This window comes from Cydia pomonella, chromosome 20 (genome assembly GCF_033807575.1).
Source record: "Cydia pomonella isolate Wapato2018A chromosome 20, ilCydPomo1, whole genome shotgun sequence".
Lineage (NCBI taxonomy): Eukaryota > Metazoa > Arthropoda > Insecta > Lepidoptera > Tortricidae > Cydia > Cydia pomonella.
This window is the reverse complement of record NC_084722.1, coordinates 6,846,023-6,990,201: the sequence shown is the minus strand read 5'-3', so window position 1 is coordinate 6,990,201 and position 144,179 is coordinate 6,846,023. Positions and strand designations below refer to the sequence as shown.

General features: G+C 35.8%; 5 protein-coding genes across 6 annotated transcripts in view; 2 read left to right on the top strand and 3 right to left on the bottom strand.

The window, feature by feature from the left end:
• Positions 1–12,932, bottom strand: part of LOC133528902 (alpha-tocopherol transfer protein-like) — an 18,555-nt gene extending 5,623 nt beyond the window's left edge. The window contains exons 1-3 of the mRNA XM_061866403.1: positions 12,542–12,932; positions 1,760–1,912; positions 954–1,113 (exon numbers count right to left, since the gene is read on the bottom strand). Of these exons, the coding sequence (XP_061722387.1) occupies positions 954–1,113; positions 1,760–1,898 (299 nt within the window). The 5' untranslated portion in view covers positions 1,899–1,912; positions 12,542–12,932. The remainder of the gene's footprint in view (positions 1–953; positions 1,114–1,759; positions 1,913–12,541) is intronic.
• Positions 12,933–26,580: 13,648 nt separating this feature from the next.
• LOC133529393 (uncharacterized) lies at positions 26,581–58,425 on the bottom strand. The gene is made up of 6 exons (XM_061867097.1): positions 58,394–58,425; positions 41,157–41,399; positions 33,176–33,313; positions 31,713–31,836; positions 29,760–29,988; positions 26,581–29,044 (listed from the first exon to the last, which is right to left on the bottom strand). The coding sequence occupies exons 2-6, from the start codon at positions 41,390–41,392 to the stop codon at positions 28,779–28,781; spliced, it is 993 nt and encodes a 330-aa protein (XP_061723081.1). The 5' UTR covers positions 41,393–41,399; positions 58,394–58,425; the 3' UTR covers positions 26,581–28,778.
• Positions 58,426–58,873: 448 nt separating this feature from the next.
• Positions 58,874–62,794, bottom strand: LOC133529315 (uncharacterized protein K02A2.6-like). Its single transcript, XM_061867011.1, has 2 exons — positions 59,638–62,794; positions 58,874–59,310 (listed from the first exon to the last, which is right to left on the bottom strand). The coding sequence occupies exons 1-2, from the start codon at positions 62,792–62,794 to the stop codon at positions 58,874–58,876; spliced, it is 3,594 nt and encodes a 1,197-aa protein (XP_061722995.1).
• A 3,763-nt stretch (positions 62,795–66,557) lies between these two features.
• Positions 66,558–122,601, top strand: LOC133529031 (ras-like protein family member 10B). 2 transcript variants are annotated; one of them, XM_061866618.1, is made up of 4 exons: positions 66,558–67,098; positions 73,927–74,004; positions 114,326–114,471; positions 121,658–122,601. In XM_061866618.1, exons 2-4 carry the CDS (start codon positions 73,935–73,937, stop codon positions 122,273–122,275), a joined length of 834 nt encoding a protein of 277 aa, XP_061722602.1. In that variant the 5' UTR covers positions 66,558–67,098; positions 73,927–73,934; the 3' UTR covers positions 122,276–122,601. The 2 variants fall into 2 exon arrangements, with proteins under 2 accessions (XP_061722602.1, XP_061722601.1); XM_061866617.1 differs by lacking the exons at positions 66,558–67,098; positions 73,927–74,004 and adding an exon at positions 105,569–106,256.
• On the top strand, positions 89,070–94,757 carry LOC133529128 (trypsin-1-like). Its single transcript, XM_061866763.1, has 5 exons — positions 89,070–89,180; positions 90,141–90,303; positions 92,359–92,593; positions 92,715–92,846; positions 94,213–94,757. The coding sequence occupies exons 1-5, from the start codon at positions 89,114–89,116 to the stop codon at positions 94,360–94,362; spliced, it is 747 nt and encodes a 248-aa protein (XP_061722747.1). The 5' UTR covers positions 89,070–89,113; the 3' UTR covers positions 94,363–94,757.
• Positions 122,602–144,179: the final 21,578 nt, after the last annotated feature.

The window sequence follows — 144,179 nt, the reverse complement described above, 5'->3', positions numbered from 1 at the left end:
TCCAGGTCACGGTGTTTTTCCTTCACCGAAAGGCGACCGGTAAATATCAATTTATGCTATTGAACACAATATAAAATAAAAAAAATTAACTTCTTCTTTTAACATATGTACTTCGATCATACCTAAGTCAGACTCATTTTCTTTTATCTCATAACAATCATCTCATAATAACTTAATATGAAGATTAACAATATAATGATTATGTTACAATGATTTGCCATTTATTAATGATCCAAGTACAGTAAAAGACACAAGTGTTTTAAAGATGTAAACCTTGAATATATGAATAGTTCTGAAAGAAAACCGCAATTCCCACTTTACGGTACCATTTTTTACTCGTAGGTAACGCACACTTTTGATTTTGTTCCTAATTAAGGTTTGCAATCGTGATCCGAATTGTATGAAATTATTCGGATCTGGATCCGGATCCGCGGATCTTCCCATATATTTCAGATTGGTCGTGCAACCCCTAATCCTAGTAGAAAAAAAAATGTTTTAGGACTTTTAGGTTATTTTTCTGTGAATTGTGCAGTGCAATTAAGTTCATTATTATACCTGATGGAAATCCCATAAGTGGTACGTACGCTTAATTTTAATTAGCTATCTTAAATACCATGATTCTTACATTAGTGACGTAAAGGAACATGTGATTTTCTTTTTACATTGTAACTAAGACTAATCATAATCAATTTAAATGAAAAATTACAGAAACATATTTCATCGTCATTGTTCCACCGTTGTAACACTACTTTTGCCCCAGCTTACTTAAATAAGACGAATATGTGCTCGTATGGCAAAGACATTCGTTTTTGTGAAAGCGACTGCTACAACTTTCAATCCAGAGGGGAAACTGGGTCTCATTAGGAGAAAAGCGATATATTTGATAAATACTTTTTAGAAGGCATTGACATTTAAAGCGGTTTGTATATAATTTAAAATTTTAATGGACTTACACAATGTTGAGGATCTCCTGGAGTTCTGGACGGGTGACATCGCGGTCGGTAAAGAACTCTGGCACGGCCGAACGCATGGTGAAGTACATGTCCAGTTTACGCTTGGTCTTCTCCAACGAGAACTTGCAGCCGCGCAGGAAGGTCATGATACGCTGGTCATCTGAAGATGCAGATTTATGAATCAAGTATCAAGATTAAGACTATAGGATTACCTATCATTAGCTTTGTTTCTATAAAGAATGACGTTGAAGTACAAGATGTTCAATTCACAGATACGCAAATACACATTTCATTATAATAATTAAGTCCAGCAGTAAGTAAAATTACGAAAATTGCGAAGAATTTGTGGAAACAACAATCGATGTGTTTTTATTGCTAAGAATTATTTTTTTGTATTTTATGCAAATATTACACTTATAGGAAGAAGTTTAGGTATGAAGTTGGTGAATGTTTAAATTGATTGTTCATCTGGTTATTTTAGCTGAGTGATGCAACTCATTCATTTGTGCAAACAGTGTTTTATCTTTAGTGGATATACTGGTGTAAATTAAATGTTTATACACATATAAAATTAATTTAGTAAAAAAGGTGATGTGCGTTGTAGAAATATTGTATAACAAGTGAAAACAATTAAGTTTGTTCTACGAACTAAAAGCGCCTACAGGCGCGCGGTACGCAAAGTTCACCACATAACACTTAACACCGATTTTTACATAAACTTCAAAGCCAGTACCTACGCGGCTGACATAATATCTGGGACGGGACGTAACGGCTGTTTCCTATGAAAAAACAGCATAAACCCTTACCGAACTCATCAGGAAGATGAGGTTCCTTCTTGAGCCACTCCTTAATATGGGCCAGGTCAGCATCCTTAGTGTCCGATTTCTCGTTCAGCTCCTCCCGGATCTTCTGCCACATCTCACCAGCAGGCTGTTCCAGAGTCATCTTGGCTTGAGGACCTGAAATTAGGATGAGGCGGGGATTTAGCTTAGCACGATGATAATGATATGATATGATATACCTACCTAATAAAGAAAAAGTAACCAAGTAAACCAAGACGTATAGTGGTGGAGAGAGTGTATAATCCAGGTATAATATTTTAGGCAACTTTGAAGACTGGTCCGAGGTTAGCTGATGAAATGAAATAGGTGCTCGTTAAAATCAGTTGTGGAATTATGTAACTTATTTGTTAAAAAAATGATTTTATCTAACATTTGTGAAATGATAATTTCATATTCAGTTGACAGCGTCTATGCACCCAAAATAAAATCAAATAAAATCTAACATATGGCAGAAACTATATCTCGACGATGAAACCGCACACTAAGCACCGTACTGGGCTGGCTGAGATGTGGGATCAGTATCGCCGTTATACGCGCCACCAGCATGTGCATCCGAGGCACGCGCTACCGCTTAAGTCCGTTGCCAGGCAGCTAGGGTGCGACGACAGTGCCGCCCTTCCACATACGGATTAAAAACCCTTTTCTACCCTAAAATTTTCAATTTGTACTTTCTAGGTGCAGTTTTGTTATTTTACATGTAAAGCATCCTCTATACAACGGAGGTTTACTAATAAATTACCGAACCATATATGAAAACCTACTTCTTTGTTTTCACTGTGCTTGCGCATACACAATACGCATACAGTGTGCAATCCGCACGATTAAGAAACTACGCTTTCCAACCTTGCGAGTGACGACACAGCAATCAGACTTTAACTATGGCTGCTGATGTCTGGGGCGTGACGATGCATATATTAATGATCTGGTGGCTCCGTTAATTGTAGACCTAGCAAACATCCACGGCTCCGATATTTTGAAAGATTTCCAAAAAATTTACCGACAATAAAACTCTATATAATTATCGAACGTGCTTACAAAATTTCAAGAGAATCGGTTGAAAAATACGACATGTGCTACCGGTAGTTTGACACTGAGATATTCGCTAGCGTACGCATAACGCTCTATGCATCTCGCTTGTACTCGCATATTAGTACCTATAGAAAGTAAGTTACGCAGTCGTTAGCGAATATGTCAGTTTGACACTGCTAAGGCAGTTGTGGTAGGACTACTGTAGAGGAAATTTGTATAGAAGACAAACTTAATTTTGCGAGTAAGTGCCGTAACGTCCTAGATCGTCTGGCAGGTAAAAAGTCCTGACCAAATCGTCTGACTTATTTATATATGACTATTTAGATATTTAATTATGACTTGTAAAAAATACAGATTGCTCTAAGAGCATCTTTTGGGCAAAAAAAAAAAATCTAAGGGTATATATTTATCCCCGCTACCCAACAGCCAGACTTACAGTGCTGAGTTAGGGTATGTTAGGAGAAGTTTCAGGCAAATTTTCAGCTTGCTTCAAGGACCTACTTCAAAATGCCTACCAGTTATCCGTCTAAAAACAGGCAGAAAGGCGGACAGACTTAACAAAAGCATTTTGGCTAATTTCGCGTTTGCTCGGTCAACAATAAAATGTATATTGTTATTGTCAATAAATAGATTTAATTTCTAAGAGCAATAAGATCGAACAATTCACAATAAATAGATACGAGTTAAAATAGGAAGGAAACACTCCTAGATACGAGTTAAAATAGGAAGGAAACACTCCTATAGTCTATTTTTTTTATCCCGTAGACTAAAATGACATTTCATGTGTTACTAGTTTTTTACATCTTATAAATAGTGATGTGCTACAACCGGTACTAACCGAAAATAAACTATTGGGCTAACTTATATACACAATATTTCTAACATTTAAAAGCGATGTTATTGTAAGATTAACAATCACCTCGGAGCTCATAAATCTCATAATGCAATTTTTAAATGTTTGAGTAGATTAGTAGTGAGTAGATTTTATTTATTGTTTACTTCCTATCATGTAGTGAGTAGATTTCATTCATTGTTTATTTTGAATCTAAAATTAATTTAATATTTATCGGCTATTCACAAACCGAAATCAAAGATCAGCACTATTTGTTTTAAGCTGGTCACATTATTTCTACGTTTGACATTTGTGGTTGTCATTTTAGTCTACGGAATCAAAAAAATAGACTTTAGGGAAGGATGACAAATTATATTGGCTCTCACGAAATAAGTAAAAATAATTCTACTATACAGTTTTATTGTAATGGGGATGATAACGTTCAAGTAAAGCTAAACTTCACTATAATCATTGTAAAATGGAAAAAAAATTAATACTGACGTCACGTCTTATTTATTTTTTTATTAATTTTCGATTTCATGCCTCAAATTAAAATTTTCAGGAAGTATTGACAGTATAACAAGAAAAGAGCGTACTCCCATCTTAAAGGCCGGCAACGCACTTACAACCCCTCTGGTGTTGCAGGTGTCCATTTTCGGGGGTAATCGCTTACCGTGATCCGTCTGCTTGTTTGCCTCCTCTATCATAAAAATAAATAAATAACGGTAACCGATACATCAAGTTTCGTTGAAGCCTGCCCTACATTAATTTAAATATTATTAGTTGTAATTTTTAATTGTTACTTTATTAGAAAATCTACTTGTATTAATAGCGAATAAAAAAATATTCATATTTTTATAGATAACGATTTCCTTCTACTAAAAGCTGTGATAATGAAATTATAGGCTAAACAATAGAGAAATAAGAAGTTATAGAGTGCTCACTCCACACATCAGTTTTGGTGCCAAAATGCTTATTATTTTCGCAGTCGACATCTAGCATCGAGTAGCGGAACTCTCAGTACTGCTACACGACAATAGATATTGCGGCAAACAAAAAGTATAATGCTCAACGATTTTCAGCTAATATTATAACCAGAGTAAGCGTAGAAGTTGAAAATAGAGTTCCGGTTACTCTAGTTATAATAGTAGCTGAAAATCGTTGAGCATTAGACTTTTGTTTGCCGCGATATCTACTGTCGTTTTTGTACCAAAACTGATGTATGGAGTGAGCACTCTATTACTTCTTATTTCTCTATGGCTAAACCTAGTAAGTGCTTCAGACCAAATTTTATAGAAGAGCGTAAAAACATAAAATGTGTCTCTGTTTTAACTTGGTCCCTTACTAGGTTTTATATATATAGGATAAATAGCCGCGTTAAATGGCTCACGGCCCGATTCGAGGAATGATTAAGACATGTTTAAGATCTTGACAGATCTTTAAAAGATCGATAACTAAACGACATGTCAAAATTAACGTTTATTTCGATTCCGCTGTGATCCCAATAAGATCTACTCGTATCTACGATATTTCTAACATCAAAGTGATATTGGTTGCGCGAATCGAGCTGCTTCCGTCAATTATATGACATCCTTCCACAAAAATCAAAATTAAACCGAAAATTCTCTTCTCACATAAGTCAAAAGTCCACACCTCGACATTGGCAGAATCCACCTTGCTAAAATTAGCGAGGAGTAAAAGCCATTTATGGAAAAAAAATGTATTCAAACTCAATTTAACTTTATCAGTTAGCGTTCCTAATTTATAGCGTGAAAGGTTTCTTGTATAATAGGAGTTTTTTAACAATCTGGTCCGAAGTTTATGTACCGTGACTGGTTTTCGTGAGGCAAAAACTGAATTCAGACACTTTCACCTGTTAAAGCTAGTAGTAGATACACAACAAATGTAGGTACCTACTTTCGATGTAGGTTTTTTTTTGTTGGCGAAATAATTTACAGAATTGGTTTTATAACCCTTTTACGGGCAATACTGAAAAATTTATGATGTTGTGATGTTATTAAAGGTTATATTTGACAAATATGCGCGCCATCGTGGATGACAAACTATATCGTACTTATTTTGTTATTTTTATTTGCTTCGTGCATGACTGTGGTGCCGCCCTAGTGGGTGATTGACATACCTATTGCTAACACCATTGGCAGCTGCCGAATGGTATGAAGGTGTCGGCCCACGAAAGTTCATATTTTCACCACGTTGTACGTTGGCGTTCCTTGTTATTCCCCCACTTTCACACATAGCAATTACCTACTACTAGCAATAATAAATGGTGTTTTAGCTAATAAATTACACCCAGGCGTTTAAATAAATAATGTCTTATTGATAATAAATAATTATTATTTTGAACAAATGTAATGAAAAACTAAATTATCTCTTCTAAGAAAACATGAATATAAATAAGATAATAACGACTTAGATAAAGTAATCGTCCCAATATTGTTTTATAGCTATATATTGAAATATAAAATGCTAACCACCGTAGCAGCGTCGAACAGACAATTTACGTTTCCACAATCTTACTGTTTGTATCATCTTTTATTATAAATTGCATGATATAGATTTAATTTTTACATGGTCCGATTTAACAATGATGATCCTTCCTTAGATCTTTAAAGTGGCCCATTGATTACCAGTTCGCCGGACGATATCGGCCTGTCAGTTATTCCCGATTTTGCGAACAACTGACAGGCCGATATCGTCCGGCGAACTGGTAATCAGTAGGCCCCTTGTTGAGTGTCCCAAAGAAAAAGATTTAGTTCAGGGTGATATAAGTTTGAATGCAATGCCCTTCCACTTGTCCAAAATCTGGTTAGTGAACCAATAATTCTCTAATTTTAGTTAAAATTTGTGAGAAAAGTAGGTCAATGTCACTAGACTTCACATTGACAGTACTTTGAGGAGATGTTATATTTAGTTGTGATTATTACATACATTTTCAAAATTGTATGTGAGAAGGGTAATGATCCTCGCTCTGAGTCTTGGCTGGTTAAACAAGTTTCCATCGCCACAGCGTGGGAAATGTGGAAATGCTACCAGCATAATGGAAACTTATGACCCAGGCTTGGTGCAGGGTTGGAATGGGGATTAGATTATAGATGTTTTAACGAATCTCGTTGCAGAAATTATAGCATAGGGTTATGACGATGCTTGTGCGAATTACATTTGTGCAATGACGAAGCCTGTGGCGGATAACCGTTGTGTTTAATTATGAATAAAATTAATAATAGTAATTCTAAATATCTACGTGACTACATAATTGAAAAGTTACAGGTCGTCAAAATAATCCGTCACCAGGCTCACTTCCTAATACTGCTAGGTACCATCGCCCACACTACTAACTGCCCATCGGTGGACCATATTAGAAAAGGCATAAGGTCCACTGATGGACAGTTAAGTGTTGCTGTTTGTACAGACCTCCTCCATTCTTTATACGAGAGGGCTTGACCTACTCTAATGTACATTGGAGACTTCTTTTTTTTAAGACAAAGAAAACATACAACCTCGTTGGCTTCACTTCTCTTTTCTCTCTATAAAATTTTACTACACTGTCTGCTTCTTCCTCTTCTATTACATCCTCCTCATTCTATTATTTCCCCTAATTCAGTTGTAACTGGCCCCAAGAGGTGCCAAACAGTACACTCATGTTAAAAAAAGGTTTACATAAAATTGTAGCATGATGACGGCGGTTTAGCGTGATGACACGATGAACTTACGTTTGATCAAGTTTGTTTCGTGAATTTTAACCGACACGCAATTTTTTTGCCTACCTACGGTTTTTGCTCCACTTTCCAATTGAGGAATTCCAGTTTAAAGTCAACAAGTGATTGAAGTTGCGTGAAATATTGACTTTTTTTTAATGTTTGCATCTGAATGTCCTGCTTGATATTATATTTTTTTAAGAATTTTCTTGAATTAACGATGGAAGAGACAATAATAATGTGTGTATGTAGTATTTAATTTCGTCTTTAATATTTGTATGTGTGTGTGCAGAAATTTATATTCACTCCATTCATCTTTAAAAGTTGAGGATTGGTGTGATTGATCTGTTAAAAGTTGAGGATTGGTGTGGATTGCTGTGAATGATGGTTGAATAGCAATTATTTTCACGGGTCTTCAAATTTGAGTATGAAAATCTGTACGGGTATGTGACGACCATTTATAATAGTATCGTCATATGCATGTTGTTAGACTATACCCAGTCTTCTTCAAATATCAATAGAGAAATGATTTACTTCTTTGCGCAGAAAAGGCATAATTCATATTTAAAAAAATGTTCGATTTCTAACAAACTATTATTTTATGGAAAACACATATACGTCTCCACGTAATACGAGTTTCTACTCACACTTCAGTTCAGTTTAGGTTTAGTTACACTAGAAACAATTAACTCAGACCGTGCCTAGGAATCTAACGTGCAAATTGAAGTTTATATTACCCGAATATGTTAGTATTCTCGAACTAATTGATACAAAGACACATTCACCCTATCACTTCGCTATGTAAGGCGTGAATTAAGTCACGATCACAGTAACAATCAATAACAAAGCTACTAAATATCTAATATTATTGTTATTGTGACAAAGTACGAAATTGATACAGATATAAAATACCTTTACCGTATCTATCTCACGTTCAAAACTAACGTGTCAGTAAATAATTGGCCGAATTCCATAGCTAATATCCATCTATCGGTCGTAGCTTTCCAAATAATTGCACCCATTCCACTATAATAGTCTGTTGTGCTATTTCTTAACAATCACTGTACTTAGTTTTTTTGCTCTCATCTCATTTTCTACCACGTTTCTAAAAAGACGTAAGTTCAGTTTAATATTTAACACTCTCTACTGAACGATATACTGCTTTTAAGGTGAATGCTCTGAGAACGTGAGCGCAATTCGGACTGCTTTATTCATGTTTTAAGTACCGTTTGATACATTTCAGGGGTAATGGTTGGTTTTTATGCGGAGTCTTGGTTGTATTTTAAGTTATTAAATTTGGAGTAGGTACATAGATACCGTTAAATGTATAACCAGAGGTTTTTCACATTCAGTTTATTATATTCACAAGTTCCATAACCTTACAGACTCTTAGAAACGTAAAGGTCGCGTATAGATCGTGTCATTCACGGTGACGCGTGCCTTAACCCTTATTGTGATGTTTTTAAAGGTTAGATTTGACAAATCAGCGCGTCGTCGTGGGTGACACGAATGAAAACCTAATAAAGGGGTCGTTGAAAACCTTAATTTATATTTATCAGTGGTAGCCTTACTATGAACCTGACACTGATATGACCTGACATATTCGCTAACTTCCATGTAACTTTCTTTCCATGCATCACACTCGTACTGGCATATAAGTACGAGCGAGATATATAGAAAGTAAGTTACGCAAACGTTAGCCAATATGACAGTTTTAATCTGGTGGTAGTTGTACAGAGGTATATGTTATATGAAATATATAATAAAAATACATAAAAATAATATGATTTGTTTCTTAGGAATTGTTTTGCAATTGAAAAAAGAAGACGATCCCGTTTCGTTTTAAGGGCATTAACTCTCATTTTAAAAATGTTTTTCTCGCAATTCTAGAATAACCACTTATAAAATTCGGCTGTACATTTTATTTCTCTATGACATTTTCGATGATTCGATTTTGGAGGTTCTGTACGACAATGTGTCATTATTTGGAATTCGTGTCTTGTATCTTAAAATTTTGGGGTGGATATAATAGCTGTCATACAAATAAATTTGTTGTCATCCGCACTCGTGAAAGTTCAGTCATACCTTTTTTGCTCAGTTTGGTTTTATTTAAGCATTTAGTTAATGAGAATATCTTCTTCTTCTCCTTTGCCTTTATTTCTTATTTGGGGTCAACTCTCCTCATTTTCATGCGCCAGGATCGTCTGTCCACTAAATAAATACGGTATACGATTGTACCTTATGTAGCACGTAAGGCGTATTTGGTACAATGTACAGCATTGCCTATTTATTGGTATGTATCAAGCATCGCGGAAGTCACGTTCCATTTCAAAAGGCGTCGCTTCATTTGTCAAGATGGTCGTTATGGCAACACTTGGTACTGTCAAATAACGTCGTATGTGGTTCCAAACTACGGGTACATATGACGTTGCGGTTTCTTTTCAAGAACCTTTTAGGACCGAATTTAAATCGGGAAAGTTTCCAGTTAGTTAATCGACATTTATTTTCGATATATATTTGTATTTGCATGTGTAAGCGGTTGAAATTGCTAACGAGAGTCAAATACGTATTTAATATTATTTATTTATTTATACAAGGGATTCCAACAGCTATAAAAGATACATTAAACGGCAAACGGTACGTCGAAGTAATTCGTCGTGACATAAGTTTTATATGCAATTTTTAACAAAACGTAGCGCGCATATTTTTTCGTCAAATTTATTTAGCTAGAATTTACATTGCCATCTGTAAAATTTTGAGAACATGCATGAAACAAGTGAGGCCGGTGCATCGATGAGAAATCTCCGGCCATCTCGAGTTGCACGCGATTTCTCTAGAGGCTAACGCCCGGTGACTCACGCTATGCTCACAGTATATGAAAAGCAGTCAATTAACTTAATTAAAGTTGTTTTAATTATTTTTACGTGCTAGCGTTTCTTTACGCGCTTGTTAACCTTATTTTGGAAGACATTTGAATAAAGAAATGTAATAGAATTTTTTGGTGCCAATGAAGAATTTTCGAACGTCGTTGAACCTGGTATAGCGTGAAGTAAATTATACCGATTATACATCGTGGGTCAATTAACCCCGACAGATTTTAACCACGCATTCCTGAGGTTATAAGGAGAAAAAAAAATTTAATATTAGTTAGTTATTTGGACAAAATCGCCAAAAAAATTTTTTGCCGAAAAATTAATTTTCTTTTGCGTTTTATGCACATGACACGTTATTTATTTTTACACCTTGGTGAAAAAGAAATCATTACAACGTATAAATAAAGTTTTTTTTTTAATTACTGGTCAAATTTGCGATTTTACTTTAATACCATATTTTTTGTCAGTGAGTAGGTCTCAACCAAGTCACATAGTGGCAGCGTTAGACCTGAAAAGGCGTTTTTCACTAACTTATAACATAAACATATTTTCACAAAAATTGTCATTATCTCTAAAACAAGATCGATTTCAAGAAACTTTGTATGACATTTTAGTCTCTAAATGCGGTCAAGAATGCACCTTTAAAATATGTCAGGCTTACTTGGCCCATGGTGTATACAGCATACGATACTTACTAAAATAAGATACTTAGTAAAATACGATACAGCAGTTTGTAACTGCTAACACAATATTTGCTTGCAAAAGTTGTGAGAAGTCAAAATACTGTCTATAATATATTATTATACTGTATTGAGCCTGCATGACAACCAGCAAAGGTATTGCTATGTCAGAAAAGCCTTCCAGCTCAAATCTTTACAAACCTAAGAAGGCTTTTGGCTTCTTTGGCAGTATTGTGAAAAATTTAGGCGGTAGCACAAGTTGAATGATGGATCAGCAAATATAATGGAAATATAAAATTAATACTTATCGTTTCAATCTCCTTTAAAAAGAGAATGAATTGTGAAGAAGCAATTATTTAAATCAAGTACTTGAAGGATACTAAAGTACCTACCAATATGTTTCAATTATTTATATATATGTATAGAATCGGCATTGCCATTCAGCGGGGGAATGTAGCCAGCATTATGGGCACCCTTCCGCAGGAAACAGATTTGGGGGACTTTTTTTGTTAGTTTTAAGTTAGTCTTTATTTAATTGTAATTTATTATCAGAGATCGGACAAATTTGCGTCATTGCTCGCAATAATGTGGACATGACTCCAAAATTAATCAAATATGTAATCATTTAATTAATTTCTTACTTGACTTAAATTTTAATTCCTAGTCAATAAATACAAAAGTTTGTTAAAGTATAGATTTATTAACAAAAATAATCAGTATTTTTTCCAAATTTTCTGCAGTCAGTCTATTTCTTTTTACATCAAAAATATACTTAAGTGCTGAAAAACTCCGCTCGCACTCCACTGATGTTAATGGGGCAAACTTAAGTAGTTTTATAGGAATATTATTATTCCAGTATAATTCAGAGTTAGTTTCTGTTCTTTGTTTAGTTTATCCCGATTTTGAGGTTATCGCCCACAACTTAGAACAGAAAATAAACTCTGAATTATACTGGAATAATAATATTCCTATAAAAATACTTAAGTTTGCCCCATTAACAGCAGTGGAGTGCGAGCGGAGTTTTTCAGCACTTACGTATATTTTTGATGTAAAAAGGAATAGACTGACTGCAGAAAATTTGGAAAAAATACTGATTATTTTCTTTAATAAATCTATACTTTAACAAACTTTTGTATTTATTGACTAGGAATTAAAATTTAAGTCAAGTAAGAAATTAATTAAATGATTACATATTTGATTAATTTTGGAGTCATGTCCACATTATTGCGAGCAATGACGCAAATTTGTCCGATCTCTGTTTATTATATAACTCAAACTTTAGATATTAAGACATTATTATTATTTTTATATTGCTAATATTATGTTTCTAATAAAATAAAATAAAACGTTTTTTTCCGCCTTTTTTGTTTTTCAAGTCTTGGTCCATGGTTCTGAAGTAAGAATTTTGGTAAGGACCTACCTAGTCTGAAATGATTATTTTACAATCAATTCTAAAGCTAGAAATTGATTTGGCATTTTAAACTCGTATTTAAATTTATTGCTGATTAATCACTCAACGTTTTGAAAATCTATGATCACCGGAAACCTTATATCCTACAATATCCAGGATGAAACCATCACGACAAGCACAACACTATTAAAAAAAATAAACACACCTTTAAAATGAAATATCAAGTCACACGCCAAAGTCTCTACGATGTACACACTGGCACTTGAACGCAACGTGTTTGTAGTTTTAGAACACTGTTTTAAAAAGAAAAATTTGAATTTGGAAAAGTTCTATGAAAGGTGGCGCGTGCCCGCGCTGCCTCGAATGCAAGCGATTCAGCCAGCGCGCTGCTTTTATTATTTCGTCACGCGGTTTGAGCGCGGTTGCAAGTGCATCGGCTGGGGGTAGATGGCACTCTTTTGATATTCTGTGGTTAGTGTGTTCCGTTTTGGTATCTTGGTTTACAGTTAATCTTGTGATGCATTATTAACATGCATGTTAATAATAATCAAATTGAATGTACTAAGCAAACGAAACCTTCATTTTGTCTTATAAGTAGTTTGACAGAAAATCAGACATTTATACACGTTAACCGTGGAATTTAAAATTGACATTTACTTATTTATTTAGATAATTTAAAAATCAAGGGAGCTTTAAATCAATCTTCGTTCATATTTTGGATTAATATTAATTTTGCTGACTGCTGCCTTTTTCGGTTCGGACAATTAGCTAAACTTGCTTCAAACATTGCCTTGCGTTTTGGGATGTACATGCAATCAATCTGATACTTTGCATTTGAATCTGTATTGAAGATTTGTGTCAAGCAGCAGCAACAAGTGACTTAACCTCGCAAGTCTCAATGTGCACTACCGTTTCAATCTAATTAGAACCTTTCATTAAGCATATAAAGTAGGATTTATTTCGTAACATTTCTATCAAAAAATCAAAATCTTTGAATTTGGAACCCTTAAATACGGAATAAAAGATCAAAATAGATTGTGCAATAAGCACAAAGTTTTAGGACGGTATAACATGGTTCAAATTAAAAATATAAAAAATCTATGGTTGGCCTAATGAGGTTAGTTCATTGCGATGTCCGGGCATTTTGCCACGGCTCATTGGAGCCTGGGGTCCGCTTGGCAACTAATCCCAAGAATAGGCACTAGTTTTACGAAAACGACTGCCATCTGACCATCCAACCCAAAGGGCAAACTAGGCCTTATTGGGATTTCCTCACGATGTTTTCGTTCACCGCCGCAGTGAGCCGGGATTGAACCCGCGACCTCCGGATTGCAAGTCGCAAGGTCTTACGGCTAGGTCACCAGCCCTTGTCTTTTATAATTTACAGAGTATGATTACATGAAATCAATGTGTATATATATACCTACATATGTACATGGCCGGATAAGATTCCGGTAAGAAATTGATTTAGTTGTTCTTAAACCGGGGCTCGCATATTAATTAAGGATATTTAAGGATTAAGTATAGTTTTCTATGATTAATCAAAGGAAACTATAGTTTGTAGAGCGAGATTAGAAACTTTGACCAAGGTAGTTTATAAATTACTAGCGTGTGCCCACCTGGGTGAATCTTACAGCATTTGACCAATTTTCTTGTCGGTAATTTTCTATACAAAACAGTCTGCCGATTTTTGCGGGAGGCGTACATCGCACGTCAAATTAAATGTATGGCTATTTGTACGTAGCATACAAATAGCCATGTCAGATAAACGTCAGGCCATACAATACGTTAAGTATGGTCATACTCCCATTGGCCGAGGTTTTCGACAAAGGGTATGCTCTTAAAGGCGACTCCGGTTGGTTCAATGCTCTTGGGCGTAAATTGACAATGATTATGATAATTGATAAAAACTGACCTATGTTTATCCCTGGACCCCAAACTATGTATCTCCACACCTAATTTCATTTAAATTAGTTCAGTGGTTTAAGTTTGAAGAGGCAACAGAGACAGACATACTTACTTTCGCATTTACTTATAAAATTATAGGTAGTGCCATTCACGAAGACGCCTGCCTTGACTCGTATTGACATATTATTAAAGGTTATATTTGACAAATTTGCGCGTCATCGTAGATGGCACAAACTATAGTTGGATAACAAAAATAGGTGCCTTTATGCTATGTTTACCTTAAAAGGCGTTATTTGAGTTCGTTAACTTAAAATTTTCTCATATATTATTTAATCTCAATTATGAGTAATTTCAAATGACTAAATTTATTTTTCGGAACGTATTCCCTATTTTTTGTTTGTTTGATGGAATTACATAGTTGTTTCTAGATATTGTCAGTCGAGATCTAATATCCTATGGAGTCCTGGAGAAATCTATGTAAGATACTCCTGAAATATAGGCACACAAAATGTGTACAATTTATTTTAAAGTAAATTGTGCCGTTACTGCCGTTCATCTTTAAAATCAATATAATAAATTAACCAAAGTGTGACTCGTTCGATATATCTATATTAATTCTCCTGAATTAATTCTCGAAGCATTTGAGAAAGAAAAACTTGCACTTTTACCACAATAGTAAAATGTAATCAAGTACGCAAGGTTTGATATATATAGTAACGTACTGGAGTACGCCTGAATGGCCGACAAAATGCAGCATGCGTCATCGGGTGAAGCAAGCCATGCGGTCTAGCCCAGCGACCTTCTATTCGCTGAAGCATTGTGACAGTTTGAGAACTCACAGTTTTCCTATCGAAGAGGATTTTCCGCTTTAGAGTTACTGGAAATATATTGCATCGGAAGTTTGTGATATGCGTAATTATAAGATTATTTAACACCAAATCGGATTTATTAACCTGATTGTTTTATCAGACGTTAGGTTATTGTGTGACGTCTAAGGTGTTGAGGTTTATTCCAAAAAAAAAACCATCTTTTTATTTATACTTCACACTGGTAAAAGTTTTTACCGAGAATTTTGCCCTTTTCTGAAGTATTGGAGGAAATGATTAGCGATAGAGTAGATCTAGTGGTTAACTGGCCACTTCATTTTTTTTAATTCAACTTCGGTGGCAAACAAGCATATGGCCCTATTGTAAGTAAAACCGTTGCCTATGGACGCCTGCAACTGCGGAGCATTTAAGAGCCTTTAAAAACCTGTACACTCCTTGTTTGAAGAACCCTTACTGTAGACCATAAGGTAAGCGTGGATCATATATCATTCGCGTGTGCATTACGCTTGAATTTGTTCGAATAGTCAGCTGCAGAGATAGTTGATCCCTCCTGAATAGAATTTTATTTTGCAGGACGGTCAACTATCTGCTGCAACTGACTTAGCTTCACTGCTAAATTATCTTAGATAATTTAGATACTCGTAGTCACGCACTCCTTGCGCCTGTAAACAACATTTGTTGCAATTGGTACCTTAATATCGTCTTGCCTGTTGGCTGTTACCAATTTTAAGCAATAAGTAGTAAAGTTTTTGACCGCAAAAAGTGGAGCAACTGCGAATCGTTAACATAAAATAAAAAGAAAATGCACGGGTAGCATTTTCTAGGTCACACTTTTGAACACAGATTTACAGAGAAGCAAACTTAGATTCGTTGAACGTGAAACCAATTTCATTTGGTTTATGCAGTTGGGTTAAAAAATATATTATTATTACATAACCATTAAGGAATAATCTTAAAAATACCTGAACAAAGCTTATTTGGCGTAAAGGAATCCTATTGCATAATAGAATTATGGTTTCAATGTGAGACCCAGGAGACGTTACTTGGCAATTAGCTGCGCGATAGTTTTATTAGTCAAAAATCCTATCTTTTTATGCTATTTTCAATTAGGTACGATCGGTTGGAAAATTGCTTCAACCCGATTTTGTCCAAATCGCGTGTGACGCCGCCAAAAGTTTTATTCAAGGAACATTTTTATAACTGAAATACCTGTTTCAAAATGATGTAAAAAATATATACCTGGTTTTTTAATAATTATATTTTCCTGAAACGTTCATAATCAGTAAAACTGAGATAATGTAGATAACTGTTAATTAACTACACATGTAATTAATAGTAATTATTTATTTTTATTGTTGATACATAAGCTTCTCGCCTCATAATTTTGAGTTCAATGCTCTTTTAAAGTACTTTCCACAGGTTTCATAATAGTCATATCAAGTAACTGTTCGTTATTTTAGTAATTTTCATTTACACGCAGTATAATACACTTGCTCTGATACAGCCTGGTGACAGACGGACAGACGGACGGATGGACGGACAGCGTAGTCTTAGTAATAGGGTCCCGTTTTACCCTTTAGGTACGGAACCCTAAAAAGATGTTTTTTTGTAGTGGCTTTAACTCTAAAACTAGGCGAATTCCCAAAAAGTTTATAGGCCATTTTAGTCTTTAAATACGAGCAGGAATATACTGTTAAAATCTCTCGCAATGCTCACGGTGCCCGCGATATTTAGATCAGGAGAAAAAGTTTTCATGATTGTATTTACATTTTGATCGCTCAATTGCGCAAAAACTATCGAACCGATGGATGTAGGCAAACTTTAGCACATAAGTAGCTTTAAATAGGTACCTACTGGTAAGAGACATGGGATACCGAAACTATCAGTTTAATAGGCTAGTCTAAAATAAAAGGTTACGGACACAAATACCTACGAGTAAGTCCATAAAATTGGTTTGAAATAATTGAATATGTCAAGTAAGGGACTCCGTTCCACTTTGTATTTATTTTATAACAGCAAAGTTTGTACAACATGCATTGTTTGTCAGTTTTGAGGCCAACTGCTATAAATAAAACCACCAAGAGAAAGTTAAGCGTATTCCAATAATATTTTGGGCTAAAATGAAATTTAATTATTATTATTTTTTTTTATTCCGAAAAGGTAAGCATTTGACCACAATCTCACCTGATGGAAAGTGCCGATGTAGTCTAGGATTAGGAATTATATTCGATATACAAGGAATATGTATAAACTTTTACATTTTAATTAAATGTATAATTGTTGGTGCAATAAAGAATATTTACTTACTTACTTACTATACCATACATAAATATTAAATATTGTTTAATGATAAAACATGACGATACTTACTTATTTACTTGACTGACGACTAGTTTGGCCTAGTGGGTAGTGACCCTGCCTACAAAGCTGATGGTTCCGGGTTCAAATCCTGGTAAGGGCATTTATTCGTGTGATGAGCATGGATATTTGTTCCTAAGTCATGGGTGTTTTCTATGTATTTAAGTATTTATAAAATATTTATATATTATATAAATCGTTGTCTAAGTACCCTCAACACGAGTCTCATTGAACTTACTGTGGGACTTAATCAATATGTGTAATAATGTCCTATAATATTTATTATTATTTAATTATTTATTTATTTACTTGGCCGGCGCCATGACCCAAAATGACTTTTTGGCCTCCAACACAAGAGCCACTTTGCTCGGACGCAACGACGCCCAAACATAAACACAAATTATACAAAAATATACAATTAATTACTAATACTATGATACGGTATCAAGATATGTACCAATTTCCAGCCATTTTCGTGTGTTACATTGCATCAATCATGTACACCTATCAACATGCGTGAGTCATTATGAATCTTAATTATAATGGAATAAGTGCCATCGAATTGTTAATGTAAGTTGTCGACTGTACGTCTGCAACGATGTTATGATGACGTAATCAGATTTTAAACCGTATTACTCGTATGTCTGAAATGCTTACTAAATATAGTAGTACTGGTTTCAATAAATTCATACTATTTTTACGACACTTGTGACCATGTGTACATTTTTTCTTTGGACATAAACACTAGGGAGTGGAACACTTCCTGCAAATCTATTACCAGTCCACTATAACTTGGATCTTTTTAAATCTAGAGTGAAGACATCTTTTAGGTAAGCATGCTCCATCCTAGACCGCATTGGCGCTTACCATAACGTAAGATTGTGGTCAAATGCTTACCTTTTTGAAAAAGAAAAACATTATTCATAACATTTAAAAATAGAGACGCTAAACACAATAAAAAGGTAAAAGATTTTTTTTTTGTAGCTTAAATTATTTTTCAAAGAGTTGGTCACCCTAGTGCTGGCATTACTAGTGCGTGACGCGTTGCGTGTGGCTCCACATTCGTCGATTTGTCGGATTCACCAACATAACTGTTTGTTTTAAAACTTTTCTAAAACATCAGAGTACTCGCAGTTATTTAATTGGTGGGTAAGCTCTGTTTTTGTATCCAAGGTACTAAAGTGACAGTTATATTGGCCAATCAGCCTACATTAACACAAATATTAAAAATAACAGATCGGCCGAAAAAAGGCAATCAAACACTAATTTTATTTTCTAAGATATAAAAACAACATGACAAGAATTTGTCGTCACTTAAAACTACAAATTACACTCAGTCGTTTGTCAAGTCAGTCCAGTAGGGCTAAGATGGTCGGCTCTTAATCATTTGTCACCATGCCTGTCACGTTCTAACAAGTATGTAAGCGCGAAAGTGACGGGCATAGGGACAAGTGATAAAAATAGACCCATGCTGCCACCGCAGAGCTGAACATATGGACATAGCAAGGTACAGTGGTGATGTTGTGCATTTCTGATATCTACGTCGGCTACTACGAACGAAAACAACAACAACATACAGTTTTGCAGCTTTTTGGCAGTCGAAATGCAGATCATCTGATTTTATCTTTAGTCAAAGTAGCATTTCCAGTTCATCTTGGCACTTTCCCAGTTTCATTATAATGGAGCCTGGTGCCTTCTTGGATACTAGGGTAACAAGATGTACGCCATAGTTTTTATGAAAATAATTGCAATTAGCCTGATTGGTAGTCTATGAATGAAGTTTAATTCTTATTTTTACGCATACCGTCGGGTGAATACGTTTGTGCCATACGCTACTTACATCGAAAAGAAGCAAAAAAAATATATATGTATTTCGAAAAGTTTTATATTTAGGAAATATTCCAATTATTTATCATTTAAGCACATATTTACTATTTATGATACCATACAAATATATTTTACCATACGAATTTAGTGGTAATCATAAAATAAAAGGATTTTTATTATTGCCATATCCGTTTTTCATGAGTACCTAAATGTTAAACGTGCAATGCACGACACAAAGTTTTGGATATGTCACAATTTTTGTGATAATTTTCTGTTAACAGAATGTATCTTCGTATAGTAAAATGCGGATATGGCACAACATTTTTTTAACCAATTAGTGTCAATTATAGAATATTGTACATTACATTACATTTTACACAAACATATTCTCAGCTAACGATACAGTCATATATCTATCAGTGGCGGTCAAAACGCCAATTAACAAAATTTAAAGGATCACAAATCCTTTAAATCGCAAATCATCCTAGTCCTAAATACCGAACAAAAATTAAATAAATATATACTGGTTTTAGCTGGGATTCGGGCCTACGACCTTCGTAATAAAACCACACTAGGTACCACTCTTCCACCGCTTGCTCAAAAAGTACTCGCTGTCATGTTCATATTCATGCTAAACAAACTTTGAAAAGTATTGTTGAACGTGCACGTAAATAATGGCTGTTTTCTCTCGACTTTTCAATATCGCGATTAGAAAGCGCGGTCAGAGCGGATCAACGCTCATTATCTCAAATTGTTGCTTTTCCTGCGCATGGCGATAGGTAGAACTGTTCAGACAGTCCATTATAAGTAGTAAGTTGTCTTAACTAGAGGAACAACGTGACAAGTCGACACGACAGAGACGGTGACAATTGCAAACATATTCAGTCGAAATTCAGTAGTTTTTTTTGGTCTCATATGTCCAAAACTACGTTCATTTCGCTGAAATTCGAACTACGGAATCATTTATTTTAATTTTAAGAGATTAACCTCACAGGTATTGATTAAGGATGAATCACGCTCGAACGGTCCAGGCCCGGGACGAGGCTTCTGACACTTATTTTTATATGACAGTTGATCGGTGATCACGTGATGTTCTCTATAGAAAACCGAAGTGTCGGAATCGAAAACGAATATTCTAATATTCGAGAGACAGGAATTTCGTTTCCTTGGAATCTAGTGCCCTTAAAATCATCAATATCCTTAGTGTTGTGTCTTAGTGACAACCCTAGCGCGAAAGTTCTGATAGTCTTCTTCTGATGAAAAACATAAATAACATCACGTTTGAAACGGCTGAAATAATAATAAATGTAAGTGTAAGTAGGTTGACTATAATATTACGCTTTTACTCACGTATTATGAGACTCTCACTGCTTGAAAATGAAGTAGTCACTACGTGCAACATAAAATATAATATAATTCACGAGCTTGAATTCCATCGAATATAGTATGCAATTAAATCCTATTCTAACGTGATCAATGCTCAGCACTAGTAGTGCTGGAAAATGGAGTCTAGGATCTCCGATGTCGCGCGAGAGAGTGGCGTATGTTATCCAGTGTGTTGACTCTAAAAAACCTTTTTAATGAAAACAATGTGGCTCCACTGTAAATTGTTACGCTGCGCACCACTCCGCAGATTTATAAATACAGGAGCGCCTTACACTTTCAGACTGTTTCAAGCATTCGAGATAGCATCAAACTTAGTCCAGTGACTGTCAGACGTTAATTGGATAAGTTTCTACGGCGGATACTTGAAAAATTATACGCGTAAATAATGAACTGTATACTTTTGGTACGATCTACGTTTTATTAAGAGAATTTGGGTTAATCTTAGTCAGACCCAAAATAATGCGACAACTTTGAAAAATAAGAAATTCGGGGCATCCTTATCTTTGCCTGGGCCTTTCCACTTTATCCTAGACTATATTACATTTGAAAGGCAACTTTAAATTAGCTAGTATAGATTTATAGGTATACCTAAACTAAAATCATAGAGGTAAGGCGTCTCCCGTCGCATATAGTAACTTACAAGCCGGTAGCATTTCCCCGGTATACAGCCATGCCAATGCATTGAGCAAGAAAGCTGCCAGGGCTGGCCTGCCAAGCTATCGGCAGGGTGTTCATCCTCACACCTTAGAACCTAAATGGTCGCGTATTGTGCGGTTCAAGAGGAATTTCCTCCCGCGGACGCTCCGGCTGTGGAATGAGCTCCCTTCCGAGGTTTTTCCGAGGGTCTACAGTATGGGGTTCTTCAAAAAAGGAGCGGTCGGCAACACGCATGTAATACCTCTGGAGTTGCAGGCGTCCATAGGCTGCGGTGACTGCTTACCATCAGGCGGGCCGTATGCTTGTTTGCCACCGTCGTGGTATAAAAAAAAATCTTTGTAGCTTATCAAAAGAAATTATTGATATTTTGTACAAAGAAATGATAATTCATCGACACATTATTAGTTGTTTATCTATTTAAATATCTACATTTTTAACCTTTTGAACGCTTTATGTCATAAACACAAACACATAGATATAAGAAGTAAGGAGATTTATAACGAAGCATAATTTCAACGAGTCTCGCTGTCTCCAACTGTCCCCCACCACATCATTAAAGGCGTGGCTAGACAATCAACTCACGCGCTGTGATTGGCCAAACCGCGCGGTGTAGGAGCCTAGAGCGGTGGCACTAGAGTGAGGACAATTCGATAGAGCTATCGATATTTTACATGTTCTGAAAATGACCTTATAGTTTAGACATTTTTGTTTTAAGTAATAATTGCCATAGACTTAATTTATATTCCTTTAAATTTTTGACCTTATTTACGAGCTAAGAATTTTTAGGTACGTGTAAGGTATATTAGTTGAGCCATAAGTTCTCTCACAAAGATTTTTACTGATAAAATGTAACACAAAGCTTATAATTTAAAAAAAAAACATGTACCATGATGCGAAAGCTTGTTTATGCTTAACTAATCAAATTGGTTTACATTTTAGTCATTATTTGATGTAATGTTTGTTTAAATTGTTTACTTTGGGATTGTCGTTAGACGCGAGCGCTTCATTAAAAAAAAAGTTTTAGTTTATTATAGCATATTTCGTCACCAATTGAAAGCAATTCCAGCATGTTATATAGTAAGTATAATGCACCATTAAATAAGCTTTTATATCATATGTACAAATAATAAGGAAACAGTAATCATAATTATCAGTAAAAATCTTTCTGATAGAACTTTTGGATCGACTTAGTATACAATTATTGTAGTATATTGTAATACAATATACTATTATTTTAAACATATTTATATTCTATGATCCGAACAAATAACACTTTTCTCGCTCGTAAACCAGTTAGGGCCCTCTTCCTGTAGCATCTGTCAATTTTTCGTTAATACTGGGATTTTCGGGAAACTGAAAAAAATTGCAATCATGAACATATTTCTTTTTTGACTCACTGTAAACTGTACCTCTGTAAATTCCATTCACCGCCGTTTCTTTTTCAATTGTTTACTCTAAATAATTGTATATTAGGTATTAATTTCAATTGTAGTATTGTTTTTTTTTACTTGTAAACCGTATTATCCACCATAGGACAGGCTATGCCTAGTGTGGGGGCCAGCATAAATGTAATACTGTTATTATTTTATTTCTGAAATAAAACATTTGTACATTTGTACTTAATTAAATCAGTTTATTTTTTGGCTTACCTTTTCGATTTTTAATCCAAATTAATAAGTATTAAATTAAACATTAGGTGCATATAAAATAATTGTAAAATTTTACACGAAAGTAATTATTTTTAATGTGTGTATACAGTACACCGTGTTTTTTTTTTTATTTGCGTTAATTTCAAGGATGCATTCCTGAGCTTAAATTAAGTAACTTTCTCAAAGACACCGGTATTCTAATTAACTCCATTTCGGAGGTAATCAATATTTTATTTTTATCTTATAAAGCCCTTACGAATGTGTACGCTTACCTTAGGGCCCGTTCATATATTGATTAGTGTTTAGTACGGGTTAATACATTTGCTACTAAACGTAAGTACTATCTCGGACGATCGATGTTCGAAATGACATTGACATGTCAGAGTTGTCAATTGTTTGATTGAGATAAATGTAATGCCCGTGCAACAACAACTTTATATGCAACATTTAATTACTTTTTATAACAAAAAAAAATGCTTAAAAAATTAAAAAAAAAAAAAAACAATTTTTTTTGGAAAATTATCTATGTCATGTAGTTTCCTTAAACGTACTTACCAATACCTCGAAGTTAACCGAATTCAATAAAAACACGGTGTATATCCAAACATTTTTATCGATAACGCTCAAAGATCAATTATATGCACGAGCACCACTCTACTTCGCGGCGTCAATGAAGGGAGCGGTTGGCGGTCGTACCTAGAAACAATAATGTCCCTGTGAATATCGTTAGCGGTTTAATGCATTGCGCCGTTGCTAAGGACACTACAAATCGTTTTCCATGCCAAAGCGTCAATGTAGAATGCATAGACAAATTGCCACGCGTTTGTATGACAACATGGTCTGACTCAGAAAAATCATATGTCACTGGATTTATTTGTTAAAATGTGTGGTTTTATTGACTAATACGTGAAAAAAAAAATGTACTATGTAACTCCATGATCCTTATAATTTTTGGATGCACTCCTATTTCGACACAAAATAACGCTATAATTCGGCATTTCAATAAAATTGACGCGCACATTGTTCAATGACAGCTAATTTGCTACTGTCTTACGGCGGGCCGGTATGGCCACGATGTGGCCATGTCGCGGCGACACGCGCCACGCCTCCGTCAGCCATCTAGTACTTTCTATGATCTGAGCACAAACATCACTCAAACGCCAAGCTCCCGGGCGCAAGGGAGCTAGATGTAAACCTTACTTTAAAGTGTGAAGGTCTTTGGCGCCAACGACAACTTTGTTCTTGACGTTCAAAAGGTTAATCCGATTTCTTTTTAAATTGCATGTAAGTACTAAAATCGTTTGATCTAAAGAGCTACTTTTTAAATCATTTGGCGCGAGTACACGGCTGTCCCGTATCAAAACCTAGTAAGTGCTTCAGACCAAATTTTACAGGAGAGAGTAAAAACACTAAAAACCTAACCTCAATCAGATTTTTTTTTATTAAACAAAAAAAATGTACCTACATGAATGGGTTGATTACTTACCATTGTATGTGTGAATATTTTATAATATTCTATTTATACACGTTTTATTCACCTTACTAAATTTGAAAATGTAAGAAGCAATGTTAATGTCTTACATATTCCCTCTCCAATACCTAGCAAGTGCTGTTTTTAGGTGTGAAACCTTGTATAACACTTAACAACTTTCAAGAAATTTCGGGTTTTTTCCCACTAGTCACCACCAAGTTGTTACCAGTGGCAACAACTGAGAATTTATCTCACATTTTAACACCGGTATCAACTAAAAAAATCTCACTAGGTATTTACCACCAAAGTGAAATGATGGTAACTACTGGGAATTATTTTTATCTGTATCAGTTTCATACTATAAATTATAGCATATTATATGCTTAAAATATATGCATAGCATATGTTTAAAATTCGGTCTGAAGTTCTTACTAGGTTTTAATAAATTGTTCAAAATTCTAGTATTAAAGCCTACCTGCTTGCTGGATGACCACGCTGAAACCTAGTATGTCTCAGTCCCTTAATAGGCTTTGATATGGGATGACGTGCTGAGTTTTACAATGGTCAACCGTCAATAGACATGCTACTTACTAGGTTTGGAGGGGTCCAAATCTCTGTTATTTATGCCGATTTTGGAGCAAGAGTCTTTCTAATTGCATGAAAACTTACTAGGGGGGACCAAATAACTTTAAAAAAATTAATTTTGAGAAATTTTGTTCCTTACTAGGTTTTGATATGGGACAGCCGTACAAGTCACTGAATCCACTCACATTGCACTGCGAGAACTACGTACTCCATGGATTGGATTTTATTTTATACGTAAGTCTACTTAACTCCTCAAACTGACCTACATTAGGTTTCTCGCTGTATTTGTTCCGGATTATAATATTCTATGTTTGATCAAGAAATAATATCGGCAGATAGTATTTGTAGACAGACAATGGGACAGGGAAAACTAAATAAAGCCTAATTACCTATATAAATGAGTGCTATATTGTTATACAATATTATCTTCTTCATTTCCAGCAGGCTGTTAAAAAATAATTAATAACACGACTATCATTGTTATAAAATTGCACTTAAAAGGAACTTAAACTTTCGCGATTCCGGGCTTGGTCCCATAGTAAAAGTTGCTTAGTATGACCTTAACGTTAACGGGTTTGAGTAATTGCTTTACGTTCAGATACATACTGTATATTTAAAAAATAAGTCCCATGGAGAATTCGGACTTTGATAAAACATACTTTTTATCGTTATATATTTTCAGACTTGGACGATATCAAACGATATGAATAAAAGTCATTCACAGGCTTCGCTGTACGCCTGCAGCCTGTGGACAAGATACAGACAGCGTACTATTATGAATGTCACGTGTGTACAGTACAACGACGCGTTAAGGATGCTGTTGCGCATTTTTTCAAAAAATAAATGCGACGCCATACAGTCGGCGGTGTTATTTTTTTTTTCTTTTAAACATACGAGTACCTACCATATGAGGTATCAAATGAAGGCTTTGTGGGCAGAGCAGATTGCAATGAAACCAAAGCTTTTAGCTTAAGAACCGGCAATCATGCTAGCGAAAGTAAGGATTTACGGCATTGCTCGATTTTTCTTACAGGCGAGTGTGTTTAACATGTATTAATTTATTGTTTTTGACGGATATCCGGATATTTCTCAAACCCTACACCACCACACTTTGAGCCAACATCATAAACAAGAATGCAAACAATCAGAACTACCGGATTTGGCGCAAAGCACCCAGTAGTTCAGGAGACAAGGTTACTGGATTAAAAGGCCAATTCCAACAATATAATATGGTGGTGATCTAACATAGATTATAAATCCAATAAAAGTGGTTAGTTTAGGCTTCTGTTGTACAAATCTAATGCTTATTTTGTTAATAGGTGACGCGGAGTTGACAGCATAAAGGTATTTGTTAAGCTAGTAAGCAGTATATGCTTCCTTATTATTAACAACAACGCCGGATTTTTTTTTCATTAAGTCGGTGGAAAACAAGCATATGGCCCGCCTGATGGTAAGCAGTTTCCGTGGCCTATGTACGCCTGCAACTCCAGAGGAGTTCCATGCGCGTTGCCGACCCTAACACTCTGCCTCTCTTTGAACACTGGCAACCTTACTCACCAGCAGAAACATAACACTATGAGTAGGATCGAGTGTTATTTGGCTGCTTTTAAGGTAAAATAAAAACAATGTCAGTCACCATTTAGATATATCGGTGCCTCTAAAATGCTCAAAAATATCTAACTATGCACTTAAACGTCTTGATAATAGAGGTTTTGTTGAGATATTTGTGAACACTTTGGCCGCTCCGATATATCTGATGGCGACGTTCATGTAATAAAATATAAACGCGATAAATATTGCATATAAATGAAACAAATATCACAATGTTTCTTTCTAAAAATGAGAGCATATATATATTTTTTTCAATTATCTTGAAATTGTTACTACTTATAACGTGGAAATATATTAAATTAATCTATGAAATCATTACCTGATATCACATTATAATGGTCTTTATATGCGTACATATATATTGGTTTTATTACCCTCTGACTATAAAGATAAGAATGAGTATGTTTATCTTTAATATCAAATGTCAATTTTCATCACCATACATATCGGAGTCGAGGAGGCATTTCGCGGGCACGTCAGTTAGTAAATTCTGCAAATAAAAAAAAACGAGTTCAGAATAAGGTATTTGTACTTCGTATTTGTAACCTAGTATTTAATGATAATGACCCATGTTTTGTTATCCTTCTCGCGTCATATGACGGTCTCTATGATAAATGATTTTTATATGGAGTGGCTGTCGCGTAAATGTACCTATGTAGACATTTTTTTGAAGTTTAGCATACTAATTTACTTAGCATGTAACTTTTAAGAAATAAAAATACGGTTAAAACATATTTCATACATATTTTTTTAAATTAAATTCAACCAAGAGAGACTTGAAGGAACTGTCATAGGAATCATCATTTGACGTAATCATGTGTTATGATTAAATACCAGGTTACAAATACTTTATTCTGACAACTCGAAAATTTATTGATTTATTTGCAAACGTTATTAACTGATGAGCCCGCAAAATGCCCCTTGAGTGCGATTTATGTTTATCACACTTGCTCGTAATATGATCATTACACGTAGGCGATGCGGTCTGTAAATCCTAAATTTGTATTTACTCTTTTCCTCACAAGAATAATGAAAAATATGTGCCACGGGTGGTACAAGCATTATGAACTCTTGTGAACTAAGCCCTCGCCTTGGGCTTCGGGCTTCAATTCGCACTAGTTCGTAAAATATTGTTTACTGCTTGTAAAGTATACATTGGTGTCTAAATTTAACTTACAAGTTTTCATAACATTCGAACATCTTAAAAAATCTAACTACTTATACAAAGAACAGAAAACTCTGTATTATTTCGTAAGTATACACGTATGATGCATGTAATACCCGTGAAAGATGTCGTAATATACGTAGTAACTTACCTAATTAAACTGCGGCTATTTCAATATTTATTATCACTTTATATTAATTTGTAATTCAATATGTTAAGGTACTTAGATAATTGTACCACCACATATAAATATTTAATTATAGGAATTTAATTATAAATACATAATTACGAGTATAAAGATATACCCCTTATTCATAAACGTCTACTAAAGTTGACAAGCCGCTAATAATCGTTTGTCCCTTTCCATCATATCAATACGTCGGAATTAACGGCTTACGATTATTAGCGGCTTGTCAACTTTAGTAGACGTTTATGAATAAGGGGGTAAATTGATAACTAACCTTTTAACCACTTAAAAATGATCATCGAGGGTGCTCGTGTCGCCGCCGGTACGAAGTTACACGAAGTTTTGCATTGCGGCGAAATGAGTTGGATATTGTACGTCTTATATATCAACGGCGGTTAAGAATGGAATACTGGTAGCCGCAGTCGTAAAAATTAATTGGAATTGTCATTTTTCGTAAAAATATAAATAATAATGAGACACATCAAAATAATAGTAGCCAGTAAACAATCTAAGGAATATTATAAATTTATATTTACATTTCGGTTACCTCATTAGAGACACTCTCCCAGTCATCTGCCTGCGTAGCCAACATTCCAGTCGTTAACGCTCCGTAGCGAACGAAACACAACTGTCACTGTCGCACTATAGAAGAGTCATAGAGAGAGACAACTACGCTACGCTACGGAGCGTTAACTATTGGCATGTTGGCTACGCGGGCAGTTACGTCTATGTCACTTAGTTCCTGTCTTTAGTGCCAATAAGCCTCAATTGGATTTAATATCCTTTAAATTAGCCAATTAAAAAAACTATATCACACATTGAAATCCTTATCAGTTCTTATTCTCAAGGTCCGATAGGCTCCATAGGTCCCCTCATCCAAGTCGTCATGTCGGTGCAAGGATCGGCAGGAGTGTGTGCGTGTGATCATGTCGTAAGATCCTATGTTACCGCGTACTCGCACAGCGCTCTTGTGCCGTGTTCGTGCACGTGTTTCGGGCTTTAAGACTGTGTCATAGTATTTCCGTTCTTGAGATTGTAGCCATTTGGAGTTGGAAAGAAGCTTCTTGGTCCATTCATCTGAAAAAACGAAGACAGTAAAATATCATGTGCTACGCAAATCATAGCCGATAACTGGTTGAGGCCAAGACTCATTGTGGGCCGCTGCGCCATTAAGTATGTAGTTAGTAATTAAGTGTGAAAATCAGGATCGGTGTGTGTTAAGACCCTTACCTTGTTACCCTTCTACTGATTGACCCTAAATGCTTTGCTTCCAGCTTTGTTAAGCGAACGGCTAAGGAGTGGAACTCACTTCCTGCAAATCGTTCCCAGCCCACTATAACTTTAGTTTTTTTATTTTATTTGAGAGTGAATAGAGAATCTTTAAGATAAGCATGCACCATCCTATATTGCATCGGAACTTTGATTGTGGTCAAATGCTTACACATATCAAAAAAACATAGAGAGCTTACACGCTATTTTCATAAACAGTGGGGCTTGGCTCCTCAATCCAGTCAATCCTGGCGTGGCGTTTGCCACTGTTTTGAAGGGAAGACTTTCAATTTCATATAAGTACTAATAACGATGATGATAACTCAAGCAAAAGCAAGTCTGACGCCCAAACGAACGGTTTCTTGTTGCTTAGTGGATTTCTGATATCTACTTAGCTTTCCTTTCCTCCTCCTGTCCTCATAAGGACAAGGAAGCAGAAACTGGATCCTGGCTCAGTTTTATTTAGACTCTAACCAAGTTAAATTAATGATTTGTTTATTTAATTAGTAAAAGTAAAGATTACCATTTAGATCCTTCATGGCTCCCGCCTTCCCGCCATACTCATAAGGCAGCCCTTCGACAGGGAAGTAGTCTACACCCATGGCCGTGTTGATCTGCTCGTCGCCGGAGTGTATCTGGACCACTTTGCGTCGCCAGGGGTACAGGCCCAGATGCAGCAGCAGGAGCGACATGGTCTTTAGGCGCTGGGTGTTGATCACGTGGACCTCGGAGAAGCGGGTGGGGTAGGCTGACTGAAAACAACAGAAAAAAGCCCCATTTAGGTGGCAGTTTTTGGTTAATCGACTGAATTCATTGTACTTAAAAGCGCTGGTGGCCTAGCGGTAAGAGCGTATGACTTTCAATCCGGAGGTTGCGGGTTCAAACCCTGGCTCGTACCAATGAGTTTTTCGGAACTTATGTACGAAATATCGTTTGCTATTTAAGTACCAGTCGCTTTTCGGTGAAGGAAAACATCGTGAGGAAACCGGGCTAATACCAATAAGACCTAGTTTATCCTCTGGGTTGGAAGATCAGATGGCAGTCTCTTTCGTAAAACTAGTGTCTACGCCAATTCTGGGGATTAGTTGTCAAGCGGACCCCAGGCTCCCATGAGCCGTGGCAATGCCGGGATAACGCGAGGAAGATGATGGACTGAATTCATTGTACTCTGTATTTAGCAATGTATTGCGCTTTAAATTAGTATTGAAACCGGGAATTAACACAGTTACCTCTATAGTCTAGTACTGCAGTTATGGTACATAAGTTGAATACGTAATTAGGTATGAATACCAAGCTTCATTTTGTTATTGCCTGAATTTTTTCTTCCATTTATAATAATGGCTATACCTGAACGAATATATTTTAATAAGCCTATATAGTTGGGGGTGTTTTCCTTATTATTATTTGCTTAAACGGGATTTATTTCGTATAATTATTAAGCAATAAATACTTTGTGGAAATCCATATTGGGATGTCAATTCAAAATAAAAGTGGCGTTAAATATGGTTTTCTATAAAGGCACACTGGATGCGTGTACGTAGGCGTGCACGTGCAAGTTGTACTTATTATACAGATCCTTATGAGAGACGGCACACCGCTTGCCTGACGTGAACGGCTTCAACATTTTACGCAAACGTGCGTAAACACGCATACTCTGGCATTAAACGATTGTCACTTGGCTTGGCTGACTTGCTATGTCGAAAGTTTAAATTGCTGTTGAACAGAATTACAAACTGAATTGCTTCTTCTTCAAGAATAAGAAAGATTTTATACTGTTTTTTATTCCAGTGGCACCACAATCAATACCAATAATTAAAATTCCGTTGAACAAACACTATCTACTACAAGTTGCGCACGAGCGGTCTCATTTCATGGCAATTATGGAAGCATTCGAGCGAGAAACACACCGTCGTGTGCAGACAACCTAATTTGGTCTCATCTCCGAGCTAAATATGTGGAAGATGTGTTGTGTGTAACCGGCAGAAAACCAGTGCTTTACTCGAAAGAGTGAAGAGTATCACTGAGCCGTGACCCTTTTGTCCTGCTGCAACGCACACAGTATGTAGGTAGGTACTTTTATTTTATTTTATTGTTTATTATTTATGCCTATTTTGTTGTCTCAATTTTCTTTTGTGCTATTTTTATTTTGTTCCTGTAATAATTTGTGTTCTTTATGATGATTTAAACTTTATATTGTGTGTTTTTGCAGCTGCCAAATAAATGTTTTATCTATCTAACTGTTTAAAACCCTATTTAGTAAGTAGCAAAGTGCTTTTTTCAACAACGACCTTAACATAAGATATTGAAAAATTATCAACTGTTTGTTGAAAACGAGTAAGTATTTTCGTAAATTAAGCCGGTTGGCTTTATAAAACACATGTATGATCTCTTGTTCTCTTTGTGAATTTTTTACGACATTCGGTGAAAACACATAAAAAATTGCAGGAAACTGAGAAATGAAAACTATGAAATTTACCTTCATACACCAAATGAAGTCCTTCCAGTAGGTGCCTTTGAAATGATTCTTGATATGAGCCGGCTGTAAGTCACTAACATCTATGAACACCACTTCTTCTCCAGGAGTTGGATCCTCCCGTAACCTGAAATGCATTTGATCGTTAAAAAAAAAAAAATTCAGCTGTGACTTTGAAAACTTCATTTCCACGCTACGAGTTTCATATCGCAACTTTGACGATAGAATTTTAGTTTAGATACGTATGTACTTCTTTGAATTTGCATTGCTTACTAATTAATTTCCATCTAATTGGTGGTTTTTGTTTAAAATCTCCAAGTTTAAATACGTTGGCAAGTTTGGCATTTAAAATAATTGAAATAGACAATCTAGGTATTTGAATAGCAAACTTATTAAGTTTAAGATACGAAAACAATATTTATTCAAACTGTTATTATTCCAAGAAGCTAAAAGGATGTGTAAACAAGCTTCGATAGACAACAAAGAAACTATTGTCTAACTTGTCTGATCGTTATAATGAGCGGAGTTATTGGAAATTCGTGACAGACAACCTAGAATTTTCGCATAAACAGGTTTAAGAAAGATACTTTTGAAATTGAAGTGGATTGTCAAAGAAAATTTAGTAGCCTCAGTAAAATTACAATTAAAACATGAATATAACTTTTAGAACGCCATTTGACTTTAATCCTCATTTTTTCACAGATATGTGTTAAATTTGTTAAATATCAAAAAATGGCGCCATCTAATAGATCAAAGGGTCAAAGGTATGGCGAAATCGTTTCGAGCGATCAAAGTCAAATAGCGTTGTAAAAGTTTTAATGATGTGTCGAAAGATAGCAGTAAATTTACTGAGGCTGCTAAATTTTCCTTGACGATCCACCTCTATGTCAAATTATCTTTGATTAACGGCGCCAAAATCGGAAAATGTAATTGTAGAAGAACATGCCACGCTTTTAGGGTTTATCCAAAGGCTGCTAACGGGTTCCACATCGTCTGTTAGATCTTTTAACAGGCCAATGTTTTTTGAAACATAATAAACACTCTTTATTTATTTAGTCACTTTTCATAGAAATATCAATCTTCACTTGAATTGCTTGTCAATTTTAAAAACTTGGTCTTTAAGTTTTTATCCTGTCAGCATGATAATTTGATTAATCCTTTATTTTATATTTATGGGCCTTCAGTGATTCTGCGTGCCAGTTTGTACGTTTTGATCAAAATTACTATCTTGTGCTCACCGTATATCTAAGACCATAAGGACATAGCACCGGCCCCGGGACTGATGTCTAGCGGAATTGCTCTTATCAACCACTATCTTTATATTGTTATGAACTTACCGTTTAACTAAGACTCCGAGCCAGCGGCCCAGCAATGCCTGTGCTGAGTGGTCTGTCTAGATTAGTAGGTATTTAGGTAAGCGCTGACCGCAGCACCAACGTCATACGCCGTCAATACGATGAACTCACCGTATATCTAATACCATAAGCCAGCGGGCCAGCAACGCCCTCGCTGAGAGAGGCCTGTCTAGAGCAGTTGGTGCTGGTAACCGCACCAATGTCATACGTCGTCCGCCGACGCTGCGCGCTCGGAGGGGCACGATGTAGCTGAAAACAAAAATAAAGTTTCTTTCATTCTTAGGAAATTTTAAACTAGTTACCAAACTATTGATGATTCCAAAGTTTAAAGAAAATGTTCAATGCTTGCGTTAACGTTCTAGATTGGAAAATTAGGAAATCAACCCTGATTTTAATATTTGCGCTGTTAGTTTTTAAAAAGGGTTGGAATTCGGAATCTCGCTTGACATTCCTGATAATTTAGCATGAGTTTCTCGACTAGCAGGCCAGGAATTTAAAGAATCTGCAGCTTTTTAAGTACTGTAACCACTTACTATATTGATATAGAAATTAATCAGTGAAAATAATGAACTTTTATTCAAATAAATCGTAGATAAATGACAAATATAAAATATAGTTTCGCTCAACTTACGTTACCTATTCCAATATCTTTATGAAATGTACGAGTTCGTTCAAGTATGAAGCTCGTTGAGAATGTTTTACAATAATGGGAAATGCAAAAGCAATTTTATAGCAATATGCTACGACTTTTGTCACAAGCGATTTGAGTCTTCTACGTGCATATGCTCCGCCGTTCATCCATACGAGTATTCTACCGAAATATTACTATCAGAGTCAGAGCACCACGATTTAAAAAAAAATTGACAGTTTAGGAGAATTTATTTAAAAATATAAAAGCAGGCCCTTTAATATTTGTACCGACTTTTAATGGATTTTTTTTTTCAGTTACGTTACGCTTTGGACATACATGTTAACGTAACAAAATCAAATAATATTTCGAGGACTTCATGCTAAAGGGGCGTATAAGCAAGAACCCTACTTTTCAGGAGACACAAAAAACTGAATATCTTTTGTTACAATATACCGATTGTTCTACAATTTTGCATACAGTATTTAAATTACTATCTTTTTCATGTGTCATGCCTAGTTTCGTTCTACCTATTCTAAAAAGCAGTAATTATGTAGTTACGCCTCTTTACCACGACAATAATTTCCGACATTTAGGTTGAAATTTTTTGAAAAATACTTGAGATTTATGGTCGTATAATTCATATTTTTTTTCTATTCGATAATTTAATCATGAAAGGTGGAAATACTGTTAATAATTCGAAATACTTTAATTTTACAGTAATTTAGTCATCATTGTGTAGTTTCTTCAATTTTTTCTGATTTTTATCCTCCCGTCTGGGCTGACGAATCTATCGTGTAAGTATCCTTTATTTGTGGTCGTATAATAGGGCGCCAAATTATATTTTGAGTAAATGTTCATAAATTCATCTAGATTTTACCATTAAAATGATTCCTGATGGTTTTGATTGTGTCACAACTGTCCACGAGATCAAGCAATGTCGACTCGAGCTGGTTACCGATTGGGTAAGTAACTGTTTTGAATTGCCACTTTGAGCATTTCAGTGTTTCAATAGCCTCCGTGGTCTAGTGGTTAGAGCGGTTGTCTCTCGATTCGGAGGTTCTGGGTCTCACTCTCTCTCACTCACTGGGCGTCACTGTCAAGCAAAAGTCGCTTTGTGACTTTGTGAGACTATTCCCGGTTTGGCTAGGACATTGCAGGCTGAATCACCTGATTGTCCGAAAAGTACGGTGTAAAGTCGTTGGTGATAATAGAGGGAAAAATCGAAGGGAAAAGAAGCAGAGGGAAAAGAAAAACTACATGGATGGATAACCTTAGGAGTTGGACGGGAATGGACGCTGCCTCGCTGGGCAGAAAGACTGCAAATAGAGAAGAGTTTTGGACTGTGGTAGCCGACATCCGTTGAGGATATGGTACCTGAAGAAGAAGAATCTTACAACCCACACGATAAGAAGAAGTGTTTCAAAAGACAATCACGCCGCTTACTCGGATTTTTGCCTATAATAGCAGTCGTTTAGCCGTTCAGTGGGAGTTAGCGTTAAAACGTGTGGGCTTACTTAAGAAAACTGACTTAACTGAATTCCAATAAGATCATACTATTTGTGATAGTATTAGGTAAATGGTAGTCACTCAAAAGCCGAGTAGTAAAGAACGATTTTACAGAAAAGAATTGAAATCGGTAGTAAAGGATGCATAGAAATTGCTAAGACAACACAATGACAGCTTTACTAAAAAAGCAGTCAAGAAACAATCAAACGATTAAATTTAGAGTGCATTAACTAGAACAAAAGGTTAAAACTATCTTAAACAATAAAATATAAAATATCGGGCTGGGACGCGCTGCTGCGCGCGAGAAGCGCCACCGCCAGAAAGGCAATATACGGCTCCTCCAACACGCTACTGTCGGCGGTGAGAGAGTGGGACGCCAGCCCGCTGCACGAGCGCTGGAGGGGCTACCACAAGCCTATCGTGACGGGCTCAGGGTAACCCGGGACGCAGGTCCTTATTTGAATTTTATTGTTATTTAAATTTTAGGATGTTATTTAATTTGATTTAATTTTATTTTAATTTAATTTAATTCTTTTTGTAATGTGTAAATGTATAATGTATATGGAAATAATTTTCTGGAATAAATTTCATTCATTCATTCATTCATTCATTCATTCAAAACTTCTAAACAAATAAATACGACATCATTTATCGTCATTTCATAAAAAGAAACAATATTAAACCTTCTCTACTAATAAACTTAAAAGTAGTATAGCTAACAACTTAACCCACTTACGTCTCCATCAAATTATAACAGAGGAATGTTACACTTAAGAATTACAACCACCCCGACGGAGGACGAGTGGCTACAGACATATGAGGTAATCAGCCCGCAGCACACGCAGTGGGCCTTAAACAGCTTTGACTCATTCAAATCTCCAGGAATGGATGGGATCTTCCCTGCGCTTCTTAAATGGGGCGGGAAGCATCTCACTCTGAAGCTGACCATCGTTCTGCGCGCCTGTCTGGCTCATAGGTACGTGCCGAAGCAATGGAGGGAGGGCTTGACCTTATCTTCATACCGAAACCAGGTAAAAGCGACTACTCGGACCCCAAATCCTTCAGGCCCATCAGCCTGACCTCTTTCATGTTGAAAACATTAGAGAGGTTGTGTGACAGGTACCTTAGAGAGAGGGTGCTAATTCATGTGCCCTTGCATCCAAACTAACATGCCTACAAACCTGGCAAATCTACAGAATCAGCACTTCATGCAGTAGTAAGTAAAATTGAGGTGGCGATCAAAAACAGATCCATGTGCTTAGGAACCTTCATAGATATAGAAGGGGCTTTCGACAGGCTGAACCTGGTCAGCAGCATTACAGCAGCACTGGTAAGACATGGCGCGAATGCAGTTATGACAGAATGGATAAACAACATGTTGAGCCAATGAACCATCAAACTCGGGACGGGCGAAACACAGCAGGCATTAATAGTAAAAGGATGCCCCCAAGGAGGAGTCCTATCGCCACTACTACTATAGAACCTTGTGGTGAATGACCTGATCATCACACTAAACAATAATCACTATTACACAATCGGCTATGCTGACGACATAGTGATACTGACGAGCGGCAATCATGCAACTGCAAATGATTGTAACAACGAACTCTCAGTCAATCCTAACAAAACTGAGCTGGTTATGTTCACCAACAAACGCAACTTGGGAAACTTCCGCCTTCCCAAACTGTTCGACACTGAACTCCAACTATCTGCTGAGGTAAAGTATTAAGGGGTAATACTTGACAGCAAATTGAATTGAAGCAATCACCTAAACGGCAAAATTGACAAAGCCACAGTCGTATTCTGGCAATGTCGTAAAATGGTGGGTAGAACCTAGGGGCTAACCCCAAAGATAACTCTATGGCTTTACCAGGCAGCCATACGACCAATAATAAGCTTAAGGTAGTTTGGTGGCCACGCACCAAACTATCCATAGTTGAAGCTAAACTACAACGACTCCAGAGGTTGGCCTGTATGGCGACCACGGGCTGCATGAGGACAATACAAACCACGGCCCTGGAAGCCTTACTGGGCCTGCCGCCGCTGCACCTCTTTATACAACAGGAAGCGCTAGGCTACGGCGGTACGTCTCAAAAAATCTAATCTCTGGAGACCACCTAGGGTACCACACACCGAGATCCTCTACGAGTCGATAGGTAAGGAACCGCTAATAGAAGCGGTGACTGACAGGATACCCAGACAATTCGTCTTCGACAAGAAATACAAGATACAGTTACACGAAGAACCTCGTGAAGGGCTCAACCCAAGAGAGCTGAGAATCTTCACGGATGGAACAAAGGCAAGGTCAGGCAATGGCGCTGGAGTATTCTCAGAGGACCTAAACATACATATCTCAACACCACTAGGTGCCCACAACACAGTCTTCCAGGCATAATATATGGGCATCATAATGGCAGCACACGCAATCGCCTCAAGGAAAGTATTGGACTACCCCATCCGCATACTCTCTGATAGTCGGTCAGTACTACAAGCTCTGCAAAGTTATACTTTGACCTCAGGGCTAATCTACGAATGCCACAAAGCTCTGTCAGAGGTGAGCACCTCCACCAGCGTAACTCTGCAGTGGATCAATGCGAATGGAACGATGCGGCCGACATATTGGCGAGAGGAGGTTCGGAACTGAGGGTGGCAGGACCGGAGCCAATTATACCTCTGCCTTATGCCTGGCTCCGGAACATGCTGCGACACAACACCAAGGTAAAACACCAACAGTACTGGTCTAACCTAGGCACGTGCAGGCAGGCGAAGGAAGCCCTCCCGACAATCGACCCCGGTTTGTCGAGGAGGCTGAGACAGCTGAAGAGGCCACAGCTCCGGCTTTCGACTGGGGCCATAACCGGCCACGCCCCACTAAACAAACACCTACTAACCCTACGTGCTACAGATAGCCCCATCTGCAGAGCGTACATGGAGGCAGAGGAGACAGCCGCCCACGTCATTCTTAAATGACCAGAGCAGAGCCATCAGCATCAGAGCGCTCCACTTCATTGTTATTATTCGCACGAGATGCACACCATACTGTAATGCACTAGACACTGACTGAGAGACAGGCGGTCCTAGTGCGCTTACCCGCTTGACAGAAAGGGATAGCAATATGCGGCAATCAAGGACGCTGTCTCCGCGCCCCTTTGGCGTGGCATTATTTGAAGGCCAACGTAATTTTTGTACGGTCGTATGTTCATACGCCTCTTTGCCGCGACGCACTTTGAGGATAGTTGGTAAAAGTTTATGGTCGTATGTATGTACGCCTATATAGCGTGACACTATTTCGTGGTTCGCACTGTCACGTGAGAGAAGTATGTACGTACGCCTTTATACTCCGATGAATATTGGGGACTGAATGAAAATATCACTTATACGCCTTCAGTACGCCTTTTTGGAACGACATTAAAATGATGACTGTCAGTTATACGCCAAATGATTTTTTAATTATTTAATTAACTAATTGTTATGATAAAATTATGAAAAAAATTGTGCTTACGTATTGTTACAAGATGAATACGATGCCGTTAAAAACGAAAAATGGCATTTTTGCGTATACGCCCCTTTGGCCTGAAGCCCTCGATTTGATAGCTTGTTACCGACATGATTGTCATGAATAATAAACACCTACATTTCTAGTTTTATCAGAATTATGCAAGGGAACTGGGTCAACAACATACTTTGTAACCAACTTCCAGCTTCTACATGGAATGCTACTTATTAGCATTCACGTAAAAATAGTGAACCAAACTTAAAATTTTAAAAGAAGCAAGCTCCGATGAAGTGTTTGATCAGTTTTTTCAAAGCTCTTTTTCAGCCATTTCTTTTATTCTATGGTTTGCAGAATATCTCAGGGAAAGCATTGAGTTTGGTCAATCGAAGTGCAATCTGTTATGCTCGAATAGTTCCGAGATATTCATATTCATAGAGGAAAATGCAGGCAATATTCGATGCGCGCACCGAGTGCTTGAGTATTATTACTATAGCTTATCAAGCGTAGGCGAGTCGATGACTCCAGATATACAATGTAAGTGGACTAGCATCATCATCAGCATTGGCATTTTATTCATTATTCATTCGTAAACTTCGGAGGGGGAAGGGAATGGTATTTTTTTTTTCACATTTTCCTTCATACGTTAATCTTTTTTCACTAAGAAATGTTTTGTAATGTTCAATTTGAGCTATTTCAAATGATACCTCACTTGACCTCGTAACTAGACTTATTAGAAATTTTGCCCCCTCTTAATTTTTCCATAATTAATATGAATAAAATAAAATAAATTACACTTCCAATATGTCTGGGTTAGCATTGTTCATTAATATTCCAAATTTCAAATCGATAGCTTAAGTACTTCTCGAGATATTTAGCAGTGTGACAGATGGTGCGACTCTGTCAGTCCAGACTCGCACCATAAGGGTTCCTTTTGTACCTTTTTGGTACGGAACCCTAAAAACACATTTCAGTTTATATTGTTTACGCACATATTTATATGAGAGGAGCTTACAGTTAAGTTTTAAAGCCCTTAACTGTGGCTACGTCTAAACGAAATACGCGAATATAAATCACTGTACAACCCAATTTGTTCTACCTTATGGCTCACCCATGCTATGGCTTTCTAAACCATATGTCACTCTGAAATGAAGTAAAATAATAAAGATTAATTTGGAGAAAGAGCCATTTGAACTTGCTGCTACTGGAAAATTCCAGTAGTAGCAACCCGATAGCGGCAATCGTATTTTTCATCCCATTGAAGACACCTTAATGTAACCATGGTTCTACAATAAACGAAATGAAATGAAATGACATCTCCCTCCGGCAGCATCGCGATATTGTGGCGGCAGAAAAGTTACCCTGGCCTCTCACCGTCCTCGCAACACGGGATTTCTTAGAAACTATACTGTAAAAGATTTTTTAATCTGCCTGGGAGTTTTTTTTTTTCAAATTTCATTCGAAGTTGTTCAAAGTTTTAAAGAATTAAATATTTTACACGACTTGAGACGCCGCTTAGGTAAGTTTACTGAAGTATTATACTTAAGGTCATCAATTTCCCGTGCTAATTTATACTGGTTTTGTTAAACAGTTTAACTACCGTGCTTTAGCAACCGTACAGAATTACATAGCCTTGTCTCCATAAGTACTTAAGCCTGTATCGACCATTTACAATATTCCCGGTGATATTTTATATTTAAACGGGGATAAACTTATGCGTACTTGTTTTAAACTCTTAGAGATTGTTGCGAAAAGTTATATCGTACAAAATGCACAGTAAATATTAAAGCGAACGGAAACTGGAACTTTAGTTAAGTCATTAGTCTTTAAACTGTCGTAAAAGCGCCGTATCATGATATTAACGATGGCAACTTTAAAGCTGCTATTGGGATAGGAATTGTTTTAATGTGGAGCCTACGGTTCAATTTGTCAGAAACTCAAAAGTGGTATATGGGAGCGCAGAGTCTGATTAGTCAAGTGTACTTGGCAACCTCCGCTGCAGGTATACAGAAATAACTCCAACGTAGGTAGTTCGTCAAGAGATGCAGCAGGGGTGAGTTCGTTGACTTACGCATCATGGCAGCTAGACAGAATATATACTCGTCATCCGGATGTAGCTTGTGTCATAGCTCAGTGAGTTCTCCCGGGCCTCTAACCCGCCTAACCCGCTGGTGGCCTCGCCGTCATTTCCGCTGCATGAGGTCAGGAATAAGTCTAACGTAGCTAGTTCGTCAAGAAACGCAGTAAGGATGAGTCTTATCTTGACAGCTAAACAGAATATCCTCGTCGTCCGGTTCTCGTTTGTGGAATAACTCAGTGAGCCCTCCCGGTCCTCTGGCCTTGTAATACCACCTGGTGCGTTTGGTGGCGTCATTGCCTCTGCATGAGGTCAGGAATAGATACATTTAACGTAGCTAGTTCATCCAGAGATTCTATAAAAATTTACTTTATTGTTGACTTACGCATCTTGACAGCTGGAGAGAATATCCTCGTCGTCCGGATGTCGTTTGTGCCACAACTCAGTGAGCCCACCCGGGCCTCTGGCCACATAATACCGCCTGGCGCGTTTAGCGGCCTCGCCTTCATCCCCGCTGCAGGTGGTCAAGAATAAGTCCAACGTGGCTAGTTCATCTGGCGAGGCGGCGCGAGTGAGGTTGTCGCGGGCCCATCGCTGGGAGAACGAAGCTGCCGGCGACATACTGCGTCTGGAAAATGACATTTTGCTATTGTTGGTTTACATTTTTAACCCCCGCTATTAGTAGATTACAAGTGTACAATATCTATGTCTGACTTTGTCATTTATTAGCTTATTACCTAATCCAAAAGTTGTCTGGAAGATACCGCTCTTAAGCGATAAGAGCGTTTTTATGTCTGATTCTACTAATAGACACTTGTACTGTTTTTCTTTTTTGTGAGGTGTTTGAAATAAAGAGAATTTAAGTTTTATTTTATAATCAATATTTGAATTTACCTACATAGGTATATAGGTACTTAAAATAAAGTGTAACAAGAACATCCTCTTATATTTTACTTTAGTCTGCAGCGCCAAAGTTTGGCGAAGTTTCTCAATAGTAATATTTCTCTTAGTTCAAGTCCTGTTTGCGTGTTAAAAACTTCTGGAATATTTATATTTCGAAGTATTAGAAACAGGTTTGTGGGTAACTTGAAGTTATGTAGCTGTAGTGCTCTTTATTAATATTTATTTACCTTGCAAAAAATATTATTTAAAAAAATGTCCTCTCAACCCTTTACTACATGATACATATTTATATTAAATACAAGTCAATATAAATATTTAGCTCAATTTTTTTTATTTGAATACCCACGATAAACTAAGAAAATGAAGACATAAAATTAAAGCGCTTTATTTTCAGAAATACTGAAGGCAGCACGTATATACTTGACTACATATTGAACAAATTAGCTTAAAAACCTGTTATATTAACAGTCTTGAGTCTTGACGTAATTTAATTTATACAATTTCATTTTGATTCTTGGAGAGACTACACATCCATTATCCATCCACTGGACTACACATCCAGTATTAGTACTCTGACATTGGGGACCTTTTGCATCTCCAAATATAATTTTTTCATTTAATTTTATTTCTAGGTTTAATTTTGTAATATTATATTTTACTTTAGTTAGTCAATATAGATTGTTTAAGAGATTTATCATTAACTATAAAGACTATAATCATAATCTGTTATATTGTAGTAATTATTTATTTTAAGATTATTATTATGTAAGTTTTACCCCGGCATTGCCTGTTGCATTTATACATGTCACTAGGCACATATGTTGCTATGTAGTTTTCATGTCACTAGGTGCATGTCACTGTAAGTTTTCTATTGACTTGTTAAAGATCTCTTGAGGCCTACTTGAAGAATACATTTTTGAATTCTGAATTTGGAATTTTCAAATCTACACTAGGTTACAGGGATCGGAACCGGTTTTTTGGAAAAACTTTGAAATAAACATATATTTCGGTTTATTTTATACTACAAATATAGGACTCGGTTGTGGTTTTTGATAACGACTTCGTATTATTAGATTGCCCAATTAGAAATGAAATAATTAACAAAGAACGAAAAAATACCGTTTTCGTTCCCATACAAAAAATACCGGTTTCCGATCCCTGTAGGTTACATATAATTACAAATCGATCAGTACAAATTATGGATTAATTCTAAGGTGTGGTAAGTGTTTTGATTGATTGAGATATCGTCTTGACTTTTGTGCAGCTAAATATTAGCTACATTCTATTTATATTTTTGTGGTAGCTATTTAGGCACATAGTATTAATTCCTACCTTAAGCTTCCTACCTTGTAATCCTAATAATGTAACGTATCCTTAAGACAAATAAATAAAAACGAGCAATTTCTTTTTCAAAGGTACCGAAATAAAGGAGAAAATTTCAAAGCGTTTTATTTTTTTTTTAAAAGCTACCTATTTTTAATATTCTTTTATTAAGAACGGTTATAAAAGATACATTACAGTGGTGATCAGTACAATAGGACTAAACCTGGAGTTTATTCAATGTTAATAAATTATGTCCAAACATATTGAGATCTGTAATCACAATCGGCTAATGCCGGTTGTTACTAAAGCGCCACTAGAATATGTAATATATGTAAATTAAGTTTTACTACGAAATAAATGATTTATGATTAGAATAAAGTACAAATAGAATAGATATTTATCCACAACCAGCAATGTGTACTTTGTACCAGCACTACATTTGTACAATACTTTTTTTACTTCTGCTTTTGTTTTTTTTTTTTTATAGAAAGTCTCCAAGTATGAGAGCGTCAGGTGCTTTCACGTTTTAAATTAGGAAAATTCTTTTTGAATATAAACGGGTACCGCATCTGCCTCCTCCCCCGTCTCAACCCCTTTATAGTTATTTTTCACGGAACTTCCTGTAACTGTACAAAATGGAAATATATGACAATGTCGACGCGTTCCAATATTTGCTCCTCTTGAATCGTGTCGTGTACCTTTTTTTTGTGAGGGAAAATGTAATGCATTGACATTGCTTGTAGACCTTGACGCTTCTTTAGTTATGGCTAAAATATAAGAGTCAGCGTTTGTAAGAAATAGAAATAGGTAAAACCAACCTTAAACTTCGAATTAATTACGGTTCAAGTGTTCAATAAGAGGACTTTTAGAGTTCAATAAGTAGTTTTGTGATAAAAGAATGCGGTGTTTCTTCTAGAATATAAAATATTTGTCATCTTGCAGTCGTTGCTATAAATCTGTTCAACCATTATTTACTTCACTTTTACTAATTAGCCTTAAACTTTTGTGTCCAAAAAAGTTAGGTCACTACGGACAAACGGCATTTATATATACATAATAATAATAATAAATAAACAAATAGGTCAATATCAACTCAAAATACTATCGCAAATTTGACAGCTGTAAGCCTCAGTACAATCTCTAAGTTTTGACAACCATGTCAACAAAACGAATCACAGTTTTCGTTTCTCTATGATACAGTCATCATCAGATGTAGCAAAGCCCATATTATTCAGACGTTACCGTACCGCTCAAATGTATGTAATTATGAGAATAATGCAGTTGGCAGTAATGTCGCACTGCGCTACTGGTACTAGTTTTGAGTCATCAACCTGCTAAAAATATTACTGCATGAAACGTCAAATTAAATAGAAACTTCTTGATAAAAATTACCTTTTTGTCATTTCTTGCTGTAATGAAGTCAGCAGCATTACTGTAGCAGTATTGCAATGCAAAATTACTCCCGACTGCAATGCTGCGCAAATATCTAAATCGTTGTCGCCACCCGGTTTTTTTTTACATTTACTTCAGCAACGCAGCTGACAGTAATGTCGCGTCGCAATACTACCGCGGTAATTCGAATGATATCTTTAAACTACAAATTATTGCGAATCCGCAAGTTTCTTATATCTTAAACCTGTATTTACCACGTGCCGTTTTTTACGGAGTCGGTCCGCCTTTCACGGGTAGTGCCTTCGCCCTTGGGTTTAGCTTGAACGGTCTAGCGCACCCAAGGGATTTAGAATATATGGTTTTATCTGAAAAATTGTGGAGGGAGCAAGCCAATAGGGAATCAAGGAGCGATTGGCGTTGCTATTCTATGCCTATTAATATTCATAATTTATATGGCATAGCATTTTTCTAACTAGTTCAACAGTTCTCTGTATCAAATATAACAATCCCTACTAGTCCCTATCCCTACTTAATTTTATAATTGGGTACTTGACACATGTTGAATATTATCAAAATTTAGCTAAATGGATAGAAAATGAGCTATCCATTATGAAAAGGTGGAATTCAAAAAGATATACTGATATTATAAAAAAATACAAGGCTCCATAGTAAGAAAAATACTTAAAAAAATGATTCAAATATTATTAGTAAGTATTAGTACTCTGACATTGGGGATCTTTTGCATCTCCAAATATAATTTATCATTAACTATAAAGACTACAATCATAATCTGTTATAATGTAAATTCGATTCCTTACATTTTATTGAAAAATATTCATATTCATATATTTATTCATAATAATTGATATTACATGTCACAATATTATTTAAAATTAATTATTTACAAAACATGATTTGTAACATTTTACATAATAATAAAAAAAATATAATTAATATTAAATCTAAGTTTTTACTTTTTCTAACTTAGATTTAATATTATTATTTTTTTTTACTATGGAGCCTTGTATTTTTTTATATTTTATTTTATAATTGTTGATGTGTTTTTTTGTTTTTATATAAAATTCCATGTTAACGTGTAAAAGTTCCCTTGTGGCCTGTTTGCTAAATAAATGTTGAATAAGTTGAATATAAATTAGGTACCACTTATAGAGTTGTCTTGTAGAAATGTTCATTCATAACTAAATAAAAAAATACATATAATTGAAATACATCAGCTTCATGAATCACTCGTTATTTAGTCATGGACAAAAAATATTTCCTTTGTAAAAACTGATCACGAGATTTGTTAACACAATTGCAATTGATTAGTTTAAAAACCTTTAAGAGATGATGAGGTCATTTTTGGTAAAGAAAAACTTTTTATGAATACACAATCTATTTGGTGTAGTAAAAAAATTTATCAGAACTATTGTTTGTGGGATGTTATGGAAAGGCCAACTATGTATCCTTGATAATCGTACAAGATACTAAGGTTTCTAAACTAAGTGCTTCGTAGGTATTCGTAGGGAAGAAAAAATCGTATATGATATTTAGAATTTTAAGGAATGGGAGCCGAACTAAAAATACGGGATGAGTCATCTGTATCTCTAGTGTAAATTTCATTCGATAGCGTAACGTAACAAACGCATTTGCGTTAAGTCTCATTTTGTATCGGATTTAGAAACAGCGCGCCAAGCGGGACGTTTTGGAAACTCAAAATCCCATATAAAATGAGACTTAACGCAAACGCGTTCGTCACGTCACGCTATCGAATAAATTTACACTAGGGTTACTGAACTAAATAGAGGAACAAAATGGGTGCCTTTTAATGAAAAAATTATGACTATGTTCCAAGTGCAGTTTTATGGGTTTTACCTGTGTATAATATATTCGACATGTTATGAACTTGAACATGAACGAGATTAACGAAATATTAATTATAATTTAGATTAGAGTGATATTATATAAATATCACTCATTATTTATAATTGGTCTTGGCATGACTGATTACATTAATTAAATTCTGTACTACATTTTTTTTAATTATTATGATATTTATCTGCATATTGTGTTGATTTTTCTTTCTTGCTGATCTTAATTGAGACTGTTGTGTTAAAGACAGATCAGTGGCGTAAGAGTTTCAGATCAAGAAATTAAAATCAGAATTTGGCTCATAGAGTTAGACCAAGCTAACTCGACAGCGATTTTGATAGCACTTATTTCAAATTCAAATTTCTATGTAATTATGAAGTTTAAAATAACACTTGCACAGTCTGTGCTATCAAAATCGCTGCTGAGTTAGCTTGTTCGGACTCTAACAGTTTCAGATCAATAAATTAAAATCTGAATCGGGCTCCAAAGATCTCAATTTATTTTGAGGTTGGTCAGTATAACTATGTTAAAATTATACAGTTTTAAATCCGGTAAATTTGACTCACCAAACAAAGACTATAAAAGCATTGAATGACCTTTGAATAACAATAGGAAGCCGATTCTCAACATCACTCTCGGCTTCACATAGATTTAATCGATCAAAAAACTACGCATTATTCTGTACTTTAAACATTCATGACGCTTGTTTGTTGGAAATTGTATGTATACCTTTAACTCTTAACTATTTATCGTGCCGAGTATTTAGTGTTGTTGGTAGGAACTCTAGTCTTTTGAGTCTAAATAGAAGAACTGGACTTGTTTTTACGAGACTCAGAGCTTAAAAAACTTCAGAGTCTTTTAAGTCCCGAGTGTAGTCCTTTATTGAGTTTTTTTAAGCGCAGTCAAAAGGACTCGAATCTCCGAATAAAGATTCATTCAACAATTTTATAGGTTTTACCTAAACAACAGTAAAGGAAATAAGCGTATTGTATGATTTATGTTATGTACATCGATGAAATTTATATAAAGGCAACGCATTTCGAAGTTATTTGTATTAAAATTACAAGTTCTCCGAAAAGGACTCAAGTCTCTACAAAAGACTCGCGTCTCTAATAAGTCGAAAAGAACTCGAGTTTCGTCTTAATTATAAAAGTCTGAAAACCTGAATCGAGTCTTAAAGCAGAGGACTCAAAGGACTCGAGTCTTAACCAACACTACGAATAGAATGTATAAAAGTGTAAAAAAGACATTTTACTTAAACTAACGTTCTTTTGAAGTCGGTGAAGCATTCTGTTGCATTAATTTAGTTTTTTTAATAGAATTAATCACTGATGCGATCTTAATATTACAATTGTTAAATATGAATCACTGAATGAAATGAATCATAACGTAACCATTATAATTAACAACATAATATCGTGTCATCACGTTCTGGTTAATTATACACAACACGACAGCAACACACTCGTATAATTACAAGAATGACACAAATTTGACACTTGACACTCAAATTCCGTGGCTCAAATTAGCCAATCCGACCTTTCCGTGTTGCAACATCCCGGCATAGACGACGTGTAATGTCAAGGGAATGAGATAGGATATGCATTGTTTCGTGCTCTTTGAATTTCCTTTCCAATTGCGGGTATTTGGGTCGGTTTGTTGACTAGTACACAATGTTGGAAAATAAGCAGCCTGACGGTAAGTTTTGGGGTTTCATTCGTTTCTCTTGTTAAATTTCAAAAGAAAAAAAATCAATCCTATTTCCTTCACTATTGCTTTCAAATCGAACTTGCATTTTTTGTATGGTTGGTCTTAAGAGGTTAACATTTTCAGTAGAATTGGATGTCGTGTACGTTAACATTTACTTCAACGAACATGTCGACGCTCCGTATTTATGAATTCTTACAAAATTAAACGAACTTACCTGTAAGTGAAGTTCTATTTATTTTATACGATATGCCTAGCCCGAGACACGAGGCGTATTGTATAATGTACAGTTATCAACTACTTAAGTCCCGAGGATTCACCAAGTTGACGGGTTGATGAATAATCTTAATTTGTTTAATATCTCATAGATATTGTATGATTATGTAGTAACAAAGGGTTGTCAATGCGCTCATATTACCGCCAGAGTTACGAGCCCGCATAATTATGCATACGACGGTGAACGCTTTATCAGGCACGTCAGCCACGGGGAAAGTACAAAAAAATGCCCGTCACTGTAAATGTGTAACATCACAAAAACCATAGCAATAACAGTAAAAAAAAACCGGTTAAGTGCGAGTCGGACACGCACAGGAAGGGTTCCGTACCATTATCTATAAAAACGGTCACCCATCCAAGTACTGACCCCGCCCGACGTTGCTTAACTTCGGTGATTGGATGAGAACCTCGAGATTGGAAAGAAATATTTATTTTATTCTGTTTTTAGTATTTGTTGTTATAGCGGCAACAGAAATACATAATCTGTAGAAATTTCAACTGGCTAACTATTACGGTTCATGAGATACAGCCTGGTGACAGACGGACGGACTAACGGACAGCGGAGTCTCAGTAATAGGGTCCCGTTTGACCCTTTGGGTACGGAACCCTAAAAACGGATGTGCATTACATTCACGAAGATTCATTTAATGGATTCATTAACAATGCCGAAATAAGAGTTATAGAAAAAATAAAGGCATTAGAATTAACAGATACACGCAAAAAACAGGTGTCTATGGAAGCAGAAAAAGGACACAGAAAAGGACACAGATAATTTATAATGTTACTAAGGGTTAACCCTTTATCAGGCTGACAATTCAAAAATTAAAATCGAATGTCAGTCTTACTCATCGAAAATAGAACACAAGTTTGAAGTGCTGTATGTGGGAAATATATCTCCCTTAGCCTGGTAAAGGGTTAAAGACGTGGACGCTTTGTAAACTGTAAAACAAGGAGTATTTAAGGCGATGTCTATCTAAGGTAAGGTATTCTTTGAACAAAGGTATTTAAAAAGCAGTAGCTAATTTAATCTTTAGATACCGTTCGGATTTAGACTACACCAGAATTACTGCTGCAGTATTGCAGACTGCATTACTGCCGAAAACGCGCATGTAACTTCTCTCGAGTTGCGGGCGTACATAGGCTACGAAGACTGCTTTCCATCAGGCGGGCCGTAGGCTTGTTTGCCACCGACGTAGTATAAAAATCGACGTTTAACTCGGATTTATACATTTGCGGTAGCAATGTAGTCAGCAGTAATGTCACGCTGCAATACTGCAGCAGTAATGCTGTGGTAGTCTGAATCCGAAAAGTACCTTAATACAAAAGTTTGAATCACCTCCTCCCTAGTTAGTGCTAACAATGATTTGGCGATATTACAGAATTACCATTCCATTCACCTCCGTTGACCGTTGGGATTATTACACAAAAGCATAGATCACTCACCTAACTACTAGAATATTTATTCTAGTAGTTCAATTCTCTCTCTTCTTTAATAAATATTAAAGATACCTGTACCTTCTGTTCGGATCCAGACTACACCAGCATTTCTACAGCAGTATTGAAGCGCGACATTACTGCCGCAAATGTCTAAAATTTTGTTATTTGCATCAGCATACAGTCGGCAGTAATGCCAGGCTTTAATACTGTTCGAGTCATGCTACCGACTGTAGAATGTCAATAATAACTGAACAACATTAATGAGCAAAAAACTCAACAAAAAATCTCAAGACGATTGCGCTATTTTGAAGTTCAACTGGAAAATCCCCTTGTAACGCTTGATAAAACGTAGTCTTTTGTGGGTATTAGTCTACGCACAAAAATCAAGAAAACTGTCATGTCGCTCGTTTCGACGTATTTCAAGTCATTAGAGGAAAATTGCGCTCACAATGAGTCATGGGCTTATGGGGCCGTTGTCCTCTGGCCAATTACCTCACTGTTATGTTAATTCTTTAAATGTAACGTAGCTGTTAAGTTTAAGCTTGTAAAGATTCAGGTTTATGGGTCGCGAAATATGACACGGTTTAAGCCTATAAAACACTAATAGGTTAAGGTCCCGTAGGATCGTGTGCATATCTCACTCTGACTGAGCGAGATGTATGCGTGCTCGGGACCGCGGATATCATATTATTGAATTTTAATTTATTGTAAGTTTTAACAAAACTAAAGTAACCGATGAGGTCCCTCAAAACTAAAATTGCGCATTAGTAGAAGCAGTTTTCATATATTAAGCTTTTGTGCATAAATTGTAACAAATTTTTGAAGTGCGTTTTAGACCTATATTCGTGATTTTTTCTATAGAGTGGAAGTCAAAAAATCAGGATTCAAAATTTGAAAGCATATGTACGCCTGCAACTCCAGAGGAGTCACACGCGCGTTGCCGACCCTAACCCCATCGTTGGGTTCTGGCAACCTTACTCACCGGCAGGAACACAATACTATGAGTAGGGTCTAGTGTTATTTGGCTGCGGTTTTCTGTAAGGTGGAGGTACTTCCCCAGTTGGGATCTGCTCTAGATCTGGAATGACATCCGCTGCGCTGTGCCCTACCAGGCTACCACACAAAGCAAGATGATGTTCACAATGCCCATACCTCTCTTTTGGACGTAGTTTAAGGACGTAACCGGGTCCAAACAGGACGTACCCGGGTATAACCCGGGTCCCATGGGACCTTTTGCAACACCGGTCCAATAGTTTTCAACCTACTGAGCTTCGGATGTTTACCAACTTTACCAGAAGCGTGAGAATTTCTCCATTCCTATGTATCGTTTACACGTCTTAGGGTCGCTACAGACGGACGGTAACCAAACTGCAACTTGTATGGGAATTGCACGCCGACGTTACAGTTGGCGTGCAGTCGGGGCGCAGTTCCCGTACAAATAGCTGTCGGGTTGCAGTCTGTCTAGATCGGCCCTGAGGGCCCTACCTTTAAAATGGTCTATCTTAGCGGCACCGGCAGTACCGGCATATATTGAGAATTCACCAATAAGGGTGGACTAACCCATACTAAACTATGTTTTACCAAGCAGAGACGTCTGCAAACGATAAGTATAGTGAAATATTGATACGAAAGCTGTGCGAAAAATATCTCTACACTACCTTAATATGTGGGCAATAAAGTCGTGTATACATGTTTTTGGCACTCTTTTCGTATCGGCATTTTTCAACAATTTAGTCTTCTTCCTAGCGTTAGCATATTGCCACGGCTCATGGGAGCCTGGGGTCCGCTTAACAACGAATCCCAAGATTTGGCGTAGGCACTAGTTTTTACGAAAGCGCCTGACCGAGAGGGTAAAACTAGGCCTTGTTGGGATTAGTCCGGTGTCCTCACGATGTTTTCTTTCTTGTTTTGTTTTCCGGGGTTTCAACCCGCGACCTTCGGATTGCAAGTCGCACGCTCTTACCGCTAGGCCACCAGCGCTTTTTTTTCAACAAGTTAGTAATTTTATAAAACATACTTATAGCACGCATACGTTTGTATTTAAGCATAAGTTTTTTTTTAAGATTGTCAAACCGGTGGTAGTGACGGTATTACGGTCGCTGACGCAGCGCCGGCTTCAAGGCTGTAGCAGTAATGTCGCAACAGTGATGCAGGTGTAGTAACCATCGGGATATCACGTTAAAGGTGAGATTGGGATGTACTTTACTCTTTGGATGGCAGCTGAAGCAGCCGACTGTTGAGTTGTCACTTTCAATTTTCTTGATAAAACAAGTGACAGTCGTTGCTGTATTATACATCCATTATATACATTAGGGTGGTTCAAAAAACCTTTTTTTTTTATTATCCGACGCGGAAGGTAAGGAGGTCCTTATTTTATTACACTTATCACGCTGATAAAATACAGCCAGTTTTGTAAATTTATCTCCATTACAAGGGGGTGCTCAACCACTTTGAATTTTTTTGTTGTATTAATTAAAATAAAAAAGTATTTTTTTTTTGGTTTTTCTGTAAATATCTGATTTCACACTATTTGAACATGTGAATTATAAGTTTCGAAGCAGAATAACATTTATTTATGGGGTGCCGCTTCTTCAAGCTAGAGTTTGAATTTTTCACATACAAACGTAACCACCCTTACTTACATCCATAGAGGATTTGTACTAATATTAGATAATCTAATCAACCACGTTTTAAACTTTTTGTATTTGTTGTTTTAAATAAACCATGTAAAAATCGATTTGTTTTCGAGAGATACCGCGATACGAAAGGGATTTCGAAAAATATCCTGACAAGATAATTCTCCACTTCTTGTTCACATTGTATATATATAGGTTATATTCGTGTCTCCATTATCGCATTAGCGATAGGTCAGAATCCATTAATCCCAGATAATGGGCGAGTTACTCCGTCTTATCCTGCTGAGGTCACGTTTATCTATGTCACGTAATCTATGGTCAGTGCCGTCAGCGGTGTACCGAATACTACTGTTGTTTACAACTAGTCTTATACTTGAGAGAAACTCAACTAAACGCTACACTCTATGACAGAGTATAGCGTGACGTCATTTTTCCCGTTTCCCGTCAAATTTGAAAGTCTCGGAAAATATTTAAAAAAAATTGTTTAAGATAAAATAACATAACTAGCTCAGTGGTCCCATACTAGGCTACACCTGTATCGTGGTGACCGCTCTACAGAATTAATACATACATTTTTGTGGTATCCTCTAAACTAAAGTACATTCCTATCTTGGATAATTGATGAAAAATATGCGCTGAATTAAATACATGCAAAGAGATTATACTAACTAATACTACCTATACCTACTACTATTAGGTCTATAGAGACAATACTAGTCTTGTATTTTAGCAAATTTAGTCTACTTTTAAAACGCCCTGAGAATGTATATCAAAAATTTGTCCTGTAGAGTTATAATCGCCTAAATCTAAAGAAGAACACGACATTTTCGCGGTTATCTCGATTTTTGACAAAGTTGCGTTCGGCGCTCGAGGTCGCAAACTTGGATTATTCATTGGGCCAACATTATAAACAAGTCTGCAAAAAATCAAAACTACCGCGAGTGTATATCATAGTTTCGGACACCCCCTCTTCACATGTTCGGGAGGAACCCTGAAAAAAATTTTTTTTCTACGCTTTTCGACCCAGCGAACATTTGATCCAGCGACAGTCGAATCAACGAATATTCGTACCCGAGATCTTCTATGGAATGACAATCGAAACCTCAAATTCGATTCTACAATTGATTATTTCTACGCTTTTCGACCCAGCGAATATTCGATCCAGCGACAGTCGAATCAACGAACATTCGACAGCAGGATACTCCGAGAGTACGTGTCCGAAACTATGATATACACCCGATTTGACGCAAACGCTAATGTGTAAAGTTACTGTATTAACTCGTATCAATAAATGTTATTCATTTCATCAATTAACCGGTGCAGGAAATCACCTCGGTCTGACCTTCCGACTGGTACTCGCTTCGCGTTGGACGGCTCATATTGAGACAAACGAAGCCGTTGTGACATAATTTGTTTTTTATTTACGACAACCATCGATACTTTTATATCTAAATGCCTATTCGGATTGTAATTTCACGTTATTAAACGGTTATGGATATGATCTGTCTGCTATCAACAGTGACTTTAGGATTCGTTCTACTATCCGACAATAATATTCTAAAAAATAAAAAAATAAAAATTAATACATTTTAGGGACAAAAATATTCGCATCGAAAAATAATTATTTCGAAAATAAATAATTTTTTCGTTGCGAATATTTTTGTCCCTAAAATGTATTAAAATATTTTTTTATTATTTTTTAGAAATTTATTGTCGGATAGAACGCAACTTTTGAAACCCCAATATTCGTTGTAGAGGGTATTTATTTAGTCATGTGCAATAATTTACGGGCTGAATATATAAATCATATTGAGCAACTAACTATGGGACCAATCCCAAATTCGTTAAAAAAATATTAACTCTTCCATAGAAAATGTCAAGGTCAGACAGCCAAAATGTATGTAACAGCCAATATTTTTTTTCGCGATTTCTGGCTTGGTCCTAAAGTAAAAGTTCCTCAGTATGACTTATATATTCACCCTGTAAACTATTGCAGGTGACTGAATAAACAACCTATAATTATTTTACAAAACCCACTCTAATAACTATAGGCATGTTTGACCGTTCTAATTTGGTTTAGCGACTTCATGTACCAAATTTTCTAATATAATCGCTTTTACAATAAAAATAACTGATTTATAACTCGATGTAATTTAAATTATCTTCAGAATAACTTGAGTCGATGTCAGATGTCGGATATTGTACAGTTGTAATAAGAATTAATCAAAGAGGCTTGCAAATAGATAATGAAAGAACTAACGCTTATTATTAGGATTCCGTACCCAGAGGGTAAAACGGAACCCTATTACTAAAATTCCGCTGTCCATCCATCTGTTTGTCTGTCCGTCTGTCACCAGGCTGTATCTCATGCACCGTGATGGCTAGACAGTTGAAATTTTCACAGATGATGTATTTCTGTTGCCGCTATAACAACAAATACTAAAAAGTACGGAACCCTCGGTGGGCGAATCCGACTCGCACTGGTACGGTTTTTATTACTCACATTTGTTTTATCATTTAGAAATTGATTGCTATCGATATCGATAACAATTGATTGCCCCTCGAAAGTTGCTATGTTCATAAAAAAACCGTAAAAGATTTTAAAATGTGTATACCGCTCCTAAAGAGAAGACGCTTACCACGAGGAATTTTGTATGTACATACATTGACCTGTTTGTTCCTATCACTTTTGCATACGCATAATTTATATTGCTGTCCCGCTCGCACAGTGTCATTGACCGTCGGCATCATGGGCGGGACAGCTATATAATTACGCGCGTGCGATAGAGATAGCAGGCGGGTCAATGTACGAAACTCCTCGTGCTAAGCGTTCGTTCGTCAAAGACAAGTCATGTCAGTCTGTCATTCATTAAAAAAAATGTTAGCGATTAATATTCATGATTTAATAAGTTAGTTTATTATTATTAATGTACTATTCATGATTCTATATATTTTAGTTTAGTAACAGTTTTTCGATCAAGTCACGTGTCCGTCTTACGAATTTTCAATTTGTCGAATCTGTCGGTCACGTGACCTGTCGCAAGTTTAACATTTTTTTCACAGAAAGTGCACAGCGCCGCTACAGAATTTTTCACTTTGAATTGTATTTGACAACATTCACTTGACTGTATTCTAGCAAATAAATGATAATTGTTATATTTTATATTTATTTTTAATTTTTTTAGCTAATGAATCTTATTGCGAGGTCTACAGCTCACAGAGGCACTAGTACGAGTATATACAATTTGCAATATTACTTATAGCTATTATTTCTTGTAGAGTTTTGACATCAGTGAGATTTTTTATATAGTATTTATCAGATAAAAATTGATATTAGGTACTTCACATTTTATTTATTTTGAGTCGAGATCTTACTGTACAGTCAGCGTCAAATACTTTGTAGCAGTCAAAGTGGCCAAATAGTTCGGTACACCATACTAAATATATGGTGTGCCGAACTATTTGCCTACTTTGGTTGCTACAAAGCATTTGACGCTGACTGTACTACGAGTACGTTTACATTAAAAAGGGTAAGACAAAGATTCGGCATTGGGTGTCATATTCTTACATCTAAACATACTAAATATAGTATTTAACCTATCTACTTACTAGTTTCCCGTAATTGTACAAGCACTCAAACAGACCGATTTGAAAACAATTATCAATGCCAGGTGTTGCCTTATCGATCAATGGAGCCCTCATTTGGGTATGCTAATGATCACTAATTTGTGTATACTATTACGGAGTTCACTAATTAGTGTAGAGTAGGTACACGTAATACGTGTGTACAGTCGGTGCCTTAACAATAGTACCTATCCGCTTTTCTAGAACTAGTATAGCGATGTTTCCGGGACACTAATTCAAAAAGAGGAAAGTCAGCTCCTGATAGCGGAAAGAAAAGTGCTCAGGAAGATCCTGGGACCTGTCTGAAGTGACGATGGCTCCTGGAGGATCCGGAAAAACGCCGAGATCGAGGAGTTGGTGGCTGAGCCCAATATCATCGGCGTAACTAAATCCTACAGAGTTCGCTGGCTCGGTCACCTCAGAATGGGGGAGGATCGGGCAGTCAAGGAAGTGTACTTGGGGCGACCAACAGGCCGTCGACCGATCGGGCGCCCCAGGTACCGCTGGTGCGATGTCGTGGAGGTGAACCTGCGTCGGCTGAATCCCAATTCATGGCAGGAAACCGTGCTGGATCGGGACAGGTGGCGTTCTCTCGATTCGGAGGCCAAGATTCTTTTTGCATCGCTGAGTCAAAGCAGTTAGTTAGTTAGCATAGCGATGTGGGTACTTAATAGGAAAGAAGACGACGTCACGTGGCCGTTTTCCTATACAAACGTAATCCCCATTTTCCTCCCTAGATTTAATATTATAGCAAATATTTTTAAGGTGAAATGAAAAATAAAGTAATTAAGCGTAGTAAAGAAGCTGTGATTAGTTTTCAGTTAATTGATTCATTTGTGTTACGAAAATTAATCTTGTAAGTAAATTGTATTGTACTTAATTCATATACATGTAATTATAGCATATATATATTGGTATTTATATAGCAATATGTCTATATATATGTACTAATATCATTTGTGTAACATTGTAAATAATGTTATTAATGTCCAAAATTGTAAATAGTTTTATTAATTACTTTTATGGTTGTCATTTCTTTTGAATTATTTTTCTCACTGCACCCACATTCGAGAATTTCTGTTTTGCCCTATGGTTGACTGGTAGAGAATACCTTAAGGCATTAAGTCCGCCATTTGTACTTATTTTTATTGTGCAATAAAGTTTAAATATTAAAAATAATAAATAATATTTTAGCATACGCAAAAACACTTTCATGCATATAACTTAAATAGAAACGGCTTAATTAATACTACGTCGGTAGCAAACAAGCATACGGCCCGCCTGATGGTAAGCCTATGTACGCCTGCAACTCCAGAGGAGTTACATGCGCGTTGCCTACAGTAGAATGGTTTTTATGACCCTAAAAAGCCTTGTAAAACCAATCCGCAAATTGACCGCGCCTTCACTAAAGGTTAGAACAAACAAAAACAAGCTGTCGTGAGAGAGATAAACAAGCTATTTCCTTGTAAAAACGAAAAAGTGAGTTTAATTTAAACTTTTAAAAAGATGAATAAAAAAATTAAAACAGTCATGTAACAAACAACGTGTACTCTACATAGAAAAAACCGGCCTAGTGCGTGTCGGATTACGCATGATGGAGGATTCTGTACTTTCATACAATACAAAAAGCCATACAAGCAAAAGAACGTATCTTCCTGGGCCTTACATCGTTTTAAGAAGATCAGATTTTTGAAAAAAACTCTTTAACTCAACCATATTCAAATAATTTTCTTGGAAAGTATTTATTAAGAATATCTAGAAAATTTTCAGACTTTTTTGCTTTCCCATTTCAAGTTATAGAGGAGGGGGGAAATTTCGGGGCGATCATTTCCAAAAGTATTCAATTAGACAAAAAGATCTATAATCTCTAGTATAAAAAAAATCTAGTATAAATAAACAAAGTGCTATTATATTGCACATTAATGTAGATTTTAACTGTCTTTATTTCAATATAAATGTTAGTTGTTATCCTTCACTAAGTAAATATATAAGTAGGAAATTGTCTGATGATGTTAGTTCAACGTCATAATACTGAATTAAGTATTTCTAAGTATAGCAAAATAAAGCGGAACACGGAAGAAACGGGTTCGGTTTTCCCGGCGCGCCTTTTCTGGTGCTGGCATGTAATATAAATATCTCGCATAATAACACTGGCAAAACATATTCTAGTCACGTATCAGGAAATATGCCTGTTTCAATTGAATTTAAATTACAATGCACTCATAAAATACGTATTTTTAAACGTAGCATTTTAAACACACAATTATTCAATAATGATCCTAAATTCTAACTAAAATCGTAATAAACCATCACCATTTCACCCCAGAATTATTTTAATAATCTCAGATTACAAAACTACACTACACTGAGTATCCAAAATCACAAAATGCTATGTTACTCTCATTCAATAAATTACGCTAAGAAACAAAACAAAAACAAAAGAAGCACATACCGATGCGTCCGCGCAGACGCTGCGCTCTGAGCACTACTGATCGATAGTCACTTGTTCCACTCCTGAGTCACTCTGCCCTTGACCTTAACAGATTTGGTGCATTTGTAGTAGAGCTTTAATAACACAATGCTATTTTTTACTATCGTATTTACTATCGTGGGTCGTGGAATCTTTTATTTTTCAATTACATTTTTATGCTTTGGTAAGAATATAGTTTTATTTTTAATTTCGCTGTGTATATGTTGACATCTCATCTTCCTCGCGTTGTCCCGGCTTTTGCCACGGCTCATGGGAGCCTGGGGTCTGCTTGGCAACTGTAATGTTAAATGATACTTATAACTGATTTGATAATATTTTAATAGCGATAGTAACGTAAAACATTAATCCTTCGGCACACAGTTGATGACAGCTGACGGATGGAAAACGCGGAAGAGCTCGAACTGCGTTCGTTAAGGATGCGTTCCATGTCATCCTTCCTTTTCAGCGATATCTAGCAGGCGTGACCACTAACCGCCCACTGCGAGTACTTCGAGGTTGAGGAGCTGTCAGTAGCGGCTGTGGTTCTGGACCCGCCACGGGAAGTGTGGGTTTTGCTGGTGATATAGGTGACGGCTGTCCTACAGAGACTGGTGACTGGTCTATAGGTGACGGTTGTCCGACAGGGTCTGGATCTTCTGTTCCTGGCACTGGATCTTTTGTGGCCAGCTCTATAGAATTTTCTGTCGGTTTTAAGTGCCAGGAGTTCCTTTTATAAATTGCACCATCATCAGTCTCTACTTTGTAGGCTCGGTGACCTTCTTCTGTCACTATTTTTGCTGGGACCCAGTTTCGATGACCTTTTCGTAGCATCACGTTTTCATTAGTAACAAACTCTTTATTTTCCTTTTTTCCTCTGTCTGCATATTTCTTTTCGTCTTCTTTAATTTTTTGTAATTGTTTAGTAACATTTCTTATTATTTTTGGTGTAAAGAGTTTAATGTTTGTAGGGAGTAAGGTTTTAGTCCTTCTATTAAACATCCTTTGTGCTGGTGATCCGAGGTCCAGTCGGGGTGTGTTCCTGTGATGCAGTAACGCTAATTGTATGTCTGTGTTGTCTTCCATACATTTTTTCATCAAGTTTTTAGCTTCTTGAACATAGCGTTCTGATAATCCATTGGAGCGTGGAAAATGTGGACTTGATATTCTGTGTTCGAAGTTCCATTCCTTTCTGAATTGTCTAAACTCTTGGCAGTCATATTGTTTACCACCATCAGTCAATAGTATGTCTGGAATTCCAAATGTTGCAAACCAAGATTTCAGATTATCAATTATGTCAAAGCTGGTAACTCCTTTCAGTTCTTTAAGGTCAAAGAATCCTGAGTAGCCATCTGCTATCAATATATAGTCTTTGCCTTTCAAATGAAATAAATCCGTTGCCACAAGACTCCAGGGGCGTTCTGGTGCTGTTTGTACAACAATAGGCTCCATTGGATTATCTTTTTGTACTTTTGCACATGCTGTACAAGATTTCGTGTAATTTACTAAATCCGTAGTCATACCTGGCCAAAATACGTTGTCTCGGGCGAGCCTTATAGTGCCTTGAATACCTTTGTGACCCAGGTGGCATTGTTTCATCACTAGTGGTACCATTGATATGGGTACTAGTACCCTGTCGTTTTTGAAAATGAGGTTGTTATATACACTGAGCGTTTCTCTATAGTGCCAGTATTTTTTTAAGTTATCTGGTAATTGCTCCATTTTTTCAGGCCACCCATCTTGTATAATTTGTTTTAAGGTCTTCAACTCACTGCTATTCTCAATTTCTTGTTTGATTTCTTGTCTTCGATTTTTTGAAAATGGCACGATGGCACATACTTGCAAGTTTTCTGAGTTAACATCTTCACAGTTTAGCTTTTCACAATCTCGACTCAAAGTGTCAGCTACATACATCTCCGAACCCTTTTTATATGTCACTTTGGGGTTATATGGCAAAATCTGGTATAACATTCTTTGCAGTCTTGGTGGTGCACTGGTAAGTGGTTTTCTGAAAATTGTTTCTAAAGGTTTATGATCAGATTCTATTGTTAAGTCCTTGCAACCCCAGATATAGTTATGGAATTTTTTACAAGCCACTAAGATTGCATTGGCTTCTTTTTCCAATTGACTGTAGCCTTGCTCAGTTTTAGTGAAAGATTTAGCACAGTAAGCAATAGGTTTTTCTTTTTGAATCATTACACCACCACAGGCATAACTACTAGCGTCAACAGAGAGCAAAATAGGTGCTTGAGGATCATAAAATCCCAGAACAGGTGGGTTTTTTAACAGCTCTTTTAATTTGAGGAACGCTTCTTCTTGTGGTTGATCCCAAATCCATTCTACATCTTTGTGTAATAATTGTCTTAGGGGGCTGGTAATATCTGCCATATTTTTTATGAATTTTGATAAGTAGGTGATTAAACCTAGAAACCGTTGCAGTTCTTTTATATTTTCTGGTCTCTTAATTTTTGTGATGGTTTCTATTTTTTCTGGGTCGGGCTTTAAGCCTTTGCTAGTTACTATGTGGCCCAGAAATTTGACCTCTTGTGTACTAAATACACACTTTTCTTTATTGAGTTTGAGACCTGCATTCCTAAGCTTTTCCAGTACTTTCTGTGTAGTCTTCTCTAATTCATCCTTACTGGAAGCATGTAGAAGTACATCATCCATTGATACCTCTGTATTTTCCAAGTCCGCTAAGAGTGAGCTCATAACTTGCTGGAAGACTTCTGGAGCTGATGCTAAGCCGAAGGGCATTCTTAAGCAAGAATATCTTCCAAAGGGTGTACTAAATGTGAGATAATCTGATGTGCGGGGTGTCACTTGTAGTTGCCAAAAGCCTTTTCTACAGTCTAGCAGTGTGAACCATTTAGAGCCATGAATTCTGGCAGCAATTTCCTCAAGAGTATTAAGTGGGTAATGTCTCCTTTTTAAATTTTTGTTTATTTCTGAGGGATCTAGGCAAAGTCTTATTTTGTCATTTTTCTTTACCACAACCATAGGTGAAACAGCTGGTGTAGGCTTTGTCACTGGTTTAATTATTTTCTGTTCTACCATGCTATCCAACTCATCTTTGACTTTTTGTCTTATTGTGTGGGGAATTTTACGTGCCGGGCATATTGGTAACTTTGGATTGTCTACTAAATCAATATCATATTTGTACTGTTTCAAGCAACCAATTCCTTCAAACAAGTCATCGTTTATTGTAATAGCATCAATTCTCTTCACTAAATTTAATTTTTCACATGTTTTCCTGCCAAGAATTGGTGACACTTTTTCATCAACAACATAGTATTTAATAAGGTTTTGCCGTCCTTTAATTATAGTCACCAGTTTAGCTTCGCCTAATACTTGCATCTTATGCTTTGAATAGGATGTCAGATATCTGGTTGTTGACGGACTGAGATGTGATTTTGTTCTATCCATTATTTCACGATTAATAACATTGCACCGACTGCCTGAATCAAGTTTGAACATCACTGTGACTCCATTAGGTAAGGTTAATGGCTCATACCAGTCTTCTGTACCCACGTCATCATCAGTATCTATTGATGACACCATGAATCCGTCTTCACTATCATATTCCTCATTCTGGAGAAGTGAATCCACAGTTTTTATTTTACAGCATTTGGTGAGATGGTTTCTCCGGTTACATCTCAAGCATATTTTCTTAAAAGCAGGACAATTTCTCCGGCCATGTATAGTGTCACATCTACCACAATGAAATGTCTCTTCACTTTTATCTTCTCTTTTTTTATTATTCATCTTGATGTTATCTTCTTTTTTTTTAATGTTGGTGTTTTGACTGTTCCAGGTAACCGCATCTACAGTAGGAGCCTGCTTCATTGTTTTTACTTGCATTTTAACTTGCTCCGCTGAGCGGCTGAGGTCAATAGTTTTTTGCAGTGTAAGGTCATGTTCAGCTAACAACTTCTCTCTAAGGGAGTCGCTCCTTACTCCTATTACAATTCTGTCACGAATGAGGCTGTCCTCTAAGGTACCATATTCACAGTTTTTCACTTTACTTTTAAGTTCTGTGAGAAATTCATCAAATGGTTGGCCCTCTTTTTGTATTATGGTATTAAATATATATCTTTCATATGATTCGTTGATCTTTGGAGTGAAGTGATTTGTGAATTTGTCTTTAATGGTTTGTAATTGTAACTTCTCATCACTTGAAAGATTGAACGTATTGTATATAACCACCGCGTCAGGTCCGATACATGCCATGAAGACCGCCACTTGCACCGCTGGTTTTTTCTCTTCCAGGTTTGTAGCGATGGCATACCACTCGAATTGTTGGAGCCACAGCCTCCACGCTTTCGCTACATCTTCATTAGAGTTTATGATGAACTGTTTGGGCGGCTTTATGTTGTTTTCGGCCATTTTTTGATGGCTTTCCCGGGTTTCGGCACCATGTAATGTTAAATGATACTTATAACTGATTTGATAATATTTTAATAGCGATAGTAACGTAAAACATTAATCCTTCGGCACACGGTTGATGACAGCTGACGGATGGAAAACGCGGAAGAGCTCGAACTGCGTTCGTTAAGGATGCGTTCCATGTCAGCAACTAATCCCTAGAGTTGGCGTAAGCACTAATTCTTACGAAAGCCTGCCATCTGACCTTCAAACCCTTATTGGGACCTCCAGTTATCTCACAATAGTTTCCTTCACCGAAAAATATCTAGTACTTAAATATCAAATGATATAGCGTACAAAAGGTCCGAAAAACTTATTGGTACGAGCCGGGGGACTGGAATACGCGACTTTCGGATTGAAAGTCGTACTTTCTTACCACTAGGCTGCCAGTGCTCCATAGCTAGGCTAGCGATCTAAGCTTCAGCCCGATAACATACAGTCAAAGAGGTAAACAACTAATTAGGCATCCAAGTATCAAATTTTGAATACGGGGCCCTAAAAAACTAAAAAGGTGGCCCAAGTGGCGGATAGGTCTGAGGCGGGCAACCCCATATTTCCCGCTGAGGTATATATAGTGCTTTTCTCAAACATGAAATACTAATAAAAATAGGATGATGATGATGATTGTTTCATGTTAGGACATGTGATAGGTTATTCAGTGCATGGGGTATTGAAGGAGAACAAAAATTTGATTATTTTCGCGCTACAACGCACGCCTTTACGCTTTTTTTTCTTTTTTGTGTTTTTTTTATTACTTTGGGAATTCTGCATGACTTTAAAAAAAATCTTTATAGGGCTGTATCTCCTAGACCGTGCGTCGTAGCGCAAAACTAATCAAATTTTTGTCCCCCTTTAGGAAACCCTGACATAAAAAAATAAAACACAAAAAAGAAGACGTTGCCGGCCTAGGCCTGCAATATTTGTATGAAATTCCATTAACGACCTCTTGTCCTAGCCGCACCTGAAACGTCATACTTCGCAGCCTATTATATGGAACATAACATCAATATTTCATTGCATGTTTGAGAAAAAAAAATACACGCTACAGTGGCAGTAGGTATTATTTATGTTACTGTTAATAACGAGAAACTAATATCATTTAATGACCGTCAACCTGAGTGAATAGGGATGCCGGGGGTGAATAGGGACAAAACATGAATTGTGATTTACCTGTCCATTTCTTAATAACTGCCCACACAAATTGTATCATACAAAACTTACTACTATTTTCAATCGAATGATACAATTGGTGTTGGCATTTTGTAAGGAATTGTCAGGTAAATTACATTTTAAGGTTCCATCCCTATATCCAAGGAACCATCCCTATTCACCAAAGTTAACGGTAATAATGTTTCCATTTAGCTAGTTCGATTCATACTTTTTTATGTGTCACTTTTCAAATAAAGAAGAACATTCGACTATCGAGAAAAACCATTACAATAGGTAATATATAGGTAACATGAGAATATGACTTATGTTACTCAAGTTGTATATTTCTCTAGCTCCTCAACTAAAAGAAAACTAGCGCGTTAATTCACGGAACACACAAAAAGTTTCCCGTAATTGGTTCCCAACGGGAAACGAATTTGGCCTTATTTTATGACTGCCAAGAATCGGCAGGCCATTTTCTTTGATTAAATTCGACCGTCTCTTGGGGATCAGCTCTAGCGTTGGAGGAAAAGAACTAGTTGAATTTAGGAAGGCAATTCGACATTTTTATAACTGAACATATAATTAAAACAGAAAATATTACTTTGCTAATCCGCGAAAAGATAACTTCCTAATTAATCAGTGCTAAGCCGTTATACTTGCGTATTTTTACATGCAATTAATGTTCCCACCCTCCTTCCGCGAAAATAAATACGTCCGACAACTGAAAGCTGTGGTCAGTTGTCGGGCGTCAGACCGTCAACATCTCCTAACGATGCCTCGTAGAGAGGCGAAACACGCGTGTCGGGTTTGGTACTTTTGGTGTTGGCTTGTTATATACATTTGCGTATTTATTGTTGCGGTGGGAGGGTGGGAACATTAATTACAAATAAAAATACGCAAGTATAACGGGTTAGCTCTGATTGACTAGCACGTTATCTTTTAGCAAAGTAATCTTTTTTCTTTTAATTAATATGGATTTCCGCAAAGTAACGCCTGATTCTATTCATTATCTGAACATATAGTTTTGATATCATACTACGCGTGTGTTTCGGTTGTATTTGTTCGTTCATGTATTGGAGCGAGTGAGACGCTCCGTGTCAATATAATTTCTAAGAAAAAAAAAACCAACTTCGATGAAGGAGACCGGTGAAAGAAAGATTATTGTTGATTTTGGATTTCATACAATTAAATTAAAAAAATAGTTTTGAAAACCTAATTTGCCTAACAAACATAACGAAGACGACAAATCGCCAAGCGGGAACTATGCGTCGTTGAAGAGTTCCATTCTGATCAGTTCCACTTCATCAAATGTCGCTTTTTTAAATGTAAATGCTCGATTTTTTGATGTAAATACAAAAATCACTATATGTCGATATGTATGCCTTTCACATTTGAAGAGTTCCGTCGATTTCTCGTAGATTCAACCATCAGATCTCGAGCTTGATAAAAATGTGTGTTGAAAACATCAATTATCACTTTTTTAAATGTCTTGACTTGGTGATGAAGATACAAAAATCACTATATGTATGCCTTTAACATTTGAAGAGTTCCCTCAATTTCTCATGGATCTCATCATCAGAACTGAATTTTGAAAAAAAACGGGACCAATATGTATGGATATAAATTTAATCAAAAATTGTATTTACTAAATCGGTTCAGAAATGACGGAGTTTTGAAGTAACACCCATTAATATTACCAAATTAAGAACCTTTTGAAATCGGGTAAAAATCACATCAATTTTGATAAAAAAAAATTACGTTTGGATTGGCCTTCCGATTCTTATAAATAATATTCTGGATAATGGCTTAAAATTTGTTTTTGAAATATCTAAACTTAGCTTTCAAAATCAAAAGTATGACTTTACATGTCTTTTAAAATATAAAAAGAAATATGTAGGTACCTACACTAACTAAAAAATGTAACGAAAAAGATAACGTATCTGAAGGTGAGGATTTATTTATATATATATATATATATATATATATATATACCCACTGAAGTCTGTACCAGATTTAAGACAATTGACACTTATCGGGTTTTAGTCGACATGGATCCGTGAAGTTCAATGAATACCTTAAGGTGTATCTGTCAGCATTAAGGTCACCGTCCGCAGATCAATAAAACTGCCAAAACTCGAACAGCTGGCGGGACCCGGGAACCTGACGCGCCTGCGTACAACAGAGTTGCCAGTGTAGAGCCAATGAAAAACTGGAATATTATTTTTTATGAGAATATTCAGGTGAATATTGAGAATAGGTGAATATTCAGAATGATTACGGCGGATTTATTCGTTATCTTTACAGCAAATATCGGTAAAAGATCGGTGCGGTATCGGTAATATCCAGCATTTGCAACTCGTTTAATAATTTTATATAAAATCGGACGAATTACTTAGATGGTTGGCAGTCCTCAACTGCGTGTTATTCCAGAAACTTCCTGCCTCGCATAGTTAAACTGTGGAATGAGCTATCGCTCGCGGTGTTTCCGAACCGATATGACCTACAAAGTTTTAAAAAAAAGCCGTACTCTCATCTTAAAGACAACAATAGTTAAAACCTATACTAAAGTACCTATACTATTTACCCTTATTTTTTATTATCTTGATTCTATTGAATCTTTATAAAAATGACTATGAAACCGTTATAAAAATAATAAGTCTTTAATTTTGAAATATATATCGAAATGCAAGAACGCGGTTGCCAGCATTCGAATGTCCAAGATTTTCTAAATGGTTAACATGGAAACACTGTTACAAAGTGTCAATGTCGCGAAATATGGAGCGAATTCACTCCAAATTATTTTGTATTTCCATTTATTTATGAATGAAAATGGAACATTACTGACTTAAGTCAATAATAATACAGCGTGTTAATTCATTGTAAACTATTTATTATAACCAACATGAGTGAGACTACTATTTCTGGATGTTGATAAACTATAGTTAATAATTGTTGTTGTTAACAGTAATTGTTGTATTAGATTGTTGTGAAATTGTTGTTGAATATAGTCTTCCGCGAGTTTTAGTGATTTTGAGCTTGTTACTTAAAATATCAAGGCAAAGAGTTGTGTCGTAGGTTGTGTATTAAAATAGATATTGGTGTTATTTTTAAAGGTGAGTACTTTGAGTATGTGACTTATATGCAAATATTTTGCCTCTTATTTATAGTTTCTAAGGGCTCCTAAAACCAGAGATACCTGATGTTATAATAAACTAAACAATACAAAAGAGTTGGCCAAATTGTAAAGATTCAATGGAAAAAATTTTAGGGTGCCGTAATTAACTAGTAATAAACCTTATAGTTTCGCCATGTGATCGTTAGTTAACCAGATAGTTAGCTATAATTTGGCATGGATATGTAAACCAATCATTGCGACAAAGTAGTGCAATAAAAAGTAGAAAAAAATAATTATGTGATCGATAGTTATACAGTGAAACCTGGATAAGTGGGACATCCAAGGGACGAGCAAATTCGTCTCACTTAAAGAGGTATTCCACTTACCCAGGATCTCAGTTACCCAAGTATAAATAAATTGCGGCTCATTTACAGAGAATTGACAACATTTCATATTTCTGACCCTGTAATTTTATTGCTTCTCTACATTTTAATTGAAACGAGGAATACGCTGATAGTTTTTTTTTTCACTAGGAATTGTATTTAATTTATTATAATATTTATAATTATTTAATGTGTACTAATTCTAAAATGCCGTAACTCCAGGTCTACGCTTGAAGCTAGGCTTGTCTCCATCGAAAAAAAAAACTCATTGACACAAGACGTTGTCATTGTCCATGTTTTAAACTGGTCCGTTGTTGTTTTAAAACAATTTTGATAAAATGTCAGATTTCTACGACGATTTTGGATATAATAACGGATATTGATACTTACGTAAAACGACACCTGAGGGCCTACCGCGAACCACGCTCGACGTGTTGCCTCCCTGTCACACTTAGCTACAAATTTACAAGTGCAATAGAGAGGCAACACGTCGAACGTGGTTCGCGGTAGGCCCTCTGGCTTTCATACGGATATAACGTACCGACGGATAAACACTAACGGATGTAAGTAATGTAATTAAAGGTTTGTCCGATATCTTCGACGAATAATTTTTGCAGTAGGTAACGGACGAGACAATATTTGGTATACTTTGGAGGAGTATATGATTATCTCATCGATCCATACATGACTCTGTCCATTATAAAAACGATTGTGGATAGTAACTTAATTATGTCAATAAATTTCTCTTTGTTTTGAATTTCAATCAATACGTCGTATTTAATTGACAATGTCAAATCCAATATTATGACAACTATTTTTTTCTTGTGGTGAATAGCAATGGCATATCACCTATTGTGCCGTAGGATTGGTAAAATTACAACTTTATTTTTATTCTATTGTATTTCTTGTTATAAGCGATATTAAATTTATATAAATATATTGCAGTGTTCAGGAAGCAAAATTCTTCGAAATCATATGTAAAATTTCAGGTGTTATAAGAATGAAATGTTGTCAATTGAGGATATTTCAGTTAAACAGGTGGTTAATAAGGTATTTTGTATGAGTAGTAATATTTAAAAATAAATAAGGTAAAATTATCATTGTTGTATTTATTTTGGAAGTCTGTTTAAATTTGTATTTGAATTTATTTTGAATGATTCTACAAAGGATAGATTTGACTAAATTCCATTTGACATAGTACTTAATTGGGTCTTAGAACTTAAGTAATTTTTTTTTGTTTGTTCGTGTTTGAACTCGTTTTGACACATAAAACAAATGTGGAATTTGTGGATAGAGTAAGAGTTCAACAGTAAAATTTCCAAAATTGATCTGCAATAAAGTCCAAGTTAGAGAGGTCACACAGATACAGAGGTTAATTACTATAACATTCTAAAAAACATTTAAGTAAATGTAATCTTTTAAATATATTCTCAGTAAAAGAGGTAAAATACACTCTATGTCTCAATGTTATAGAGGTTTATTTGATCTTACTAACAGAGGTAATTCAGTGCTGAAGTGTCGGGACTGCACCACGAAACCCAGCCATAGAGGTTTCCCACTTATCCAGGTCTCAGTTATCCATGTGGATTCTTTACTGTCGATTCACCTTTTGGGAAAAAATAATTGGCATTCAACATAAAACGGTCAATTAACCAATATTTATAATATTTAAGGAGTAGCTCGAGTAACTATAGCAACAGTGCCTTAAATACTCATTATTACTATTATGTGGCTTTCTAGTGTCAGACAACATAATTAGCGGTCAGTTTGCTAATCAACATGTTGGCAGCTGTTTGGCAGGCGGCTTTGACCCGACACCCATACTCCCCTGTCCCGGGCACAATCTGGCGTCTCTGAGCTGGATGCAATCTGGATTTACCCGTCAATTACACCAGAGATAAAATACATAAAGACATCTATCTGAAAAGCAAGCGCCAAACGTAAGCAAAGCGCTTCAATTTAGGCAAAAATGTTTTCGTATGTCCACTTGTTCTCCTCTACAGCTCGTTTTTTTAAACCATTTATTCGCTTGCCACAATACACACATCTAAACAAAAAATAATACAAGCAATAGCAAACCCAAAATAAAAATTGAATAAAGAACAAAAAGCATCAATAAAGGTAATGTGTGCTGTGTGCGTTGCAGCAAAACAAAAGGGTTCTGGCTCAGTAATACGCTCCACTCTTTCGGGTGAAGCACTGATAATTCTGCTAGAACCTAATGTAAAAAAAAAAATTATATATATTCCCGTATTCCCGTGAAACATTTTTGATTTTGTAAGCAGGCAGCCTAGTCAAGGTGACAATCGCTTGCGCTTTGTGTCTCTCTATCACTCTTCCATAATAGTGTGACAGTGACAGTTGCGTTTTGTTCGCTACGGAGCGTTAGCGATTGGCATGTTGTCTACAGGGCCAGGTTCGAGAATAGCATGGAATTTTTCTGTCTATTCAGATTTTTGAAAAACTTGGATTTTGGTAAGTGTAAGATTGTCCATTAATATTTATTATTACTATGCTGTGGTATAGCGTCAGTACGTACCGGTCAATTTGCTAATCAACATGTTGGCAGCTGATTGGCAGCTGGCTTCGACCCGACACCTATAATCCCCTGTCCGGAGCATAATCTAACTTCTCTGAGCTGGATGTAGTCTGGATTTATCATTTACTCAGACCAGAGGCAAAGTAAATACTAATATAATAACTTAATCGACAAAAAAACCGTGGCGTTGAAACTATTGTATCGATTTTGAAAAAATGGCTCGCCAATCAATTTAATTACCTGGCTACTTTATATGTATTTTCAAGTTGGAATCGGGCTGTCTGGAATAAACAGTCGTTTCCTGCGGTATTTCTTCAAGAAAAGAGCTTACTCCCTCATTTCAAAGTCCGGCAACGCACTCACAACCCCTCTGGTGTTGCAAGTGTCCATAGGTGACGGTAATCACTTACCATCAGTCAATTCCCCGGCTCGTTTACCTCCTGTATCATAAAAATAAATACAAAAATTGAAGGTCTATAGGAAAAACTGCATAGGCCGGTTATAGCTTTCAAACTTTCTACTTGTTATTTAGTTGTAATTTCAATTTAGATTTTTAAATGGGGCGTTTTATTTAGCTGCAACAGTAAATTCCTGAGCGCCTGTGGATACCGGAATGGCAATTCTGCCCGCGCGGAATCTGTAATCAAGCCAATTGCCCGTTCAGGCGCAAATTCTATTGTCTACCAAACGCAGCTGTTAATTTGGAGGATGCTGCCAAAATAGTCATTGGTTTACAATCGATTTACAATCGCTCACGAAAACAAATGAAATGATTTCAATAAATGTGTAATTTGCTACACGTTGCTACATGTACACGAGTAGTAAGTACGTGTAAGTATCTAGTGTAAGTATTTTATTTTTATTACATGATCAGCTTCTTTAAAATAATATTACAGAGTAATTAAAATAAAAGAGACATTACTGATAATAATAGAAACGTATGGAAAAATATTATTGCTAATATTAATGATTGGCACAAATCGCTCCTAGAACATGGCTCCTTAGGTTTCCTGAGATACTGTACATTTGTCCCAATTATGACATCAGAATGTAATATAAAAAATTGTTTGTGCAACACAAATTTATGATCCAGTGTAGTAGGTACTATGATCCACAAGTTCAATACGTATGAATTAATCAATATCTACTTATATGTATAAGTAATTAACTGTAAACCTAGATTCAATATTTTGCTGTAATATAAGAACATTTATTAAAAAGACAATTTAACACCAATTTAACATCAAGACAGAGGCATGATCCACGACGTCGGCTTCGTCATCATATTATGCACCTATCCTTCAAAATATATATCCACGAGTTCCACAACACGACTCGTCAACGGCCTACCTAGTAGCTATATAAACAATAAACAAATATAAACCTACCCCCTTACGCAGATTTTCACCCGGTCAAAAGTGCCAAAAATACGGTGCCTCGCTGAATGGCTAGTGATATTTGTTGGACCAGGAAAGAACCAGAGCGAGGGCCTTTCTTTCAGCCGTCGCCCTATGTTCTTCACGGATGGCTCGAGAAGAAGCTCGACGAAACTAGCAGGAGCGGGCATTGTGATCCCTAAACTGGGAGAAAATGTATCAATATCTTCTTCTGGTAGAGAATGCCTCGTGGCATTAAGTCCGCCTTTTGTACTATAAGATTGTTTTTCTTTTGTGCAATAAAGATTGAATAAATATCATTGGGTAGATATGCTAGCGTGTTCCAAGCTGAGGTATGTGCAATAGCGCGCTGTGCACGTATAATCAAAGAGAGTGTGAAGCAAGAGGGTGCTGTTGTAATATATACCGACAGCCAGGCAGCACTGAAGGCACTGAAGAAAATATCAGTCACCTCCGCTCTCGTGAGAGAATGTAGAGAGGAGCTAAACTCGATAGGCAAGCAAAGAAGTGTCACGGTGGCATGGGTACCGGGCACCAGGGAGTAACGGGAAACGAGAAAGCAGACGATCTGGCGAGTATAGGGGCGGAGACGGAATACATGGGCCCGGAACCGGCTCTGCCTTTGTCAGCGGATGTCACGAAGGGAGTTATAGAAAAGGTAAAAGAAATGGAAGCACAGAGAGAATGGGAAGAAGAGATTAGCTGGAGACAGTCTAAGATGATGGTCAAGGGCATTGATCACAAATGAACCAGGTATCTTCTGAAACTAGGTAAGAGCAGTCTGAGAATATTGACGGGTATTATTACTGGTCACAACACACTCAATAGACATCTCAAGGTAATGAAAATAAATAGAGATGCCTCCTGTCCACACTGTGGTAAGGAGGAAACTAGCTTCCATCCACTAGCAGAATGTATCATGTACGCGGCCCTGCGATATAATACATTCGGTAGAGATTCACTAATAGAAAACGAACTAAAGGACCTCGAACTTAAAGATGTCCTTCTGTTCTGCAGGAAAACAAGAATATTTGAGGAGATTGCTATGGGAATGCCGCCGGGACAGTAAGCTGCAGCTCCAACTTCAGGGAATTGGGCTGAATGAACGCAACGCGCGATCGACAGCCCGCCTGCTTCCGGCCGGGCGTCCCTACACTACATCTACATCTACATGTTCTTGATAAAGGCTTTGGCCTCGCCACACCTCGACGAGTCTCGACGGCAACTTTGCTGTAATAAAACATATGTGGCTAAAATTGTTTGACGACTAAGTACCTATACTTTTGGACTAGTATTTATAGTCGAGTGTTTTTAAAGAAGGTGCCCAATAATTAGAATAATTCTAAGTCTGCTCGCCAGACATTTTATTTTAATTTTGTTCCAAGGTTGATGCCCATCAAAATTATCCGAATCAAAACTACCTAACTCTAATAGACTCGAGTTATAGCTCGTTAGTGTGCCAAACTTACACAATTTAGATTTGACACAAGTTCTCTAACGAGATTGGATCACGGTCGAAACAATAGTAGTTATGACAACGTCTAGTTTGTAATTGGACTGAAAGTTTGTTAGCGCATATTCATATTGATTTAAATGTTCGTGAGTGGAATGGTTCAGTTGCTGTAACTTTTGCTCTGAATTGCGAATACTTTCTACATTGGCGTAGGGAAACTGGGGTTTGTGAATAGGTAGCTCAATCTGTAGCGCGCGTAATCATTTAACACTGTCTATATTTCAATTCGCTGGGTGGACATTGTAATGAAGGCCTGCCAGGGATCTATACATTACAGGCGCCTTTTATTAAAAAAGCGCGGAAAATCGTGCAGAATTGAGAGCCTTGGTGCACAAAATAACGATCTCATGTGATCGTGACCCTCAGTCATGAGGAAACGAGGATGAAGAAGAAGATATTTCAATTGTATTTTACCTAAAAGAATATTTTTGTACGGGATGGCTCAACAATACGTTGACACAGCTTTTTACTGCGGCATATTTGTGATAATTTTAACAACCGTTTGTGTTTGCGTATCAAAGGTAAAGGAGAATGTTTCGAACATAATACGTTTTTTTAGTTAAATGATTTCTAATTAAGTTTTGTAGAAAACGTGTCTAAAAAGAAAAATATTCGGAAAAAATATTTCGTCTACGTATATTTTGTAACATCGTAAAAGTTTAAATCAATGTTAAGCTGTAACGACTTTTATTGACATGTACGAGTATATATTGTTATATGTGTGCGTGTTTTTACATCGTAAACTTGAATCGTGCTAATCATAGCCCTCCACTTTGCAAAGTGCTTCTATTAGACTGTCATCTCCAATGTAGAATCAGAACTCACACGTCCTATTATGCACAATGGTGTTCCTGTTTTTTATTTTTATTATTTTAAATGTACAGTCAGCAATACTATTCGCTTAGCACCTTTGATACAAATTTCTATGGAGGGGGGGGGGGGGGTGAGGGTCACTTTTATCTGCAGCTGACTATACCTACTTGTTTTGTTGCAGAATCCATAATGCGGTACAAACGGCGTACATCCCAGAGCACAAGGAACACACGTCACTGCGACAAAAAGTATACTATCCGTGAGTACCAACTGATGGTTGTGAAGTCATAATCATTTTTTTTTTATTTATCATTTAAGTGTCCTGTTGCCCACTGTTGAGTATAGGCCCCTCTTCGTGTATGCTACTTATCCCGGTCCTAGGCTAGTCTCATCTAGAAGTGCCCCGCGATCTTCAGAATCTCGTCCAACCAACGAAGTAGCGGACGCCAAACACTTCTTTTATCCGAAAGCGGCTACCAATCCGTTAATATTTTGATCCACTCTGCCTGGCAACATGTTTCTCTCAATTACATTTAAGCTTGGTAATGAAATGACGTGACCCACGTCTCGATCCTTAGAATCATTAGTTGTTATACTCAAATCGACCGGGATATAAACCGTGATTAACCTTTTATATTGTTTTGATTGAGCTTCCGATATTTCGATGCAGTTACATGCATCTTGTTCACGGGTAACTGGAGATAGCAAAACTGTCCTTAGTTGTTTTTATTAACAAAACAATGTGATTTATGTTCAAATAAAAATATTTCCGTGCTGTAAAATACCAAAACCAGCAACAAAAGAATTAGTCCCTGACAACATCCAGCAATGTGTTCCTTGATTTCAAGCAATCACGCATTAAGTCCCTATCTCACACTTACAAAGGTTTCCAATGACAAGCAGAGCTACTGAAACACTAACTTAAGTCATATTTACGCTGATATACGCGTGTGAGCGCATTAATGTGTTTCACTTTTGCATTTGTGTACGAGCATGTTAGGGTTTTGATATGTCTGGAGCATTCCACTGTATCTAACTAACGAAACAGGTCAAGATGGTAGAAAATCAATCAAAGTGTTTTTGTGTCGTAAAAAAGTTTGTAAGAAAAGATAGTAACGTTTCTAAACGTAAGTACCTAAACTACTTTTTATTGCATTTATTTATTTATATTACTTTCTATTATGTTATTCGGAATAAGTATTTCAGCTTACAGCTTGTAAAAGTTACGTTCTTCATTATTGGTACCTTCGAGTTCAGCATAAATATGTATACATTTCTTTACCTTATATGTATGAACTTGACTGAACAATTTGCACATTGATATAAATCCAGAAAGAAAATGAGAAAATGTGGTTGAGGATACCATCATCGTCAGATCAACCGGCACACCCCTACTTAGGATATGGCGGCTGAGATTTAAATATTTTAGGTGAATATATCCGTCTCACTAACGAAAGAGGTTCCTAAAATAAGTGCGATAAGGACAACGCCAGGTTAGGCGAAAAATCCTGCATGAAAATCTCAAAAAACGATGTTTCGTACTCGACTGTTTCCTCCTTCAAAACTTAACGAAATGTAACGAAATTTTGAGATCTAAATGGTAATAAAATTATCTGTGTAGGACTGTTTGACTTTTTAGGCTAATTGATGTCAGTTTTGAATACCATGCTTCTTATTCCGGCCTAGTAAATTAGGTCGTGTTCGCGAATATTTGAAGTACACTAGCGAAACAAAAATATCAAAACAGCCCAACAAAGATATTAATAATAATAATAATCTGTGTTGAACAAATCATTGCTCTAGCTTCAAAACCCACGAAGCACCACCTTTTATGGAGAAATTTGTATGGAGAAATGACCACTGCTGTTGCCTCTTAACTACGGAACTGATTCGATTAAAATGTCCTACACGAACAGCCTTTATCCTCATTAGATCCAGAAATCTTGACCTCATTCAATTGTCAGGCCATTTTGTTTTGGAATGGCACAGACGGCAAATTTTTTTTCACCAGCCACTGCGGATAGAAAATCGACGAACAGTAAACATCCAAGATATGTTTTACATTTTTTCACCTGACCCTTTTGTAATAAGGTACAAAATACGTCTTACCTGGCGATGGTCCTTTAGTGAATAATTAAACAACTGAAACGTGAATAGATATAGGCGCACCTTGCTTTATATTCGCCAGGAAGCAGAGTTGCTATGAAACAGGGCAATAAATGTTACAGCGCACTAAACTGGGTACGGGCCGCAAAGCGTTATGTAAACAACCACTAAATGAAGGCTTTTTGTCACACCGAATCGTAGCAGGAAATTAGTTTATTTTACAAAGTCAAACTTAATGCCAATTAACATTATTAAACTAGTAAACCGAGAGGTAAAACAAAGACTACAGAAAAAAAAACATAGTCACTATTATTATTATATTGTAAATTCTAGAAAATAGGTACGTAAGAAGATTTAAGTCCAAGAGCAAACACGGCAATCTCAGAAACCATTTTAGAATTAAGGACATATTCCCTATAAGTACCTAACTTTGTATCCATGATGGAACATTTCTCACTAGATCCATTTTGGATCTATAGACTGGATCTATCGAGAATGAAGGTTAAATAAGTAGATAGTTATGCTCAATAGAGCATCGGCGATGGCAGCAGCCAAAAACTGTCGAACTGGGTTACTCCCAGGATTGACATTTATGTTTTAATCACCAGATAAGTACTAAATACCACTTGTCAGTTCTAAGTTTTGTCCTGTGGAGTCCCGGAACTTCAACCCTTGATTATAACAGTCATACATAAAAGTATCGCTTTGAATTGCGACATGAACGTTATGACATGATACTTGGGTTTTTATCGCCTACCGTACCATGAACATCATAATGGCCTGTTTCTATATTCTGCTTCTGAAGAAGATAAGTAGTTATTTGTTTGGTTTAATTAGCAGGCACTAATGCTAATGTTACGGCCCCGTGTAACGGAAGCCTTGCGCCGTTAGCCTGGCAGAACAAAGGCTGCCTAAAGTCAACTCCAACCTTTATTAAGCCTTTGCCTCGTATGTAACGTTTGATGATGTGCCTTTGCTATATAACATGTATGTACGTATACTAAATAGAGTTAGAAGTTACTATAAGGTCTAAGGTGAAATAAAAAATACTGAATCGCTTTTAATAGGAAATATAATTTACAGGGTCGAATATTTACTTTGCATGAGTGTCAAGAAGAAAAAGTAGAAAAACTTTTATTCTATGACGGGCAATGTAATTGTGACAGCCTCCCAATCCGATCCTTCAAATCACATCCACCTTATTATTTCGCCCGAACATAAGCTTTTTCATTGCTTGATTAAAACAATGCAAGGAAGCCTCTGAATTTGTCTTATTCATGTAATCTTGTTCATTCCTGTCTAATGCAAGCTTACTAACAAGTTTCTACAAACGTTACGTTACGTTATGTACGTTTGTTCCGCAACGCTGGACTCAGTCCAAACGTTCCCGCCCCCGCCTGGCTGGCGTCTTGCTAACTACAAATTCAACCATCTACATGCCTCATGCATTCTCTTTCCCTCCATTCTCCCTACATGGCTTTATATTATTGGTATGCTTGAGTTTTATTTAAATTTTATTGAGTTACTTTTCATTCTTGTATGAATATTTAAAACATATTCAGCAAAACTTGTTTTAACTATTACAACGACAATGCCTTTTTATTGTGTCTATTCTGAAACTAGCTGTATTGAGAATTGCTCGAAAATATATTCGGTAGCAATTGGATTTGTCGCAAATGTCAAATTCCATGTTTATTCCCAGATTTTTGACAGCAATGCAGCCGGCAACAATGTTGAAATGTTGCGCCGCAAAACTCTAGAGTAGAAGAAGTAATGATGGTGTAGGTGTACTCTGAATATAAACGGTAGGTACCTCTAGGTTTTTCTAGAGGATAAGTACCTAGAAAAATGTGTGCGATGACATCGCAATGATATATCGATAATTTAAAAGTTTTACTGTCGGTTTTAGTGTCTATAAAACTGGCTGGTTGAACTTTACGAGTATATCCTTTAGGCGTGAATTATGCAGCCAAAATTCAGAACCAGACAATTGCAATAGTAAGTATCTTCTAATGATTTTAAGCAAGGTACAATAATTAATTTTATTATATTTTTTTAAAGAGTGTGTTTTTCGACATTTGTGTGGCTTTTTTGGAAAACTATATACGTAATGATTGTGTGAGGAGGGGATTTTAACAAAAAAAAATATAGTGTAGAAGGCACTATTCTACTTTTTAGTTAGTTACCTACTTTATCTAGATATGGACGCTTAAATATCGACATTTGTAGGCAGTACCGACATTTTTATGGCACTATACAACCATTTCTAAGGCGCTGTTGACATATATATGGCGTTTTTTCATATGCGATTTTTCGTATTTCGCATATGTATGGCAGGGCAGTTTTCATTTGAAGGGCAGTCGACATTTGAAAGACCCTGACGACATTTGTATGGCACCTTTCCGAAATTTGTAAGGCACTGTATCGAGATTTGTATGCCACGTTCGACATTTGAATGGTCAAAATACGCCGTACAAATGTTGCCATACAAATGTAGACAAAAATGTGTTTTGCCCATCTTTCGTGTATCATGTAAATTCACGTATTTATGAAAAAAAATATTATTTATTTATGAAAATATACTCATAGTAATAATGTTCATTCTATGTACTTACTTGGAATTTTAGCCTTAGGACAGCAAAAAATGCTCATTTGAAAATTGACCCAGGAAATGATTTACCTACTTATCTAAAACAAGTGATGAAGAACCAACAAAAAAATTATTCTGCTCATTAGTGACCAATGTGATGAAAACGCTAAATGGTCTAACAAAAAAAGTGACTGTGTTTTCATTGTTGGTTCCGTGTGAGTTGACAAATATTTGGGTGACAGCCAAAAACCGAAGAGGACCTACGTTGCGCTCCGGGAAAACAATGGACGAGAGGCTTTGATCCCTTTTTACACGATGGCTGAATGTAAAGGCAAAGGTTTTTTGTATTTCTACTTCATACATACGTACATATCTATTTACGGAAAGGTGTGCAGTGTGGCCTGTGGCTACCACAAGTACGGCACCTACATAAACGCTATGGAGAACAGGGATCGGAACCGGTTTTTTGCAAAAACATCGAAATAACCATATATTTCGGTTTATTTTATACTCTAAATGTAGGACTCAGTTGTGTTTTCAGATAACGACTTCGTATTATTAGATTTCCTAATTAGAAATGAAGTAATTAACAAAGAACGAAAAAATACCGTTTTCGTTCCCATACAAAAAATACCGGTTTCCGATCTCTGATGGAGAACGTAACTTACTTTCTAATGCATCTCGCTCGTAAATAAAATAAAAATAAAAAAGCCTTTTATTTCTTGCAAGTAGTTAACTAGTTACAGTGTCAACATGATTCGGAAAAATTGGAAGGGAATATCTCGTAATTATGATAAGTAGTCAACAATTTCCTTATATTTACAAAAAAAAAAAAAAAAATTTAAATTGTTTTTTTTTTTAAATAACTCTAAGAATATTCCTACGCTATGAAGCAAGAACCCCTTCTCGGGTAAAGGCCTCCTCCAGAGAGAGCCAGTTTGATCGGTCTTGTGCTGTTAGAGTCCACTTTGGGCCAGCAATTTTTGCAATGTCATCGGACCATCGCATGTACGGTCTTCCATCTTTGCGTTTGCCTCTTGGTCCGGGCCACGTAGTTATCTGGTTAGTCCATCTTTTGTCTGCCATTCTTGCGACGTGGCCTGCCCACTTCCATTTCAACTTTTTTGCATAATCTAGTGCATCTATCACATTTGTTTTTTTCCTAATAAGTGTATGTCTAATTTTTTGTATCTTCTTTATATTTGTAACACTGCGTTCCATGCTTCTCTGACACGTTTTTATTTTGTTCTTTACATTATTCGAGAATTTTCAAGTTTATGCGCCATATGTGAGTGATGGAAGCAGACATGAGTCCATAATCTTCCTTTTAAAATGAATCGGTAGATTTTTGCTCTTGAGTACTTCTTTATGACTCCAAAATTTGTTCCAGACAATCTTTATCCTTCTCTCTACTTCAAGCTCATTGTTGCTTCTGTCGAAAGAGATTTGTTTGCCTAGGTATATGAATTCATTAACGTATTCTATTTCGATACCTTCGATAATAAGTGGAATTTTACTGCTGTTTGTCATGACTTTTGTCTTATTAAAATTTATTTCAAGTCCTGCGTCTCTACTAGCTCTCTGTAAAGTACGTAACATGTATTCTATTTCGGAAAAACGTTCGGAAACGAGCAGGATGTCATCAGCAAATCTGAGGTGGTGAAGGTACTTGCCATTTATTCGTATTCCCATGTGTCTCCAGTTTAATTTTCTCATAATTGATTCCAGCACTGCAATAAATAGCTTTGGCGATATAGGATCGCCCTGTCGTACGCCTCTTTCAATTTGTATGGGCGGGCCGATCTTCTCTAGGTGCACTCTGCTTATACTATTTTTGTACAGCTGTTTTAGCACATTAATATATGGAGTCTCTACATGTTGAGCTTTCAGTGATTCCCATATAGACGAGTGGGATAGCGTATCGAAAGCTTTTTTGTAGTCTATAAATGCGACATACAATGGCCTTCTGAACTCTTGATATTTTTCTATCAGGAGCTCTATAGTATGAACATGGTCCATAGTAGAGAACCCGCTTCTAAAACCTGCCTGTTCTATTGGTTGGTTATTTTCTATGGTTTTGCTGATTCTTTTATCAATAATTAAAGAGAAAAGTTTGTATAGACTCGGAAGTAAACTTATGGGTCGATAGTTTCCAATGTCTTCAGGATCGCCCTTTTTGTATAATAGAATAATATTCGACTCTGACCACTGTTTAGGTGTTTGAGCGGTTTTTATTACCATGTTAAATAGATGTGCAAGCGGGTGAGCCAGAGCTGTTGCGGCATGCTTGATTGCCTCGTTGGTAATTCTGTCGGGTCCAGGACTCTTTTCTAATTTTAGTTTTTTAATTTGTTGGATCACTTCTATTTCGGTGATTTGTTCTATTTCGTCCGCATTGTAGTTTAAGTCTTGTTCAGATTGACAGTCATTTTGGGGCATTTTTTCTTTGTAAAGAGCTCTATAAAAATATCTTGCTACCATTAAGATATCGCTTCTGTTTTGAGTTGTTTTTCCCGAGGACTTAACTCCTTCGATCTCGCTCGTACTCGTATATAAGTGCGAGCGAGATTTTTTTTATTTAGGTATGTATAGTTTTAGTTTGTGTTTTTTTATTTGTTTCGGACTTGTCTTTGTCGCTGTATAAAATAAATAATACACAATGTATGACATTATTCTAACGTTATGCAACAACATGCATGGGCAACTGTTGGTTCAATGTCTCCTGTATATGACATCTTATGTACACAGTTAACAGTAAATAAATACTTTCTTTATCTTTACCTTATAATAATATTTATATATTGTTTATTTTTATTTATTTTTAATACGAATGAAGGAGCATATACACACAGTGACGTGTACATTATGCATTGTTACACTTATATTTTGCTGCGTGAATGGCTTAAACTTGTTTGAGCAGCAGTGTGCCCGATTTGTTATTTCACAGATATTCAAATTGTTGAATAATAGCAAAAAAAAAACGTTTAATGGTCGCACTTATCTGCGTAATTGCGTTTTAATGACACTTTATCTGGATCTTTCAACCGTGGGTTGTTAACAAGAACGTTTATTTTATAAAGTATTATAGGGAGCGTCACACGTGCATGAACTGTATTTATGCTTATTCATTGGCGCGAAGTATTATGTCATGTTTCCATTTTTAGATTAAACTACTAGATGGCAGAACTTACTATGCGAAATAGACCCAGCGTTTAGTGTAGGGGGCAGTACCTGCTTAGGAGCATGAATTGTTTTCTCTTTCGATACATGTTACGAGATGGCAGACCCTCCAACACGGTCTCTATAATATGTATAACCCCACTCACTAGATAGACGAATTATAACGGTCTTTTACTCGTACATGTTCTTGTATTTTGTATTTTGACGCACATGCAAATTCCGAAAATATAATTTAAATGCTATAATTATTATAAGTACCTACAGTTGCTGAAAGACTTAACATCACTTAACAATATTTCAAGGACTCAGTTAAAAGTTAAGTCATTAAAAGTTTTCGCTTGCTGAAACGCGATAGGTATCTCAGAATCATGATACTTAATAAGAATTTGGTGATAAATATTGAAGACACTATTAATTAAACTTCACAGCCTTATTTAGAGTGTTCCTTTTTTTTGCCACTTTTTTAGATGCCTATTTTTGTCACTTATTTATTTATAGTCAGGATCACGAGCTTTTTTCATCCTTATAGGAGAAAAAAATAGTCTCAAAAGTCCCATACATTTTTTAAACTTTTGTTACCGCTATACAAAGTATATGGAGAAATGGTAACACAGTAGGAAAAACAATGGGAAATTTTATAACCCCATTAGGATTGAAAGAGCTCGAGCAGAAAAAGCAATGAAAAAATACAAAATTAATGAAAGCGCCATTTTTTTTTTCAAAGAAACACTCTTTAAGGGTTCTGTATTTTAATATTGTAACAAGGGCACCAAATAAATCAAAATCCAAAAACATATTCTATTACGGTAGTTGCACCCGGGGCCCGATTCAGATTTAGCAACTTGTTACGGTTTTGATCTTATTTTGATACCTTGAAAATCGGTCACGCTAATTGGCGCATGCGAAAAATAAAAGTTTATTTGTTAATAAATGTAGCTTAGGAGGTTAACGTAATAAAATAAAATAAAATCCAAAAATGCAAAAAAAAAAAAAAACAAAGACATAAAACGACTTACAAATGCTAAAAAAAAAGTGAAGCGAAAGTCATGCGATGCACGGCGGATCACCATAACTATCGTCGAGGTCTTATCTTAACCATGTCAAATCTATAACAAATTATTAAATTAAAATAGACGTCCCGTGCAACTTCAAACCGGTTTGTGAATTAAACATTTGGTTGTTATGCGTCATGCCAGTTTGAATTTGTGATTTGTCGCTCGAGAATATGCTGATCAGTTGAATGGGTTTTCCTATTTATCGGACGTTTATTCTCAAAGCACAGCCAAGAAGTACGTAGGTAAAAAAATTGGTAACAACTTGTCAAGTGGGTATTCCCCCCCCCCCCACACACACCATTTCTGTGACTTTATGTAAAAGTATCATTAACGACTCCCTAGTCGGTAGGTCAGGAGTCCCGGGTTTGAATCCTAGTAAGGGTATTTGTGTGTATCACAAATATTTGTTCCTGAGTTATGGATGTTTTCTGTGTTGTATTGTCGTCTAGTACCTGCACTCTTTACGTCTTCTAGTAATATAAGCGTTATTGAGCTTACTGTGGGACTCTGGGACTAGATCGATTTTTGTAAATTGTCCCATAAATTTATTACATTTTATTTTTTATCAGTAAATATTAAAGGCATTTGATAGAGCAAGACAAGTTTTAATGAATGTGGAGAAGTTTTGGACTCCGTGAGACGCTCACAGCTGACGATTTTATTAAGACGAAACTGACTCCAACTTTGTCTTTTAACTGATCAAATTAGAAACTTTGTAATTTTAAACATGCTTCACTTGAAGTTCACGAATTCGTTAAGTAGTTATTTGCGTTATGACGATTCTTATCTTTTTAACTGACCGATGAAGAAGAAAGGCAAATTTTAATAAATTTTAAAATGTCTGAATTTTGTAGATATAGACAGTACCTACAAGTAACTTCTGAGTACAAATTGAAGGAAAATTTTACGAGAAATAAATAAAAAACTATCATTTTAGTAATAGATAAATATGAATAAAACAAATAGCAAAATTCTTAAATTTGTCCAAGTAAATCAGTAGGTACTTTAAGAAACAGGGACAGTACTTTTGAGATTATTATTAAAGGCCGCAAGATTACGTCTTTTTTATACTTTTAGTCTTATTAAATAAGAAATAAGTTCATGAATGTATAATATTGAATGCATGTGGCATTAAGTCTGCTGTTTATACTATTATATTGTGCAATAAAGATTCATTAATTAAATAAATAAATAATATTTACGTTTTTACATACATATTTGCTCGATGCGTTACTTATATATTAATTATGTATTTTAATTTGATCGACGGTATTTAAATATTTGATAACAGCACAGACTAATTTACATAGGTACCTACTTAATATTTTAAATACAGAGAGCGAAATAAAATTCTACCTCAACGCCACCATTATTACAAAAAAAACCTTTTTTTAACTCGTTAACGTCCTTTATTTCAAATTTCCAACAGAACAATGGCTCTGCCGTCACCAGAGCTTAGAATATTGAGCTTCAATTAAATATAAACTCGTGCAATTGACAGGTCAAAATAATATGGTCGTGTCATAATTTACTGACTGAATGGAGAATCATTAGAGAAAGTGCTAAATTGCTTACAATGAGGTTGTATTGTTGAATATCCTGAATAACTTTGTTGATTTCAAGCGAATATCGTACAACGTTGTTTGATTGCTGAACATAAATGGTTTTAAAGGAAATTTTACACCGTAGGCTGGTAAAACCCGAAAGATTCTAACCACGCCTTCCTGTGGTCATAAGAAGGAAAAAATGTTATGAGTTTTGGTCATATTGAATTTTTTACACGATATATTATTTCTTTATACATCTTGGCAAAAAAAAATACAACTAATAGGTAAATATAGTTGTTTTTTATTTTAATTTACGTATCTACAGATAAAAATTTAGAGTTTCTTAAAGTAGGTACATTGCTAAAAAATTGCGGGTTCGATTGTGTATGTCTAAACCAAGTCACATAGTTGCAACGTCGCAGCAAAAGCGGCGTTTTTCACTAAGGTATTACAGAATTGTCATTATGCGATATGGATCGGATATATCAGTGTCAAAAGTGACATTTCTTCAAACAAAAACGTCAGTGTGATACTGACATATACGAGTCCTAATATTTGACGATCTTAAAGTTCGAATCGGGACGTGATTGTTTAAAACAAGACCGCTTTCAGAAAACTTTGTATGACATTTTAGTCTGTAAATGCGATCAAGAATATACCTTAAAAATGTCGGGTTTTACCAGCCCACGGTGTATATACAATACATGATGAGAAATAAAGGAAAAGTTGAAAAAATAAATGTTTCAGGTGAGACTCGAATTCGTGACTACAAGAAAAACAGTTTAAGAGATGTTCCATCGTTTAAACTGACTGTGAATTATACTAAATCTTGAATAATATGACATGAGAATTCTCAAGTTCATTTCTCACTACCAGGTCCTTAACTAAATAAACCTTTTTTTTTCAAACCGGATGAAAACAATCGTGTACACCCAGCTGCAAAAGTACATGGCTACTTTATGAATTAATTCCATTCATAATGTGTCTATGTAATTTTGCAGTTCGGTGTAAATAATAAATAACCTTAACCTGTAAAAAAAGCCTGTAAAAGCAGAACAGTGTTAAAAGAAAAAGTTCCTCAAATAAAATTTAATTTAAAAGTTTCCTTTGTATCACGTTATTCACATTCCCCCACATTCCCCTTTTACGCGAATCATCGGGTTCGAAAACTTTGCACATTCCGTATTTTAGGAACAAATGGAAAACCAAAACGGGAAAATGTTTTGCTTTTCCATTAGAGGTATTTTTACGGAATCAGCGAATTATAGTTTTACTTTAATTGATTTTGTAATAAATGATTACCGTCAGATACGGACTGATTTAGGGTAATTCTCTGGGAATATGACTGTGGTTGCGTCTAATTGCCACGAGTCTTATTTATAAATTTTGTATGGGTCGCGGCAGAGAATTCTCCTTTACCGCTCGTCTGAATGAAGCTCTCCTTCCTCCTTCTTCTTCTGCCACGGCTCATGGGAGCCTGGGGTCCGCTTTACTACTAATCCCCAGAATTGGCGTAGGCACTAGTTTTTAAGAATGCGACTGCCATCTGACCCTGCAACTCAGAGGGTAAACTAGGCCTTATTGGGATTAGTCCGGTTTCCTCATGATACTCTCCTTCACCGAAAAGCGAGTGGTAAATATCAATGATATTTCGTACATGATACATGAGTTCCTAAAACTCATTGGTACCGAGCCGGGGTTTAAACTTTAAACTCGCGACCAAGTTCTGTGCCCGCGACCTCCGGATTAAGAGTAGCATGCTCTTCCCGCTAGGCCACCTGCGCTTCTGCTTGTCTGTATGAAGCTGATTTGTTAATATATATGTTCTATATGTTTGTTTCCAAAACACTCAGACACCTTTTGCTAGAAAATCTGCACTTTACCAACCGCCTATGATATAAGTGATAGACTTTTAATATGAATCAAAGCTTACGTTTCTTTTCGAACACGCTTTGGTATAAAACAAATCTCCGTTTATTTATATGAAATTATAAAGTTAATGTACCTAGGGGTGCGGAATAACTTACTGAAATGATTTAACGGGTTCTAATTCTGGTTTGCTTCTTGTTGAGCGTCGGCACTTTTGAATGTTGTTGTACTTGAATTATAGGGATCCCTTTTTGCTTTATATTATTATTTTCTTCTGCATGAAATATTGCATTGTGAATATTTTACTTCAGAACCCTAGTGTAAATTTATTCGATAGCGTGACGCGAACGTACGCTTTTGCTTTAAGTCTCATTTTGTATGGAATTTAGAAACAGCGCGCCAAGCGGAATGTTTTGGAAACTCAAAATCCCATACAAAATGAGACTTAACGGAAACGCTTACGACACGTCACGATATCGAATAACTGTACACTAAGGGTACTGACGTTGAAATGTGTCATGTACTTCTTACTTCTTTTTCCACTTGCCTTATATTTGAAACCCGACACAGAGGTCAGAATGGATAATAAAGAAAAGGTTAGTTTTATGCGGCGCAAACATTACCCAAAAATATGACATGTATGACTATGTACAAATCGATACAGCCTTGTAACGAAAATAACATAAATATCCCAACAAATATAAGTAATAAATGAGTACCCCTTATATAACTACGAGTATGAACTAACACCAAAATGCCGCATCCCTTAAGTGATTTTGCCCTCATCCTTAAGCTCTCGACCCACGTCACACTGCCAATTAAGAAAGGGCGCAGGTGGTCACTTAGGAAAAATGTGAGGAAAGGTGGCAGTCTCTAAGGTCGAAAGGGCTTGGAAAACTTACTCTGTACACTATTTCGTTTCAAAATTAAAGACGGCACATTTTCCATGCACAACGAGTAATAAAGAAAACATACTTTTTATTATTCTAGCTAAGTGGTAGTCACGTCGAATTTATATCAATTAAAGTTATAGAAGCGCTCGTGGCCTATCGGTAAGAGCGTGTGACTTTCAACCCAGAAGTCGCGAGTTCAAACCTCGGCTCGTACCAATGAGATCTTCAGAGAGTTTATGTTTGAAATATCATTTAATACCAGTTGTTTTTCGGTGAAGGAAAACATCGTGAGGAAACCGGACTAACCCCAATAAGGTCTAGTTTACCCTCTGGGTTGGAAAGTCAGATGACAGTCGCTTTCGTAAAACCTAGTGCATACGCCAATTCTTGAGCTTAGTTGTCAAGCGAACCCCGGCTGCTACAAGCCGTGGCAAAATGCCGAGTAACGCGAGGAAGATGATGATTTGATATTTTTTAATTGATAATCGCTAAGTCGGTATTTTTGTCGTCGTCAGGTCAATGGAGTTAAGTGTGGCATATGGATAAGTATGGCTAGCCTTCACATTGGGGCCTGTTTACACATTGATTATTTGATTAGTATTTATTACGAGTTCATAAATTTGTTACTTGCTACTTTCGTTTAGTGGTTTGCGACTAGAGCCCCTAGTGTAAATTTATTCGATTTCGAAACGTGACGTACGCGTTTGCGTTAAGTCTCACTTAGTATGGGATTTAAACACAGCGCGCCAAGCGGAACGTTTTGGAAACTAAAAATCCCTTACAAAATGAGACTTAACGCAAACGCATAAGTCACGTTACGCCATCGAATAAATTTACACTAGGGGTACTATTTGCCCATAAATTAATTGATTACGATTAGTATTTATTGCGAGTTCATAAATTTGTTACTTGCTATTGCGTTGAGTGGCAAATGTACGAACTCGCAATAAACACTAATCAATGTGTAAACAGAACCCCTAGTGTAAATTTATTCGATAGCGTGACGTGACGTACACCTTTGCGTTAAGTCTCATTTTGTACGGGATTTGGAAACAGCGCGCCAAGCGGGACGTTTTGGAAACTCAAAATCCCATACAAAATGAGACGTAACGCAAACGTCACGTCTCGCTATCGAATAAATTTACAATAGGGGTATAGGCCTAATTATAAAGGCTAGCTACACTTATCTCGCAGCCACACCGTGTTGAACATACACCTTTTTTTTAAGTACATAATTTAATATGCACACATATAATATGAAGTGCTTGTACCTAAAAAAAGGCTAAATAAATTTTATCAAATTACCAAAAAAGTTACATTTCATTAACCGATTATTTTTCATTTTAACTAATTAGCAAAATCAGAAATACCTAGTTTATTTATCAATTTTAAAGTTAGATCGAAATATTTTGCATGTATTTTAGGTAGCAACAGTCTGATAAAAAAACCGGCCAAGTGCGAGTCGGACTCGCGCACCGAGGGTTCCGTACAAACCTGTAGGTATATAAGTAAAAGTACACCCATCACGACAATCGAGTCATATCAATTATTTAAAATATTTTTGTTATATGATGTAAGTAAAAATTTACGGTTTTCGCAATTTTCCCTTTATCTGTGCTATAAGACGTTGCTTCGTACCAAATTTCAAGATTCTGAGTTCACGGTAAGTACCGTGTCCCTTGTGAGCGAGTGAGTCCCTTGCGAGTGTCGAAAATTTGCGGAAATTTGCGGCATAAAAGGCTGTATCTTTTAATTGCGTTGGCTTAAAAGTTTGATTTTTTCACAGCTCCAAGGGACAGCAGACCTGAATATTTGATATAAATTTCAGCTTGATATCTCTACGCGTTGCTGAGAAAAAGGGTCTTGACAGACAGACAGACAGACAGACAGACGTCGGACAACAAAGTGATCCTAAAAGGGTTCTGTTTTTTCCTTTCGAGGTACGGAACCCTACAAATCAATAAATATAATTTATTGCAAGTGCCTGTTCCGCAATTATTTTAATCATAATCATTAAAGGGGTCATGATTAAAATCCATAGTGATAATAAAATTTGTTTGTTTTTTTTGCGAAATATAAAATAGGCCAGGATCGACTTTCAGTGCACAGTTTCAAATTGTGTGTCACCATGGCTCGGGTACTAGCGGTACTCTTCGTCACTTTAAGTGTCTTATTTCAAGCAGCCTGGAGCTCTGGTAAGTAACTTAAACGGTATTTTAATATTTTCACTAAATCTACAATCGGGACACCGTAGTGCCCCCGCTTAGACGAGCCAAGTGAAGCGCACTTACCTTTTCTCGAAGCGCTTTGTCATTTTGTTGAACCCTGATAACTTGGGTTTGGAGTATCCCAGATAAACAAAATTCTCGGGATATCATGTCCAATAGTTGACCTATTAAACATAAAAAGCTTGTAGAGTTAGAAGCTTGGCTCTATATGAGATAACTTTTTGACAGTGCGAACCTTATGGTTTTGTCTTAGCAACATTTTATATGAAAATGTTTTTAGTAGGATAATATTGTCCCAAAAGTAGCGCAATTTAGTTTAATATACACTTAAGTAACTTAAGTAATGTATGGGTACCAAACAATCTGAAGTCAAAAAGCTGTTATTTTACTTGAAATACCTACTTGAAAAAATCTCCGAGTCAAATCTTGCAAGCTAAATTAGACCCACTTTCCATTGTTCGATGGAACTGAAACTTCACATACATATGTAAGTTGGATCACAATGCACTATTATGATACCATCGACTAGATTAATTAGCCAACGTGCCAATCATTGACGCTCCGTAGCGAACGAAACGCAACTGTCACTGTAGCACTAATATGGAAGAGTGACAGGGATGACTACGCTACGCTACAGAATGTTAACGATTAGCACGTTGGCTAATCACTCTGATCTGACGATGGACACAGGAGGTGGCCATAGGAACTCTATGGTAAAACAATAACCTAATTACTCGTATGTTTAAGTTTGTCAGCATTGTCTCGATGAGTACTAGCTGCCTGTTGAAAGAAAAATACAGTCAGCGCTAAAAGCTTGTATCAAAAATGTTTTTTTTTTTTTAGAAATTACTTCTTTTGGCTAGTTTTTCAGTTCTATGTTTTTAATCTTAATAATTTTTAGTCACGACGACTCATTTTATTATACAGCTATAGGTTCCAAAAACGTGGGCGTTACTGGTGGCAGCGTCATCCACATTGAACAAGCACCTTACATGGCTTTGCTGTACACCCAACCGGACGCTCCGTGTGGTGGGGTTATTATTGACGAACAGTATATCCTGACCTCTTCGGTCTGCTGTAACCAGAGAACGTAAGAACTGATACGTATTATGAAACCTCTTGAATACTATGTAGGTAGGTACACTCAGTTTTTAAATATAAGTGCCTATGTTTCTTTTTTTTTATCAAATAGTCCAGTACGTGTGCGGAACAAGGGCGGATCCACCGTTGTGGGCACGATGGGCATGCCCACAACCCTAATAGGGTGCCCTATTGATTCGCCGAGTAAAATTACGCCGATTTTGTTTCGCAGACGCTTTGGCAGACCACTGTTTGGCAGAATTTCATTACGCAGAGTAGTCAGTTGGCAACTTGGCATAACATTTATAAGCGGAATTACTTTTCGTAGAGTAATCGTTTGGTAACCGTCACAATTACCCGAGAAACCCGTGGTCGAAACACGATAGGTAGAGTGATTTTTTGTATTAATTATTAGAAATTGGAGCATGTTAATATCAGCTGACCCCTACTTATTTACAAGAATAACAATTATTTACTAACATTACAGGGGCAATTGTTTTTAGCTTAACTATATTAGTCCAAATTTCGTTGTTTTTTTAAACGTAGTTGTTTTATAGCGTAGTTATCTATCTAAAAAGGGTTCCATGGACTGCAATAAAAAGTTAGAGATTTCCGATACATTACTTTATACGCCGATAATATGTATGTAGTACCGCAATTGCTAAATTACACAGCACTCACTTTACTCGAAATTAAATTTAAAAAAAAACGTTACTTGAGTAAACGTTGTTTAATCGGACAGATTACTCTGCCAAATGAAATTCTTAGGTTACTAACGGATTACCAAGTTTTTTGCTAAATAAGAAAGTAAGAAATAAAGAAAAAAAAACTCTAACCAAAAGACCCAAAAGATGACCAAAAGTTTTTGCATTGCTTTTTTCAAAGAATTTATCGCAAAAGTATAAACACCAAATAATCATTTGCCAACTCAATACATAGCATTAAAAATGTTTTGCATCAGAACGTTTTGAAAAACACTGTGTAGACATTTCCGTAATTTAAAAAAATTTGTCACCATTTTTATTCCTCGAATTATATAGTTGCCAAATTTATAGGTACGTACGAGCAAATCAAAACATTACAAACCACTATTGACAAATAAATTCTTTATTTAGTCATTTTAATACGTTGCTGTCTCTTTTTTATGTATAGCAAAAAATCTAGTAACTTAACCTAACCACAGTATTTTATGCGACAGTTCGTTTTTGTGGGGGTCGCACCTCTAACCTAACCCGCTTTTCCGGCAACCGTTTGCCTTTCTGGGGGTCGCAGTTCTAACTTAACCTGCTTTTCTAACAAGAGTTCATTACTAAGAGTGTCGCAGTTCTAACCTAGCCCACTTTTTTGGCAACAGTTCGTTTTTATGTTGTTGTTAAAAATAAATAAAAATAGACTAAACATGTTTGATAAACTAAAAATTGGTCAACATTTTTAAATCAAGTTAAAAAAATTTGGTCTAATGAATGTTGTTGAATTGTTGTTAGGGAAATGGTAATTTGTTAAATTGAAATCTGTCAAATAAGTATAGAGGAAAAGGTTGATTGAAAAATGTACAGTTGCAAAAAAATATTTGGGAAATGAAATTGTGTTATTTTTTTTTTTTTGGTAAAACCAAAATAACCAAAAGTTACATCTATTAGGTACGATTAAATCCCTCTGCAAAACGATGTTCGGCGAAATGTCTGCGAATCAATAATCAACAAAAAATATGTTGGGGAATCATTAGGTACCCCCTTATAGTCTTGTGACATAAACATAACACTTTCACAGTCTATTGAGATCGATAGCCTGATGATCGTTCATGAACGACGACGATCATATCTCATGAGTCATGATTGTTCGTGAGTAAGTTCGTAATCCGACTCGCACTTGGCCGATTTTAGGGTGGCTCTGACCACAACCTTTTTTGAGGGCTGGATCCGCGCCTGGTGCGGAATATCAACAAAAAAGTCGAATGTGCATTAGAAGCGTAGGTACCAATAATTAATAAGCCAGTAAAACATATTATGTATTTAATTCAGAGTATACAACTAATATAATACCTAATTTACATCTTTGTTCACAGGGAAGATCTATATTGCTTCGTAGGGACAAACAGAAAAGAGCAATTGGGGCGTGCCGTCATAATTGATAAGATTTTCAAGTATCCTAGGGACTTAAAGCCAAGTATTTGTTTGATAAAACTCCGGGAGCCGTTGCGATTCAGTAATACAGTCGCCAAAATCGCATTGAATGACGGGAGCATTATACTTTCTAGAGATACGATTGCGACACTAACAGCATTTGGTGCGGCAAATAGTGTAAGTTCATCATTACCTACCATATTTATACACAGGCCGTTTCATTTTGTAACTTCGGCGCTTGAATTTTAAGAACCCTTATTATGTACCTGTTCCACAAAATACTATTATGTGGTTTTAGAAGGATGTGTCACTTAAGGAGCTCCGCCAGGGAGATATCCCCATTTCTGATGTCGACTGGTGTAAGAAGGAGGATAAACGCTTAGGCGACCTCCAGCTCTGCGCTGGAGACCAGGAACATAACGGGTGTTATGTAAGTATATAAAAGAGAGTTTGCCTAGTAATTTCACAACATAAAAGGCATAAGACTGCAGCCGCCGCCATACAATGATAGTTACGCTCTCATATGTATGTTGACTACGTTGCGGCAATTGTAGCTAAACGTAGTAGCCGGACAACTGTCGAATTGGTTCGACCAAAACGGCCTCATACTAAACCTAATCAAAACGCATTTCATCCAGTTTGATTTGTTTGGGCGCAAGCGCCTCGCTGGCGGTACCATAGACCAGGTTAAAAGTACCTCCTTCTTGAGCTTCCACAGAGACCAAAGTCTAACATGGAAGAGCCATATTGATTCCCTGTTCGCCAAATTGCGATGGGCCTATTTCGCCCTTAGCAGGCTGACGACCGCCCTCCCGCTTCAGGTAGTCCGTAGCTAGCTGTTACTTCGCTATCATCCAGTCCATCGTTCAATACAGGCTTGAGGTATGGGGTCGGGCAGCCGATTGGCAGCGTGTCTTTTGACTCCAAAAACGAGCTGTAAGGGCTATTGCTCGAGTTCTATGGCATGAGTCTGCAAGGCCACACTTCACTATCCTAGGGATTGTCACATTGCCGGGTCTCTTGATACTGCAAACTGCCTTATACACGCGAGATAATTTAGATTAATACCCCAGGTGGGCTAACAGAAGCGTAGCAGTGGTGCCCCGTAGCTTAGCCAAGACGGCAAAAACTATACACGTCATGGGCCCCTCTGTGTATAATAATCTACCATCAGTAATAACAGACGCACGTAGTTTCTTAATCTTTAAAAATACACTCAAAGCTTGGCTCGTTTAGCGGTCGTTCTATAGTATAGAAGAATTTCTGACTGCGAAATATTAATAAAAATCTATACCTACGCAAAGAGCTAGTGTCTTTTAACTTAACTAAATGTTTTGTAATTTTAATTCCTTTTTATATGTTATTTGTACTAGTTATGTAAGTTGACATGTAATTACCTATTACCAATAAAGAATGAGTATGAGTATGACTATGAACATATTAAAACTAAATGCAGAAATAACATGAAAGGTGTCATGAACATTAAGTAGGACCTTATTAATGCAATTTTCGTTGCTATAAATTATAAAATAAAATAAAAAAACAGAGCGTCAGTAGAAGGTACATACACAAAATTCCTTACTTCATATGCCGTTTTAAAATGAGAGCGTCACTATGATTGTATGGGGGCTTTTTGGTGGTGGGTTCTTGTAATTCATAATTCTAACTATTTACCAGTTCCGCCATTACTGTACGTTTTTCCATACCTGGAATAAAAGGCTACAAAAACCTTACTTTAAATTTTAACGTTAAAGAAACGATCGTTATTAAAATTGTTATATATTTTTTCTTCACAGGGAGACGTTGGCGGAGCTTTAACCGTTGAAAACACACTGGTGGGAGTATTGGCTGTTGTACCTAACGATTGTAAATACCAGCCGTCACGTTTTGCTAGAATTAGCTCTTATAAACAGTGGATCGAACAAGTTATCAGAAAGAACCCTTAAACTAGGTATCGAACATTACTATCAGAGAAAACCCGTAAACAAGACAGTTGAAGACGCAAATCAAAATACTTTAGGTTCCGTGCTCTTTACATTTCATTCGCTTTCCTTTGTTCCATTTAACTTGAGAAGAGGATTTTTGTTTCTTTTTTTGCATACTTGACCCATTATTTCATACAGTATTGTCCATAGTTTTTTGCTAAATATCAATAATTATTCTTTTCTTGTAATTCTGCTAGTGAATTCTGGTAGTGATGTTTTACCAGTTTTATTATTCTTAAAACAAGACTAATTAATTTTCCTACCAGACTCAAAACTATTTTTCCATCTAGATATTAAATAAGTAACACTTACAGAACTATATATCAATACCTATAAAGTTTTATGCATATTCCCCATACTGAAAGTATTTTTTCTAAGCAGACTGTTTTATTTTAACTAGTGTTTGTACCTACAATAAAATTATATGTGTTAAATAAATGCTTCCAGTTATTCTGCACTTTTGATAATTGTCAATACCATCCCGACATTGACTCCGGCAAATATTGAGGTAAACCAAGATTTAAAAATGACTAAAAAGGCAAACACTACAGTTTAAGTAGAATATAATAGAATAGAAATACCGTAACTGTGGGTTACTTGGACCAAATATAATCCGAATTTTTGAAAACGCGCATGTCATTCCTACGGTTATTTATTATATTAGAACGAGATAAAGTTTAATAATAACTTAAGAATACATTAAGTATATTTACCCATATAAAAAGAAAAATACACACATATAGGTATAATTTTTTTTTTTGTTTTTTTTATATTTTTGGGCTAATGTTCTTAAGGTAGGGCTACTATGGTCCAAAATGATATGGTCGTAGACATAGCATATTGTTATAGGTAAAAAACTTAAGTAACTCACCTGTTGTATGTAGTTGTGACGTGTTCGAATAGACAATACATGTTTAAAAAACACACACAAACAAAACAAATGTATATTCATTCGAACACGTCACAACTACATACAACAGGTGACTTACTTAAGTTTTTTACCTATAGCACATTTCGGGCCATGAAAGTAGATCGGAGGGATATTAAAAACGTACGATTGACCAATAGACTATGACATGGTGACTAGCTTAAACATTTTTTTTTTTTGGGCTAAAGTTATCCCCTACGGCTATGGGTATGTAGCCCGCAGCTACGGTAGTTTATTTGGTGTACAAATAAAACTTAACCTATAATACAACTTATTCTAGTACAATCTGTCACCAAAATGGCTGCCGCTCAGCATATGCCATGCCATAGCCATGGTGCTGGTTTTCAGCGCAACCAGAGAGAAAAAAAGAAAAAGAAAAACTCACTTTAGCGTTGACACTACAGCAACTTTATTGCTGCAGCGTTGCTGTGCACCATGCAGATAGCCGCAGAACGGTAATTACTAGTAGCATTTAATTGGAAGATTGGAACGTATCTTGCTACTGAAACCTTTCTTGTGAAGACTTTTAAGAACCCCCAACGAATGCCGGCTCCTTGCGGTGGAGCGGTGCGGGATAGCTATGAGTAACTTTTTACCTTGCTACTGAAATTTGAAACTGGTCGTGAAATCAAGATTTAATTTGCGAACTATTATCAGCAGTGCAGTTTCACTGTATCTATAACGAACACGATGATGTGGTAATGTTATTAGTCTAATAATTGTAATCCTCTTTTTTACACAACTACGAAAGTTACTACGACCAGATTTCCGTCCGTACCTAATATGCATAAGTATCCTACGTAACCTAATTATTACAAATTAATATGTACTAAATATATATGTATGTGAGGTATTATAATGAATGTTAAACGTTCTCCAAGCAGCCTATAGCTTAATGAGCTCGTACGGGGTGTAATAGGATCGTTAATTAGTCCGTCGAACGTGACTCCATGTAAGATAAGGGTAGATGCAATCAATATAGCCCCTCGTCGTCGCTTATTGCTTTTCTATTTAGGACTTTATGCGTTAACGTACAAGGACTAATTTCAATTAATTTTGGCTAGCATTTAGATACATTTTTAGGTTAAGAGTTTATTTGCAACTGTATTATTTCATATAATGAAAGTAGCCGTTAATACGATTAAGTGAGAAGGTTCTGTCACTACTTAATTTAGAACAAGTATTAAACGGCCCGATTCGAAGAATGATTAAGACACGTTTAAGATCCTGGAAAGACCTTTAAAAGATCGATAGCTATTAAACGACATGTCAAAATTAACGTTTTTTTTCGATTCCGCTGTGATCCCAGTAAGATCTATCTATGACATTTACGTCAAAGTGACATTGGTTGCCCGAATCGAGCTGCTTCTGTCGATTATACGATATATAAATGAGAACTTATCTAAACTAGAACTAAGTATATTTGTGTATAGCGCCATCTATACGCAAATTGTCTAACTAATTTGGGCGATTAATGCACGTATGTTGGTTTTTCGAGGATAAGTCTCTATCAAATGAACCGATTTCAAAAATAGTTTAATGTTATCTCACGGAAATTTCAAGTGTTTAACACACGCACGTAAAGTTGGTTAAATTGCAAACTGAATTCGGAAATGTTTTTTTTTACTTAAAAAAAAGTTACCAAGATAGAGGACTGATTATATTTTTCCTGAAAAATTTATAGTTATAATGTAAAAAAATTATAGTTATAATGTAATAAATCGATATCAATGCTATATTGTCAGACAAAGATAACGTCCTAATTTCATAGAAGTTTGACATTCTCAAAATCTCTGCCAACTTATCTTGGTCCGACTGTGATGGGCTATCAAAATCTATGCCGACTTATCTTGTCTCTAACAATATTTTCACACATAAGAAATTTGGAATATGTAATAAAACAGTTTATCTTTTGCTGCTCTTAAATTGCGGTTTTCGAATCCCCTGGGTTTATGATATGTGCGGAGAAAAACGCTCATACAACATCCAACGGCGATGTCCTCTCACAATATGGCGCCAAGTTATGATGAGAAATAATTTGCATTTGTGATGTGTTGCGTATTGTGTTATTTTGCTGTAGAGTACAGTCAGCATCAATAGTGACGGTTAGAACAATGCTTCAAACGTACCTATACAGGGTGCGAACAATTCATAAGCCCTGGAGGGAAATCGCTTTAAACCTTAAACTGGATCATTTTACTTAAAGAAAACATTTTTTTATTTTAAAAAAGAAACAAAACTGCATTTAAATATTTTTAACAATTTGTTTGTCTAAAAATATTCTTGTGTACTAAATGTTCGATTTTATGGATATTTTGTACGACAGACGAGTGTAAGACCTAACTTTTCTTGGAGAAATATTAACTTTAACTATCGACTACCAAATTAAAAAAACGAGTGTTCTTTTTTGGAATTTTTTAGTCGGTGCGATTCCCGGGCGAGACAAGCGAATTAAAAAAATATCGAATGCAGTATTGTTTCTTTTAAAAATAAAAGATTTTTTCCTTTAAATAAAATGAGCTAACTTAAGCTTTTAAGGCACTTTCCCTCCAGGGTCCATTATTTTTTTTTTCCACACTGTATGTTATTCTCAGCTTTAAAAATAGAGATATATCTGTATATTTACAGCTTTCAGTCAAAAGTTGTCAAAAGTGTTTTTCGATTCGAACTTTAATATATTTACTTCATAAATTTGCTCTACTACTGCTGTCAGTGTCAGAAGTTACGTTTCATCAAACAAAAACCTCACTTCTTTGTCTGAAAATACCAGGTATATTTTTAAAATGTATTTACTTTTGGCCAAAATATCCTCTGAAGCTATAATCCACTGCCACTGCCATTCGACGGGTCTTTTTAAGTCTCTTCGTAATCGGGGATAAAACAGATATCACTAGGGTGACCACGTGTCACGAATTTTTGGGAAGTCCCGATATTTAGATAATATAAAACTTTTTAACAAAAAATAAAACCGACTTCTGAAATTACCAAAAGCGCCATACATGTACCTATAACATTTGAAGAGTTCCCTCGATTTCTCCAAGATCCCATCATCAGACCCCGACTTGGTACCAACGGGACCATATCGGGGTTATACCCGTTCGATTAAAAAAAAATGAAAATCGGTTCACGATTCTCGGAGATATCGAGTAATATACATAAAAAAAAAATACCTCCTCCTTTTTTGAAGTGGGTTTAATAATAAATTTATCAATCTCTTGAAAATTAAAATTGTATTTATCATAATTCAGAGCTAACTCTGTCCCACTGCTGGGCAAGGGCTCCCCCCTCTTTTTCCACTGTGCAAGAGTGTTTACTGCTATATTCTGAAAACTAGTAAATTTAATTTGAGTCAGTACATAAATATTTACGTGTCCCGAATTTTCACTCTGGAATCTCTGAATTTCGAATTGTAATACGGTGGCCTATAAAATAATAATTCAAGAAACCCTAGCAGTCACTCAAGGGCCGTGGACCGCCTTTTTTGCTATGTATCTGAAATGTTAATCCGACTTATGTGGCATTGCGTTTGGGATTAGACTATTGGCAAATTTAAGCCTTTTTGAGACTTCCGTTGGCAACAAGGAACTCTCATAAATCAGCTTTGTTCGCATATCATGTCACGTCATATGATATGGCAATAATTTCCACATAATATGTATATATACCGTGTTTTTTTTATTTCCGTTAATTTCAAGGTCCCTTGGTATCCTTGAGCTTAAATTAAGTAATTTTTTCAAAGACACCGGTATTCTAATTAACTTCGTTTCGGAGATAATCAATCATTTATTTTTATCTTATAAGGCTCTCACGAGCGTATACACTTGCCTTAGGGCCTGTTTACATATGGATTAGTGTTTAGTACGAGTGTGTACATTTGCTACTAAACGTAAATACTATCTCGGACGACTGATATTCGAAATGACATTGATATGTCATAGTTTTCAATTGTTTGGTTGAATTAAATGTAATGCCCGTGTTACAGCAACGCTATATGCAACATTTAATTACTTTTTATAAATAAATATATATTTATATATGTAACAAAACAAAAGTACTTTGATTAGTTTTAAGGCTCGATTCTATAACGTAGGGATTTTCTTGTTTTTTTTTTATATACTACGTCGGTGGCAAACAAGCATACGGCTCGCCTGATGGTAAGCAATCTCCGTAGCCTATGTACGCCTGCAACTCCAGAGGAGTTACATGCGCGTTGCCGACCCTAAACCCGCCCCCCCCCTCGTTGAGCTCTGGCAACCTTACTTACCGGCAGGAACACAACACTATGAGTAGGGTCTAGTGTTATTTGGCTGCTGTTTTCTGTAAGGTGGAGGTAATTCCCCAGTTGGGCTCTGCTCTAGATCTGGAATGACAATTGTTTTGCTTACGTCCTGTGATGCGTTTTTTGTTTCTCGTTAAAATGTATTTCAGTTAAGTTATCTGTTTATCAAATATTAAATTTTAAATGGTAGATTTTCTTAATGCTAAGTACTAGATTTGTTCACACCCGCAACCCGCAATCCGGAGTTCAAATACGTAGGTATGTCCCTAAAACAGATGACTGACCCAAAAATATATAATGAATATTATTCTACAGCTTCGAACAATGTTATTATTTTATGCATGGAAATTATGCCAATGGAAAATGTTAAGAGTTGTATTCGCAAATTGCTGTTTGCTAACTTTACAAAGCTTAACTGGATTTATGAGAGTTCTCTTTGTTTATAGAGTAAATACCACGTTCATTAGTGTCACTATGTGTTTGTGTGTTTAAGAGGAAAGAGGAAGACTGCTTGTGCTTCTCCAATAGATCCATCCAAACCGTGTGACCTTATTCCGTTTTTACAAGCTTTTATTTAACTTACAATATATGTTAGTGTATATGTATATGCTTGTACGGGTATACAACGTGATTTTTTATTTCCGTTAATTTCTAGGGTGCATTCCTAAGCTTAAATTAAATAACTTTCTTAAAGACACCGGTATTCTAATTAACTCCATTTCGGAGATAATCAATAATTTATTTTTATCTTATAAGGCCCCTACGAGCGTGTACCTTTGTCTTAGGGTCTGTTTACATATTGATTAGTGTTTAGTACGAGTTAATACATTTGCTACTAAACGTAAGTACTATCTCGAACGGTCGATGTTTGAAATGTCATTGATGTGTCATAGTTTTCAATTGTTTGGTTGGGTTAAATGTAATGCCCGTGTTGCAACAGTGCTATACGCAACATTTAATTACTTTTTATAAAATTACCCCTGCCATTTTATTTCCTTAAAAGAACTTTCTGATGCCCCGAAGTTAACAGATTTCAATAAAAACACGGTGTATATATGTTTGTACGCTTCCCAACTTTCAATGAAGCTGAAAATTTGCATACCTACATAGTAAGTTGGGTGACAATGCAATATTATAGTATCATCCAGCTGATCTGATGATTGAGACAGAAGGTGGCCATAGGAACTCTGTGATAAAATAATACAACCTAACTACGTTTGGGGTTTTTAAAATTGTGTCAAAAAAAGTACGGTCAGCGATATAAGCTTGTAACAAAAATGAAATTTCTGACAAATAACTTATTTAATTACGTATTATAAGAGTTAGGAACTTCCAAAAAACATATTCACATTACATTCGCTTATTTTATTTCGAGCAATATTACGTTGTTTGTATCATATTATTCAATCTGTATATGTTTCCCGCTGTTACGCACGTGTGTTAAATTAAGGATGTCGGGGGAGAATAAGATTACACGTGGAACTGTTATATTATGTGTCCCTTGCCCTTTGAAAAATCATTCTATAGGGATTACTCGAACCGTTACCAAGGCAGTCTAAAAATAGAAGTAGTAAAAAGAAAGAGTATTGTAGATCCATCGGTGGCTTCAATCAAAATAAACTCTACGCTCAGTCACGAAAGTGCTATTAGCAATCGCTTTAATCGAGATTTCGACTTATAAGCGGTTATACTAAAAGTGGTTCAGTTGATCTAGTCTACCTAAATCTCTTTTTCTAGGGTTCCGTAGCCAAATGGCAAAAAGCGGAACCCTTATGGATCGTCATGTCTATCTGTCTGTCCGTCCGTATGGCACAGCCACTTTTTTCCGAAACTATAAGAACTATACTGTTGAAACTTGGTAAGTAGATGTATTCTGTGAACTGCATTAAGATTTTCACACAAAAATAGAAAAAAAAAACAATAAATGTTGGGGGTTCCCCATACTTAGAACTGAAACTAAATTTTTTATGTCATCAAACCCATACGTACGGGTATCTATGGATAGGTCTTCAAAAATGATATTGAGGATTCTAATATCACTTTTTTCTAAATTTAATAGTTTGCGCGAGAGACACTTCCAAAGTGGTAAAATGTGCCCCCCCTCCCCCTGTAACTTCTGATCTAGTAAGTAGTTTTTTTTCAATATGTCATAAATGGTACGGAACCCTTCATGGGCGAATCTGAATCGCACTTGGCCATTTTTTTTTTATTTCTTGCAAATAAGAACCATTTTACAATAAAACCATATTTCGTACTTATTATTCAAATTAACACACATTATTTTATTGTTCAAATCCTGGTAAGGGATTTATTCGTGTGATGAGCAGTGGATATTTGTTCCTGAGTCATGGATGTTTTCTATGTATTTAAGTATTTATAAATATTTATATATTATATATATCGTTGTCTAAGTACCCTCAACACAAGCCTTATTGAGCTTACTGTGGGATTTAGTCAATTTGTGTAATAATGTCCTATAATATTTATTTATTTTATTTATTTATTTATTATTAAAAAAAAACAATACAATACAAAATAAATACTCTTTATTGCACACCTAAATACAGAAAACAATACAAAGAATACAGAAAATTAAAAGGTGAACACCAGGTCGTCTTATCGCTAAAAAGCGAACTCTTCCAGACAACCTTTAGGTAAGTAAGTAAGTAAGTAAATATTCTTTATTGCACCAACAATTATACATTTTACATACATGTAAAACTACTAATGAATTAGGTAACTGAATTTAATAGAAATTTAATAGAAACTTATTGATATCAGACGGTTTGAAAGAAATATCTCCGAATTGAAAGTCAAATGGCTTCCCAAAAATACCGTTAGGCGGTCCTCCTTCAAGCGTTATTTTTCAGTAAAATGTTACTGTAACTAATTATTATGAAATCGAATCATATAACAATGAGCGGTGCGGTAGGAGTCTAAACAAAGGCTTGGCCGGATCCATTTAATTCCATTGTTCTATACACCCACTATTAATCCCAGAGGGATCAGATTGCTAGACCTATTGTTGTGCTAGGGATTCAGTGAAACTGAAATAGGGGTGGCATCTTTAACATACTAATATGATGGATGAGACGTCCATAAGAACGTGCGGAACTTACGCAAATATGAAATAACTAGTAAGTCCAATGCGAAAGCGGCAGCCACGACCGCATAGCTGGCAGGAGCAAAGCTCGGAAACTGGTTAAATTTCCAAACCGTTATCATGTACTTGGTGCAAAACTTTTTAATTTCGGTTTCGTTCATAAAACCGGTTTTTACCGATAAATTTCTTGTCAGATTAACCGGTTTAGAACAATAAAAAACGGTTTTCTCCTATGTCGGTGTCTTTGTTTACGCGGCACACCTCCAGGCCGGCCGGTAATGTTACTATGAAGCTCTTTAAATGTTCGCGTTCTTATGGAAGTTCAGAGTAAAACCGAAATAAATCGATATTTATCGCTATTTTTAAAACCGGTTATGAGCCTTGGGCAGGAGAATGTCATGTTTGGTGACGAAGGTGGGTAATCAGCGCTAGCTAGTGTCTAAATTCTCGCCTAATGTGAGGAAGGTTAAACCAAGCTTCATTGTGTGCAACTATTGCACATAATATAGGGATATAAGTTTGTCAAAAAAAATTACACAAACATTTTGATTCTGAATCCAATCAAATAGAAAATCCTGTTCCTCACTCGGATTTAAATCACGATTTTTTTATTTTATATCAATTGCTTCTAGCTAAAGCAACGATATAAACGGAATGAAAACCAAAGGATCCTGGAATCAGGTAGTCCTTACTTTGATATACCTAGTATTATAAGTTGCCTGTCTGTCTGTCTGTTACTTCTTCACGCTTAAACCTATATGTTATCCATATTCTTTTCATATCTGTCAGTGTCAAAAGCGATGTTTTTTGGTTGAAGAAATGTTACTTTTGACACTGAGTGATCCGATGCATATCTAATCCAAATCGAATTTTAATCCTATAATTAAAATTTGAATACGCCTGTTAGATTTTGTATTAGGTACTGACTTAAATTTGATATGCAGATAGTTTGAGGCCTGGGAAGGACATAGAATAGTTTGTGTTATTAAGGATGGCACGAGTATATTTATTCAAGGGCACGAGAGCTGCTTGTACTCTAGTGACAACCCTTTTCTTGTGAATAAACAAGACCAAATGCGGGTAGTTCTAACTTACACAGCTTAAATTAGTTGACAAAATTTTATTCTTCGTTAGCCTTCCTGCGATCGTCCCGTATCCGTATACGTCCGTATACGTAGATTTTTTACTTTGTATTTATTAATTTGTAATAAATACATATAAAATTGGTCAATCTTACACAAATCGACCTAGCCCCACAATAATCTCATTAAGGCTTCTATTGTGGGTACTAGACGACGATTGTATTATAAAGATATTCAAACATAATATCTATTTATGTATATATTTATATAGAAAATATCCACAAGTCAGGAACAAATGTGGTTAATACACAAATAAATGCCCTTATTAGTACTCGAACCTGGGACCTCCAGCTTCGGAGGCAGGGTGGCTACCGAGGAGGCCGTTAAATATGGTATGGCCGTAATTCGAAGTTTTTGAAATAGGGTTTTAAATATACTTATCTTTTTTATACCAGTGTGTTTTTTTCTGTATCTAGAGTAGGTTCCCTAATATAAAAATATTCAATATAATCTCATTTTCGACTAGAAATATTAGTACTCGTTTTCCGGAAGAAACAAAAAGAATATTAAATCTAAATAAGCAATTTCAGTTATATTAAAAGCGGGGAACTGAATTTAATTATTGGCTCAAGTTCGCTATTACTTGTTTTATAGCGATCACACCTCTTGAATACAAATTGGAAATGAGAAATGTGAGATCTAGCAATTTGGCTCCGAGTTTGATAAAATTAAGGGCAATATTTCACGAATTAATAAGACAAAATGGTTGAAGCCGTCATATTAGCCGATTTATCAGTGATTCTGTCATCTCAGTTTCAGTTTAGTACGAGTAGTTTGTTTGTTCAGTAACACAGTTTGTCGTTGTACTCTTTGCAGTGTCGTTGTTAACTGCTAACATCAGGCGCAGATGTTGCTTCGTATTCGTATTCATTTATTTGCAAAGAATAAGTAGGTACAAAAGTGTCTTAGGTGGTAAGTCTTGCCGTACGATTTCTTGCCATTTGCGGTTGGAGGTCATTCTGGCAAATGCGTTGAGGGGTCCTTCCATGGCAGATTTCATTTGATCATTCCATTCCACAGGTGGCATTATACGCGGTACCCTGCACCACTAGACGGTCTATGGAGTGATTGGTTCACCTCAAGACATGACTGAAACAATGAGTATGCGGGGCTTTACGAGAATCGAAAGGCGCTGCTTGATACGGATACTTAATAAGCTGTATATTAAATTAATTAAAAATTAAATTACATTTATTTTCAGGCAACTAAGGCTCATACATACCTTACAAACTAATATACATACCATAATAAAAATCTTAAAATTTAAAAATTATTTTGACAGCGCAGTTTTCGGTTGCGCCACGTGTTCTGGTGCGGGATTCGGCAGATTACCACGAAACCGCCGAAATATCACACCCTTCGGCCAGCAATATTCAGACTAAATCTTAACAAGTCACTTTGATTTTGATGTCGATCACTTCTGCATAATATATTCTAGGTTTACAGGTTCCCTTAAAAAATAGTTTTAATAAAACAAACCGCTTAATTCGACCAAGTTTTAATCACATTTTATACGTTAGTTTTATAAAAACAATGTTTTTTTTAAACGAAACCTTTAAACCTAGAATATATTAAATAAAGTGATTTGTTAAGATTTAGTCAGTGGAAACCGTTTTCTCCCGTTAGGATCGTAAAGCTCTTCCCTCTTAACATGATTGAATTATGCAACTTTCGACTTAAAAAACCTGAGACTCGTTTCAATACGTTTCACGAAAATTTAGTCCTTAAAGCGAAGAATAAATCGTCTGTAGCAGCGAATAAAACTTTTCTAGTTCCGATTGTGCCGTTCGCGCGAACAGCGACGGGACGTTGGGACGCGTCAGTCGCTCCCGTGACGTCGTTGAGGGACGCTCGCATCTGCTTGGGTAAACTCCCGCCAAAATTACGCGACTCCGGTAATTTACGATAAAATTACGCGATACCGGTAATTCACTACACAAACTGCGCTTCGGTTGGTGAGGTGTTAATTTATTTAACTATGGCTATGAACAAGGTTGCTTGTTAACTCTAACGTGGTGTCAGTCAATGTATAAGTGTAATTCTTAGTTTTTAATCTGTGTTTATAAAAATAAATAATATTTAAGTTACAAGGATTTATCAGAATATCCCCTTAATGCATGCAGTGTAAAAACGATTAATGCCAATACTGGAAAAAAAATTGTGGACTGGACAAAAGGTGTTTATGAAGAAAAGGGTTTTGGAATTGTAAGTGAGTGTGACAGTGACTAAAATATGAACGTATGTGCTTTATGAAATAAAATTGTAAACTAAAATATAATGTATAATTATATCGAGTGTGTGTGGCGCCGGCTAGTTCTGAGATGAACAGATTTGACAGTACGACAAGGGACAAGGAAGATGAAAATGCGAGGGGAAATTGTACGAAACAAACAAAAATTCTTGGTAAGTCTATAAGGCAAATAAATGCAGATTATAAACTGAAATCATTGACTTAAATATTACTTCGTAAAGACGGGCCTTTATGGGGCCAGGACCTACCGCGAAAACCGAATTTCGCAAATTACGGGAATCTTTCTCTTTTACTCTCACTAAGACGTAATTAGAGTGACAGAGAAAAACTCCGATTTTCGGGGTTATAGCCCAGCACACTGGTAAGCACGCGAATGCGAGCCAATCGTGCAGTCCAACGCAACTAGTTGCGACCATTCGCTCGCGTGATGCGAACTCATCAACCAATTGCGTTGTGCCATCCCACTGGTACGCACCAAACGAGAATGTTCGGTCGGAATTATATGAACGGGCCTATGTTTACTTTTGAAATCATATTCATACTAAAGAAAATGTGACCAATCCCTCCGTCGGATCCGGCCTACTCGCCACTGGAAGATTTCGTGGTTTTTGCTTTAGTACGTGACACCTATTTCGGTTTCTGTTTTTTTATGCGGGCCATTGAGTGCCACATTGACCAAGCAGTAATCTATTGTGACGGCCCTTTAAAGTTCATTACTAATGCCCGTTGAATCCAGGAAGTTCCAAATTCTTTGGGCCGTAATGTACCTCATAGAGTTGCAATACATGCCGCCCTAAGTAGGTACTTCTTTTTGACATTGGTGGTCCACAGGAACAGAGTATTTCAGTTTACAAAAAGTACACACAGTATGTGAGTATTTAAAAAGAATACATATCAAAATAATCAAAATATTTTATAGAGTCTGTGCGGTAAGGGAGCCCATACATTCTACGACTCTTCTCTTTCCGCACATACTCTAAAATAATTTGATTTGTTCTCAAAGTAGAAATTGAATGTAGGTTTAAATTGAATATATTGTATTCATATTTCTTTCAATCGACTAAAATGAATGAATAAATCGCCAGGTGACAAGTAAAACTCAATAAATACCAAAAAAAAAAAATTAAACAAAAATCAACCTACATATTTCAGTAGTATTATGGTTCATTACGGCTGTGAATTTGTGGTGGTAATTAGTGAGTCTTACTTATCACCTGACGAAATAAATAAATGAATTGTATGAAGAAATCCAATGTGATTGTAAAGTCCCCCACTCGCATTGGGCCAGCGTTCGAACTATGGTCTAAACCAGCTATAGCACCCCTGCTAGAGCTGGTTTAGCCTCCGCCTGTGCTCACCAGTGTGGCATATATAGACTTAGATTTAGGTAATGTAGATCTCCAAATTGTTAGTCTTTGAGATTCCATTAACATATGTTATTAATTATATGCAGGTAATGTCTGCCTTTTTAAAGGAAACCACCAGTCAAAGATTTATTTTATGCCATCAATATCCTGTACCTATACATTGCCTACCATGACCAATGTTTATGGTCGCGATTTTTCTATTATACTATTATAAATTAGATAAATACAGCTGTTTTGTAAATAACCAACGTTTTGTTTAAGCCAGACAATGTCGGGCATGACAGGAAATATTGAGGAGCCGTAAATTATTCAAAACTGTTCAAATTGAGGAAGTTGATGATGCAGAATATTTTTAGGTACGGACGATTTAGTACAGTCGCCATCATACATATATAATGGAGCGGCTGAGGTGCTCAAAAATATCTAAACACTCCTTTAACGCCTTAAAAATCTCTATTTAATTGTCCTCTGCGTGTTCAGATATTTCTGAACGCCTGGGCCGCTCCGATATTTCTGATGGTGACTGTAGAATTGTCATAAATTATTCAGACATATTTGTTATGTAGCTCGTATTTATATTAAATAAATGCGTAAGTATTAATAATTAAGTGGGTAATTGCTGAATGTCAAATTTCTCACGTGGAAAACTAAACGAAAACATTAAGCCAGCAATTTTTCGGACATTAAGTATAAGTTTTTTTAATGCTTTTTAAAATTCCGGTCCAGTCCCCGCGAAGTTTACGGGCAACTGAATCCGTAAGGCCTGTGGGATTTATGTGACTCTTATGAAACACCTATTATAATAATATAAGTATTATTCAAAGCGAAACATTTACAATGTGTACTTGAATAAGCAATACTGACAGATAAAGTCCCGTCTTTTAGTGATTTATGAGGGGAAAACAAGTTGTCAACATAATGGAAACTAAACAAAGGATTTCAGATCAGTGAACAATTTCAAAAGTTGACACCGCTACGCTTTAGACGAAAAGGGACGGCCGCTTTTCCATGCAAACGTAGTCCCCATTTTCTTCTCAGGATATTTTTACATTACTTGATGTATCTCCTTGGATTTCATGGGCCTATAAATCCCGGTCTTTTGATAGGCTTGCGTGGGGATATAGATCCAAAACGTAGAGGCCTCTTGGAGAGCTTTAATGTCACGTAGAACGCTTGCTGGAACCCGTTCACGGGCGCAACAATAGACACCCATGAACCGGTCGCAACAGGCATTGGGACTATTGTAGTAAAGTGAACAGTATAACGGTCTATGGATTAAGTTTGGGAGGACAATGAGACTGGTTTATTGCAAAGACCTGCCATAACAATGTTTTCACTAGTTATCGAGGCAGGCGGTGACTCGCCGCCCACTAGATGGGCCCCTGAAAATGCCGTCGTGAAGACGACCAGGAGCAACACCGGTGTGAGCGGCTCAGGGGTGTCGAGAGGTGTACGCCGCTTTCTACCCAGTGGCTGATAACAGCCACTGTGCCAACTCGCGTCTTATGCAAGTTTTCACTTCCACCCCTGGAGCATTTTATTATTAACCTTAGCTATGCCCCTACGTATGACTTAAGGGCATAGCTAAAAAAGTCATACGCAGGGGGTATGACTATTTTTAGATTTTTTGATTATTGTAAAAATTAAGAGCGAAAAACAGATTTCATATAAATTTATAAATGCTCCTTACTCTTATAATAATCAAAAATTCGAAAAAAAATCAAACGTAAGAGCATAGCTGTGGTCGATATACAACACATTGTGTCAAAATATTTTCAATAATGTGAATATCTAGAGAGGAAAATGAGGACTACGTTTGTATGAAAAGGCGATTTCGCACGGGTCCTCCACTTTCGTCTTAAGGCAAGCCTTCCAAATACTTAACAAGATATAAATGCAGATTCTTATTTAACAATTAGTTATTTTAATAACTTCATTATTTTCCATCATTATTTCTATCATTCGTAATTCCATGGTTCCAATTATTACTAAGAGTGTAATTACATTGGCATAAGTCCAATACTAAATAGCAAGATATTTAAACTAACTTCATTACTTTTCGCTACATTTCTTGAAAGTAGTGTTCTTACTTAGTATCTGGCTTGTGTTACGGCTTTGATTTTGTTTTGATACGACCCCGACCTTCGAGCAACACCGGCTTCCGACACGTCGGAAGGGAGGAGCCTAAGCGCTATCTTACCGAACAAATCATTCCGCCATTTTTTGCGGGGGAAACGTACACTCAGTCGCACTTCTCACTCACTACATACAAAATCCAATCTGCAATAACGATACAAATACATAGAAAATGACACACGTCAAAGACAAATCTTGCACACTTCGATCTCTTTTTGTGTACGAATTAGTCACAACATGCACCGCCATAGGTACAGTTGTACCTATGCTTCGGCAGAGGGGAAATAGTATGAATGCCGTCTCCCTTCCCAGTGTTGCTCGAAGACCCCGACGATCACTATTGCTGATTAGTGCATAGAGAATGCAATGAAATTCATATCATTTGATAACTCTGTCGCACTTATTGGTGCACATGAGATGCATCGTGACGATCGTCGAAGTCGTTTCAAAACAAGATCAAAACTGTAACAAAATCATAATCGGCCTCATACTTTAAATAAGTAGGGGTCGCCTTTCTATTCATGATTTATTTCATTTCATTCTTATAAAATAATGGCTTCAATCCAGTGGGACAATTTCGCCAGTATTGTATTAGAAGCTTTTAATACGACTAAAATTGTACGGATAATACAAGACAGTGTACGGTGATTTTATTTTCTATGTCTATGTCTTTAGTAGCTCTTGTAAATCGATAGCTGGACTTAACAAGTTGCACGTGGACTACCGGCCGTTGACTTTAATATGGTGGTTAAACGCGTTTCAAGATTAAATAATGGTTGCGTTTCGTTTAATAAAGGTAGCATGATTTTGTCGTATTCTAAATTCGTTAAAATCTCCAAATCTTGAACCTCAATGTACAGTCAAATAAGTACATTTCTTGACTTTTTTGAATTTAGGTATTTTTATACCTACTTGAATGGCACTATTGATATTTTATAAATACATTGACAATGGCAACGCTCATGTTGCTGTACAAAAATGTATCTTAACCTATTTATATCCTTCTTACGCATTCAATGAAATATATTGAATTACGGAAAAAAATACCAAAATGTATTTTTACTATGTATTTCTAATTCCCGTTTCTAACTCCCAATATTATGATTCTTTTGCGTATTAAAATGGGTATAGATTAATAGAATAAGTATGAACTCTTAAACGCGATAGTACCAAGTGGGCAGAAAATCGAATGTGTCCTTAAAATCAAAATCGGGCTCCTGGTTACTTTTAAATTTATTTAATTTTTCAATATTTATCGTAATCATTGATCGACCGATGAACTAATGGACTTACTAAGCGTCACATTTATATAAATATATATAATCACGTTTTCAACCTCAATTATATAAATTCAACATGAAAGCCAACATCACAAAAACTGGTAAGTAATTCCGTTCATTTCTTTTAAGGCGTGTTAATAATTAACTTTGAGGATGAAAATAGAATTTGATTTCTGCATTACTGGACAATTTCATTTTACCTTTGTCGGACTGAAGTATATTTTTTCATAGTCACTTTACTTTCATGAATTCGTGTTAAGAAATAAAATAAATATATTTACTGGAAGAAAAAACGAAAATCTTTTATCATAATTGCCTAATTTTTGGGCTAACATTTGAGAAATTATTTAAAAACAAAACAGGCACAAAATCTTAGAGACTGATAAGTGATAAATATACAAGTTGGCTAAAAAATACGTTACGTATATATTTTTTTAGGGTTCCGTAGCCAAATGGCAAAAAACGGAACCCTTATAGATTCGTCATGTCCGTCTGTCTGTCCGATTCTGTCACAGCCACTTTTTTCCGAAACTATAAAAGCTATACTGTTCAAACTTGGTAAGTAGATGTATTCTATGAACCGCATTATGATGTTTACACAAAAATAGAAAAAAAACAATAAATTTTGGGGGTTCCCCATACTTAGAACTGAAACTCAAAAAATCTTTTTTCATCAAACCCATACGTGTGGGGTATCTATGGATAGGTCTTTAAAAATGATATTGAGGTTTCTAATATCATTTTTTTCTAAACTGAATAGTTTGCGCGAGAGACACTTCCAAAGTGGTAAAAAGTGTGTCCCCCCCCCCGTAACTTCTAAAATAGCAGAATGAAAAATCTAAAAAAAATATATGATATACATTGCCATGCAAACTTCCACCGAAAATTGGTTCGAACGAGATCTAGTAAGTAGTTTTTTTTTAATACGTCATAAAAATTTAAAAAAAAAATTTTTTTCATCGAACCCATACGTGTGGGGTATCTAAGGATAGGTCTTCAAAAATGATATTTAGGTTTCTAATATCATTTTTTTCTAAACTGAATAGTTTGCGCGAGAGACACTTCCAAAGTGAAAAAAAGTGTGTCCCCCACCCCCGTAACTTCTAAAATAACGGAATGAAAAATCTAAAAAAAATATGTGATATACATTACCATGCAAACTTCCAACGAAAATTGGTTTGAACCAGATCTAGTAAGTAGTTTTTTTAATACGTCATAAATGGTACGGAACCCTTCATGGGCGAGTCCGACTCGCACTTGGCCGCTTTTATTTATATTTGCCTTTCTTACATGTGTGTTACAAAGTCAAAGAGTACTATAATTTGTAACACTTTTTGCTGTTTTTGTAATTGGAGCTGTAAGTTGAATAGGTGTAAGCTTGTCTCAGGTCAAAAATTATGAAAATGGGAACAAATAGTATGTAATTTAATTTTTTGGTTTAAAATGTATCCTCTTCTTTCAATGTGATGAAAAACCATTTGATGTTGTTTGATGGTGTTTGATGATGTATGTCGTAAGTACATAGTGCAATATGGAGTTGAAAATTTTATTCAAACAGCAATCCCCAACTAAGGGGGCGTCCATTAATCGCGTCATACGTTTTTGGCTTGTTTTAGACCCCCCCCCCCTCCCCCATGGTGATCTTTGGTGATATTTTCAGGACCCCCCCCCCCTCATCCAATATGACGTGTATTTTTTTCGATAACTAAAGAACAGTTTTCTAACAAATGAACCTAAGTACACGTGTTTTGACAGTTTGGTTAATTGAAGGGCGGAAAACTATTATTTTTATTTTATTGACTATAATACAGTATAGCACAGATGAAAAAAAAAATACACGTGATACGTGTCCATACCCCCCCGTCCCATGTGGTGATCATTGGTGATTTTTTGCTGACCCCCTCCCCCCCCCTATACAATATGACGCGATTAATGGACGCCCCCTAACTTTTGTGCAGTACAATATTCAAAGAGATTCCTAAAAGCAATTTAGTGCTAGTGCATGCAATGTAAAATAGACACAATTTCCCGATTTTTTCAGTGCTTATTGCTAACGTAGGCGTGAATTTAAAACTAGGGCTCGATTTTTCGAATATTTACGGAGATTACTCGCAATATCTTGAGCAATCACTTACTGAGAAGAGCGGATATGCATTTTATAAATTCTTATTATTATTATTTTTATACCACGACGGTGGCAAACAAGCATACGGCCCGCCTGATGGTAAGCAGTCACCGCAGCCTATGGACATCTATATAACTACTCGCGCCCCTCTTGGACTATTATAAATAATATAAATATACAATATAAGGATAAATATATATATATATATATATATATATCATATTGCCTTTTTGTAAATTCGAATCGGCCTCCGTCTTTATTGAAATATTTGTATCACGTTTCATATGTCTAATAAAAATACCTTATGATTCCTGGAAGATAAAAAGTCTCTTACGATAACGTGATGAGGCTATCAATGTACGTATTAAAGGCTTTTTGGTACTCGTAACGTACTCGGATAAAAAGTTACTGTTACGCTAAGATAATTTTAACGTTATAGTACAGCTATATTTTGATTTTTTTAAGTTGTCCCAATTGTAAAAGGAGCTACCAAGTATCATTCGGACACTATAAAAACTTGCTTTGCTGCTCCTAATGAGATAGACTTTGCCAGTACAGTAGCGAATATTTAACTTAAAAATATTCGAAACACTGAGTAACACAAGGATGATGGAGGTTTAACAATGACTATCTTTGAACGTCGAAGACGCCTAAAAGGTTTTGCATGTTGCCGTTGTCGCAGCAACGAGCACAACTTTATTTTACTGCCAATACCTACATACCTATAGCTACCAGAAATCGATAGCGCGTGCCTTAACACGTACCTATATATCGTAAATACATATTTTCGATACATACGTGTTAAGGCATGCGCTATCCATTACTGGTTTCTTTTCATGTCTTTGGCTACATGTTAGATTTTTTAGGTTTAACTATTACTAATAATATTGCACTGCTTGGCTTGTCCATCTCTAAGGACGTCATGCTTACTGAAAAATCTAACTTTATATCAAATATGTTCTGTATCTTAGGAAGAGTTATTATTTAGTTAGTATAACAGTAAAATAATATAATGGTACAGTATTACATAGTATTATTAATACGAATGTACATAGCTCAACAAGGCTTGTGTACCACTTACTAACTATTGGGCTAAACAGAAACAGTTTGACGCATAGGATTATAATGAGATATAAATGGGTCTTGACACATCAGCACATCACGTAGTTGCGAATGTTTTTGTACGAAAGTTTGCATTTTTTTTGGGCTTGTGTGATACACAGAGAAAGAGTATTTCACAGACGAATTGCCCAGCAGTTGAATGAGTAATTTATTCCACGTAGATTAAAATGTTTATTATGGTGTTGTTTTAGAATTGGACCTGGATTATCTGGAGCGTGGGGGAGGCGGTACCATGACAGTGGGGGCGCCCAGTGTGGAGCCCAGCCCGGACAGCTTGGACCTCATCAAAGTGGTACTGCTCGGCGCTCCGGCAGTGGGAAAAACTAGTATCATACAGGTATCAAAATCTTTATGCTGTTCTATACCAAAAAACAACGAAACCAAAATTGTATAGGTATACCAAATTCTATAAAGTAAATTTATGATTATGATTATCTAAATTACTTTCAGCAAAGTAGGTAAGAAAAATTCCATCTTTATGCAAATTGACATGTTAATTTTTATCTAATTCTATCGATTTGCATTAGTTAAATTAATTATTTATTCTGTCAAGTTAACATACATAATATAAAGGGATTACTAATACATTCATTACAATAAAACTGACTAAATTAAATAATACTATTATGAAATGAAAACTAGTTAAACCTAAAAATAACAAAGGAAAAATAAAAATATACTTACCTACAAAATAATAATAAACCCAATTACATAGAGAACACCCCGTCCAATAAGTCGGCCTGCGGCATAGACCCCATGACACTGGCGGCGTTACCTCTCTGTATCGCCATGGAGATGCGTTGAGAGAGGTACGCGCCAGTCCTGGGGTCCCCTGTTGTGTCGACCAGCCGCGCCGACAATGCCCTCATGAATGCTTTCATGTCGGCTGACCAGGGACCCAAAGTCTCAACCGCGAGCGCCGCAAACTCATAGTCGTTGAGTAAGGCTGAGTATTTGCGTCGCTTGAGGATCTGGGCCTGGTCAGCCGCAGCGCCGGCCTGAATGCGGGTTGATCCAATGTGGGACTGTGCAAAGGTGTCGACACACGTTGCGTCCCACACCAGGGCCCTTCCTAGTTTCCACGGCACTAAGGTAGCTCCGTCGGGACGCTTGCCGTGCGGGCGAGAGCGCCATGCCCACGGGTTCTAAAACCGCAGGCACAGACACGGTGGCAAGCGCGCGACGGATCAAATCGTTTATAGTACCGTGGCGATATATTCGACCGGCGCTTCTTAAGCAAGAGAGGCCATGGCGGCCCAGCTGGTCCACATTTTTGCCGCAGGTGCACGTGTGAGGTACACATATTCTGGACCCTAACCTCAAGCATATTGCTATTCTTAAGCTATTTGGGTCCAGAACAGTGCCGATCTGTTTAGCAGGGTAAGCATTCAACCAGTGTCCCGACTCGGGGGCCGAAACCGCCAGGATGCGCGCACGTTCATAATCGTCTGGGCTGTCTTCGAGAAGTGAGGCATGGACTAACTTTAAGCGTGGAGAGTCCCAATCCCGCTGACAATGACGGGCAACTGGGATGTCAGCTGCCGGGCACGACTCACACCAGGCCTCCCTGGCCTCCTTCAGGTTCGCTATCTCATCGACAGGTATCGTAGAGCGGTTTAAAATAATACCGACGAGAGACAGCGAACCATACACAGAGGACAGGAAAGCAGGTAGAGCCACGCTAGAGGATGTGCGAACACCTAGTCCCCCAAATCTTATTGGGAGAACCGCTTGGATCCAGGGTCTAATTTCAAAATGAATGTTTAGAATTTTTGATAAAGTTTCCTGAAGGGAGGAGTCGATTGATGAAAGGATTGATATGCAAAGTAGGTTAAATGGTAGTAAGTTCAATTCAAATTTTTACCAAGCGAAATTTTTTCACAGTAAATTTGCTGATCAGTAAAATAAAATACTATTACACGTTTCCATTGTATACGTGAAATATAATGATTAAGTATAAATATAATGGAAATGCTTAAAAAATTATGGATAGAAGGATGAAAACGTTTATTTAATTGCTACAAACACACAAAAATTCACAAACACAATACAATGCAATACTCTTTATTGCACACCTCACAAACACACACATAGTTTTGTTTACAGAAACATAAACAAAGACAATTGGATAGAGGTAACAACAGGCGGTCTTATCGCTTAAGAGCGATCTCTTCCAGACAACGTATAAAATTTGTAAATACATTTGAAAATTTTAAAACTAAGCGAGCATTTCGAACTTAATAAAATAATTTTTACAAAATTTGTTATATTAATAATTCACAAACATTTTAACTTAATATAGATCTAGGTATGTAATTACAAAGTTCGGATTCTATAAAGTGCGTAATTTCAAAGTAATTAAAGTAGGTAAATTGGTTTGTTTGCATTCTTGTAGGGCAATGTATTCATTGTATATAGATACCTAGATTTAACATTAACATTTGCAGTAGTTAGATACATCCTTAATGACTCGCGCGCACCAACAGTAACGAACTTGAATAGGTCTCTTGTAGTCGCAAGAGAGTCACGAAATCCTCCTATTCATTATTGTTACTTGTTATTATGCTAAAAAGTACAATCGCCGGGTATATCGGTGCGGCGGCCAAGGTATTCACAAATATCTGAACAAAGACTCTATTACCAAGACGCATGTTCAATGTTTTTAAACACATTCGTCTCTCCGATATTTACAGTCAGCATCAAAAGTAGCGGATCAAACAAGGTTTCAAAAGTTTCTTCTGTAACAGCTTAACAAAATATGATGCTCCTATATGTAGAACAGATAAGACGGTATAAGATACTTGTAAACGTACATTTTAGAGATTTGGAAAAGTTATCTGGAATATCAGATACTTTTGGCGCGTTATTTCATCCGCTACTATCGGGCGAAATACGGCGCTAATCCAATACGGGCGATAAATTAAATTAAACCAGCCAGAGAATTTATCCGTGTGATCATTAATTAAGAAGTATTTTTTTAAGTGACATTATAGAGATAACATGACATGATATTACGAGATACGAGATTTTTAGAGTTTTTATAACAATCGACAACAGTTGACAGCTACTATAAAAAGCTAATCTTGTAACTGGTGTGTTGCTTTAAGTTGCGGCCCGAATTATTTTGTATGGTTAATAATTTTCAGTGTACGTATTTTTGTATTTCTTTTTTTAGAATTAGAAAGAAGGTTAGCGATCATGACGTGTCTCGTAAGTCACAGCAAATATGTAGCAATTACGATATAAAATCATATACGATTTCTTCGATTATGTACATTCTTTTTCTTTCTTCAGTAATACGCTTTCTAAACTAATTTATAAAAAAAAAACGTTTTTCAATAATTTTTATTAAAAAGACCTTTAGTCGAATGCTGAAAAAACCAACTATAAGCTAAATGTATATCCATATAGGTACTTCTTAGGTCCTATGCTAACCACGGTTTTAAGATTCGCCCCTATCGAATTATGACACTGTATAAGTGAAGACTGTTTAATTCAATTTCAAATGTGGTCATAAAAATTGCAGACTCCGCTCGGCTTCTTAAATTATTCGAATCAGAAGTTTATCGTCTCACTGGGAAATAAAATTGAAGGAATTGAATGGCACTCATGCTCCGTATGTTATCTAATATTGTGAAGATAGTCTTCTTTTATCGAGTAATAAGCTTTTGTTTTCTGCCGAGTGAAGCCTTTTAGAGGAGGATGGTGAATGTTGATGGAGAGGACAAAATAAGTGGAAAAAACACAAAACCTAGTTCAAGATATATACTTAACTAGCGTCTCGCATCGGCTTCGCGCGGGTAGTAAAAGCGTGTTTTTCTCTGACATAATTGGCAAACGTGTCATCATATCAATCAATTTACACAAAATCTTAAAATATTATACTGCTAAACGTTGCTCAAGAATCACTCTATTAATAGGTGAAAACTGAATAAAAATCTATTCAGTAGTTTGTGAGTTTATCACAAACATACTGACAGACAGACGCGGCGGGGGGCTTTGTTTTATAAGGTGTAGGATGATTTTTTATAAGATTATATCTAACTACTATCACTAATTTAGTAAAATGAAAAAAATTACTATTTACCTACCTACACCTACATGTCAATTTATTTAACATTTATTACCATGACATACTGGATTCGCCACGATAATGAAACACACTTGTAGTTAATCAAATTCTCGTATTTGTAAAATAAAGAAAAATCTGATTTCTTCTATAATAAATCCGTACATTCTTTAGATTAAGAGCAGAGTTTACGACCCCCCTTTATATAAGTTGAGTTGAGAGGAAATGACTTATGAGTGCCATCGATCAAACATCAGACCCAACCTTTTCCTCCATTGGGAAACGAATTGTAAGAATAGTTCCTTTTCGGAGGTATTTTTTGGTTCCGTAAAATGAAGGTAAATATCTTCTACAAAAGGAAGTTACCTATACTTATTGTTATATTTGTATTGATTTAGATTGACAAATTTTTTTCTAGTTACCAAAACCTTCACTTACATTGTAAATACCACTACACTACATTTTAATACTAACCTTTTTTCTTTCTATAACAAACAAACACAAACGTCAAAATGACGGATAGTCATAAATAATATAAGCTGCAGAGATAAACAAGGTTACATGCAAGGGGGTCAGTTATCTCTGCAGCTTGCCGTACATCCACCTTTATACATAAATATTATTCATTCATTTTGTTGAAATTCCTGAACACGAATCTCAATATCTCCTGTAATGGAAATGGATACGAGTATTAAATTGTAATTTGATACGACATGTAATATAGTAAATTGCTCGCATAATAACACATCTTAAACGTGGAGGAGAACGTTAGTGGCAAGTACGTGTGAGTCAGATATGAATACATCAGAGGCCGATTTTAATTAAACAATTTGTAAAGGTTTTGATTTTGTGACCCGCTCACGCTGATCGGTGCTCTGGAAACAGAGTCCTTACAAGCAAAACGTTTAGAAATTGTTAAATCAGTATCGGCCTCCAGGATGAAAGCAGAAACGTGAAAGAAATCGTGAGACGTGATGATGAATTCAAATTGAAACTGAGTTTGGTACCAAACCTCCTGCAACGATATTGATATTCATATTCACAAACAAGCAAAATAAACAAAATTATACATAATCATTGACAAACACGATCAATATAAACAAGTAGTGATAATGAATTAAAGTGTCGCTATAAAAAAAAATACTGTAGGATGTCACTAGGTGCGTAGACAAGATGCCAATCGTTCACGCTCCGTAGCGTAGCTATCTCTCTCTATCACTCTTCCATATCAGTGCGACAGAGACAGTTGCGTTTCGTACGCTACGCTGCGTTAACGATTGGCATCTTATCTACGTACCCTGATGTCATTTAGACACTTATACCGCAATGCCTGCCAAAGTCGGTAGAATTGTTACCACCCCTCATATTGTAACTCGACAAATATTTTCCCATTCACCGACAACCGCCGAAACAGTACATTTATACGCTCAAAACAGGAAACTAAGGTTTATGATATCAACAATATCGGTGATATACGGTGTAATTTACTCGCTGTAACCGTGTAAGCCTGGACGTAAAGGAAAAGGACAAATTTTATCTGACGTTAAAGCTGCGACAAAATTACTACCTAAACAATTTAATCTTCTACTGAAACAAAATACCCCTGTGGAAGTCGCGCACGGTCCGCCATCTTGAAAAAAAAGTCAAAAACTGATTGGATCAAAAATTCTATACTAGTGCTCACAAAATTTCACAAGAGACCATAGAAAAATGTAAGAAGAATGTTCAGACGGAAATACGGAAGAATTTTTGTCCTATCTGAAACAAATCGCTTCATGACAAAAAAAAATCAAATCTCGGGATAAATCAAGATCTGCATCGTAAGGTTGATAAAGGAAACAATTCCAATCTGAGCAATAAAACAAAACTTTCAAAATTTGGATTTCATATACTCACGGTACGGAGTTCAACTTATCCAACTTAATACAAGGTTGGATATTATCTCACACGCATTCGGGCGTCTTGCCAACGGCGTAACAGCGTTAAAATATCTCTCAATGCTGAGGCTTTCATCCGACTAAGTCAGTGCCAAGTTAGTCATTCTCGCAAGTTTCTCGTTCTATTAATATTTTATTCTGCTCCATCCGTGCACAATATGAGCTGTCAGACTAACCGTACCCGTGGATAGCTTTTTGTGATACAAGTGTAAAAAATAAGCAATTTCCAATGAATGATTATAAAATTAGTTGTCAAAAAAGCAAATCTTGGACCATTGTAAAACATACTTAAACTGTTGTAGATTTGTTATTACAATGAATAAAACAAATTTATTACCTATTAAATTTTACATTGCAAATGCTCGTAAATAAATCACCAAATAGGCATTAATCATATATACTCCTCGATTTCTTCTCAATTAAAAAAATCAAGTATATTTTAGGAGTAAACACTTGAAATAATGTTGAAGTAGAATGATATAGGTGTAGTTATTGGAACATCTAAGTAAAAGGACAACTTAAGTAAAAACAATTGATTGAAAATAGAGGCGGAAAATGGGCAGTAAATACATTTAGCTATAGATAAAATTTGAATATGATACATATACACTTAATAAAAATACAGAGAAAAATGAAAATGTTGTAAATTAAACCAAACAACTTTCAAAAAGTTTAATCTACTTTTTTAGTTACCGGTAACAGTTGAAATAAAATTACGGTAAAATAAATTCTGTAAAAACTTTCCAACTGAAACTGTTGGTTGGCGTGAACCCGTTTACAGGCAAGGCTAGTAAATAGAATAATATAGTAGTCCTTTGTTAAAAATATTAATCTGGCTGCTAGGTTTTATTCATGAGCTCGCGCTCCGTTGCTATATTTTTTCTGGAAATTGCTTCTAGCAAAATAATGTCCAACGATATGTGTACCGTATTTTCTCTTTAGTAACTACTATTTATTTAAACTCTTGTGAGCATAGGATAAGGAGTCGAATATCTAGTTAATATCTTTTTGCATCTTTTTATCGAGAGCTATTTTTTCTGTTGACCAGGAAGGATACATATACAGGATAAACTAATTTTTTTTTGTTTATAAGTTTTATTTTCATCCTTTCTGGTGGCAACTTTATTACCGAAAAACTGCCCTAAAGCGTCTTCGTTTAGCTGCTAACTAACTACTAACCCCTATTTCTTTTTAATTTATGTTTATTCATACTCGTAGTAGAAAAGGCAAATTAATCTGGTTGCCTGAATAAAATTCTTTATGTTCCTTTTTATCTATATTTAGAACGGCAGTGCAATATTAACGATATCATCAAACTCGTCTAATGATGAAGACGGAAGATTTTTTTGCTGGTGGAAATAGGCAATATGACTACTTTCATTGATATTTTATAAAATAATTATGCTAGAAATGGATTAGTAATTGAAATTCAAAGTAGTGTTTAAAAATACGATCTCTTTCTATTTAATTGGCAGTTTTATTTGACATGTTTGGTTTACATTTATTTTTCTTTCCAGCAATTTGTCTGGAGCGACTTCTCCGAGGAGTACATACCGACGGACAAGAAACACACGTTCTATCCTTCGGTGATCATCAACGAGCACCTCTACGAAGTCAAGATCACTGACGTGCCAGTCATCCCTTATTTCCCCATCAACTCATACTACGAGTGGGCTCACTACCGCTTCTATGGATTGAGGAACGCCACTGCATACATCCTAGTCTTCGATCTGTCGAACGTGGAGACCTTCCAATACATCCGCACTCTCAGAGACCAAATGGTTGAGAGTAGAGACATGAGGAATGTTCCCGTTCTTGTGGTTGGGAATAAGCAAGACTTGTTGTGCAGTAACACGCCGTCCGCCGCAAGCGGTCTGCAGCAGCTAGCCATAGCTGAAAGTGCTTGTGGGGACTCTAGAGAAAAACGACGGAATATAGTAAATCTTGTGCGCAAGCATTGGAAGTGTGGCTACGTGGAGTGCTCGGCTAAATATAACTGGAGGGTAATAGCAGTGTTTAAAGAGTTGATGGAGATGATTGATGCTCTGGAGTGGAGCGGTGGGGGAAGGAGTTCCGAGCCCCCTCCTGACTCCTCAGCGGGAGGCGCGTCCGAAAACAGATGCACCGTTACTTAGCACCATTGTAAGACTTATAAGGAACGCCTGAAGCTAGAATGGAAAAGGTTTTGTTAAGATTGGACAATGTTTTAGCATACGTGAGAAACGCACACTAGATTAGTGTTATCGATGTCAAAATAAAGTTGTTGTAATAGGTTCTATGTGAGAATTTATCAGAGTCACTCTATTCCAATAAACATAAACTCTCATGTTTGAGGTTCAGACACGCGTTATGTTTTTCTCTCATTTTGAATATTTGCTCTTCGTGTATCAATATTTACCATAACTTCCGTTTTAACATCCATTCCGCATTTATCAAAACAAACAAAATACTTATACCATCTACCTATAAGACAATTTTATTAAAGTGTAGTAAAAAATCTACAGATCATCTATAATGTCTCAGAAAACAACTAAAGTATGTTTTTAAGACTAAATTCCGAAGAATCTTTTTTTTACTTATAATCAAGTAAATTGTACTTCTTGACATTCTTGACTTATGACATTCCAATAATAATTTACAAACTTTCTTTCCAGGGTACTTTTTGTACTTTTGTACCTACTCTAAATTATCAAGTATAAAGTACCTCTAGATAAGGATGTTATCTATGTAAAAAAAGAAATTACAATAGTAATTAAGTATTACGTATTCATAACTCCGAACTTTACTGATTCTTGAATCAAGGATAACTGTTAGACTCAAACTTTAACACAATTGATAGGTATTTTAAAAGCATAAAAATTAAATGTTGTTTACTTAAATCTGTTAAATCTTTTGTATCTATAAATGGTTAGCAATTTTAATTTCATCTGAAGTGAAATGCGTCTCTTTGTAAATAATACGCTTTTTCTAGACTTACAAGATTAAGTCAAATACTTCCGCGAGTTCTACGGTAGAATTTCATTTGAGCATTGTCATCTTTTTGTATTTTTGGAGAAAACTCGTTAAATTTGCCCCAAAGATGCAATAATTTGCTTGACCTAAACGAAACATTGTTATTTAATATACTAGAGTTTTCGTACTAAATATTTACAAACAAATTAAGGCGGTTATTCTAATGGAGGAATCCGAAACTTTAACCAACTTTGCAACAAAAAATACATTTTGGACTTTACAAATTGTAATTTCTCGCTGCGTATTAATAAAGCCTTGGTATAATTATCGCACGAAATAAAGTAGAACGAAGTACGTATACTTGTACCGCTTTGGGTAACCGCATAGAATTTATGGGGAACGTATTCCGAGTTAAGGCAGTAGAATTGCTGCGCAAAGCTGTGTAAGCTAATCTCAATAAGTGTCTGCCCCACTAGTGCACTTTCTACAGCCACTGATTTCTCTTTAAACGATCTTCCAATAATTTTAACGTAAAGCAATCTGCTATACTCACGATGGGTTTTGATAAGTTATATCATTAGAGTAGGTCTTTAAGTTTATTCATTGCACGATAGAATATCTACATTTTGAATTTCATGAGAGATTTTCATCTTGAATGTATGAGAGAATAATAATATAATAGTACCTTTAAATTGCATTATTACTCCAACCAGTATTAAAAACTCAAACTTAGGGACAGAGTCAAAGGTTAAAATAAACTATGTGACTATAAAGATAATAACTTTTTAAAACACATACCTAAATGTGCTGCAATCACATCTTTTTATACAACAATACGAGATGTCATATTATGAAAATGTATGGCAACAATACTGTTATTGGACTATTTTTGGTTCATATTATTCTTCTTCCATTAAAATAAAAGTATATTTAAAATTAATTTTGGCTGTTTGAAAGTTTATTACTGACATTCACGTCAATGACTTCAAATTTCACATTTACGCAACCTAATCAAACCTTGTAAGGTGGTAAAATCCGTTTTGGTCTGACCTACTAGGTTATAGCTCAGTCCAAAAGATTCGCATATTTAGGCATGTAAAAAATCCTGTTCTTCTAAAATCTTTAATGGCTTGTCGTAACGCAATCGGGACGTTGCTTAAAATATTTCTTTACACTTGTGACATTTAATATCTGATAAGGCCTTAAAGTCGGTGATGTTGTGTATGATATCATGCATCGTGAAAGGCAAGGCCTGTTAAAATAGAAGAATCCTTTAGGTGCACTGAGTTCAGGTTTTTCTCTAAAAGCAGCTCGCTGTGGGATCGCGGATATCATTGTTATTTTAACAAACAAAAGTAATACATGAGCTCGATCAAAAATAACAAGTACGCAATTTTAATGGTAATAGCTTCTATGCCAAAATGGTTGAATTTATAAATGGTGCGTTTCAGACCTATGTTTGTAAATTTTTTCTATCTAGCAGTTGTTTAATCAGGATTCGAATCGATGAAGTAACTAAACAAAGGCCTCAAGATTGCTATTAATATTTTTAGTAACCGTTCTAAAGCTCTACGTTTCTTCAAAAACATTGCTGGCTGAACCTTGATATTTGAAAATTTTATCAGCTTAATTTCGCTTACTCCGTGTTGTGCTTCTTCTGCGTGCTTCCTCTAATGTTGTACTATATTTAGAGCTACTTAATACTAAATACTTTCTGTAATTTTCATATGTGATAATTTGATAAAAGTTATTTTTTGTATGTAAAAAATGTTTAAGGTATTATTTGTAAATGTTTTAGGCTAAAGGGCTAAACTACAATTACTTCTTAATGTGTATACAACTATATTGCCAAATACAATGATGATGCCAAATATCAAAAATGTAAGAATAACTGACTCGTTTTTTTTCTGTATAAGTACCTATATATTCAATTATTTGCACTTTAAATAAACCTTAATAGATACTGTGTTAATTATCGCCATATGAATTATACATAGCAATCATTAATCCATTTGTATTTTCTAATTTTATTTTATGGGCTTGTTAAATTTTGTAAGTCTTAGTCTTTCAAGTTTTGTGTCACTTCGTGAAATAAATAGATGACCAGCATAAAAAACTATTTTAAATAAAATATTTATACCTATAATGTAGTGCTGTCGAAAATAAAGTAAAGGTTGATATATTTTATAGCTAATTATTAAATTAACTTTTTAGTACTTGGTTGCAGTCTCTAAGATTATCTGTTAAAGAAAATATTTTTTCATTTCTCATGCTCTGAAAGTGGGTCGTTGTTATTCTAAAAAGTGTGCAAAAAATGATACGTTTCTGCCCTAGAGCATTATGCTTTCCCAGTACATTTTTTTCGTTTATATTACAATAAGCAATTAAATTTTGACATTACATGGATTTCTATTCTAATATTTAACACCCCATTCCATTAATCACGACACTTTTACCTATATTGTTAATTGGTACTTTCAAGAAATACTACTATTTCTTTTTACTTAGTATTTTTTTTCAAATACACATGTATTTTACTGTCTTAAATTAAAAGTAGAGTGATTAACTCGGATGAAAGGTACCATCAAATGAGTGCCTTTCATCCCTTGGTTAACAATCTACTAAAGTAGCTTAGCTGTTGTTAAGATTGTTAGATTGAATAAGAATGAAAAGCAATTGTGTTTTTTTGTTCAGCTTTGAATTGAATTAAATGTATATTTCAACAAATACACACACAGGTCCGGTAATGGTTTTTGCACTGTAAATGTATTAGTATTAAGGTTAGCACTTTATAGTTTATTTCAGTTACTTTGGGTTTTTACTTGCATAAATATTGTATATCATGTTTATTTTATGTACATGTTGTTAAGCAAATGTTGTCCAATTAACAATTAGCATTTCTTGTACAGTTTTATTATTAGAAAGTACATAATATGTTTTGCTATTGTATAATAAGTTACTGTCATTTTTTTGCGGTAATTATGAAATAACTGTTTAATGAATGTTTGCCATCGTGTTTATAGAGTTGGGCAGAATGTAACTAAAATTTAGTTTCACTTATTTTTAAGGATATAACTATTACTTGCTTTCTTGTCATTTAACAAATAAAAGTCCCATGTGAATATGTTAAACCTATATATCTACGTTCGCCGGATCTATCCAATATCTGTTTCAATTTAACTTGTTAAATAGGAAAAAAGTCAATATTTATACAAAGTTCTTCTTGCCAGAATAACAATATCCAAAATTACAAAATTTGCAATAGAAACACTCTCATTCATAATATTAGTAGACTTAACCCCCAACTTGACGTAAAGCTTAAGCTTACAAAAAAAAAGTGAATGGTAAAAATATTAAATGTTATAAATATATTATTATGTGAACTGATGTGTTCAGAATTTAATCATATCTTATTAGTTAATGCGAGGACAATCCTCTTAGCTATGCATTCTACCCGACTCTGTCTGTTAAGATCTTTATACAAAAGTTAAGCGGTGCAATAAAAGCGTTGTGAATAACAGATTGCTTTATTTGAAATCGGATCCCTCCAGCCGCTTGATTCACTACTGTGACAATTCTTACCTTTGTGACAATGACAATTCCCCGAACATTGCTGGTCCAATAAATCAATACTGACGGTATTTATGACGGTTAGGTACTACTGTTACTAATCGACTCAGGACAGGAAATTGTCAGTGTCAGATTTAAATTGTTAACGGTAGTGTGAAATAGGCCCCAGGCCCGTGATTCATCACTGCGACCATTGTCATTTGTGATAATGACAATTCACCTTAAATTACTGGTCAAACAAGTAAATATGTACCTATTGAAGCTACATGATGTACCCATCCTTACTACTTGACCCGGTAATGTACAGAAAATTGTCAGCGTGGTGTATGTATGTTATGTATGTATGTTATTTACCTGTTACGAAATGAAAGACATAAGCCCTCTTACGTGTACCTACACGTTCAACGCGGCTGGCCAACTTTATTGTCACGCGTACAATATAGTATTTAGGAGCAAGTTCGGTTAGTTCGGCCAGCCAAATTGGGTTTCACGATAAACAACAAGATATTTTAATTAAGGTCGCCGTCATTAAAAGCGATGAGAAGGACTATTTATTATAATTATATACATATGTTACTCAAGCATGTGCTTTTGAACATAAATGAGAAACAGCAGAAGAACAGAACATTGCAAAAAAAGCCTTACTTTTAATGAACAGTAAAGGGCGTTTAGAAACGTCTGAAATATTGTCAAAAATATATATTGAAATAGAATGGTTAAGAGAGGAAAAGAAATGTAGCATAATAGAAGTAAAGAATAAATTAAAAAATACTTTTTGATAATTTACCTTGACCTCGGCTACCGTATATTATTATTATTATTATTAGATTTGTTATTTTTGCACAGTCTATCGTTTTGTAAAATTATGTACTTGTAAATGTTATGTGTTGTTATGTTTTAGGGTAAGCATAGAATGATACTCGTAGCAACTTAATCCCTTAACGTATGTCATAAAAAATATTGTTTAAATTTGAACTTGAATAGCTGTTAATAGAGTAGAATATTATGTCAGCCATATACAGGATGATTTCGGGGTCGTGGAGCAAGAGATCAAGACATCACACAGAATTCTGATGATGTTGTTCATTATTTATTATCACCAATAATTATGATTATTTTTCAGATGACAAGTAGAAAAAACATGTTTGTATACAGTTTGGTCACCCTACTCAATGTGACGCCTTGTCGCTTTCCATACAGCGTATGTCAAAAGTCATAGGGTGACCATGATTACTTCGTATAAGATTAATTTTACTTGAAAAATAATAAAAATCAAACTAATTATCTTTCAATCAAATACTACCGTATGATAATGTAAATCATTTATAGATTCAGAAAAAGTGGTTCTGGATCACGACCCAGAAATCTGGCTGTATATGACTGTATATGCGGTAAGGGGTTAAGTACGGTACCTACTCCACCCTTTTACGTGCATACAAATGTAAAAATGAGCCAACAAACCGCATAAGCAGTTTGGCGAGTAACTTTAAAATTGATTATAAATTTGTGCCTTTAAAAAATAAATGAAAAAAAAAACACCGTAAACAAATTCTCCACAGATCTTTTATATACATTACATTTTCAAACGTTTATAATAGTTTATATAACTACTACATAAATTATGGCATTAAAATTTACAACTGATAATAAATGAAAACTCGCTTCGGTACATACACTGCTTAATCTATTTATACTCATATTATAAGATCTTAGAACCGTATTTTATTACCGCCATTACGGCAAGTGACAATTCATAAGGAATAAAACGTTATTTCGAGTGATATAGAAATTCAGGTTAAATCAATTATTTCCTTTGTATTGAAAGATGTTGGGAATTTGAGTGTCATTATAAAATCGAAATTGATGGTATTAAATAAATTATTACTCAATAATAGCATTTTCACCGGTAAGAAATTTGGTTCTACAAAAAAAAATATGTTTATACTAGCTGTATTTTGAATATTTATAATATATGTGTAGATAAAATGCTATAAAAACTACGTTTATTCACAAAAAATATAAAAATTGTACTACGACATGGTAATTTTTTGAAATTCATGCCTATAAACGCCTACTTAAATTAACAAATTCAGAATACCACTTAATGCTTACAGTTTTTATGTAATATTAAACGGAGAGTTAGCCCCGGAAAATTGGTAATGTTTTCTAGAGCTACAAAACATATCTAATGAATTAGTTTGTCTACATACATACAATATAATACAAATACTCTTTATTGCACACCTCAATACAGAAACAGTACAAATAATACAACACATAAAGAAGAGGTAAACAACAAGCAAATACATATCATAAATCCTTTATGATGCTTTCGAAATCTATAAATAACGGCCAGCATTAAGGTTGTTTTGTTACAACAAAGTTATTATCTGTGAAAATTTCGCTATTGCTTTATTAAAAATCTATTTGTTAAGATAATCCAATTTCCAACATCTCTGAAAAAACGCAGTTTTATTTGACCTCTATTCTAATTTCAGTCGAGATGACGTTTTATTCGATAAAGTTTCAATTGCATACAGTTTTGACAAAGCTCCCATGTTACTTGGTATCGAACGATATGACACTCTGCCCCGAGGCCCCGATACTTATATACTTACTTTACTCTTTGCCCCGATACTTTTTTTTTCTTTTTTTTTTTGGGCAAAGAATAGTAACACACAGGTTTAGTTAGACACAGAAATAGAATACAAAGAATAATAAAGTGTGAGACCAACAACATCGTCCACAGATTATTAGATTACCTACTAACTTGTTTGTCTCTGAATAAAAAAAAACTACGGATGCGTGACATGCCTGAAAAAACGTTCGGTTTGACGTACAGTTTATCTTTCAATAAGTTTGGAAATATAACATTAATGTTTTGTTATTTTTAAACTAACTATAGCAAAACTTTCGTGTAAAATGAGCGATAAAGAGATTTAGGAAACGCCACCTCATATCCGCGAGTACAACCAGAAAGCAACGATGCCCCAATGCCGGCTGTAATACGTAGTTAGTGAATACATCATCTAGGGAGATTATAATATGTGTGTATATTTATTAATTATTTATTTATTTAAAATTTAATTCAGGCAACAAGGTACATATTACAAATACCTTACAAACTAATGCCCATCACACAAATAAATGCCCTTACCAGGATTTGAACCCCGGACCATCAGCTTCGTAGGCAGGGCCAAACCGGTCGTCAAACTATGTAACTGTACATAATTAGGCATCAAAATACGAATGTCAATTTAAAAAACGAACGTAGTGAATATGTAGCAGTCACATAAACTAATATTACTATACTATCCTTATTACCAGATCCATGCGACTGGCTGCTGTTCATCGGTGCTCTATATGTCATTAGCCTTACATCTCATCTTGTATTTATATCTTGAAAGTGAATTTTGTTTCTGAAATGAGAAAGAAAAACACACGAGCTAGAAGTTCCGGCAAACAACGCAATATCCGGGACAACCTTCGCCGGAAACTAACTGGGGAACTACGGCTTCCGCCCGCTCTTAATAAGGGACGGGATAGGCTTTTAAGAGGGAACCGACGCAAAATTATGGCTTTCTATCACAGAAGGGTATTTTTCCCCCCTATGGTTGACTGGTAGAGAATGCCATGAGGCATTAAGTCCGCCATTTGTACCTTTTTTGATGTGCAATAAAGTTTAATGGCATGGAGGCCTTATGCAGATCTTAGATGGTGCGTGCACGTCCTTTAAATGGATGACCACCGCTTGCCTAAAGCTGTTCTCTACTCTGAATGTGCGGTGGGTACGCGGAAGCACGGTGGTCAGCACCTGCGCTACAAGGACGTTCTCAAACGGCATCTGAGCGCTTGCGCCATCGAGCCTGAGCGTTGGGAGGAGCTTGCTGAAAGGTCTTCTTGGCGTTCTACTATCCATAACGGTGTCAAAAATTTTGAAGATAACCGCCTCACTAGCCTAGATATAAAACTCCAGTTACGGAAAGAGAGACCTAAGCCCTCCTACGTGTACACGTTTAACGCAGCTGGCCAACTTTATTTTCACGCGTGCAATAGAGTATTTAAGAGCAAGTTCGGCCTGGCCAACCACATAAGGTCTCATGCTAGACAACGTCCATAATGTTTATTTAGGGTCGCCATCATCAAAAACGATGAGGAGGACTATTATAAAGTTTAAAATGAATAAATAAATAAGGGTCCTTATGTTTCAAGTACAATAAGGACGTTTCCATCTGAAATTTTAATAAAAACGTCCCTATTGCAGATGGACTCTTCTCTGATGGAAAGCCACAATTGTAGTTTTAAATTGATTTTTTACGCATTTTAATGAAGAGCAAACGCCATGAAAAAAAAAACACACGGAAACTACACAACCAGTTGTCTATAGTTGCACTGTATTCCATAGCATTATATGTATGTATAATAGTTGGTTATATTGCCGAGGGATCTGACGAGAAAATTAGTAAATGGAAGAATATTTTCAGATCAATTGAAAAAAAAAAACCGCGTGATGGCCATTTCTACTGTCGCAAGTTTCCCTCGGTGCACTATATCTTTTATCCTCTTTTAATTTCCTGGCTTTACGCCTCCATTTAACCGATTTAAGAAACGATGAGATGGTGGGCACTAGTGGGCAGTAATGGGCAAAAACTTTATCCATTTTAAAATGGCCAAATTTAAACTCATTTTTGATCCAAGCACTAAAAGTTCGCAGCGATAAACAACCTCTGTCACTGCACCACGAGGGACCCATTTGGCGCAGCCGTCCTCATTTATTGTTACCTAATTGTCCTTTTTGCAGGCTACTTTCAACTGACACTAGGGACCAAATACCTGGCACTATGTAATTTATTAGTCTCCCTACGATATCTTGTGCGGACTTGAAAAATGTCGGCTATTTATCCCCTAGCCATTCTCCTACATGGAATATTTCCCAAGGTTTCAAAAGGTATATCTATAAAAAGCTTCAATTTCTTTTTAATGAAAATTCAATAAAACTGGTCTTATTTAATTTTTTTAGATTAGAATAGAATAGAATAGAGAAGTAGTCAGTTTTGACACTGACATATCCGATGCATGTCGTATAGAGAGCTAATTTGCTGACGTATATTAAAGTTCGAATCGAGGCGCAAGTCATAAACACATTTTTTTAAATAAAATAAGCAAGAGATTATATCTACATTAATGAATTGATGAGCAATAATAAACATATGTATAAGGCATTAAGGTCTGTTTTTTTATTCCGTAGACTAAAATGACGTTTCATATGAACGACATGACATTTCTTAGTACTACATGAAATGTCATTTTAGTCTACGGAATAAAAAAACAGAATATAGACACTGCTTTGTTTTTAAATTCAAACATGAACGCTTTGTACCTTTTTCCAATTACATCAAAGTACGATGTAGTAAAAAAAAAACATAAAATCGATTTTTGTGAACAAAAACGTACACTAAATAGTTAACTGGCTTCCTCTGAACTTTACTTAAACACATCAAATATATTTAAGTAATAGCTCTGTTTTTACGGGTACCCCTCCCCAGGCTAAGTCGTAGACATCTTTATGAGCACCTAGGATAGTTATGATGTTACATATACCAACATATATTCTACGAGTTAATTACTACGAAGCACCTCCATAACCTGAAATTATCTGGTGGCAACGCTAAGAAAACTTGAGTACAGTAAATACATGGCTTGATATGGTCTTACGTAAAGTCTATTAACGCAAAATATGTATAGTATTATGCTTAGAATTTTAAATGAAACCCTAGCTAAAATACCGACCATCTTCTCGATAACATCTGAAAACAAAAACAATGTGTTATTTAGGTAGCATGTTATTATGTTTTTTTTTTTCATCTTTAGCACCATAATCAGTCAACTAGATTACCTAATGGGCGTTGTATTCAAACAACGTGTGAACGTGCTTTTGGTTCTTATCAATAAGCAATAAAAAGAGTAAGTGTTTTCATAGTTAGTGAGTATTTAATTACATCCAGTACCCCTAGTGTAAATATTTTCGACAGCGAAACGTGACGTACGCGTTTGCGTTAAGTGTCATTTTGTATGAGATTTTTGACGTTCCAAAACGTCCCGCTTGGCGCGCTGTTCAAAAACCTATACAAAATGAGACTTAACGCAAACGCGTACGTTACGTTTCGAAATCGAATTTATTTACACTAGGGGTACTGTAGTCTTTTTAAACGTTGAGATACTTTAATCTCAACCTAGCCCTAACTTCAATCGCCTTCCAATTTACAAAAAATCGAAAAAGTCACCTCGCTAATACACTAACGGCATGATCTTTACCACATTGATCTAAAATACGCTTACCACATAACGCAACTGACAATAGCAACACTGTTTATTTTCAGAGACGAACCCTATTATTGTACGAGTATTGTAGTAGTTACTAACTTATACTAGCCAGGTACGCGGGTGAGGTAGTCCTAGGCGCGTATTTTGATTGTTTATACGGCGCAGGTGAATATATTCAATTCAATTATTTTTTTACTTCCTTACAGTGTTAGTACCTCTTGGTTCAAGAAAACTTAAAATTAATTAAGATTAGTGACATACAATTACAATTAATTTAAGAGGGCTTTACTATACAACGTGATCGTTCATAAAAAAAAGAGAAAACGTTTTTCCACTTCTAAATATTTTCCATTCTCCATGATGTTTTAGTATGTTATTGACAAAATAAAAAACTAAGTTTCCTTTTTTTAAATATTCAAATGCTGAAGCGATCGACATCAAAATCAAAGCGATTTGTTAAGATTTAGTAAATGTAAAACGTTTTCCCCCGAAATTTCACAGAAAAATTACTGTTATTTCGCTAGATTAGAAAAGCTTATTCTTTCCTCTTAAGAGACAACAGATGAAAATAAATAACAAAACAATACATTAAATGATACAAGTAATCCAGGCAATCTAGGTGCACCATTTCTCAACTTCTGTTGCTCCCACATGTAGGCCGTTTCAATCCTTGAATTATGGTGCATCCATCTTACCTGCCGACGTTTTCAGAATTTCCACTGCCACTGAGTCTCCGTAAAATATCTTATCGTAAAATATACTTAATCTTTAGTGAATCTAGTTAATTACTGTTCTGGCCTCTAATTCCATAAGAACACTACCTAACAATATAGAGCACTTAATACAGGTTCTTCTAAATATTGCCCTCGCCTGTGCTTGCAAAACTATTACCTCTGATTACCTAATCTAGACTTAGATCGTTCAACGGCTGATTGAATTTCTGATCAGCTCATTTCATTCCATCTATACAGGAGCACCTAGACTACATAGTTTAGAGGCAGATAATTAAGTTCAGATGCCAAGTTGGAAATAGTTTGAAAGCAATTAAGTTCAAATTCCTTTTAAATAAATAAATAATTGGGTATTTGGGGACAATCTTACACATATCGACCTAGCCCCAAACTAAGTAAAGCTTGTACTATACATTCTCGATGGCTATATACATATGTACAGAGATAAATACATACTTATATACATAGAAAACACCCATGACTTGGGAACAAATATTCATCACGCAAATAAATGCCCTTACCGGGATTCAAATCCCAGACCATCGGCTTCATTGACAGGATCATTATCCACTAGGCCAGACCGGTCGTCTTAGACATAAGATTCTGGAGTAGTCTGTACTGTCAAGCGGATGATATGACCCACTAATTAGCTTTTTTTACGGAAGGCCGACAAAGTATGTCTACGGCCCGCTCGCACCAGCCATTAAATCCGTGCTTCTTCTTTTGGTGTCATATCCTATCGGATGTCTGCGATCATCATGCGAAAGTTTCCTTTATTCTTTGCCCTTCTAGAAAGAGCGGCATCGTTCTTAGTACCGGTCAAATCCCTTCTACAGTACGTGTACGACTGTTTCAATAGTTGCAATTGTTTGTTCATCAATTCCAACTTCTGTAATAAAATTTGAGTTACTTTACTGACAGGTGCTAGCAATCATATAGCCGCTATGCATTCCTTGAGATTGTTAGTATTGTAACTCTAATAGTTGGCCAGTATTACAAATATAATGCGGAGATTCTCCGTGAAACTATAGGGTCCATTAAGAAACTGTTTCAGCTGACGACAGGGAACTGCTTCGCCACGTGATTGCTTTATGAACGTCGGCATCACTCTAAATGCGAAACGATTTTACATCTCCGTCCTCAATGCTTCAGGCCTTTTCCTGGTGAGACTCATATACGCACTTTATACACGCTTCAAATTTTTCTTCTTTTACTTTTACACGATACTGAATATAGAAATCCCCCTATTTTTGGTTACACCATGTTTTATGTCAAACAAATTCGCAACCAGTTATTACAATCAGAATACGCCTCAATATTTTTAAATTGGTGGTTCACATCACTGGTACTGACATTTGTGACGTTTCACGGTAAAGGTACAATATGGCGGCTGGCGCCGCTGTAGCGAGGTAGCGACGCATTAGTATTGGAGCGTCATTAATAACAGTGTAAGCGCCGAATGCCATAAAGTACCTTTACCCGTGGAACGTCACAAATGTTAGTACCTACCAGTGAAATGAATTTGTTTAAGGGCATATTCAGTTTCGTGTTCTGATAAGATATCTAGATAAGGTACCTTTACCCGTGGAATGTCACCTTTTATTTAACTAAATATACATGACGTATGCAAACCATTGCCAAATAGAATCATGTTATACTACACAAGACAAATGTTAACAGTCCTAGACAAGTAACAAAGTACAAGGTACTTTTGGCATGAAAGCGTTACATTTACGAGACAAGATTCCACAAAGCTATATCAGCACAACCTACAGAACTCCGGATCGCTGCGGAATTGCATCCCGAGTGCCGCTCTCCAATTAAGGCGGTTATGCATTAATGCACTCAACTCAGACGGGCTGAGAATGCGGCTTTGGCCAATACATATACATAACTTACCTCACAATAACATACACAGGCAACACAGAACATATACAGACAAGGATAATATTTACAGAAGTCCATAATATTAGTCCTTGTTCACGTCCAGGAGGTCGGCGACCATATGCCTCTCTATGTTCAATCATGCGAATTAGTCATCTACACTACACTACACTCCACCACACTACAGTCCACCAGGTACAGTCAACACCATAAGTAGCGGATCAGACTACGCGTTAAAATAGAGATATATTTCTATATTTAGATAATTTAGATTATTACAGACACTTATGAACGCAAGATATATAGAGATTTATGTCTAGTTAGAAAAGTATTCCAGGGCGGCAAATACTATTGTCGGGTTGTTTCATCCGCTACTATTAATGACGTAGATGTACAGTTACCATCAGATATACTGGAGCGACCAAACCAGTCACAAATATTTGAACAGCCTCTATTCTCAAGGCGTTAAGGTGGGTGTTCAGATATTTTTGCGCACCTCAGGCACCTCAGCTGCTCCGATATATAAAATTAATATGATTAAATTGGTTCTGAGTACCATTAAATTGTTGTAGGACTGTAAAAGAAGAGGAAAATGGGCCCGTATTCCATAAATGCTTAAAGTTTTATAAGTTAAGCGACAGGTTTTCTAGCATCTAGTTCCATGCTATATTGCTTTTATGTTGTCATGTCATTAAATAAATGAAATAAATATTTTATTTATCACGAAATATATATTTAATGTACAGTCCAATCTTGCAGAATACACTTCTTACCAATTTCAGGGAACCTAGCTTCGTGTCGCCGCGTAATTGCATCCCGAGTGCCTCTTCAATTACGGCGGTTAAGCACTAATGCACTTCAGCCCGCCGTGTTGAGAATGCAGCTCTTGGACTGATGACATAGCATACAACAATTAGGAACATGCATAAAAATATGTTATTGCGTTTGATTGACGTTCAACAACATGAAATCAATGCGAAAACGAGGTGGTCAAATCGTGGGTTCAAACCTCAGTTTTGCTACATAGAGCAGAAGAAACTACTAAAAAATTGGTGATGATCCTTATCACTGACAAGATTAGTGATTATAGTCATAGGTAGGTCAAGCGGACCCCAGGCTCCCATGAGCCGTGGCAAAATGCCGAGAAAACGCGAGGAAGAAGGAGGAGTCATAGTCATAGGTATTTATTTTTAAAATTATAAAAATTATGTATTAATTATTACGCAAAACTCTGCGTAGGTGGCGCCACTAGCATAAATAAACAGTGAACAAACTGCCTTGATCCATCGATGTCATATTCTTATTTATTAGTAACAAATGATAGATAATTTCTTCAAAACTTGTCAAAAACTATTTACATAGTATATGTAAGTTACTAAACTTCTTTGAGGTATGTATTAAAATTCTTTTCACGTCAGCAGCTGGAACAAGGGTAATTTGCTGCTTAAAAACAGTGAGCAAAATCGCATTTTGCTCTCTGAGTGAGACAAAATAACATTCAAGTGACCTTCATATTCGAATGTCATTTCAACGTGCGGGGCCTAATACAAGTTCGAAGTATTTGGATTCTATTGTCTTTGTCCCTTTCACGTCATTAGCAAAAAGAAAGAGACAAAAAAGTCCATACGTAATTCAACGATATATTGACTGTTTATAATAGACCCCCGAAATAAGTTAGACCGCATCGTTCCAAAACACCCTACGAGTCTTCATTCGTAATAATTAATTAATGAAATAAAAGTTTAAAATTTAATAAAAATACCATATTTTACGTATTTTATTATACAATCAAAACAATGAATTTATACAAATTTACGCAATTGTTACGCAGTAAATAATTCTACTTAAGTACTTTTAACGATCTCTACTATAGTTGACAAATAGTAGTATCCGCAATTCGGATCGTAACTTACAAAGTTTTTTTTAACAATAAAAAAGTTAACGATTAAACTGTCAATTGATGTTCGTTAATTTATTATTTTCGTATCATTTTGTTGAAATTTCTTTCGTTTTGTTTTATTGCGGTAATTAAAGTTAATTGTTAGAATACCTTCAGAAAACATGAGTGAAATAGTGATGAAGACGGATTACATTTTTTCAGGTTGTATTTTTTGATGGCTGACTGACGTGAAAAATTTTGTGTACTACACGAGATCAAAGTTATTTACATCTCGTGCGCTTTTGAGTCCCTTACCACGATCAAAATTCTAAATTAGATTCACTCGCTACGCTCGTGAATCTACTATAGAATCTTTCGCTTGCACGGGACTCAAAACAAGCACTCGAAGAAATATCAAACTTTGCTCTCTTGTTGTACAAATAACTATTGTCCTTATTACATTTATGAATTATTTTAAATGAAACAACTTCCAAGCGCTCCCTTTGATGGAACCATATAAACGCATTACTACTGGACGTAAGAGTATAATGCTATTACCCCCAGGTAATAGTATTATACACTGTAGTGTAGTGCAGTGTAGTGTAGTGTAGTGTTGTTCGATCGTATATTATGTTATTGCATCCACTGTCGTAGTCAGTACTTACATATGTAAGGTCATGGTCTATTATATTTATAACGCTAAAATTTCTCAAAGATGCAACGTGAAGATGCAAACGCTGAAGGATACGCCAGTGATTGTAGAGGGTTGGCAGAAAATAACAGTTTTACGGACTAGCTCAAAAATAGAATATGAAAAAAGGCTGGACTTTTCTTCGCAAACTTTTAGGAAAAATGAAATGCGAGGTTTTGAGTTTTAGAAAACCTGAAAACCCGAACACCGAGGCTATGGTCATATGGTTAAAACGGACAGAAGACAAACGGACAAAGATGGAGAGAAGGAAACAGCGAAACAAAGAATCCTAGACGGTAAACAGGTAGAAGTATACAGGAACAAATACCTAGGGACTCCGTGCACACTAAAAGAGGCAGATAGCAACCTGAGGACACTGCTAGGTTTCGTGGAGGCGCTGGGGTGGCTGCAGTACTGCAACCTCGTTTTCACGCAAAATAGGCACAATGGCTATCGATTTGCGGAAAATTCCCAGCATAAATAACTATCTAACCGAGGCTTTAATTTAAATTATACAGCTTTTATAGCGCTAAAGACCTATCATGAAAAAACATATTAAAACATTTAAATTTCCATCAGGATATGAACAGTCATTGAGGTGTTTAGTTCAATACCAACATATTTTTTTAGTGATACCTACTGTAAAAACTATTATTATTAATACACTGTTGTATAATTATTATGATTTGACCTGAGTGTTTGCCAAAATTTCCTCTAACGTATATCATTCCAGCACCTGAATAAATAAAAGAACATCCCTATGTTGCGAAAAGTACTTACCCTTAAAACAATAAAGCTTTAGAGTGCCGTACAGTTTATAGTCCATATTGGTTTTCATATCAGACGTTATTTGATGCTGGGAAGCATAAAATGGTTGACGTTGGAGACTAAAAGCTTATAATAAAATTAGAGTAAATACCAGTGGCTTATTTGAGAAAAATCGTGATATAAGAGATGTCTGTTTTTTTGACAGTGCGCCGTCAGAATAAACTTGAGGGTTTATTTGACTCGAGATGCACGGCTGACATAGCTGCTTCCTTTGTTATGTAACGTCATGCCCCGTCAATTGACAAGTAAAATCTAGTAGGCATATGATAGTCAGAGTTTAAAGATTTTTTACTGTGCAATGTGCATATTATTGACAACTTTAACAATCCGTTGAGTTTGTGTATCAAAGCCAAAGGACAATACTTGGAAGATAATACGTTTTGTTCTAGTTAAATGATTGCAGTTTTAATTTTATTGACATTTAGTAAAAGATGTACGAGTATAAGCAAGAAAAATACCTAATGTTCTTAAAAAAACACTGTCAACGATTTTTGGGCTACCCTTTCGGTGTCACTTACACAAGACAAGTTCTATCACATACGTAAGTACATGGCAATTTTATCCATGAATTCATTCATAATTTTTCCATGCAAGTTCGCTGCTCACTGTACAGTGCTAGTTCAAAGACAATAATCTAAAGAACACAAACATTAAAGCGAATATAAAATTGAACTAATTCACCTCCAATTTACAAGCACTTTGAACAACTTTAATTTTAATGAAATATTCACTTCGGCATATCTTTGAAGGGATAATTCTTCTGTAATTTTCCCATTCTGATCTCATTTCATTCCTTCGGAGGGAGATAACGGTAACCTGAATTCCAAAGGTTATTGGAAAGGCGGATTTGACACGTGTTAAGGTATAATGACGTCTGTAGCTGATATATAAAATATTGCGTCTACTTGGAGCCTGCATTGTTGAAAAAAAAAGTAAACTTTCAAGTTTTATTATAAACTAACGACCCTCCCGGCTTCGCGAGAGTTACACAAAACCTTAACAAATTATACACTTAAACCTTCCTCAAAAATCACTCGAATGATAGGTGAAAACCATATGAAAATTCGTTCAGTAGGTAGATTTTGAGTTTATCGCGAATATACAGACAGACACGGCGGGGGACTTTGTTTTATATAAGGTGAAGTGATAACATGTAATATGAGGTTAAGGGATTTTATAGAAAAAATAAATTCAGTCGTCCACTTTTTAACTTGTCCAATTTTCCACGTATGACGCTGACAGGTGGCTTTAGATGTTAAATCAACTATCCTATATAGAGACATTCAATATTGGACAGTCGAGTGAATTATACAGAATAAGTAATAGTACTTCATTGGTTAGAGCACTTACAGAAGACCGACTTGCTTAGAGTCGTACCGAGCTTTAGCTCGGCTCAAGCTTTAGCTTTTTTTATTAGTATAGTCAGCAAACGAGCAGACGAGCCGCCTGATGGAAAGCGGTCATCGTTAGCTTGACAATGTTCTATTTGGCCATGAAACAGTTGTCGCTCTAATCCAGTTACATAAAGGGCAATAATGTGCGTAGGTATCGTCATGTCCCTTCCTTGCATCGGTTTCCTCATTATCTGAGGGTCGTGGCTACTTCAAGGGAACAGCTTCTGTTTAACAATTCGCCGCCACCCCTTTCTGTCTATCGCTGAATGTAGGGTACCGTGGAGCGTTACATCAAGGGCTAAGCGAACTTGTTCTGTCAACCTCATTGGACTCCTGCGTCTCGGCTCCTACGTCATGTATAGTCAAATAAAACCGTTTGATAAAAAAAAAATTACCAGTCATGTCAACGCCCAATTTCAAAACATTATTGAAATGCTACACGATCCTTTGTGCTTTTAGATGTTTTAATTATTTTTAAAATATTTTTTCTTGTGCCTTTAACAATCTTTTATGGTTCTTTTTGACATTCATTGATAATTGTAAAATCATTTCTTCTTGTTTACATCGATAGTATTCGATGAAATTCAACGTCTGTTGTTAAAGTCTCCTTGCCATTAAAATAAATTAGTACCACTGAAAATTCGCAACATGGCAAAGGCCAAAATCTTGTCCGACTAGACAGAGAATGAAAATGCCACCACAAACTGTGGTGAATTAATAAATAGAACTTCAAAATTCAGTTACGTGTTACAAAAACTTAAACAGAGTATTTATGACACGACTAAAGTCAAAAACATTACTGATATTTACAGGTCTTCTGAAACCCGAAACTCACATTTAAAGGGTGTCCCTGCCGAATAGGCTGCTTCAAGAGTACGATTCGAGGGTTATTTGATACCGGCTTTTTGAAAGGAAAAGGGATAATTGATATGGTAATTTACCTACTAAATATTGGTCGATTTTCCAAACCTGACGTCTGACGTGAATGGATTGAATGAGAGAATCTCGGTGTGTGTATTACATGCGTGTTTTAAATACTTAGTGAAGCTACAGCTTGCACGCCAATCACCATTGATTATTGATTAACCCCCTTATTCATAAACATGTACTAAAGTTACGATGCCGCTAATAATCGTTTGTCCCTTTCCATCATACTAATACGTCGGAAAGGGATAAACGATTATTAGCAGCATCGTAACTTTGGTACACGTTTATGAATATAATAAATAAATAGGGGGTAAATATTTAATTACGTTGTTTGTCAGTTTGGACTACATAGAATATGTTTTTGCACGACTGTGACAAACTAAAACCGGAGGGTTAATACAAAATTTTCATGAAAAGAACATTGAAAAGATCCAACGAAGTGTGACAGAATACGCGAATTTCTAAAATAATGAAGTACGTGGCGCTATATTAGTACAATTTTGATTTAGTTACTTGGATTTAAATTCGACGTTTGATAATACAGATTTCAACAGGTTATTCAGGTAACTATTAGTAAAAATCAGAATTAAATCATGTCCACGTTGTATACGGGCTTTGCTGCAGCGGACTGATTATGAATCGTGTGTGTATTTTCCTAAAATTAATGTTATATTTATGATAGCCTCTGTTTTTCACGTAGGTATGTCTTCTTGCGTAGAGTTATTTCCTTTTAAGTGTCCCGTACAAAACTTAGTTCGCGGAACACTTATGGGATCACTTTGGTCTTGCAAATGCGGTTTTCTCACAGACCGTTTGACGTAGATAGCCAACATTTGTTTATATTGTGCCTATTCTTTTATATTGTTTTTTTTTATTGTACAGTCGCCATCAGATATTTCGAAGCAGCCAAGGTGTCCAAATATTTCTGAGCAAGACTAAATTTTAATAAATTCTGCACACTGCAAATGCCATTGATATCATAATTGATATCATTGATCAGATATTTTCGATTGAACGTGTGCAAAGAAATTATTGACAAAAAACGTGCTCAGATTTTTTTGCCATTGCAAAAGTTATGATATAGATGGCATTTGCAGTGTGCAGAATTTATTGAAATTTAATCTTGCTCTGAAATATTTGGACACCTTGGCTGCTTCGGAATATCTGATGGCGACTGTACTGTCGATGACTCGATGTGTATTAGGTGTATGTGGTTGATTGTCATTGTCACCAATAAGGAGCAAGCTCAAAATTAGCGCTGCAGTCCCCGTGCTGCAAATCTTGAGCTTTTTTGCTTACACACTTATGTAGTTAATTTCTTCTTCTTCATCTTGTTAGGGGCTATGTAAAGCTCTGCAGCCTATGTATCACTGCGACCATCCCTGATCTATTGTGATCGCCACCTACTACGAGTACAACTCTCAATCCAAGCCTGCAACTTCAACTTAGGCAAGGGCACTCTGGAAAATGTGCAAGGGCGTCTCCCCTGCCTCCATACAGAGTCTGCACCACCCCATGTCACGTTTTCCCATAGTGTGCATATTTAGGCCGCGATAATTATCCGAATGGATGTAGATAGTATCTTTGCCGTAGTTGCATTGCAGGTTGATCGACGCAAATTCTAGAATGGCGTATACCTCTGCCTGTAGTAAATTTACTCGTATTATTAACGTGTGTGTGTTTGCAAATAAATATTGAAGTGAAACTTCTTATGCGACTTCCAACAAGGTTGCGTTAAACGTTTAACGCTGTAATCGGTAACATAAAGTAGTAAGAGTTTGTGATGAGTAAATTCGTCGATTAGCTCAGCCTGTTCCATGGTGTAATGGTTAGCACTCTGGACTCTGAATCCAGCGATGCGAGTTCAAATCTCGGTGAAACCTGACTTTTTGTATTTTTTCTTTTTATATTTTCTATCATTTAGGAATTTTAGAGTATATATATACTCGTATTTAAATATATTATGTAGTATTAAATCTATTTTATAAATCTTAATTTAAAATATTTTTTGAAGTGAAACTTCTTATGCGACTTCCAACAAGGTTAATATAAACCATAATATGTATTTTACAGCATTATTTTCATCACCACATTACGAAATTAATTATAAACGTAATTGAATCTTATTTTAAGTAATTGGACTGCAATAGTTACTAAATTTACTTTGACTGAATTTGTTTTAATTAATGATTGATCTGATTTATTTTATACATTTATTGATTTTTGTGTTATTTCTACTTTAATTTAAATTATTTTGTTTTAATTATTTTTATTTTAATATTTTTGTTTTGTTTTGGCCTAATTTAATTAGTTATAAGTATGTTGTGTGCCCTAGCAGGGCGTCATGGACTGACATTTTTACTTATTTAACACCTTTTAGATTTTATGTACATGATTTTACAACGAAATAAATGAATGAATGAATGAAATTTCACTTCTTGCGCGCGGAGGGACTCCACGCACAATTTTTTTTTTCTTACTTTCTTTCGAATGCCCCTGGAGATTTTAATATCAAACGAAAGCCAATTAATGGTCAATCTTACTAGTGACCTGTTATTAGTGTTAGTATGTTTTTTAACTGTGTCTTTAATTAAATCTTCAAAATCCTTCCAAACTTTATTACGCATCCACATTAATTATAATTTTAACAGATGGTTATTCATTAATCGTTCAAACCCGGCTAACGATGAAATATGACGCGCCTACGACGTGTACAAATGACGGCATCTTGCAAACTGTCGGCTGTTGGCTGTGCAAATTTATGCGTGAAACATTCGGGAAACGTGGTATGAAGTTTATAATACCGCAGAAATATAAAGAAGGTTAAAGAGAAAAAAGATGTTATTTATTGTGGCCCAT

What these genes read in the sequence shown, in the direction of transcription:
- LOC133529031 (XM_061866617.1), top strand. Translation starts at nt 106,175, where the DNA reads ATGAACAGATTTGACAGTACGACAAGGGACAAGGAAGATGAAAATGCG. An exon ending in GAAACAAACAAAAATTCTTG is followed by an intron (nt 106,257 to 114,325) that starts GTAAGTCTATAA and finishes GTGTTGTTTTAG; the next exon opens with AATTGGACCTGGATTATCTG. An exon ending in GAAAAACTAGTATCATACAG is followed by an intron (nt 114,472 to 121,657) that starts GTATCAAAATCT and finishes TTTTCTTTCCAG; the next exon opens with CAATTTGTCTGGAGCGACTT.
- LOC133529128 (XM_061866763.1), top strand. Translation starts at nt 89,114, where the DNA reads ATGGCTCGGGTACTAGCGGTACTCTTCGTCACTTTAAGTGTCTTATTT. An exon ending in TCAAGCAGCCTGGAGCTCTG is followed by an intron (nt 89,181 to 90,140) that starts GTAAGTAACTTA and finishes TTTATTATACAG; the next exon opens with CTATAGGTTCCAAAAACGTG. An exon ending in AGGAACATAACGGGTGTTAT is followed by an intron (nt 92,847 to 94,212) that starts GTAAGTATATAA and finishes TTTTCTTCACAG; the next exon opens with GGAGACGTTGGCGGAGCTTT.
- LOC133529315 (XM_061867011.1), bottom strand. Translation starts at nt 62,794, where the DNA reads ATGGCCGAAAACAACATAAAGCCGCCCAAACAGTTCATCATAAACTCT. An exon ending in CATACTATTGACTGATGGTG is followed by an intron (nt 59,311 to 59,637) that starts GTAAACAATATG and finishes AAAAAATTAAAG; the next exon opens with AAGACGAAAAGAAATATGCA.
- LOC133529393 (XM_061867097.1), bottom strand. Translation starts at nt 41,392, where the DNA reads ATGTCGCCGGCAGCTTCGTTCTCCCAGCGATGGGCCCGCGACAACCTC. An exon ending in CTCTCCAGCTGTCAAGATGC is followed by an intron (nt 33,314 to 41,156) that starts GTAAGTCAACAA and finishes TTTTGTTTTCAG; the next exon opens with CTACATCGTGCCCCTCCGAG. An exon ending in CTTATGGTATTAGATATACG is followed by an intron (nt 31,837 to 33,175) that starts GTGAGTTCATCG and finishes AATGCATTTCAG; the next exon opens with GTTACGGGAGGATCCAACTC.